This window comes from Rhinatrema bivittatum, chromosome 2 (assembly GCF_901001135.1).
Source record: "Rhinatrema bivittatum chromosome 2, aRhiBiv1.1, whole genome shotgun sequence".
Classification (NCBI taxonomy): domain Eukaryota; kingdom Metazoa; phylum Chordata; class Amphibia; order Gymnophiona; family Rhinatrematidae; genus Rhinatrema; species Rhinatrema bivittatum.
Genome location: NC_042616.1, coordinates 42,424,278 through 42,568,456, shown reverse-complemented (window position 1 = coordinate 42,568,456; position 144,179 = coordinate 42,424,278). Strand labels below are relative to the sequence as shown.

Genomic DNA, 144,179 nt, shown 5'->3' with positions numbered 1-144,179 from the left:
AAGCTCTTGGTTAGAGAGACAGATGCATAGTTCAGAGGCCCAGTGTATCTCAAAAACATCACATAAATCTTTACTCATCTTTATAATCTCGCTGTCACCATGAAGAGTGCAATATATCATGGTCCTCATTATCTCCTAAAAACAGGGGAATGATTGGAAAAAAGTTGTTTCATTTTAGTATATGCCAAATAGTTTTAGCATACTCTAAATCAGCGGTTCTCAACTGGTGTGTCACGGCACACTAGTGTGTCGCGAGGCACCAGCAGGTGTCGCGCACCCGCTGCTCTTCCCCCCCCCCCCTAACCTCAGTGAGACGAACACTGCTGCCATTCCTGCCCAGGCTATCAGCACCTTCAAGCATCTCCTTCTTGAGGAATTGTGTAATCATGCTGGATGCTCACATTATTAACAGGCAAGGCTCCCAAGTACAACATCTGAAATAAAAAAAATTAACCATCCTCAAACACAATCTGAAATGTACGCTACGCAGCGAGACAAAAGTTGCACAAGGAGCTACCATACTTTTTGTGGCCCTCTAATAAGGGAGCCAATTAAACCAAAATCCAAACAGATATACACCCATTAAATGTCAAGTACATGCTTCTTTTGAAGATGATCACCGCATGGACCGCCGCGCTCAGCAACCCGGACGCCCTACCTGCACGGTAGGCCTCTCTGCATCTCACGTTTCCTGACCCCGATGGAAAGACCGCGGAGGCAAAGCGACTGACCTACCTCCATGGTAGGCCCTCTTCCTGCCAGGACCCACCTTCCACAGCTGGCCCAACCCGCACTGATCCAACCGCCCTCCGGTAGGCCCGACTGCGCTCACCTGACCGCTCGTCGTTGGGACTCACCGCATCGTTCATTCCCTCCCCAGCCAGTGAAAAAGCCAGGAATAACAGCCTTCCCCCTGTGGCCTTAGAACCCACCCACCGACGCAATCAAGGTGGCGACGTGGGACCGACCGACCTACTTAAGATGCCTAAGCGCGTCTTTGGCGTCGTGCAACAAAGGGGCATGCCCCTTGGTGCTCCCCTTAGCGCGTCCTCATGTAATCACCTTGTCACCAACCTCCACATAACAGACCTTCCTCAACCAGTGGATCCCTCTACTGTCTGATCAGAACCTCTTAATCCACATCTTCTCCCTTCACCGGCTTCAGACGGACACCAATTAACCCACTGACCAGTTTCCATCTCCAGCCTTCATCTCTCAGCTTTGAACCACAACGACCCCTGATCTGCTTCAGCTCTACTCAACACTTCAATACCACCAGTGCGTCCCTCATTGAGGCAATTTACGACGTCCCCTACGGTCTATTTCTTTTACGACAACGGCCATGCTTTCACTTGTTACTGCTTACTGGATCTGCATACTATATGGTAGTTGCACTGTTCCTCATCTTCTGTATAACTATCACTTGTAATTTGTTCCCCCCCAATCTCCCCTCCCAACTGCTGCCGAGCAATCACCAAACCCTCTGTCATACTCCTCTCCTTTTCCACCCAATACTTCAATGGCTTCTCATACCATCCCCCGTATTCACCACCCACACAGCAGACTCCCATTCCCATACCACCACAAATCCCCCCCCCTTCGCAAGTTCCTCCTCCCTATCCTCATTACCCCCTTGACACAACTTCTAGGACTCACTACCCTTTCGATAATTCTTTTCAATTCGCAATCCCTCTCTAAAAAAAAAAACCAATCCTCAACGATCTCCTTATCGACTGTAAACCTGATATCTGTGCCTTCACAGAAACATGGTTCAAGGAAACTGACACTGTCCTCCTTAATCAACTCCCTACCCTCTCTTATGAGATTTTTTCTATCCCAAGACCCAAGAAGAGAGGAGGTGGCTCCTCCTGGCAGTAAAAAAGCACCTTAATCTAAAGCCGATGCACACTGACACCCCCCCAAACTGGAAATCAGCCTTTCAAATCCCCTGAATTGCAAATCTGCCTTATCTATGCCCCGCCAGGCTCCATAGAACTCAATCCCTCCCCCATAATCGAATTCATCTCGGACAATATCAATATTGAAATCAAAGCTATTGTTCTAGAAGACTTCAATCTCCACATAGACTCAACCACACTTACATCATCCTGTGAAACCTTCCTCACCTCCCTCCAAGCCATAGGCTTTTAAACAGATTATTACATCCCCTACCCATAAAGCTGGACACTCTTTAGACCTCATTTTCATTAACCCATGTATTCACTCTCCTTACACACCCACTTGCACCCCTGTTCCCTGGTCAGACCACTTCCTCATTGAAACTCTACTCTCTTTAAATGCATCGATCACTTTTAATCCTGCACAAAGCTCAACTATTGTATTTAGAAAACCCTGTGCTAGTGAGGATCTATCCTCTGCAATATCCAATGCCCTACCAGAACTCGACTGCTCCAACCTGGACGCTGCCTTAGCCTCCTGGAGCAACCTCACACTAGACATCGCTAATAAACTATGTCCTATCTCCAGATGCGAGCTGCGACCCTCTTCAAAAAACCTCCAACCTTGGTACTCGGCTGAACTTAAAATACTGAAAAACAAACTCAGACAGAGAGAGAGAATTTGGCATAAAGACCCTTCACCTCAACACGCCTCCAGCTTTAAATCTGCCCTTCATCACTACAGACTTTCCACACTCAACTCCAAACATGATTTCTATGCCTCCAAACTACACGAGTACATGTACAATCCTAAGGCCCTCTTTTCATAGGTTGCTGACCTCACCAAGTCCACCCTGACCACCATCCCTGATAATGAAGCTTCTGCTAGATGTGAAGAGCTAGCTCTGTACTTTCAAAAAAAATTGCTAACATCCTCCTCAGATTCCCAAACTCCTCGCCTTCAGCCATCCCTTGTTCTGACCCTAACACCGCCACCCTTGACTCACTCGAACCAACCTCTGCCAAGGAAATTGAATCTATCCTCAAAAAAATCAAACCCGCCCGTCACCCCACACATACCATCCTCACAAAAACCCTCCTCTCCAATCCGAACACCATTGCCAAACCCCTAGCTAACATCATTAACTCCTCGCTCTCCTCTGGCATAGTCCCAGACACCCCTCAAACAAGCTTAAAAAACCTTCATTAGACCCCCCAAAGACCCTTCAAATTTCCGACCCATCTCAAACCTTCCCTTTATCTAAAAATTATGGAAAAGATCGTAAGTGGGAATTAACAGATTATCTTGAAAACAACAAGATTCTCCATCCGAACCAGTTTGGTTTTCGCAAGCACCTCAACACAGAAACACGCTCCTACTCACCCTCTCCGACACCTCATCAGAGGCATAGATCAGGGTCATTGCTACCTATTGGCACTACTAGATATCTCCGCTGCATTTGACACAATCAATCAATCACAACCACCTCCTCACCCGGCTGACAGAAATAGGCATCTCAGGCTTAGCTCTCTTGTGGTTCAAATCATGTTTATCCAATAGAAAGTTCTCCATCAAAATAGGTAATGCAGAATCCACACTCTACTCCCTGTCCCAAGGTGTCCCACAAGGTTCCTCCCTCTCCTCCACTCTTTTCAATATACATCTCACACCCCCTCTGTCAGCTCCTATCGGACCTCGGCCTCAAGTTCTCTCTCTATTCTGATGAGTCCAAATCATCATTCCCATCCATGATTCTTTATCTGATGCACTGAAGCTTTGGGACACATGCCTTGCTTTCATCAATAACTTACTCACAAACCTCCACCTTGCCTTAAAACACAACTAAAACAGAACTGCTCCTCATTATCCCAACACCAAACCCTGAAAACCATCGATCTCCAATGACCTGGCCTTCAGTGCCATATCCGTCCAGCCTTTTGTAAGAGATCTTGGGGGTCTTTCTGGACCAGCAACTGAACTTAAAGAAATATATTAACTCTATTCTCAAAGATGGCTTCTATAAACTCAATGTCCTAAAAAAACTAAAACTCTTGCTCCATCGCCATGATTTCCGGACAGTCATTCAGGCCACCCTCGCCTCCAAGTTTGATTATTGTAACTCCCTTCTGCTAGGGCTCCCCTACTCCACCATAAAACCATTATAAATGACCCTCGCTACAGCATTCTGGAGCATCACAAATGCCCGGAAATCTGCCCATATCACCCCCATACTCAAAGACCTCCATTTGCTTCCCATCCCCTCGTGTATTCTCTTTAAAACACTATCCATCATCCATAAATCCATCTACTGCCATAACTCTAACTGGCTTACTGCTACGAACCTTCTGCCTCACACACTCCAACTGTCCCACCAGAGCTATTAATAAAGGAACCCTCCAGGTACCCTCTCTTAAAAGGCTCATCTCTCTCCACAAGGGATCGTGCCATCTCTATTGCTGGCCCCAAGCAATGGAACTCACTTCCCACCTTTCTTCGACTTGAGCCCTGTACCACCAAATTTAGAAAAAAAATTAAAGACATGGGCTCTTTAAGCAGGCTTACCCAGACTAGACACTGACCTCCTTCTCACCTACGCCACCCCCCTCTTGATCTGATTCTGCATATAATGTTATTACTAGCTCCTGTATATTATTTTGTTTCTAATCTCTCGTAAATTACAGTACAATAATTGTTATTTGCTTTATATCTTCTGCTCTGTCTCGGGCTTCCTTGCCTCCCTGTTCTCCACCCCCCATGTTCCTGTTTTATGTACTTTCCACCTGTCAGTTTGGATGTAAACCGGTATGATGTTGCTCACTAATGTCGGTATATAAAAGTGTTAAATAAATAAATAAATAAATAAATAAATAAAGATTCTCCGGAATATCTATGAAGCCTTCTGCCTCCATTGGTGACGTGCTGCCATTTTGGTGAACCAACCCTAGGAGTGGAAAATGGATGAGTGCAGGTCACATTCTGAGCCAGAGATACAGTTAGCCCAGCTGCACACAGGATCTAAAGGATTTGCTGCCTCTTGCTGCAGAAACTTGGAGGAAAAAAAAAGTGCTGCAGGAAACCTGAGGCTCTGTGCTGAGCTAATAATCCCTTTCTAATTGAATTCCCTTGGAACTCCATCTTCTTATTCATTTATTTCCCATTCCCTCCAAGGTTCGGGATGGGGTACATAAAAAAAAAAAAAAATGGAGAAATTACTTACCTGATAATTTTGTTTTCCTTAGTGTAGACAGAGGGACTCAGGACCAATGGGTATAGTGTGCTCCTGTCAGCACTTGGAGACGGATCAGATTTCAATCTGACGTCAGCCCCTAGTACATATACCCCTGCAGGAAGTGCAGCTCTTCAGTATTCTCCTCGAAAAGCATTATGGATATATGTGAGACTGACTGATTGATTACTTTAACAACTTGATTAACTTGTATAACTTCATAACTTGGTTAAACGTTATAACTTGATTAACTTAATTAACTTGGATTGGTTGATTGACTATAGCTGGAGACCGCCAGTGTACTCAACCGGAAAGCGTCGACACCCGGTAGGGTGGATGCCCTAGGTAAATGAAAAATGTAACTTACCCTTGGGTCATTTGGAAATCCTTGCATGACGGCAGCCGTGGATGGGATGCTGAGTCCATCTGTCTACACTAAGGAAAACAAAATTATCAGGTAAGTAATGTAGAGATTTCTTACCTGATAATCTCCTTTTCCTTAGTGTATGCAGATGGACTCAAAACAAGTGGGTATAGTGTGCTCGTGCTAGCAGTTGGAGACGGATCTGACGTCAGCACGGGTACATATACCCCCACAGGAAGTGTAGCAAATCAGTAATCTTCCTTGCAAAAGCTTTATGGATATATGTGTGACTGACCGATCGATTAAATCAACAGGATTACCCTGACCAATTGATGGTAGCTGGAGACCGCCAGTGTTCTCAACTGGAAGGCGTCGACACCCGGCAGGGTGGAAGCCCTATATAAGAAAACATGGCTTACCGTGAGTTGGCGAATCCCCATGTATACCGGCAGCCGGGCGGGATGCTGAGTCCATCTGCATACACTAAGGAAAAGGAGATTATCAGGTAAGTAATCTCTACATTTCCTAGCGTGTAGCAGATGGACTACAAAACAAGTGGGATGTACAAAAGCTACTCCTGGACTTGGGCGGGAGGCTGCCCGAGGACCGTGTAGAATTGCCCTCGCAAATGCTGTGTCCTCCCTGGCCTGGACGTCCAGACGGTAGAATCTGGAGAAGGTATGGAGGGAGGACCACGTCGCCGCTTTACATATCTCTGCAGGTGACAGCATCCTAGTTTCTGCCCAAGAGGCCGCTTGCGCTCTGGTAGAGTGAGCCTTGACCTGTAGAGGCGGTGGTTTTCCCGCCTCAACGTAGGCTGCCTTGATAACTTCTTTGATCCAGCGGGCGATGGTTGGCCGTGAGGCCGCTTCCCCTTGCTTCTTCCCGCTGTGAAGGACGAACAGTTGGTCCGTCTTTCGTACTGCTTCTGACATTTCCAAGTATCTGGCCAGTATTCTGCCAATGTCGAGATGACGCAGTATTCGACCTTCTTCTGACTTCTTCAAACCTTCCGTAGACAGCAAGGATATGGTTTGGTTGAGGTGAAAGTTGAGACCACTTGGGTAAGAAGGAAGGAACCGTGCGAAGATGGATAGCTTCTGGAGTGATTCTGAGAAACGGATCACGGCCAGGACAGTGCTTGTAGCTCTGAGATGCGGCATGCTGAACACACAGCCAGCAAGAACACCATCTTCAAGGTTAACAAACGGAGGGACAGGCCTCGAAGGGTCCTGAAGGCGGATCCCGCTAGAAATTCCAACACTAGGTTGAGGTTCCACAGGGGCACTGGCCACTTCAGTGGCGGGCAAATGTTTTGACTCCTTTCAGGACAACGTGAAAACGTCCTGGGTGTTTGGCAATGGTTGCTGCCGTCGCTCCTGGGACCGTAGCAAGACAGCCACTGCTACCTGAACCTTGATGGAGCTGAGGGACAGTCCCTTCTGAAGTCCATCTTGTAGGAAGTCCAAAATGATAGGAATCTTAGCGGCATGTGAATTGGTGCTGTGAGAGTCGCACCAGGCTTCAAAAACTCTCCAGATCCTGATATATGTCAGTGATGTGGAGAACTTGCATGCTCGGAGGAGTGTATCTATTACCGGCTCCGAGTATCCTCTTTTCTTCAATCTAGCCCTCTCAATGCAAGACCGTAAGAGAGAATTGAGCTGGATCCTCGTGGAGGATGGAACCTTGCCGCAGCAGGTCCCTCTGTGGAGGCAGGCGTAGAGGATTCCTGCCAGTAGTCTTCTCATGTCTGCGTACCAGGGTCTTCTTGGCCAATCTGGGGCCACCAGAAGAACTAGGCCCCTGTGATGCTGTATCTTGTGTATGATTGCGCCTAGTAGGGGCCACGGCGGGAAGACATATAGCAGGGTCAAGGCTTGTTTAAGGATAGACTCCAGACGTCGGTCGTGTTCGTCCTTGAGGGCTGCCCCTCCCTCCACTGGAAATAGTGGTGCGCTTAGCTACCGCGCAGGACCATGGCATCGACTCTTGGCATACAAGGAGATCCTTGGTAGCCGGGTCCAGGGGGTACATGGTTTCCAAGGCTCGTCCCCCTTTGAATTTGGCTTCCGGGGCATTCCATTCCAGGTCAATTAGTTGCTGTGCTGCTTGCAGCAGAGGGAAGTGGCGGGAAGTCTGCCGAATGCCCTTCAGCGGAGGATTCTGTTTAGGATCCTGCGAAGTACCTGGGCCCGGGATGGCGAGCTCCGACAGGCATTGGGTAACCAGGTCCGGGAGCTCGTCATTGGTGAAGAGGCGTCTCATGGCTCGGTGGGACTCTGTCCCCGGGAGAGACTCCCCCTCTTCTGGGAACTCTGTTTCCTCTTCAGAAATGTCCGAGTCCCCATAGGTGGGGCTTCTGGGTGGTGGAGGTCTGGGCCAGGGTCTTGAAGGGCCTGGGGCATCAGGCTCCTCCGGTGGGGCTTATGGGTGCTCGGTCGGGGGTTCTGCTTGCATCTTAACAAAGGCATGGACCCCTCTGAAGAACTCCACCCATGAGATGGAGTCCAAGCCGAGGGGCGCTGGTTCCCTGGGGGTGCCCGTCTGAGGGGGGTCTGCTAAATCCGGGGTATCCCCCGAGGAGCTATCCCTCGGCCCTGGGTGGGACTGGCCCTGAACTGTATCTCCCAGGGCCTCCTCACACTGTGTGCACAGAGAGTCTTCCTCCTCTCTTTGTGCGGCTCTGATGTGGCATGCAGGGCAGAGGCCTTGAGCTTTTATCTTTGTTTCTGGTGGGGGCATGGTAGTCGGCGCGTAAAACTTATGCGCTCCGGTGTGCCTGCGCCGTGTGTAGGTGTGCGCGCAACTAGCGGGGCGCGCGTATTCTGTGCGCACGGCCTTGTGCATGTAGTTTATGCGCACAAGGGGGTATGTGCGCGTAGGTTATGCGCACATGTACCTTATGCGACTAGGCAGATTATGCACTCTGTGGAACGGAACGGCAAAAGAGGCCAAGATGGCGACGACGAGCACGCGGGCAATATGGCGACCACCTCGGAGGGTCTCCACGTGGGCAGACCCTTGGAAATAGCCGGGGCCTGGCCCTGAAAGGGCGGATCAACCCGGTGGCGCTGGTCTTGATCAGTGACCTGCGCTCCTCCTCGATCCTCGGAGACCAGATGAAGAGAAGATTTTTACTTTACCTTGTCTTCAGCGCTTCCCGGTTTCGTTCCGGGCGGTCTCCGGCTGGGGGGGGGGGAGAGGGCAAATACCTTCACCGCCGCGCTCGAGGGTGCACCCGCTGCCTCTACGCCGCGCCCGAGACTTCGGGGGATAGGTCCCCACCGCGAATTGGCCGCCGGACCGAGGCTCACCTCTGAGGGACCACGGAAATCACCTCTGGAATCTCAACTGGGGGAGGGACCCGCAGGTATCACCGCAGGAGAGCGGGGCTCGTCTTCAGGTAGGTTTCTTCTTTAAACTTTGGGTTTTGTTCTTTAAATTTGGTCTAATGCTCTGAGAGTGTGCAGATAGTCCCTAACTGCTATGGAGACGGAAAAATACTGAGGAGCTGCACTTCCTGCAGGGGTATATGTACTAGGAGCTGATGTCAGATTGAAATCTGATCCGTCTCCAACTGCTGACAGGAGTACACTATACCCCATTGGTCCTGAGTCCATCTGCTACACGCTAGGAAAATACTATTTTAAAATAGAACAATAATATAATCCAAAGGATATTAAGACATAACAATTGCTGCACAAACGGCCATCATTCTTTCACTGACAGAATGCCAAGTAGAAAATCATCTGCAGATCTAATGGGACATCCAGGAACATACATCTTAAGATTTCTGGCTAAATTTTCCAGGCCACCACCAAGGAAGGCTTTACAAGTCAAGAAAAGAGTTTTAAAATGAGGCCTAAAAAAAACAGGGAGCCAATGTAAAATTTGTAAGATGAGCATAATATGCTCCTTTGTGTTACAGCTGGAAATCAGCCAAGCAGCTATATTTTGGAATCATCTAAAGACTATGAAGATGTTTCTGAGTGAGACTAGCTAAGACAGAACTACAATAGTCCACCTGGGACAGATCAGAGCCAGTAGCGCTGTTTTAAGATGAGTAATCTAACCATATAAAACTTAAACTTGGCTATATTTGTAACAAAGAACATACTGTATGTTCCATGGATTTTAGTACAGAACCCAGAACCATTTCATGAATCCTCACAAATTAAGATGATGTGCCACGCCATCCAGATTGATCTGCATGTCCAGTGTGTGCATGTTTCCCTTATCTATCCACAGGATCTTTTTTACAGAATTGTGTAAATGTAATATAACACCCTGATTCAGCCCCGCACAACATTCATTCTGCCCTCACTGTAACCCCCTGAGCCAGCCCCGTGCAACATCCATTCTACCCTCCCTGAAAACCATTAACACAGCCCCATGTAACATTTATTCTATCCTGCTATAACCCACTGACACAAGCAGAATTACTTACTTTTTACTCCCTGGTCATGTTGCTTCTTCTGCATGCATTCACCTGACAGAAAGCCAATGGATAACCTAGGCCCTTGCTCTCTGTCTCACTTTTTACCAGCTCACATAAAGAAACTCTCAGACTCAGAACTGTCTTTTTCATGATGTCCTATGATTACTAATAAAAATATTAAATTCTCCCTTACCTAGAGAGATCAGGGTCTTATAATTTTCCTTCATCACATCTACATAAAGCTCCTTCTGCTGTTCTTCTAAATCCTCCCACTCCTCTTGGGAGAAATAGATGGCGATGTCCTCAAAGATAACTGGGACCTGAAACACAAACCCTTCCACACTCAGCATCTTCTGCATCTCATAAACCAGGAGACCTCCAAGTTTGGGACTCAGCAGGGCAGGGGCAGAGTTTTCCTTGCATCTATATATCATATCAGAGGTCCCAGTTTCTAGCAGTGGCACACGGAGAAAATTCTGCATAGAGTTTATTAATTCTCTGGCAGCACACTTGCATCAATGTACATAAAATAAATAAATATATATATATTTTTTACATTGTAAATAAAGTAGTTTTTGAAACCTTTCTGGTGTGCCTATTTTGTTTTTTATGTTTTTGGACATAAAGAATGCAGGAAAGAATTATATAAAGGAGATCAATGACTGTTGGTCCATTCATTTGTAGGCACTTATGGATAATGGATTAATACAGGTTGTATTAATCCATTATTAATACAGGTTGTAATTTTTTCTATATCTCTTTATATTTTATTGTACACCACTAAGAACCTTAAATTGCATGATTTATAAATATTTTAATTAAATTTAATCTTTACAATACAGATGGAAATTCATCAAATATGGCATACAGGAAAAAAATCTCAGAAGAGTTAAAAAACTAGAAACATTTATTATTTCAATAGAACCCCCTCCTCCCAAAAAAAAAAAGACAAGTTCCCAATATTTTCTATAGAAACAAGTTGCAGGCTGTAGAATTTTGATCAGAGTTCCATTACAAAAGCCCCCAACCCCTCCATGTCCAGAACTTTAGTCAGAGAAACACAGGCAGAGAAAAATATCTGAAATAGCTGGAGAAGGTAATGCCAAAAGGCACCTCTCACACACTTCCCATACACATACCCTCCCCAAAATATTTATCCTGTCTCCAGCCAGACACACACACAAACCAATACATCACTCAGGAAGGTCCAATGTGCCTTTTCTGCGACCTAGGTCTGCTTGGAATCCAATTAAAGTCAGAGCTGACTGCAGTGTCCAGGTTAGAAAGCTGCAGCAATGTTGAAAAGAGAGGGAAAGCAGGGGGGGGGGGGGGGGGGGGGGGGGGGGGGGGGGGGGGAGGGAAATCTCCCACCTGAGCAGAAAACTCCTGCAGGCATTTTTTCCTTGCTTTCAGGATTAGAAATGAATTGGAGGCTCTATCTGTAGGCTGCAAAACCCTCCTGAATTGCTGGGGGGAGAAAGGGAGATCCAGCTGGAAGGCTCCAGGAGTGAAAGTCTCTTTTTTTCCCTTCCTTGTAGGCTGCTGAATGTTGATCAGCACTCCATTAGAAAAGCCCCCACCCCCTCCACTTCTAGCACTTTGGTCCAGAGCAACATAGGCAGAGAAAAAAAAATATCTGAAGTAACTGGGGAAGGATGACACCAAAAGGCACCTTCAAAGCCCACCTCTCCCACACTTCCAAAGTACACACACATACTCTCCCCAACACACATTCACCCTGTCCTCTGCCAGAAACGCATACAAACATATACATCACTCAGGAAGGTCCCAAAGTCCCTTTTCAACTCCCCGGGTCTTCTAGGGAAACTATTATTTGACTTTGCAGTGTCCTAGGTTAGAAAGGTGCAGCAATGTTTGTATAGAGGGCAGGCAGGTGGAGGCAATCTCTTACCTGAGCAGAAGCTCCTGCAGGCATTTTCCTTTCTGCTTTTGCAGCTTTCAGGATTAGAAGTGAATTGGGAGCTCTTTCTCTGGCTGAGAGCGTCTTATTGTGCTGCAGGAGAGAAAGGTTCCTTCCCCAGAAGCAGCTCTACCTCCAGCCCGACGCACGCTGATGATGTCATGAGCTAAACGCCGAGGGAGCTGTAAACAGCTCTGGTAGTGCGGGGAGCAGGCTGGAAGGACTCTTTACAGCATGAAGGGAATTTTCCTTCTAAAGAATAAAATCTGCAAAGAACAAAAATGAATGCTATTGATTCTTAAATTTGGGAAGGGGAAAATGCAATGCTATTTTGTTTAAATTTGGAAATTGTCTTGGATACTGGTCTGTACATGACCTTTCCCCTCCATTTCTGTTTGCGGTTTTTCTTGTCGGTTCCCCAGTTTCTCTTGTTGCTTCCCTTCTGTGGCTGGGTGCTGTACTGGGGTAAAAGTTAAAGACATGTATTTAATTTCATGTCTTAATCTCCTAGCCCCAATTCCAGATGATGAACAAGAAGCCCAGCTCCGGCGCCAGCATTTTTGCCGTCTTGTGTGAAAAATTACCGTGCTGACTCCTGCCCCGTTCTGGTTTTTTTTATTAACACAAAATAGTTTTCCCCAATAACCAATACACAATAGAAACTCAGTTTCACATTCTGTCCCAGGACCCTTTCACCACTGAAAAAAGCTCTGCTCCCTCCTGCAATCCAAACTGTCGAAATTGACACACTTCCTGAGCCTAATTGACCACATCAACAGGACTAAAATCCCTAAATTGTGTAGGAATGATCCCCATGTGCTCTGCTCCACTTACTGATATGTAAAATTGGTACGGGCTGGACCCTGTAGCCAGCACCAGTTTATTGTACAGAAAAACATGCACTGCTGTGGTACTACCCAGAAAACACTGCAAAGACCCCACTTGGAACCCCTATGGTATTAGGCCTATTGTAACGCGTGTTAGGTGTGTATCTGGCGCTTGGACAGCTTTGAGTGAATTGAATGACAACACTATAGTAAACTCCCATTCCAAAACAGTACTAACATACATACAGGCCGATACAGTACAGTGCGCTCCGGTGGAGCACACTGTTAACCGGCATTTGAACACGCGTTTTCGACGCACTAGCTTTACCCCTTATTCAGTAAGGGGTAATAGCGCGTCGAAAACGCATGTCCAAACCTCCATGAGACTAATAGCGCCTGCAACATGCAAATGCATGTTGATGGCCCTATTAGTCATTCCCGTGCGATACAGTAAGTAAAATGTGCAGCCAAGCCGCACATTTTACTTTAAGAAATTAGCGCCTACACAAAGGCAGGCGTTAATTTCTGCCGGCGCCGGGGAAGTTTTTACTGCTTTTCTGTGCACTCTCCGACTTAATATCATGGTAATATTAAATTGGAGGTCCCAAAAGATAAAAAAAAAGTTTAAAATTAAAAAAAAAAAATTTAAAATGGGCCCGCAGCTTGAAAACCGGACGCTCAATTTTGCTGGCGTCCAGTTTCCGAACCCGTGGCTGTCAGCGGGTTGAGAACCGACTCGGCAAAATTGAGCGTCGGCTATCAAACTCGCTGACAGCCGCGGGTTCAGTAAGGGGTAATAGCGCGTTGAAAATGCACGTCCAACCCCCCGAAACTAATAGCGCCCGCAACATGCAAATGCATATTGATGGCCCTATTAGTTATTCCCGCACGATTCAGTAAGTAAAATGTGCAGCCAAGCCACACATTTTACTTTCAGAAATTAGCGCTTACCCAAAGGTAGGCGTTAATGCCGGAGGCAACCGGGAAAGTGTACAGAAAAGCAGTAAAAACTGCTTTTCTGTACACCCTCCGACTTAATATTATGGCGATATTAAGTCTGAGGTCCCAAAAGTAAAAAATAATTAAAAATTAGAAAAAAAATTTTTAAATCAGCCCGCGGCTCGTGGGTTGAAAACCAGACACTCAATTTTGCCGGCGTCCAGTTTCCGAACCTGTGGCTGTCAGCGGGTTTGAGAACCAACGCCGGCAAAATTGAGCGTCGGCTGTCAAACCCGCTGACAGCCGCCGCTCCTGTCAAAAAGGAGGCGCTAGGAAATTAAGACAAGATATCAAGGACTATAAAACAGAGATGTTTGATCTAATTGGCGAATTGAGGAAGGAAATGGCTGAGCTAGGCCAGCACATGTACGATATAGAAAGCACAGTGGAGTCCCAAACAATGGAGATACAGCAACTTCGAGATATAACTTCGGCTATACAAGCAGACTACTCCTCTCTACTTGACACGGTCGAAGATATAAGAAAATAGATCAAGAAGAGCAAACTTAAGAATCCAAGGGGTCCCGGAGACCCCCAAATTATCTGACTGCCAAGAGGTGGTTCAAAAGATATGCAAACACATTCTTGCACAAGAGCAACCTTCTGAGGCAATGGAGACCCTACCATCAATCACTATCGATTCAGAGAGAGCACACTGCGCCTTGGGCCCAAAACCTTCCAACCGCCCGCGTGACATTATTACTTGTTTTCATAAATTTGCTGTGAAAGATAGAATCTTTGCCGCAGTGCATAAGTTACTCTCCATTGTATGGGAGGGCCATGCGATAGCGCTTTCTGCAGATCTTTCAGCAATCACCCTCCAATGCAGGCTAGAAATGAAGGAGATCACCGATATATTACGTCGGGAAAAAAATTCGCTACTGGTGGCTTTACCCCTTCGGTATCAGATTCAAGGGTCATCTCATTGAGTAAAAATCAAACAATAAAGCCGCCTCGATCCTGAAGGACGCAGGATTCGAGATTCCTGCCGGGACCCTGAAAGCCTCTTTGCAAATGGCACGGAAGTCAAAGGCCCCGAGATGGCAGAGGGTCAGCAAAGGAGGCCAATGCCTTCGAAGGAATGCCGATGACAGGATTTCTGGTTCCTCTGCCACATGAATGTTGCTAAATATGGGTCATTTGCTTTCTATTTTTATCACGTTATAGCTAAAATATAACGATGTGAACATTATTTCTACTGTTGGTAAGATGGGGCGGGGGGAGGGGAAGGAATTGGGAACAGGTTAATGATGATTGCTGTTCTTAGCATTGACAGTATTTTGCTATCCTATGCTTTATTTCAATTTTTAGGATTTTAATTTATAGGACTAATATTAGGGTTCACAGCAACTTGAGTTAAGGTGACCCTTTTTGGTTTTTCTGTGTCAAGTATGGGGACCTTGTGCAAAAGGGAGCTATTAGATATTATTTCTCTTCTGTTCTTTAATGGCCACTTTTAAAATTTTATCGCTTAATGTTAAGGGGTTAAACTCCCACCATAAGGATTGAATAAGTTCTTGGAAGAGAAGTCCATTACCTGCTATTAAGTTCACTTAGAGAATAGCCACTGCCATTAGCAATGGTAACATGGAATAGACTTAGTTTTTGGGTACTTGCCAGGTTCTTATGGCCTGGATTGGCCACTGTTGGAAACAGGATGCTGGGCTTGATGGACCCTTGGTCTGACCCAGTATGGCATATTCTTATGTTCTTATGTTCTTTTTAATGACCTATGCCAATTACAAGTGGGGGTGGCCTGTAGTCTGGAGTCGCACCTCAAATGTAGGCACAATCATTTGATGGTTTCTTCTGATTATCCCTCTCAATTTGGTCAGCATCAACAAAGGAATCCAAATACATTGGGGTTGGGATTCTTATACGTAAGGATCTGATATTTGAATACAAATATTGCTATAGGGATCCCAAGGGAAGGCTTTTGATTTCAGTTTTGATTATTGGGGGAAAAGCATATACTCTGGTTAATATTTATTCACCCAATACCAAACATGGTCCCTTTTTCTCTTCTCTCTCAGAGCTTATTTCTACATATGCTGAGGGGCACCTTCTTGTTGCAGGGGATTTTAACCGTACATTAAACCCAGCCCTTGACAATTCCCAAGGTCCAAAATCATCATCCTCACAGGAACATAGACTGTTCAAATGCTTTTTGGTTAGAGAAGGTCTTGTGGATGTGTGGAGAAATAGATATCCTCACTCTCGGAACTACACGTTTTTCCCGCCAGTTCACAACTGTTACTGTTGCATAGACATGTTTTTGCTAGATAAAGGTTTAGTATCAAGAGTTGAGATAGTAGATATAGAACTGATCACCTGGTCGGACCATGCACCGGTTTGGCTCACCCTTGTCTTTGGAGGTTACGATAAGGGTCAACTCTATTGGAACCTTAATGAAAGTCTTTTAAAAAATGAGACCTTTGTGGTTCAGTTGCAAGATGTTATTCGAGAATATCTATCCTTTACTGATATGAGCGATACTTCTCCAATTACACTGTGGGAGTACTTAAAAACAGTGGCTAGGGGGAAATTGATTGCGTAGGCTTCTCATAGAAAGAAACAGGAAGGGAAGCAACAGGAAGAGCTGTTCCAATAAATAACACAGCTTGAAGCCTTACATAAACAGGGGACGTCTATTCCAATTTTGCGTAAATTAGAATTATGTTGCACACAATTAGCAGACTTAGAAGCAGCTATAATAGCACATCAATTGGAGATGTTTAACCAGCGATACTATGAAGGTGGAAACAAGGCAGGTAAACTGTTAGCTGGCAGGTTGAAGGCTAAGGCTCTCCATAATAACATGGTAAGAAGTTAAGAACATAAGAAATTGCCATGCTGGGTCAGAGCAAGGGTCCATCAAGCCCAGCATCCTGTTTCCAACAGAGGCCAAACCAGCTAAAAGATGAATCCGGAAATATTCTCACAGCAAATATAGATATCAGAACGCAGTTTCTGTGCTTTTATTCAAATTTATATAGTGCAGATACCGCAATTGATACACAGACTGCAGATCAATTTTTGGCTTCCATATCTCTTCCCAATTTAGATCTTGCTCACAGAGAATATCTAGTTAAGGAGATAACCCAAATGGAAGTGGCAGTAGCCATTAAGAAGTTAAAAGGGGGGAAATCACCTGGCCTAGATGGTTTTACTGACTGTTTTTATCATAAATTCTTGTCCAAAAAGGAAATGTTATATCAAATTAATCTTATGCAATGCCACTTCCCAAAAGGTTATTCTTTAAATGTATAGCCGCATCATCAAGCCTGTCAAGCTTGTTCTCTGTGTTTTCAAAAGAGAGCCGCCCGGACCTCTAATCATCTGTGGTGGTCAGTCTTTCTTTTTTTCTATTTTTTGTTTTTTTTGCGATTTTTTATATATTAATCTTTTTCAAGAAGGTTTTCAATATTTAAAAGAAGCTCAACATACGGCCGAAGTTTCACAGCAACAGCTGTTTCATCAGGAGCTAATGTGCAGTAACAATATTCTTTCAATTCATGAATAATCTCTGTCAAATAAATCCCTGTATTGGAAAATACCTGTGGATAAGGCGACCCCATTTTTAAAGATGAATTTTAAAACTTTAAATTTCTCAACTTATACACAAGTATGTACGGTACATTTAGATGAATACCATTGGTGATGTTCAATGTGACAGACTCTTTGTCGTGGCCTTTCCTAAAGCTGGATTGAAGGAGGTGCAAGATCTTTCTCTCTTTGAGAAGTCAAGGAGTTGGAAGTAGACTACCTTTTCAACTAGTTTGGATAAGGAGAGCCTGGGTGAAAGTTATTATTTTGGGGTTGGAGCTTGGTTTCATTACTGCTTTTTTAAGCATGTCGGTTAACAAGCCTTGAGATAAGATGCCATTGATGATATGGAGAGAAATGGGGCAAGATCATGCTTTAGGTTGCAAATGAAACTTGGAGGAAAAGAGCTTAGCTAACTCTCTAGAGGATATTTTCCACCTCTTAGGGGGTGATAGTTCACAAGTCAGTGGGGTGTCTGCAGGGAGTTCAGATGTCCCTGTGGTCAGAGATGATGTTGTCTTTAAGGGAGGTGTGAATGATGAAGAGTTGTCAAAGGAAGAATATATTATTAGAATCTTATTCATGAAGAATTTAATAAAAACACAGATACATGATGGCAGAAAAAGACCATATGGCTCATATAGTCTGTCCATCCATTCAATCTATCTAGCCCTTACACTTCCCTTCACTCCCCTCAGAGATCCTCTGTAATTAATAAAAACATAGATACATGAAAGCAGAAAGTCTTTTGCTTTATGGCCTCCTCTGATGGTAGAAGGAATCTAAGAAACTAATTTAGAGAGCTTCCGTTCTAGTTTGAACAATTTACTCAGATGGTTCATAGAGAGTCTTAGCTGTTTGGAGATGTAGACCTTTTTTGCCTGAAGAATGGCTATTTTATATCTCTTCACATAAGAACATAAGAAAATGCCATACTGGGTCAGACCAAGGGTCCATCATGCCCAGCATCCTATCTCCAACAGTGGCCAATCCAGGCCATAAGAACCTGGCAAGTACCCAAAAACTAAGTCTATTCCATGTTACCATTGCTAATGGCAGTGGCTATTCTCTAAGTGAACTTAATAGCAGGTAATGGACTTCTCCTCCAAGAACTTATCCAATCCTTTTTTAAATACAGCTATACTAACTGCACAGCTATACTAACTGCACTAACATACTTCTTGCTGTTATGGAGGTTGGTGTTTATGTTTTCTCCAGGCTTATTGAAGTTGCCAGAGTTCCTGCTTCAGACCTTTGTGGACTCACGGAGAGTTTCTAGGGTATCTAATTTGCCTGGATTTTAGCAGAATTAGGCTGTTAATTACTTAAGTAAATTCATTGTTCCATTGCTGGACTAGGACCTCTGGTGGATACAAAGGTTTTGTATTGTCTGATACATAGAGCAGTTTTATTATACTTCCAACACTTGTGATGGAGGAAAGGTTCCTGGATGACAATTTTAATGGAGGGGGGGGGGGGGGCACGCAAGATGGGTTTGATTTGGGATAAGAATGGGGGCTTGGACAATGTAATGGGCCAACCATGTGAGTAGGTTCACTGTAATTGCATTGGGGTCAAGATTGAAGTTCGCAGAATGAAAAAATAGGTCAAGGAAGTAACTGTGCTTGTGAATGGGGACCTCAATTAACTGAGTGAGCCAAGATCCTCCATGTCACAGAGGAATGCTAAGGGTTTGAGAAGAGTCGGGGGCGAGTGCCTGGAGAGTGGTAAATTGTTGCCTTGAAATTTTGTGACTAGGCAGATTTGCCTATTTATTGGAAATTGATTAGATCAAGACCCAGGAAATAAATGAAGATGAGAGCAACCACTCCTCCGTAGCCCATGGGACAGGGGTGTGTAGTATATGAGAAAGCCAGGTGGGCAGAGTTGTGCAGGCGTGACATTGTCACCCTCTCCAATCCAGGTCTCCATAAGGCAGAGTATATGGAGGTCGTACTCTTCAATGAGACTGAGGATGTGATAAGATTTATCATTTGCCAAGTGGGCATTAAGGAGTCAAAGGCTCACAGAAGAGGGAGAGCACTGTGTATCCTTGGTTTAGTTGCAATATTGGAAAGTGACTAGGCAGAGATATTTAGTGTGAATTTGGGTGGCTGTGGGGTTTTCCTACACCATGTCACCTGAATAGGGAGAATGTGTTGAAGCACATTTTGGTGATGTGTAGTGGCATGAGTCCACTTCACCTCTTAATCTTTGATAATATAGTATAAGTACACAACTTCTCCTTGTCTTATTAGGTGGGCTGGGCGCTTCTGGATGAGAGGACTTATTGAGTATAGGTGGAAAATGAAAACCTCATAGTAGAAAGCCTGAACAGATTGGTCATTAAATGGTTACTCACAGCTGGATGGAGAACCAAGGCTTAGAGGATGAAGGAGGAAGAATGAAAGCATTTCCTGGTGCTCTCAAAGTTGCACATAAACAAGGCATGCCCTTTGGTGTCAGGCCCACCTAAGGTGGCCCCTTAAAGGGGCCTTAGCTCAAGAGGGAGGGAGGTGGGGGTGGTCCCAGGGAGGAGCTATCCTATCTACCCTGCATGATTGTAGTCTGCAGGAGGAGGGGAAAGGAGCCATGGGGAGTAGTGGTGGGGGTCTCACCTCCTCATCTCTGTAGGTTCAGAATCCTGCTTCCCTCCATGACTGGCTGCAATGTATCTTCTGGCCCTAAAGGGGCCTTAGCTGGAGTGGGAGGTCCTGGGGAGGAGCTAGCTGATCAGGCCTGCTCCTGCATGATCATGGTGGTGAGAGGAGGGGAAGGGAGCCATGGGGAGTAGTGGTGGGGGTCTCACCTCCTCATCTCTGTAGGTTCAGAATCCTGCTTCCCTCCATGACTGGCTGCAATGTATCTTCTGGCCCTAAAGGGGCCTTAGCTGGAGTGGGAGGTCCTGGGGAGGAGCTAGCTGATCAGGCCTGCTCCTGCATGATCATGGTGGTGAGAGGAGGGGAAGGGAGCACTGGGGAGTGATGGTGGGATCTCCCCTCCTCACCTTTTATCTGTAGGTAATTGGTATCTCTGAGACCAGTGCTAAATCCTTAGCCCAAGGAGTTAATAAGAATACTCAGTGGATTCAGTGACAGACAATACAGGACTGGAAACAGGGAATATCCTTCAAATAGCCCTCATTGACTTTTGTTGTTGGGAATGGCATTGTCCATCTTCATAATTCAGATGGAGCGTAATCTGAAACAGAGTCATAGTAAACTGTTTTTTAACTCTTTATTTATAACATTTATAAAAAAATATAGAAGCAACAAAGCTTGAAAGTAATAAGTCACTGTAGCATAAACCATTCAACATAAGACAAATATCTACATAAGATATAATCACTGAAAACCACAATCACAAACCAACCATAAAAATGGGGTAGTAGGGACCATTGGAACAACCTCTCAAAAAAGGGGAAAAAAAAGAAGAAAGAGGAATAAAGACTGTAAATACTACTATTTATTTGCTACATCTGCAAATTTAAGATACAGGAATGGAAGTCAGGTGCACAACAGACCTACGACAGCAACGTTTTTAACTGATTGGGTTCAAGAAACGAATATCGATTGCCATCTAACTTAAGTCATCTTGAAGGATAATGAAGAAATATTCTCCCCCTATGTCAAAAACATTTTCTCTCAATTGGAGAAAAGCCTTCCTCCTGTTTTGAATTTGTCTTGATACATCGGGGAATATCCACATTTTCTGACCCAAGAACAAGGCATTCCTGCTACAACAAACAATCTCATAATCAAACTTTTGTCCAGATTCGAGGAACAAGAAACCTGCAGGGTTGCCTGCTCTTGCATCTAGGGCCGGCGTAACCATTAGGCGACTGCCAGGGTACGCACGGGCGCCATTTTCAAAAAAATGCTAAAGAAGAGGCAACAAGTCATACAGCACTTGCTAGGTTTGGGGGGGGCTGGAGAGAGAGAGAGCTCTGCAAAAGGGTGATCATAACTTTATATATCTACCACTGTCAGAGGGCACATTCAACTGAGGGTGGGGTTTTTGTGGGGAGGGGCAGTGTTACAGTGGTCTGCCTAGGGCGCTACAGACCCTTGCACCGTCCCTGGTTGGATTATACCCCGAGATAATTCCGGGAAGTCAGTCAGATTTAAAGAGCCTGAGGAAACTTGTAACAACTGAGAATCATTTTCCACTGCTGGTTTTCTCCCCCCCCCCCCCCCAATTAACAAATACATAAGGCATTTTAGTAAAGGAAGACCCATGTTCATCAGAAATACAAAGAATTTCTTTCAAATATTTATTAACTAATTCCTTAGGTTTAAAAAGAGAAGATCAAAGAAAACTAAGCATAATAGAAGAATCATTTACAAGGGCAGATCTGACATCTTGAGGACTAGAACCACGCGACTCAAGATTTTCAATCTTTTATTAAATTCCTCTGAGGCTGCCTGAGACAACAATTTGGCCCTTAATCGCATCCAATGAAGAGGAGAAATTATCCTTTTTTTTTTTTTTTTTTAAAGAGGACTATGACACACTAAACATCCTCAAATCCTATATTTGCCAGTTTCTACAAAAAGGAACCCAACCAGAGAACTCAGTCCATCCACCAATAGGAATTCTGGGGGCTATATCACGCCTCACTTCACCTCCAAAAGCCCCTACGGGAGACTGGGAGTCACTGCCGGGGTTCAGAGCAGGAGGAGGAATGCGGATCTCAGGGGTTAAAGATGAATCTGTCTCATGCTGGCTAAGCACTGTTCCACTTGTGCTGCTACCAACAAGTCTCCTGAGCATAGCACCTTTTGACTGCTATCATCTGGGGAATAGTCATTTGTGAAGAATAAGAGGGTAGAGCACTAACCCGACCCCCTTCTCTTACCCATATCTGAAGCCAGGAAACAAAGCAGGGTAAACTGGAACAGTCAAACTTTCGCAAAAACCAGGACCTAGGGGTACGCAGCTTTGACGCCGCGCACTGGCGCAACACAAGGCATCTTTCTTTATACAACTGAGAGGTGCTGTCCGATGATGTCAAGCTGCAACCGGGAAGCAGTCCAACGCAGGTATTCCAGGCCAGGCAGGAAAAGCAGCAGGTACGAGGGATCTTTCAGCCACATTTTCAAAGTAAACTTGATGTACTCAATAAATCCAGGGTTCATCCTAGACCAGGGCTGGATTTAGGATTTTGGCACTCATAGGCAGACTGCCACAGTGGCACCCTTTTGAAGTTGCATCTGGCAAGCTGCCTTAAAGCCTCCTCTTTGGCCTGAATATTTGGCACCTTCAGAAGCTGTCCCCCTACGTAGTTGCCTATATTGTCTATACCTAAATCTGTGTTCACCTGGAAATTTCAAAGCGATTTATAACACTAGACTGTGTTATACTGAGGTTTAGATTTCTTATAGCTGATCATAATGATGTATTTAGGATGAAGTGATCTGTGGTTCCATGTGCTCCTCTTTTGTTTCCTTCTGTTGTGTCACAGTGTATAAAGTCTCTGGTGCCTTGTCAGAAATGAATTGTTACTGAAGTATTTTCCACACTCGGTATACGTAAATAGTTTTGCTCTTATGTAACTTCTCTGGTGGACTGTAAGGTTTGCCTTTTGAAAACTTTTACCACACTTAGTATATTTGTTTATTAGTGTGGATTCTCTGGTGCCTTATGAGATGCACCTTTTGAGTGAAGCAATGTTCTCACTCAGTACATATAAATGATTTTACTCCTGTGTGAGTTCTCTGGTGAACTTTGAGACTTGATTTCTGAATGAAGCTTTTACCACATTCAGTACATGTGAATGGTTTCTCTCCTGTGTGAATTTTCTGGTGCATTGTGAGGGTCCTCTTCAGGCCAAAACTTTTACCACACTCCGAACATGTGAATGGTTTCTCACACAAGAGAAATGTTTTTTTAATGAAGTATCTTCCACATTTAATACATGATAATGGTCTCTGACCAGTACTGATCTTGTGATGAGGTAGTATTGCTTTGCTTAGGAAGTTGTTCTCATTTTTACAACCTGAAAAGGGTATTTTTTGTGTGTGGATTTTCTGATGAGATGATGGGTTATCCTTTCTACTGAAGCTTTCATCACATTCGGTACATAAAAATAGACTTTCAAAAGTATGAATTTTCCACTGTCTTTTAAGGTTTAACTTCTGAGTGAAGTGTTTAACACAGTCAGAATTTGAAACTGGTCTCTGCTCAGTTTGTATATTTTGGTGTTTTGTGAGATCTGTCTGAAAAAAGGTTTTCTCTCTTTCCTTATAGGAACATGATCTCTTTCCTTCATGACACTTTTTGTAGTGTGCTAGACAACTTTCTCCACATCCAGAAAATGTAGAGAGTCTCTCCCTTATGTGTTTGCTTCCTTCTTCCAGTAATGTTCCCACCTGACTGATGGGTTTCTCAGAGTCTGTACAGGTAGATAATCTTTCTTCAGTGTGAGATCTCTGATGTGATTTCAGAGTTGTAGGATCCCTGAGGAATATCCCACATACATCACATAAATATTTTTGTTCTGTTGTCTGATTTCTCTCCTTGTCCCCTATGTGTGTGACATTACTGGCTCTTTCCTTACACACAGGAGAATTTTTAACTGAGTCTCCTGTTGAATTTCTTTGCTTCTTTTCTGAAATGCTTTGATTTCTTCTATTTCTTCCCCAGTCAAAAGATGAAGAAATATTCTCTCCATCTCTTTCTAATAACATCTTTTTCCCATCTGGATTCTCACTGTCTTTCCAGTGGTGTCTCTCTCTATTATTTTTTCTGGGATCATCTTTCTCTAAACAGAAAAAAAAAATATTGAGCATTATTATGTTTTCTAGAGATACAGAATAAGAGATTTCAGTGAAGTGAGGAGCTCGGATGTACCTAAAATTCAGACTCAGCAGGGAATAAAAACGTTTTAGGTAATGATGGAAATAATTCTGCACTGGGGGACCCCAAGCTCCAGCACAGAACCCCTGACCATGGGATAGGAGCTAGGAGAGTTATCAGGAGTGGTTGTTGAAGCACTTCTTGTTCCTTTATTGAGCAAACCAGTTACATACAGAGGAGATCAAACACTGTAAATCATGCATTGATAATTGTAGGTGGATCCAACCCAAGAGGGAGCAAATCATCTTACAGAAATCAGATCATGGGGCTTTGAGTGTCTGAATTTAGATGTCCTTTTCCAATATGCCTGGTGCCTGTAACAGAAACCCTGTGAATGATTACAAATATCTCCAGAGGAGCTTGTGAAGGGGGTTCTCTGCAGTTGCTCTTTCCACTCTTCAGTTTCACCCTGGTCCCTCTTGTTACTGAACTCACCTGAGCAGCTGTTTTCCCCCATGACTCTTTCCTCTGATTTCGGCTCATCTCTGATGTACGGCTCTTCTCCTTGTTCAATATGGGATATAATATCAGGGGTGATAAGTGGAGAAGCTGTTCCTAGGATAACAACACTGCATTAGGTTTCCCATCACTCTGAGTGAGAGTTGCCTAATTTTAGGAAACTAAAATCTTAACAATTCATATATATACATCAACATTAATGAACAAAAATATTCAAACTTTTGGATACAGAGGCACAGTTCAGATGCCCTGTGCATCTCAGAAAAGGCACATAAACCTTCTTTCCTCATCTTTAAACCCTGGTTGTCACCAGGAAGATTGTAACTCTGTTCACGCATTACATACAAGGGAGCGATTAAATACTGCCATTCTAATACCTCTCACATGTTTCTTTTGCAAAAGGATCTTGTTCATAATAGTGACCATCAAACTAGGAATCATCAGAATTGCTATCGCATTGCAACTCCATTTGCTTTATCTAAAATCATGGGCCAGCGTATATTTGTATATCATGTCACTCATGAATGGCTCTCTTCTTTTTATGTTTTTCTTTTGCTGATAAAAACATGCATTTCCTGTTGTTCTGCCATGTTAGAAAATACCCAGTCACTGACAAAATGTACAAGATGCATATGGTTGACCACCTCCCTGAGGAAGAATGCAGAGTTCGGAACCAGACCTGTGTCATAAAAGGCATTTCATAAAGTGCTGGATTACACTGAACATATAAGTGCACTGTGTGTGTAAGAATTTCATACAGATGATAAGTTTTAGATATATCATTTTTTTATCCGCAAAAGAAAAACATAGAAGAGAAAGCCATTTATAGTAATATGATACAAATATATGCTGACCCATGATTATAGATAAGGCAGCAGGGAGTTACAATGCGATAGCAATTCTGATTGTACCTAGTATGATGGTCACTATTATGAACAAGACCCTTTTGCATAAGATATATGTGAGGGGACTATAGAGTGACAATACATTATGGGTCTCATCTTAAAATGCACAAACATCATTAATCTCCTAAAGTCAGGGGAACAAATGCAAAAAAGCTGTTTCATTTCATCTCTTTTCACTTTGTTTAGTTTCATTCCATTTTAGTATGTGCTAAATAGTTATAGCATACTCTAAAACAATTTAATGTGCTCTTAAAGCACTTAATGCAAACTAAAAGCATTTACCACATGAGAAACAAAATGATTTGACAGAAACAGAAGCCCATCCCCACCAAAAAGCCACTCTGCACCTCCTGCTGGGTATAGGAGTACCGGATACCATCAGGAATTAAGGAAACCATGGTGGTTACACATCTGGAGACAGAACCAACCGTTGCCAGTCCTTTCTCCCGATCTGAAGCAGAAGCCAGGAGAGAGAGAGAGAGAGAGAGAGAGAGAGAGAAGTCAGCCCTTTCCTCTCCACAGACAGCCTGCGAGCGGCTCTTCATGGACTGAAGGTGCCCATGAAGCTGTTCCTACAGCTGGGAGAGGAGAGATCTGGTCAGGCTCTGTCTCTCTCAGCTCTTCCACATCCAGTCTGGGCAAAATTTTCACCTGCAGGAAGCCTGGGGTTTCCTACAATGTTTACTAATTAGGAGAATCATCTACAGAGTCACAGATGTGTACATGAAAATTAAAATCCAATTTAGCTAGTTCCAGAAAGACAAAAGACAGATCCCACCTCCTGATTTCCTCATGTTACTGAACTCTATGATCCCTTCATCTATCAACTATATCACAAGGACAAGTGCCCCTTAAATCTGGTCTCCGCCACCCTTTTGGTCATGTTCTGGATCTCAATTCCCACCTGTCATTTGCTTTCAGTCATTTCATGATGGTAGCAGGCAGTCAGTAAATAAGTACATAGAACTTATCTTTCACCATTAAAGTGTTAATCATACAGGGCAGGAATATTATTATATGAACTGGACATGAGAGAAATGACTAATGAAATTAAGAATGCTCTGATGTTTCATTCTTCCCCCTACCTAAAGCAAAGCCTATTAGATGGAGAGTTTCTGAGAAGAACTGATGAAAAAAAACGATCTTGGTCATTTATTTCAATATGATAAAGAGTACAGCTATTTATGCATAGCAAGGAAAAGCACTGGAAAGCCCCTAGTAGTAGGATTCAGGGAACTTCCGTTTAAATTGCTGAACAGGCTGATATATTCTTCTGATCGTGCTTTTAAGGCTGGCATCGCTGCTCATAACAGGTGTTTTAAATGTGGTCAAATGGCAGCAAGGCTGGGTCATGGATTTTGGGAATGTCCTCTTATTCAGAAACTTTGGGCCACTATATTTCATTCGATGGGGAACTGGTTGGGGGGGGGGGGGGAACATCTATCTGCCATTCGGCGGAGCTATGTCTCTTGGGGATGCCTTCTGAGGACGGGGGCTTGGGGACAGCAGGTAATGATTTTCTTTATAAATGCTGTTTGGTAGGGGAAGCAATGTGTTCTCCTCAGGTGGTTGGAATCAACTCCTCCCACTAGAGACCTTTGGTATTAAAAACTCGATTGCTTGGTTATGTTTGGAATCCAAGTCCGTTAAACTGAAATCTCTTTCCTTTAACTAATACAAAGTATACCGAATTTTAAGTTTTTGAGTGCAGAATTTTAAAATCTTTTGAGCAGAATTCCCCCAGGAGTAATTGTCCCCAGAGTCACCTGTAGAAATGGCTCCCAGCAAGACAAGACCTGCAGTTCGGAAACCCTATGTGAACAAATTGCCACAAAACCACCGTTTTTAAGGTCAGTAACTTCAACGAAAGGCTATTCATCGGTCGAAAAGTGGGGTCCTGCCAAAAAATCCAAAACTAGATTTAGACTCCACAAAGGCACCGGTATCCACAAGGGAGGATGAAGATGCTTCACTCCTTTTAAGAAACAGGCCACATCTGAATGACCCGACAGGAGTCCACCCTTCACCTGACCTCAGAAACAGGCAAGAGCCACCACCTGTACCTTTAATGAATTAAGTGTCAACTCTTTACTCATTCCATCCTGCAAAAATTCCAAAATTATTTATTTATTTATTTATAACTTTTATATACCGGCATTCGTAAAAAAAAACATCATCATGAGCAAGAACAAACGAGGAAGACTAAATGAGGAAGAACCCCTCAAACGAGGAAGAACTAAATGAGGAAGAACCCCTCAATCTTCACACCAAGTCTCAAATACTTGCTAAACCCACATAAAGGCTAAGGAAGAGAAGAACTTCCTCCCTCGAGCAAGGTGGCAGAATATCCATGCTTCAGCAACTGAGCTCTCTCAAAGATCATACATACTGTAAGACAAAATCGAGTCAGATCTTCTGCCATAGCAGATTCCCGTGAGCCAGAAACCGGAAGGGAGAGTCCACCAAGAGTCTTCGCAAATCTGCATACCACGGTCTGCTGGGCCAATCTGTTGACACCAGAAGACCATCCCCATGTGATTCTTGATTCTCCGAATCATTCTGCCCAACCATGAACCATTGGATAAAGGCATTCAGTAGCTTGCTCTCCAGCCACTCCTGTACGAAGACATCGATGCCCAAGGACTTTTGATTTCTCCTGTGACTGAAGAAACAAGGAAACTTTGCATTGCGAGAAGTCGCCAGCAGGTCCAGAAACGGAAGGTCCCAGCAATCCACAACAAGCTGGAATGCCTTGTTTGACAATTCCCATTCTCCTGGATCCAGACTCTGTCTGCTGAGAAGGTCAGCTCTTATATTCTCTTTTCCTGCAATGTGCGAGGCTAAGATATCCTGAAGATGCACGTCCGCCCATTCTATAAGTTGGGCTATTTCCTGCAACACTTGCCAATACTTCAAAAGCCTGCTTAAGGATAGCCTCAATTCTCCTATCCTATGCATCCTTCAAAGCTGCTCCCCCTCCTACAGGGATAGTCGTCCGCTTGGTAACGGCACACACAAGCGCATCCACCTTTGGAAAGCGCAATTGCTCTCTTGCAGCTGGATCCAGGGGGTACAGTCCTTCCAAGGCTCATCTCCCTTTAAAATTAGCTTCCGGGGCACCCCACTCAAGATTAATCAATTCTTGAATGGCCTCTATAAGCAAGAGGCTTTACACAAAGAAATCAAAATAGATCTTTCTTTGGCTCAGACATGGAGTCAGACCCTGGTACTCCCAGCATCTTCAATATCTGGGAAATCAGAGCCGGTAACTCTGACTTCCTTCTTCTCTTCTCCTTTGAAAATTTGTTTAAGTAATCCCTAGTAGGGAGATGCACATCCACCATCTGCTGGAGACGGAGAATACTGGTGGGCTGTTAGTGCAGAGGTATATATACCGTGATGTCAATTTTGCTCCATCTCCATCTGCTGGTAGAGGTGCATAACCCACTGGTTTTGGATCCACCTGTCTATATGCTAAGAAAAGGAGAATTGGAATCAGATGATTTTTATGGTCTAGGGTACTGAATTGCAGACATTATGGAAAAAGTGCAGGACTGCTTCTACGGCCAAGTCCAAAAGCAAAGCACATTCAAACAGCAGCACTGTATGAAATATCAGGAAGACTAATCACTCTGTAAAAATGTTGCTAGCAGTAATTTTGTTGTGAGTTTGACAGTTGCTTGGTTTTGATTTTTAATATTACTACCCTTACCATAAGGCTTGGGGATAACCTGCACAGAGCAGCAGTTACTACCATAAGAAGCTTGCTGGGCAGACCGGATGGACCATTTGGTCTTTTTCTGCCAGGTTAACAGTGCGCTCCAGTGAAGCGCACTGTTAACCCGCGACTGGACGCGCGTTTTTGACACACTAGCTTTACCCCTTATTCAGTAAGGATAACAGCACGTCGAAAACGTGCGTCCAACTCCCCCCGAACCTAATAGCGCCCGCAACATGCAAATGCATGTTGATGGCCCTATTAGGTATTCCCACGCGATACAGTAAGTAAAATGTGCAGCCAAGCCGCACATTTTACTTTAAGAAATTAGCGCCTACCCAAAGGTAGGCGTTAATTTCTGCCGGCGCCGGGGAAGTGCAGAGAAAAGCAGTAAAAACTGCTTTCTGTGCACCCTCCGACTTAATATCATTACGATATAAAGCCGGAGACCCCCAAAAGTTAAAAATTAAAAAAAAAAAAAATTGAAATCGGCCCGCGGCTCGAAAACCGGACATTCAATTTTGCCGGCGTCCGGTTTCCAAACCCATGGCAGTCAGCGGGCTCGAGAACAGACACCAGCAAAATTGAGCGTCGACTGTCAAACCCGCTGACAGCCACCGCTCCTGTCCAAAAAGAGGCGCTAGGGACTTGTTAGTGTCCCTAGTGCCTTTTTGCCACGGGCCTTAATTTAAATAAATTAATTTAGTGAATCGCACGCACAGGAGAGTGGCCTGTGCGCGCGCTGTATCGGCCTGAATGTTAGTAAGTAACCCCTAAACTGAGGGGTACACAGACCTCTAAGGATACTGGGATAACCCAGAGGGGAACTCAACCAGCAACAATGGGGAACAGGTTTCCATTGGGAAAATCAGTCCTAAGAGACTGTTATCCCAAGAATAAAGAAGGCTTCACCAGGCCAAGGATCGAATCTAGGCTCTGGAAGCTTGTACAACCAGCCCTTACATGCCCACAGATAAAGGAGATAGAAACTACTGGCAATTGCCTGAGGCCACACCTACTGTATAACCCAGAGTGAGGGCATAAAAGAGGTGTGTCCTCTGTCTCCATCAAACGAGGCATAAGAACTGGTCTAGCAGGAAGGAAAGAAACTTTGTTTTGGCAGAATTAAATATAAGTTTCTTATAACCCACCGACAAAGCCTCATGTGACATCCATTCTATCCTCAATATAACCCAGTGACACAGCCACATGCGACATCCGTTCTACCATCAGTATAACCCACTGACACAGCCCCGTGTGACATTCATTCTACCCTCAATATATCCCACAGAAACAGCTACATGTGACATCCATTCTATCCTCATTACAACCCGACACAGGCACATGTGACATCCATTCTATCCTGCTATAACCAATACAGTCTATTACTAACTTTTTACACACTGCTCATGTTGCTTTTGCTCCATATATTCAGATGACAGAAAGCCAATTTATCGCGTCAACCCCGTGTACATTTTCTCACTTTTTACCACCTCACGCCAGGAAACTCACACTCAGAAGCTGAGTCTTTTTCATGATGTCCTAGGGCTGCTTACCCAGAGAGATGAGGGTCTGATAATTCTCCTTCATCACCTCCTTGTAAAGCTCCTTCTGCTGTTCTTCTAAATCCTCCCACTCCTCCTGGGAGAAATAGATGGCGATGTCCTCGAAGGTTACTGGGACCTGAAACACAAAGCCTTCCACACTCAGCACCTTCTGCATCCCCTCCATCAGGAGGCCTAGCAGGATAAGGAAGAGTTTTCTTCGTATTTGCTAGCAGTAGCAGAAGAGTAAATTCTGCATCGAGTTTATTAATTCTGTGACCAAATATTTTAATTCTGCAGCACACTCGCATGGATTTGCATAAATTAAATATGTAAATCTATTTTACATTATAAAAAACTTTTTTCAACTTTTCCGCAGTATCTACATATTTTTTTTTATTATTTTGAACATATGGAATACTGGAAAGAATTATATAAATTAGACCAATGTCTGTGGGTTCTTTCTTCTCTAGGTAGTTATGGGATATGGATTCATACAGGTTTGTTGATATTCTGTAAATTGTTTAATGTACTCATATATGTTGTATTGCATACCACCAAGAACCTTGGATTGCACAGTTTATAAATATTTTAAATAAAATAGTAACTTCACAACATGGATGAAAATGTGACTATCTCAGAAGAGTTAAAAAACTAGAAACATCAGTTTATTATTTTAAGGGAAAATACTTCCCCCCAAAAATTGAGAAATTACTTACTTGATAATTTCGTTTTCCTTAGTGTAGACAGATGGAGTCAAGACCAATGGGTTATATGCTCCCCTGCTAGCAGATGGAGACAGTCAGGTTTCTAAGCTGATGTCTCCTTAGATACACCCCTACAGTAACCTCAGCCCTTCAGTATTCTCTTCAAAAGCCATTGTGGACATACTATTGAAAAAAAACCAAAACTTGATTAGAACTTAATTAAAACCAACTTGACTAAAAACGGATAGCCGTAACTGTATTCAACCAAAACAAACACTGAACCCCAAGTAAGATTATACATGCCCTGATCTAGAGATTGGGCGACGGCTTGGAATCAATATTCATTTTACAGACGATTCCTTGGCACTGTTCTTGGGCAGCTGTGGGTGGGAGGCCGAGTCATCTCTCTCACTAAGGAAAACGAAATTATCTGGTAAGTAATTTCTCCATTTCCTAGCATGGAGCCAGATGGACCTAGAACCAATGGGATGTACAAAAGCTACTCCCGATCGGGGCGGGAGGCTGCCTGAGGTCCGTTGGCACCACCCTTGCAAAGGCTGCGTCCTCTCGGGCCTGAACGTCCAGGCGATAGAACCTGGAGAAGGTGTGCAAAGTAGACCACATCGCCGCTTGGCAGATGTTGACAGAAGACAGCAGTTTAGCTTCCACCCAGGATACTGCCTGAGCCCTAGTGAAATGAGCTTTAATCTGAAAGAGTAATGGCTTTCCTGCCTCTACATAAGTTCCCGTGACCACCTCCTTGATCCAGCAAGCTATGGTAGCCCGTGAAGATGGTTCGCTCTGTCTCCTTCCACTGTGAAGGACAAACAAGTGGTCCGTCTTGTGCACCGGTTCTGAAACTTCCAGATTCCGCTCCAAAAGCCTACTGACATTTAAATGGCAGAGGAAGCAGTATTCTTCCGTGTCCTTGTGCCTATCTAAGGATGGCAACGAAATGGACTGATTCACATGAAACTCCTAGACTACCTTGCGCAAGAAGGATGGAACGGTATGAAGTTGTAACGCTGCTGGCATCATCTGGAGGAATGGTTCCTGATACAACAATTCCTATAGTTCAGAGGTGCAACGAGCCGAGCATATCGCTATCAGGAACACCATTTTCAGGGTTAACAAGTGTAAGGACAGACTGCACAACAAAAGGAGGGCCCTGCCAAAAACTCCAATACTAGATTAAGATTCCACAAGGGAACCGGCCACTGTAGGGGTGGCCGGAGGTGCTTTACCCCTTTTAGAAAACAGGCCATGTCTGGATGCGCCGACAGGCGGGTTCTGTTCACCTCACCTCTGAAACAGGAGAGCGCCGCTACCTGGACATTCAATGAGTTAAGGGACAACCCTTTATTCAAGCCGTCTTGTAAATATTCCAGAACCAGAGGTATTTTGACAGTCCGGGGGGTGGGGAGGGGGGGGCAACATCGCATTCCTTGCACCAGACCTTAAATATTCTCCAGACCCGCATATACACTAAGAACGTCAAGAACTTCCGTGCGTGGATCAAGGTGGTAATTACTGCCGCTGAATATCCATGCTTCATGAGGCGAGCCCTCTCAAGGGCCAAACCATAAGATAAAATTGAGTCGAATTCTTGTGAAGAACTGGACCTTGCTGTAGCAGGTCCCTGTGCAATGGGAGGCACAGGGGTTCTTCACCAGAAGTCTCCAGATGTCTATACACCATGGGCACCTGGCCCAATCCGGAGCCACTAGGAGGACTAATTTCTTGTGGCACTCAATACTACGAATGACCCTGCCCAGCAGGGGCAATGGAGGGAAGGTGTATAGTAAGTCCTCTTCTGGCCAGGTCTGAACAAGGGCATCGATCCCCAGGAACCGCTGATCTCTTCTGCGACTGAAGAATCGGGAAACCTTTGCATTGTGAGATGCGGCCAGCAGGTAAATGGACTGGAGGCCCCAGCGATCTACCAACAGCAGAAAGGGTCTAGCCAACAACGCCCATTCTCCTGGATCCAGACTCTCCCTGCTTAGAAAGTCTGCTCTGATGTTGTCTTTTTCTGGATGTGGGAGGCCGAGATCATCTGTAGATTCAATTCTGCCCATTCCATAAGGAAATCTATCTCCGACACTTGCTGGCTCTTGATTCTCCCCGGCGGTTAATGTAGGCTACCGCTGTTGCATTGTCCGACATCATGCGGACCGCCTGATCCTGGAGTATGTGGCTGAATTGTAGACACTCCAATCTGACTGCCCGGGCTTCCAGGTGGTTTATGTTCCAGATCACTTCTTCCTGGGTCCAATGTCCCTGGGCTCACGTCTGTCATGAGGACCAGCCAGTTTGGCGGGGACAGGATTACACCCTTGCCCAGGTGAGCTTCCTGCAGCCACCACTTGAGCCGAAAACATACTTCCATCGGTAGGTGGAGGTGAAGCCAATAGTCTTGAGACAGCGGATTCCAATATGAGAGCAGGGAGCGCTGAAGTGGCCGCATGTGTGCCCTCGCCCACGGTACTACCTCCAGGGTTGATGCCATCAAACAGAGGACCTGAAGATAGCACCACATCTTGGGGTGTATCATGCTTGTCAACCGACGCACTTGGGATATCAATTTCCTTATCTGCGAAAGTGGGAGGAAGACCTTGCCTTGCTTGGTGTCGAACCGGTCTCCCAGATATTCCAATTACTGGGAGGGCTTGAGGCTGCTTTTGTCGATATTTACAACCCAATCAAGCTCCTGAAGCAGGGACATCACCCTGCTGATCACCTGGAGACTCTCTTCCCAAGACTTCAGCCGGATCAACCAGTCGTCCAAGTACAAGGCACAACTCTTTCCTCAGTGCCGTCACTACGATCATCATAATCTTGGAAAATGTTCTGGGGGCAGTGGCCAGGCCGAAGGGCAATGCCTGGAACTGATAACGGTGGCCCAGTACCACAAAACGTAGGAAACGCTGATGTTCTTGCTGGATTAGAATATGGAGGTAAGCCTCAGAGAGGTCCAGGGAGGTTAAGAACTCTCCCGGTTGTAGGGCCATTATCACGGAGTGCGGAGTTTCCACGCGGAAATGAATTACCCGTAGGTGTTGGCTGACATTCGAATTCCAGGGTGGGGTGAAAAGAACCTTCCTTCTTGGGTACAATGAAATAGATGGAAAAACGCCCCAAATTTTCCTGGGGTGCTGATACTGGAATTATAGCCCTCAATTTGAGAAGCCTTATCAAGGTAGACTCCACTGCCTGCTTCTTGTGCTGGGACTGGCAAGGAGACATCACGAACATGTCCCGAGGAGTGCTGCGAAATTCCAGTACATATCCTTCTCGTATGACATCCAGTACCCATTTGTCTAACGTGATCTTGACCCACTTCTGACAGAAGAGGAATAGTTGACCCCCTACCTACTTGTTCCATGGATGGGTTTGGCAAAACTTCAATGGGGAGTTTGGGCTAAACCTGAATTCGAACCTGCCCCTCTCTTGGGCTGTCGGCTCTGAAAGGACTGAGACCTCCACGAGGACAGAGGTCTCTGAAATGCAGTTTCCTTAGTGCCGAAAACACTGGGTGCTACTGGATCGACTCCTCATAGGTGAGGGGCGCCGGGACTGCTTTTCTCTTATCTTCCGGTAGCCAGGGCACTGGAGATTCACCCCACTTACTGGCCAGCTTTTCCAATTCACTTCCGAAGAAGAGTGATCCCTTAAAGAACGTGTCTGCTGGCCAATTTTGCAGCCATAGCAGACTTCTGGCCACTATCACTGAGGCCACTCGTCTGGCCAAGGTACGGACTAGGTCAGTGCCCACGTCAGCTAAAAAGGTAATGGCAGGTTCCATAGCTTCTCTGGAATACTGCCCCCGAGTCATCCACCTTACTAGAGAGGAGCAGGCATGAGCAAGCCACCAGGGCACAACAGGAAGCAATCTGAACGTCATTGCTTTTGTGTCAAAACTTGCTTAAGGATGGAGTCCATCCGCCTATCATGCACATCCTTTAAGTCCACTCCTCCCTCCACTGGGATAGTTGTTCGCTTCGAAACAGCACAGGCCAGTGCATCCACTTTAGGAAAGTGCAGATGTTCCCTCACTGCCGGATCCAGTTGGGTATAGCGCTTCTAATACTCGACCACCTTTAAAACTCGCTTCAGGGACATCCCATTCCAGGTCAATCAATTCCTGGATGGCTTCCAGTACTGGAAAACAGCAAGAGGCTTTCTGTGGAAACACCAGAATGGGATTCTTCTTAGGTTCTGTCATGGAGTCCACCCCAGGAACTCTAACCATCTTCAGAGTCTGGGAAACCAGGGCCAGCAATTCGTCTCTATGGAAAAACGTAACATGGTCCGATATGGTTCTAAACCTGGAGGGATTTCTCCATTTTCCAATGAATCTGGATCCCCTTCTTCGACGGTGCTGTCCAAGTCCCTGCCAGAAACACCCTCGGTGAGGCGAGGTATGTCTCGAGGTCTGCTGATAGGGCTAGGGTTCCAACTGGACAGGGGCAAGTGAAGCCGACTGCGCCTGTATGAAGGTTTGAAGGCCTTGAAAAAATTCCACCCAAGAGAAGGCTGCCAGGTCCATACCTAGCCCAGGAAGAACTGGAGTAGGTGCCATGAATTTCATTCTCCTACGGAAGACCCAGCCCCGGGATTATTCAGATCTAGCGTGCTTCCGGTTAAGGTTGTGGCTGACCCATCCTTAGAATGGGAAGAACCGGGCTTGGTAAAGTCTGGGGAAGTCAACTCTCCCTGGGCCTCCTCACAGTGCTAACATAAGTAAGAATCCAGGTCAGACTGAGTAGCCCTAACATGACAAGCAGCGCAGAGACGGGCGGATTTTAAAAGCCCTGCTCGCGTAAATCCGCCCGGATTTACGCGAGCAGGGCCGGCGCACCTATTTTGCATAGGCCGCCGGCGCGCGCAGAGCCCCGGGACGCGCATAAGTCCCGGGGTTTTTTTTTAGGGGGCGTGTCGGGGGCAGGGCCAAACGACACAGCGTTTTGGGGGCGGGACGCGGTGTTTCGGGGGTGGGCCCGGGGGCGTGGTTTCAGCCCGGGGCATTCCGGAACCGCCCCCAGGTCGGGTCTTGGCGCGCCAGCAGCCCGCTGGCACGCGTGGATTTACATCTCCCTCCGGGAGGCGTAAATCCATGGATAAAGGTAGGGGGGGGATTAGAGAGGGCCGGGGGGGTGGGTTAGGTAGGGGAAGGGAGGGGAAGGTGAGGGGAGGGGAGGGCGAAAGAAAATTCCCTCTGAGGCTGCTCCGATTTCGGAGCGGCCTCGGAGGGAACAGAGGCAGGCTGCATGGCTCGGCGCACGCCGGCTACCCAAAATCGGCAGCCTTGCACGCGCCGATCCAGGATTTTATAAGATACGCGCGTATCTTATAAAATCCAGCGTACTTTTGTTTGCGCCTGATGCGCCAATAAAAGTACGCGATCGCGCTTTTTTAAAAAATCTACCCCAGAGAATGGCACTTATGTTTCTTTGCTGCCGGAGCCATTAGAGATGGCAGTTGCTAATCCAGCTGGCTCGTGCTTGTAAACTTTTGTGCGCGCAGATTTTGGGCACTTAAGCATGCCACGGCGAGGCGCATGCACAGCGTGTGCGCTCCAGAATTCTGCGCCTAAGTAGTGTGCGCGTACGACTGCTCGCGAAGTTGTGCGCGTATGTATGTGTGCGACATTGTGTGAGCAGAGTCGGCATGGGCCATGCGTACCAACGCTGTATGAAGGGCAATGCAAGGAGCACAAAACCACGCGCAAGATGGCGCCAATGCAGCCTACCACATGGTGTGCTGACAAAACCTGAAGTGGGGCCATTCAACCCCCTCGGATGTCCACTTCCCTTACACCAATGGATCGGGAATGACGTTGGTATGGAGTAAGTCTTACCGAAACCTCTCCAACGTTTTTGAATGGGAAATCTTTTTTTTTTTTTTAAACTTAGCCAGGCTCGGTGCTTACTGGCTGAGATGGTCTCTGGCTGCAGAGGGAGAGGGCTTTGGCCATCACCACTGCACTCGGCTTCCTGCACCTGCTGCTTTTCAGCTGCTTCAGCAGCAAAGCCCATGCCAGGAACCGGCTTCCAGACCAAGGCACACCTCTGAGGGATTTCGGAAATCGCCTCAGGTATTTTCAACTGAGGAAGGGACCTTTAGGTATCACCGCAGGAGAGCGGGGCTTGATCTTTCTCCCAATTTAAAGATGGAATTTTTTCTTCTAAAATGTATATCAATCCTGGTAGGGAAAGCACATCCACATCTGCTAAGAGACGGAGAGATACTGAAGGGCTGAGGTCACTGCAGGGGTGTATCTAAGGTGACGTCAGCTTTGAAACCGGACTCCGTCTCCATCTGCTAGCAGGGGAGCATATAACCCATTGGTCCTGAGTCCATCTGGCTACACACTACAATGCTTTCTATAGGAAAGAGTTGCAGGATGTAGGAAACTGACCAGCGCTCCATTACAAAACCCCTCACCCTCCACACCCCGAACACTCTTCCAGTACTTTGGTCCAAAACTACATAGACAGAGATAAATATCTGAAGCAGCTGGTGAATGGTGACAGCAAAAGGAATCTTCAAAGCCACTTCTCCTACCCTTCAACAGTTCTATATCCCCCAAACATCACATAGAATCTCACCCTCACATACAGCCATTTCACCTCCCCATACCTAAACCCAGACCCGTACAAAGGCATCACAAACACACCTCTTCCCAACCACACCCAGAAATACTCAAACATCCCCAAGCACCACCACACTAAGATACCCAGAAACACCCTAACATCCATCCATCTCGCCTCATGCACCCACATATACTCACTCTCACCCTCATAAACATACCTCCAGTCACACAGTATACATGCACAAGTCCTCCAGCCACAGATTTACCACATTCCTCCACATATACAACCCAACACATTTCCCAATTACACCATCCCAAAATACCCTCTCCTGACACAAACCTAAACATCACTTTGGAAGGTCCCAATGTGTGTTTTCTGCACCCCAGGTCTGCTCGGGGTCCTATTAAAGTCAGGGCTGACTCTGCACTGTTGCAAGGTAGAAAGCTGCAGCAGGGTTTGTATAGAGAGGGCAGGAGGTTTGGGGGCAATCTCCTACCTGGGCAGAAGCTCCTGCAGGCATTTTCCTCTCTGCTTTTGCTGCTTTCAGAATTTGACATGAATTGGGGGCTCTTTCTCTGGTTGGGGAAGAGAGGGAGCGCCAGCTGAAAGGTTGCGCAGAAAAGAGTCTTCCCTTCCTGGCCGGGTTCTTTCCCTAGAAGCGGAGCGGCTCCGCCTCTTTGCCCTGCGCACACTGATGATGTCATGAGATAAAAGGGGGGACGAAGTTGTAAACTGAGATCCAGCAATGCTGGCGAAAGGCTGTGGGGGCACTCACACTCTGAACATTTTCCGTATATATAAAACCTGCAAAGAATTAAAAAAGAAAATTATCGATCTTTTTTTAATGTGGAGAGAAAAAATGCAATTGTTTAAATTAAAATTCTGGAATTTTCTTGGATATAGGTTTGTACGTGTGTGTCCTTCCTTCCATTCCTGTTTCATTGTATTCATTCTATCTTACCCGTTTCTATTGGTGCTTCCCTTAAGTGGATGGGCACTTTGAAGGGATAAATTTAAAGAAATGTATTTATTTAATTTCATATCTCTTGTCCCCTGTTCCAGGCGATGAACAAGAAGCCACATTTAAAATATTACTAATTTCATCAAATATTTATGACTACAATTTTACAAATAAAACTTAGAAAATCAATAAATACAACACAAATTAAACAGAAATGTAAGGGGGGTATTTATTTTATGATTTGTTTTCATTTAAGGGGATGTGAGACTTGGGTTTGTAAACTTTTCAGGAAAGGCAGTTCAAAGTGATTTCCTAGTTCAAAGCTGAGCAGGACAGACACAGTCCTTCCAGACCTATTCAGTAATGGAGCATGGGAAGGGGAAGGTATACAACTACTTTAAACAAAAGAAAGTGGCTGGTGTGAACTCTCTTGCTCTCCTAAGTCCACACATATGCAAACTCTTCACACTTTTCCTCCTCATTCCAATGATTTTTCATCTCTAGCTTGCTGCAGTGATCAACCCCCCAATCCATTCTTCACCCACCAGTACTGAATGTCTTAAAAGCTTTAGTCAAAATGGACAACTCACAAGCCACAAGAAAATTCACACATGTGAGAAACCATTTGCATGTGCTGAATGTGGTAAAGATTCAGAGAAAAGTCAAAATGCAAAGGACATTGGTGAGAGACCATTTCCAGGTCCTGAGTGTGTAAAAGATTCAGTGCTAAAGCAAAACTCAGGAGACACCAGAAAGTCCATATCATTGAGAAACTATTTTCATGTTCTGAATGTGGTAAAAGATTTCGAGACAAGACCAATCTTACACGCTACCAGAAAATCCACACAGATGAGAATTCATTTGCATGGTGGTGCCATCTTGTGTGCATCTCATATTGCCTGCCATAGAACGTTGGTATGCACAGTACGTCGGCTCTGCGCACACTCCGCATGCATAATGTCGTGCGCATACTTATGCACACAATAAAGTAAGTGCAGCATAGAGGAAAAGCCAGGTGCACAGGCTGTGCATGCGCCTCACCGCACCCCACCTAGGCGCTCAAAATTTGTGCACATAAATTTTTAAGCTTGAGCCAATCAAATGCATAGTTACTGCTGCCAATGGCACTGGCAGTCAAGAAACATAAGCACCTTTTCTCTGAGCTGTTTGTCATATTAGGGCTTCTCAGCCTGACCTGGATTCCAACTTGTGTCAGCACTGAGGAAGCCCAAGGGAATTTTGCCTCCCTGGACTTTGCTTAGTCCGGCTACTCCTATTCAGATGTTGGATTGGTATCCTTAATTGGAAGTACTCTGGCTCTGAGTAACCCCTTGGCTGGGTCGTCCATGGGAGAGGAAAACTTGGCTGGGCCTACCCCAGTTCTCCCTGGGCTAGGCATGGACCTGGCGGCCTTTTCTTGGGTGGAATTTTTCCAGAGACCACAGGCCTTTGTACAGGCGCAGTCGTCTTCCCCGCTTGCCCCTGTCTAGATGGGACCCCATCTGACCCCCTCTCCCTCACCCATTCCTGTTGGCAGACCTCGAGGCATGCCCCGCCTGACTAAGGGTATCCCTAGTGGGGACTCTGATGGCACAGATGAAGAGCAAGATCCCTTGGAAGAAGGGAAAATTCTCCTGGGATTAGAACTGTATCGAACCATGTTACGATTCTTTCATAGAGATGAATTGCCGATCTTAGTTTCCTAGACCCAGAAGATGCTGAGAGTTCCTGGAGTGGAATCTGACAGAACCAAAGGCATGGACATTGTTAAAAAAAAATACCATCCTAGAAGCACAGTCCAGATGTATTCCATGCATTAAGAAAGTAGGAAGGAAGGCAAAACAATTACCAGCATGGTTAAAAGGTGAGGTGAAAGAGGCTATTTTAGGCAAAAGCTCTTCATTCAAAAATTGGAAGAAGGATCCTTCAGAAGAAAACAGGATAAAGCATAAGCATTGGCAAGTTAAATATAAGACATTGAGAAGACAGGCTAAGAGAGAATTTGAAAAAACGTTGGCCATGGAGGCAAAAACTCACAATAAAAACTTTTTAAAATATATCCGAAGCAGAAAGCCTGCAAGGGAGTCGGTTAGACCATTGGATGATCAAGAGGTTAAAGGGGAACTTAGAGAAGATAGGCCATCATGGAAAGATTAAATGATTTCTTTGCTTCAGTGTTTACTGAAGAGGATATTGGAGAGATACCTGTTCTGAAGAAGGTTTTCATGTGTGATAATTCTATCATTAAAATCATCTGATGAACCTGAAGATTGGAAGATGGCCAATGTATCCCCTATATTTAAAAAGGGATCCAGGGGTGATCCGGGAAACTATAGACCGGTGAGTTTGATGTCAGTGTTGGGAAAAATTGTGGAAACTGTTATAAAGAATAAAATCACAAAACATTTAGATAGACATGGTTTGATGGGACACAGCCAACATGGATTTACCCAAGGGAAGTCTTGTTTCACAAATCTACATTTTTTTTTGAAGGGGTGAATAAACATAGGGACATTGGTGGTATTGTTATGATTCTGCCCTCATGGGCAGCCTCTTACCTTCTCTCAGGCCGATTCAATAAAAGTCACGGGAGAGCAGGCAAGCACCTGCTCTCCCGGAACACGCACAGGCCACTCTCCTTTGCCCACGATTCAGTATTTAAATGAGGGCCCACAGTAAAAAGGCGCTTAGGACACTGGCGTGCCCCTAGTGCCTTTTTTGACAGGAGCGGCAGCTGTCAGCGAGTTTGACAGCCGACGCTCAGTTTTGCCGGCGTTGGTTCTCAAACCCGCTGACAGCCACGGGTTCATAAACAGGACACCAGCAAAATTGAGTGTCTGATTTTCAACCCACGAGCCGCAGGCCGATTTAAATGTTTTGTTTTGTTTTTTAATTATTTTTTACTTTGGGACCTCCAAAATAATATTGTCATGATATTAAGTTGGAGGGTGTACAGAAAAGCTGTTTTTTACTGCTTTTCTGTACACTTTCCCGGTGTCGGCAGAAATTAACACCTACCTTTTTGTAGGCACTAATTTCTGAAAGTAAAATGTGTGGCTTCGCTGCACATTTTACTTAGTGAATCGCGCGGGAATAACTAATAGGGCCATCAGCATGCATGTGCATGTTGCGGGCGCTATTAGTTTCGGGGGGGTGGACACACATTTTTGACGCGCTATTACCCCTTACTGAATAAGGGGTAAAGCTAGCGCATCGAAAACGCATGTCCAAACGCAGGTTAACAGTGCGCTCCGCTGGAGGCCACAGTCCCCGGTCTTCCTTGCGGCTGGAGCCGCTCCTCAGTCTGCCCTCTGTGGCTTGAGAGCTGCCGACAACGCTGGGCCTGTTCCTCAGCCCCACCCTGCTCTTTGGTGTTAGCAGCAGCATGGCCGCTGGCCATGGTGCTGCACAACTTCCTGCTCCCTGTTCCTAAGGTGCGGGCGCACCTCTTCACAAGATTTAAAGGGCCCGCGGCCGGATATGCCCCGGGCCCCACCTGATGATTATTTCCTGTCTCAGCCCTATAAAAGGGCTTCTCCATCACTTCTGCCTTGCCTTGCATTGGAGTTTCTTGCTCCTGGAAGTCTCGCCTTCCAGCACTCCGTCAGGTCTTTGTTCCTTGTTTTTCATTGGAGCTCCATGTCCTGTCTCGCCTGAGTCTTCGTTGTTTCCTGTGTCTTCATGGTTTCCTGATGTTCCATGTGTTCATGTTCCGAGGTTCCCAGTAGAGGCTTCCTGATGTTCCACTTCCTGATGTTCCAGACTTCCTCATGTTCCGAAGTTCCGCTCCTTCGCTTGTTCGAGTCCTCTTGACCCTCCAGCTCTGCTGGTTCTCCAGATGACACCTTGTTGGGGTAAATCCGTGTCGTCGGTTCCTGTCCTCGTCATTGGAGTCTCATCTCGGCTGGATTCCCTTCCTGTGCTTGTCCCGCTCTCTGCATGGTCCGTGACCAGCCTCTCCAGGTTGTGTAAGGTGCGCAGTGGACAGTGTGGACCATGACCAGCCCATTGGGTCCGCCCATGTCGGTGGGCTGTGTAGGGCGCCCTGAAAGACAGTGCCAATGTCTGAACCTTCCAAGCTCCTCATCTCGTCCAGAGTCTTCCAAGCTCCTTGTCCAAATCCAGAGTCTTCTTGTCAACATCTTGAGTCTTCTGTGTCACAAGGTCTCTGTCTGCCCTCATCCTCAGTCCGGTCTGCTGCTTCTTGCCGATATCCAGCGGCAGGTCTGAAAGGGCTGTGAACGGTCAGAGGACTGTTCACTAACCAACATAGTATTGTTGGCTTCCAGAAGCATGCAGGTCCGGCAGAGGGTCAGACTTTGTTTTCACCCATGCTGGGACATGCCTCGCCAACCCTCGGTGCTGTCTTGGATTCTTCTGGGGTCGTGCCGAGGTCCATGGGCACACAATCCCCTCAAATGGGATCGCTCTCCTAGCATTCCCTCACATAACAGTATGCAAGGCCATGTGACCGGTGAACCTGTTCCTGTGATGGACTTGCCTTGTTCCTGGAGTTTTGCTTCAGAGTCTTTGTCTTGAGTTATTCCTGGACTTGTATTTGGACCTAAAACTTTTTTGTTTCATGACTTCCTTCTTACGACCTGCAGGAGGCGCCTGCGTCCAGACATTTTTTCCACCTTTTTCCAGGTTGGGGTTTTTACGACCTGCAGGAGGCGCCTGCACCCCACCTGGTTTGCTGGTTCCAGTTGTTCCCACCCTGGGTCCCTCCCAGGTCTTTTCTGAAGTTTCTTGTGTTTTTTGTCTGGTTTCTTGTGCTTCTTGTGTGTTCCTATGCTCTTTGTTTTGTTTGTTTGCTTGTGTCTTGTTTGTGCTGTTTTCCCCTTGTTTGTGCTGTTTGCTGTTTTGTTTCTTTGTGATGTTCACTGTTCTGTTTCTTTGTGCTGTTCGGTTGTTTCTGCTGTTCACTGTTCTGTTTCTTTGTGCTGTTCGCTGTTCTGTTACTTTGTGCTGTTTTGCCTTCTTATTTGTGCTGTTTTGCCTTTGTTTCATGTCTGCAGATTCCTGTTTTGGTTTCGCTTCAGTCCCCGGAGTTACCAGCTTCCATTTTTGGACCCTTGATTTCCCCCTGTTCGGTATGGACTGATACCTTATACCCTCTAGCTGTTGTTATGAGGCTTGAGGAGGGGGTACTGTTGTGATTCTGGCCTCATGGGCAGCCTCTTACATTCTCTCTGCCTGCCCCGCAGTCCGGAGGCCGCAGTCCCTGGTTTTCCTTGCAGCTGGAGCCGCTCCTCAGTCTGCCCTCTGCGGCTTGAGAGCTGCCGACAACGCTGGGCCTGTTCCTCAGCCCGCCCTGCTCTTCGGCGTAAGCAGCAGCATGGCCGCTGGTCATGGTCCTGTACAACTTCCTGCTCCTAAGGCATGGGCTACGCCTCTTCACAAGATTTAAAGGGCCCGCGGCCAGATATGCCCCGGGCCCCACCTGATGATTATTTCCTGACTCAGCCCTATAAAAGAGCTTCTCCAACACTTCTGCCTTGCCTTGCATTGGAGTTTCCTGCTCCTGGAAGTCTCACCTTCCAGTGCTCCATCAGGTCTTCATTCCTTGTTCTTCGTTGGAGCTCCATGTCCTGTCTCGCCTGAGTCTTCGTTGCTTCCTGAGTCTTCGTTGCTGCCTGAGTCTTCGTTGCTTCCTGAGTCTTCGTGGTTTCCTGATGTTCCATGTCTTCATGTTCCGAGATTCCCAGTCCAGGCTTCCTTATGTTCCACTTCCTGATGTTCCACTTCCTGATGTTCCAGACTTCCTCATGTTCCGAAGTTCCACTCCTCCTTCGCTTGTTCGAGTCCTCTTGACCCTCCAGCACCACTGGTTCTCCATATGACTCCTTGTTGGGGTAAATCCTGTCATTGGTTCCTGTCCTTGGAGTCTCATCTCGGCTGGATTCCCTTCCTGCACTTGTCCCGCTCTCCGCGTGGTCCGTGACCAGCCTCTCCAGGTTGTGTAAGGTGCGCAGTGGGACAGGGTGGTCCGTGACCAGCCCATTGGGTCTGCCCATGTCGGTGGGCTGTGTAGGGCGTCTTGAGTCTTCTGTGTCACAAGGCCTCCATCTGCCCTCATCCTCAGTCCAGCCTGCTGCTTCTGGTATGGATCGAAAGGACAGCTGAGAGCTGGGAATATACCACTCAAGATGGTGTCTCAATACACATGGAGGTATTGTTCTCAAAAGTTTAAAAACTATGGTGATCAGCCTAAACCTACCGCTCCATTTAACAGGGAGCCAGTGTAAATCTTTCAAGACAGGGGTTATATGTTCTCTCCTTGACGTCCCAGAAATAACTCGAGCAGAAGCGTTCTGTTCTAACTGTAAGGTGTGCATCAGCCTATCAGGAAGACCAATATATAAAGAAGCACAATAGTCTAGGTGTCTAAGGACTAGGCTCTGAGCAATCATCCGGGAGTACATTGGAGGTAACAGCATTTCTAATGGTTGGACTAACTTAAGCTTATAAAAAAGCAGTTTCAATAACATGACAGATTTGTGTTTCATGGATAATTCGGAGTCTAAATAAACTCCCAAACTATTAATCTCTAATTGAATTGGCACCAATAAAGTTTTGGATAACCAAACTTCCTTCAACTTCATTAAGTTAGGCCCCTTTCATACCCCAAGAATCTGTGTCTTCTACATATTGTTAGGTTTTCTAGGTTTCGTGGACCCTTGGCCTGAGGTGGGGGTTGACGCTACCTGAGGGGTTGGGCCCCTACTGTGGGGAGGCGAGGCTGATTGGAAACAAAGTCTACAGGACCATGGCTGTGGCCCAGGAGAGAGGAGATGAAGAAGGACTGCCTGTGTCACAGCCACGTGATCGCAGGCGCCTGCATTGTAGCAATACTGTGGGGTGCCCCGAGGAGCGGGGACAGAGAAAGTCAGTTCAATGATATCGCAGTGCTGGGCAGGTCAGGAGAGAGGATATACCAGAGGAAGGATCTCCAATGCAGAAGCACGCAGGGCAGGCCCCGAGGAATGGGGAGCGCGGAGACAGGGTCTCTGGAATAGTAATGCTGAGGCTACCCCGAGGAGCGGGAAAGCATGGAGACAGGGTCTCTGGAGTAGTATTGCTGAGGCTACCATGAGGAGCGGGGAAGCATGGAGACAGGGTCTCTGGAATAATGACGCTGAGGCTACCCCGAGGAGCGGAGAAGCGTAGAGACAGGGTCTCTGGAATAGTAATGCTGAGGCTACCCCGAGGAGCGGGAAAGCATGGAGACAGGGTCTCTGGAGTAGTAATGCTGAGGCTACCATGAGGAGCGGGGAAGCATGGAGACAGGGTCTCTGGAATAATGACGCTGAGGCTACCCCGAGGAGCGGAGAAGTGTAGAGACAGGATCTCTGGAGTAGTAATGCTGAGGCTACCCCGAGGAGCAGGAAAGCATGGAGACAGGGTCTCTGGAGTAGTAATGCTGAGGCTACCCCGAGGAGCGGGGAAGCATGGAGACAGGGTCTCTGGAGTAGTAATGCTGAGGCTACCCCGAAGAGTGGGGAAGCGTAGAGACAGGATCTCTGGAGTAGTAATGCTGAGGCTACCCCGAGGAGCGGGAAAGCATGGAGACAAGATCTCTGGAGTAGTAATGCTGAGGCTACCCCGAAGAGTGGGGAAGCATGGAGATAGGGTCTCTGGAGTAGTAATGCTGAGGCTACCATGAGGAGCGAGGAAGCATGGAGACGGGATCTCTGGAATAGTAATGCTGAGGCTACCCCGAGGAGTGGGGAAGCATAGAGACAGGATCTCTGGAATAATGACGCTGAGGCTACCCCGAGGAGAGGGGAAGCATGGAGACAGGGTCTCTGGAGTAGTAATGCTGAGGCTATCCCGAGGAGTGGGGAAGCATGGAGACAGGATCTCTGGAATAATGACGCTGAGGCTACCCCGAGGAGCAGAGAAGCGTAGAGACAGGATCTCTGGTGTGGTTACGCTGGGGCTACCCCGAGGACCGGGGAAGCGTGGAGGCAGGATCTCTGGTGTGGTAACGCTGGGGCTACCCTGAGGAGCGGGGAAGCGTGGAGACAGGATCTCTGGTGTGGTAACGCTGGGGCTACCTCGAGGAGTGGGGAAGCGTGGAGGCAGGATCTCTGGTGTAGTAGTACAGAGGCTACCCCAAGGCTACCCCAGAGGATTTATGCGCGTAGGTGGGGTTACGTGTGCCGGGCATCTAAGTCCTGGGGCTTCGAAAAAGGGGCAGGGCCAGAGGCCTCCGGCACAGCGGCCATTTGCCGCTGTGTCCGAGGAGCGCGTGCTGGCAGGCTGCCAGTGCGCGCAACTTGAACCTGCCCGGAGGCAGGCGCAAGAGGTAAAATAATAGTTGGGGGGGATGGGGTTTAGGATAGGGCTAGGAGGTGAAGGTGAAATCGGAGTGGCCTGGGAGGGAACAGGTGAAGGCCGTGGGCGTCGGCATGCGCAGGATACACCTACCCCTATGTGTGTATATATACACACACGTATACATATACATACACAAAAAGAATTCCAAAAGAAAAGGAAGAACTAAAGTTCAATGTTCATAAATGTAGAAATTCATTATGAATATTAGGGATGTGAATCGTGTGATCGATCGTCTTAACGATCGATTTTGGCTGGGGGGGGAGGGATATCTGATCGTCATGTTTTTTATTTGTTAAAAATCGTTAAAAATCGTAAATCGGGGGAGGGCGGGAAAACCGGCACACCAAAACAACCCTAAAACCCACCCTGACCCTTTAAAACAAATCCCCCACCCTCCCGAACCCCCCCAAAATGTTTTAAATTACCTGGGGTCCAGTGGGGGGGTCCCGGCGTGATCTCCCGCGATCTCCCGCTCTCGGGCCATGGCTACGTTAATAGAAATGGCGCCGGTGGACCTTTGCCCTTACCATATGACAGGGCTACCTTTGCCCGCACTATGTCATACTATGACATAGTGAGGGCAAAGGTAGTGCCGGTGCCATTTTGGATATTGGCAATACGGCGCGAGTGCAGAAGGTCGCTCCCGGATCCCCGCTGGACTTTTGGCAAGTCTTGTGGGGGTCAGGAGGCCCCCCCAAGCTGGCCAAAAGTCCCTGGGGGTCCAGTGGGGGTCCGGGAGCGATCTCCTGCACTCATGACGTCGGGTGTCAGGAACCAAAATGGCGCCGGCGCTACCTTTGCCCTGTCATATGGTAAGGGCAAAGGTCCACCGGCGCCATTTCTATTAACGCAGCCGTGGCCCGAGAGCGGGAGGTCGCGCCGGGACCCCCCCCACTGGACCCCAGGTAATTTAAAACATTTTGGGGCTGAAACTTATTTCTTCCTGGCCTCGGGATCCCATCCCTGTTGGCCCTGTTCCTCTAGTACTCCCTTCTCCCAAGATTAAGATATTTCCCGATTTAGCTCTCTCAACACAATTACGGAGGAAAGCCTTTTTGGCTTTACGCCAAGAGGTAATTGATATGGGTTATACTTTTACCTTGAGATTTCCGTGTAAGTGTGTCTTGAAAAACCAGAATGATATATTCATTTTTTTTCTCGCCCGAACAACTTAAGGATTTTTTAGAACAGAGGAAAATCCCAGCCTCATCCCCAATTTTGAGTTAAGTTAATAAAGTAAATAAGTAAAGTAAGCAAGTTAATATGAGCCCTTTCTTAACAAGTTTCTTGTTGTAATATACTCCCCATGAGTTTCATCACTGTGCAATGACCCCTCATTTATGCTTAATACTAATGAGACTGGAAGTGGTTTAATGTTTTCTTTATTTGTAAGTCCACTTCATAGAAGTGAAAGTATAGAATGTCCTTTTTTTTTGTAACCACATCCAGATCATGTATTTCATATGCAAACTTTATTGAATTGTTTGTATTTTTATTTAAAATGAGAAATAAAAAAAAAATGCTTGTAAATCATAAGCCTATCAACTAGTAGCAGGAAAACCACAAGGTGTAACCAGGAACAAGAGGGGTATAAAAAGACCTCCTGTTCCCCAGTTAGCTCGTGCATACATTACTGACACCTGCTGGTGTTGGCTTTTTGTGCATCCATTTGCAAATGTTACAATAAAGACTCCGTTTCGCTGAATTTGTTCACTGTTTTCTCTTTCCCGCAAGGAAAAAGTGTGTTATATTTCCCACAGTACTAAATTTTTCTTTTTTAGTTTTGATGATATCCAGTAGAATTATGAGTGATAAAGTGCTTTTAAGCATAAAGGAGTGAATTCATGTTTGATTGTAAGCGTTTTTCCCAGCATTGCAACAGTGGTAACTATGTTATTTATTGACTATCCTATTTATACTGTATGCACCTCATTATCAGGCCGATACAGTGAGGAGCAGTAGGAAGAGCTGCGTTAGTGCCGGGCGCATGCGCGGTTGCTGCACGCACAGCCCAGCTCACCTACCGCTTGATACTGTATGTAAATAGCTTGCAAATGCAAGCTGCGTCCAAGAAGCATCCGTGAAGCGTTAGGCCCGCGCAACCCATTTTACTGTATAGAGCACTATACAGTATCCTGGGTGCGCTGGCCTAACGCTTCACGGACATGCTGGTATCTGTCATTTCAAATGACATTTGAAATGACAGGTACCAGGAAGTGGACGGTTCTCCTACGCTCGGGATTGCCAGTCCTCTCTCCCCTCCTCCCGAAGGCGCGTAAAGCAGCCTTGCTCCGGGAGGAGGGGAGGGGGGACTGGCAGTGTAAAGCAATGAAGCGACTTACTTTTCTTGCAGCCCCCCTCCGGAGACGGACATCGGCGAAGACGGACATCGCGAAGATGGACCGTGGCTCCCCTGCCTCCAGCTGCCCGCGAAGATGGATGCCTGCACGGGCGAAAGCGGCTCCTGTGCGTGCAATTGGGCCGCTCAAGACGTGACGTCACATGCCGTGATGCCAAACGATTTAATGATTTAATGCTGTCTCTGACCAAAGTCAAAGACACAATTCCAATATTATTTTTATCCTGTTTGCAAACCCAGCATCACTGGATTGAGCCCATCTCCCCCACTACCCATGCTCCTTTGCTGAACTGGTCTGGTAGGGCTGCATCTGTCCAGCTCAGCTTTGGACAAGGAAATCACTTAGAACTACTTCAAAAAGGGCATCCCTGAACCCTTGCCACTGTCAGCATTCACGCAATTTAATTTATCTGTTTAATTTGGGTTATATTTATTAATATTCTAAACTGAGTTTTATTTGTAAATTTGTATTTATATGATCTTATTGTTTCTTGATGGAATTTGTAATATTTTATATGTGACTTGTTATTAATGACCTGGAGAGGGGGACAGGTGCTTAAGAAATGAAATGAAATACATTTCTTTAACTTTTATCTCACAAGGTACGAAGAGAAACTTGGGGAAGTTGGATTAAATCAAATGAAACAGGAAAGAAGGGAAATGGCATGTACAAACTAATATCCAAGAAAATTCCAGAAATAAAAGTAAGCATTGCATACGTCCCCTCACCATATTTAAAACCCAACAGCCTTCATTTTTTATTCTTTGCAGATTTTATACACAAGGAAAATTCCCTTCAGACTGTAACAGTCCCCTGCAGCTTACTGCCGGGTCAGAGTTTGCAGGACCCTCTCTCCTGTTATCTTCTGACGTCATCAGTGTGCGCCGGACAGGAGAAGGAGCTGCGCTGTTTCTAGGGGAAGAACCAGGCAAGGAAGGAAAGAGACTCTCTCTCTCTCCTGCACCCTTCCAGCTGGAGCTCCCGCGGCACTGCGAGAGGCAGACAGCAACTCCCTAGCCACAGAAAGAGCTCTCGATTCATTTCTAATCCTGAAAGCAGCAACAGCAGAGGGGAAAATGCCTGCAGGAGCTTCTGCTCAGGTAGGAGATTGTCCCCAACTTCCTGCCCTCTCTGTACAAACACTGCTACAGCTTTCTAACCTGGGACACTGCAGAGTCAGCCCTGACTTTAATAGGACTCCGAGCAGATCTGGGGTACAGTGAGGGTCCTTTGTGACCTTTATAAGTAATGTGTAGGTTTGCGCGTGTGTGTAAATGGGAAATGTTTGTGTGTACATATATGGAGGTATGTGGGGAATTTGTGATGGGAGTGTTTGTGCATGTTTGGAGGAGTGTTCGTGTGGGTAGCCATGCGGATGTGCTTGAGAGTGCGAGTTGGGGATTGGGGTATTGATGTGATTAGGGAGAGTGAGGATGTGCAGGGGGGGGGGGGGTATATCTGGGTGTATTTGTCTTGGAGGTATGAGTGGGGGATACGGGGGGATTATGTTTTGATGTGAAGGATGTACGTAGCGGGATTGCAAAGGTGTGTGGAAGGGTTTTATTTGTAATGTATATGTAGTTGCAGAGAAGGTCGAACAACATGATAAAGGGGATGGAGTGGCTCCTCTAAGAGGAAAGGCTAAAGAGGTTAGGGCTTCTATTTAGAGAAAAGACAGCTGAGGGGAGGGGGGATATGATTAGTGGTATATAAAATCGTGCAAATGTGAATCAGTTATTTACTCTTTCAAAATATACAGAGTTCAATATTCAAAAGCTATTTAGATGGATAACTCACAAAATCCATTCTAGCCTGGATGCTAAGCTGAAATCTGTGGATGCTAAGCTGAAATCTGTGGTGGATAGAGTCTCATAGCTAGTCTCCATTGTTGGGGAGACAATGACCAGACTGAATGATTTTACTGATCATAAGAAGGCCTTGGAGAGACAAGATGATCTGGAAAACTGGAATCGGTGTAATAATATCAGACTCTTGGGGCTTCCCAAGAAGACTGATGGAGCTGATCCTGTGGCCTTTTTTTGCTCCCTGGCTTCTGACGCTGCTTAACCTTACCTTCAAGAATGGGAGGGTCAAAACAGACCGGACCCATAGATCCTTCTCTGGGGTGGTTCCACAATTGTGGAATAGTCTTCCATCAAGTTTGAGAGAAAAGGGGGATTTGTTAAGGTTTGGAAAGGCCTTAAAACCTTCCCTGATGACTGGTGACTCATAGGAGCCGATGTAATAATACCCATAGCAAAACAGGCGCTAGTTATGAGTGTGGGTTTTGATCACCACGTGCAGCTGAAGATGCTGCTTCTGTGGGATATAAAAAAAACATAAACTATGCAAATGATTTGCACGCAGAAATCCACTTACAATTGGAGAAATACACATACATGAACGCGATAAGGGCCTATGTAATAAGCAGCCGCATCCGCGCTCAAAACTCGCACTGATAATCCGTGCATAAAAGCGAGCGAGCGAATGGGTCTCCCTATTAAGAGAAAGTATGACCCTGGGAAGTATTTTTACTATTTCAAATAACTGTGCTGCAGAAAGCATGGCAAATATTTTCATGGATGCTAATTCACACTGGCATAGCAGCGAGATAAGTGCTCAGTTGGGCAAATCACAAATCTGGTCACTCAGACATTGAGAAAAGCGCCTAGGGAAGCACCTACCTGAGCTGGCCGTTCCAACGCCGAGAGAAAAGTCCCTAACGACGCTGGTCGTTTGGTCGCCTAGAAAAGCACCTAGCTAAGCTGGCCACTCGGACACTGCTTTAGGCGCTCAGCTAGATGGTTTTCAGGATGCTCGGACGCCAAAAAAGGTCCCCCCCCCCCCCCCCCCGAGTCAGTGCTGACACTTAACTGTGCCCTGACCATGGCGGTAAAAAAAAACCCCGCACTAGCATTAGCGTGGCTCCCTCTTATGCAATGCTCTACCCTGCAAGGTTGAGGGCTGCCATTCAGACAGGAACCTGATCTTTGAGTCATGGAAATGAAGTGCAGGCGTTCTTGCAGCAGGACAGGAAGCCCCCCCCATTGAATTTCCAGCTGTTTCTTGTCATTTTATTTATTTGTTTGTTTATTTTAATTTTTACTGTCAGGGTGGGTATTTGAGATAGCATTGCCCGTATGTTACCATTCTTACTAGCAAAGCAGGGCGGCTTAATGTGAGGGGTGAGGGGTGGAGTGGGGCAGGGTTCAGAATGGGGGAGGGGAGGGGGCTGGGGGGAGGTCTTCCTTTTGTTGTTTTCTTGTTAGCATTGGCACAGGCAAGGATAAGCTTGGGAAGGCTTCCTAGTGGCGATTCTGCAGGAGATGGGGGGGGGAGAGGGGGGTTTGCGCCAAAAATGAGAGAGCTCCCGGTGTATCCCGGTGTTGCTTGTTGCTGCACCGTCTGCCCTGCAGCGCTGGAGTGAGATCAGCATGCGATGTGGCAAGAAGTTCGGGTTCGTTGTGTCTCGAGGCTGTGACTTGGACAATTATTAGTTGCTAAAGATCTTGAGCTACCTGGGACTGGTGCCGGACATTTGCAGCTGTTCTGTCTGTAGGTGGTTGGGGTAGGGGATCTGGTCCGGGGAATTGGGTTATGTTAGCGGCAATTGGGTGGGGGTGGGGGGTAGGATTTTTTTGGGTTGGGTTGACTAGAGCAGGGGCTCCCAAGCTTATTTGTTTCATGGCACAGGGGTCACTTTGTTGTGGCACCCCAAACCACTTCCCCATCATCACTTTCTCTTTTCTTCCCTCTTCCCTCTCCCTTGGCATCATCATCACCCCCTTTCCCATCATCTCTTCCCCCTCCCTCATAACATCACCTTCCCTCTCCCTCATTCCCTGGCATCAACATCACCTTCTCTCTCCACCTCCTCACCCCTGGCATCATCATCATCATCACCACCTTCACTTATACCCCTCTCTCCCACTCCCTGGCATCATTTTACTTTCCCTCTCCTACCACCTCTTCCCCCACCCTTGCATAATCATCGTCCCCTTTCCCCCTGACATCATCTCCTTCACCCCTTGGTAACATCACCTTCCCTCTCCCTTCACCCTCCATCATCATCACCTTCCCTCTCCCTCTTCCCCTCTGTCATTATGATCACCTTTCCTTTCCTTCCATCCCTCTCCCTTATCCCCAGGTAATCATCATCATCTTCCACCACCCCCTCACATCGTCATCACCTTCCCTCTTCCTCCACCTCTCTCCCTCACCCCCCCCCCCCCCCCCGCATTATCAATTTCCCTCTCTCTCTCCATCCCCTGGTATCATAGCTTTCTCTTCCCTCTCCCTCCACTCCCCATGCCAATCACCTTCTGTTTCCTTTCCCTTCAACCCTGGCATCACTTGCACTCTCTCTCTCTCTCTCATTTCCTGGCATCATCACTTTCCCCCTTTACTAGTCTCCTCCACTGACATCATCAATCTTCTGTTTCCCCCACACCCTGGCATTACCTTCCCTCAGTTTCACTCCCTGGCATCACCATCACCTTCCCTGTACTTCCACCTTTCCTCTCCACCCCCATGAATCATCATCATCTTCCCTCCACCCTCCTCTCCCTGGCATCATCACCTTCCCTTCTCTCTCTCCTCCCACACCCTGTGGCACATTCGCCTCTCCCTTTCCCCACGCCACCCCCGATCCCTGAACAGCAAACCTCTGGGAGGAGGCTTCCTAAGAGCTGCTGCTGCTTCCTCCTGTGCCAGCCTCCCCACCCCTGCAATCTGAACTGCAGGCAGGGGCCAGCAGGTCTCACAGTCCTACAGAGGCCCCAGCAGTTTCTGATGCACCGGAGAGAGCCGGCAGAGGGGGAAGCGGGAGCAGCTGTTCGGGACCCAAAACTGTAGTTGCAGTGCCCGTCTGTATTTTAAAAAATCTCTAGTAAAAGAGAGCTTGCATGGAGATCAGCCTTGCAATGATTTGTGTGCCCTCGATGACTCAGACTTAATGCCTATAAATATTTTACAGACGGTAACAAACAGTGTGTATCCTACAGAAGGAAAGCACTGCCGCTTGAGCTGGCTACTGTCTAATCCTTTTATGACCTTTTCTTCAGCTCTAAATTCTGCCCTCTGCCCTACCCAGCTGCCAAAGCCAAATTGGTGCTTGACTTGGACGTTGCCTTCATCTTATGATCTGTATCATGAATGTCGGTATAGAAAAGAGTTAAATAAATAAAATCTTGAGTTTGGAATAAAGTAAAGTCACTGTCGATCCGTGCAGTGCCCACTAGCTAAGACTGATTAAAAGAAAAAATGCTTCCACACGATTGGACCTGCTTTGTGCATGATCCTTTGTACTCCCTTGTTAGGAAGTGACGTCACTGGCTGATAAGCAGCAGCCCTGTGCAGTGTGCTAGGAGGCAGAGCAAATGCCATCAGCAGCAAAGCTCCTGCAGTTTTGTGTGTCCCATTGATTTTAAAGGCAAATCAATACAAACGCAAAGAAAAGTATTTTTTTCAGTGCTTTCTGGGGCACTGGCCATTCGTATTCATTTCCCAAAATCCAAACCAAAAAAACACTGATTCAGTTTGGCTTTCTTATTTGTTTTAAGTGAATGTGAGTGTGACTTGTGGGAATTTGTGGAGTGTGTGCTTTGTGTATGACTTTGAAGGTGTGGGAGGATTCGGAGGTGGCACTGAAGGATTTCTTTTCTAGAGGCTCAGTTCTCTGAAGATAATGACTTTTTTTTCTGGCTTTCAGTTTTATCTAAGATATTCACCTTTTATTCCTTTAGTGAATTTCCGTCCCTGATGTAGACATTGGTCCCATTTATATAATTCTTTCTAATATTCCATATGTTTGAAAGCATTAAAATAAAATATCTAGATATACCTGCAAGGTTGGAAAACTACTTAATTTTTATAATGTAAAATATATTTACATATTAAAAGTAAATTGTATGCAAATTCATGCAAGCGTGCTCCAGAATTAAATAATCTTTATCACAGAATTAATGAACTCAAAGCAGAGCTCACCCCATGCCACTGCAGGAAACAGGGGGTCTCTGTTCACTCCCTGTGACTTACAAACACAAGGAAAACTCTCTCCTTGCCCTGCTGAGCCCCAGTGCTGGGAGTTCTCCTGATGGACGAGATGTAGAAGGTGCTGAGCGTGGAAGGGTTTGTGTTTCAGGTCCCAGTAACCTTCGAGGACATCGCTGTCTATTTCTCCCAGGAGGAGTGGGAGGTTTTAGAAGAACAGCAGAAGCAGCTTTACAAGGAAGTAATGATGGAGAATTATCAGACCCTGATCTCACTGGGTAAGGAAACATTTTACATTCTGAGTCTGAAGGTATCCTGGTGTGAGCTGGTAAAAAGTGAGAAATTGAGCAAATGCTGCATTGATCCCTTTCCGTGGCATGCAGTCAGGGCCTTCAAGGGATTCAGTGAATCCCCAACCTGGAAGCAAGGTTCCACCTTCCACCCCATGTGAAAAGCAGGCCAGTGTGGGATCAGGACGAGACCTCATTGAACTCAGAGCTAGGTCCTGCGTCCATGGGAATCCAAGAGCAGGTAGTAGAAGGATAACAGGGTGATGCAATAACTTGCACGTATAAAGCATGCGTCCAAAGTGGACGCAAGGTTTTTGAACGCACGCACATCCACCTCTCCTGGGTGCTAGATGCAATACGCAAATGAGCCGCCATGCTAAAAGGGACACGCAGTGGACAATTTGTGTGTCCCTAGTGCTTTGCATTGGGCACACAGAATAAGTAGCTGTGCATCCACAACACCTTGCTAGAGCTCCCCCCCCCCCCAGCAGGGCTGTTCCTGATTGGTCCTTTCACTGACATGTGACGATGAGTGGACCCATCAGCAATTAATATTAAGTGCCCCTTAGTGCAGGTTACTAAAATGGACGCTCAATTTATGAGCGTCCGTTCTATCCCGCAGCAGCTAATTTACTAGCACAATACGCACGCACAATGTACACGGCCCTGAGCGTGTATATTGTGGGCCCTGAAACTTTTTTTTATCTCAAGACTTTTTTTTTTGCATGGTACTGCTTTCTGTGGTTCTTAGTATTGCGTCGATACTAAATAGGAATCACAGAAAAGCAATTTTTTTGTTTTTAAGTTGAGCCCTTGGCACACGGGAAGCCTTTATACTTGTTCCGGGCAGATGTAAAATTTGACAGGTTAAAAGGTGCGCCTTGGGCGTATGGGGATTTTTTTTTGCATCGCGGGGTAATAGCCAATAGCCTCATCCACATGGAATTTACATGCGATGAGTGCTAGCGCGAGTTTGGACGTGCTGAACCCCTGATTGCATTGGGGTTTAGGGAGACGTCCAAAATTGAGTCCAAGCACTCATTAACCTGTGCACCAGGCTCAGCGCACGGTATTGCATCGGCCTATAAGTGTGCTATGCTGCTGTTTCTTTTAAGATCACAGTGCTGGCATTTGAGTTGAGCTGAGAAAGTTCAGTGAGCAGTGAGTGACAGAGTATGAGAGGGGGCTGTAGAACAAAACTGCTGGGGTTTGGGGGGGCTGGGAGAGGAAAGGGGGTTGGAGAGCAAGAAAACTGAGGACTCAGCGGTCTGGGTGAGAAAGGGGGCTAAGAAGCATGACTGCTGCATCTGGATGGGGAGAAGTGGTTTGGGAGCAAGACTGCTGTATGTGTATGAGAGCCAGAGAGCCTGTGTGTGTGTGTGTGAGAGAGAGTGCCAGGGTACCTGTGTCCGAGACAAGGGGGGCTGGATGTGTGTGAGCACTTATGTGTGTGAGAGAGAAAGTGAGGATGTGTGTATGTATGTGAGAGCATGTGCATGAGAGAGAGAGTATATGTGTGTGAGAGCATGTGCATGAGAGAGAAAGAGAGGATGTGTGTGTGTGTGAGCATGTGCATGAGAGAGAAAGAGAGGATGTGTGTATGTATGTGAGAGCATGTGCATGAGAGAGAAAGAGAGGATGTGTGTGTATATGTGTGCGTGAGCATGTGCATGAGAGAGAGAGAGGATGTGTGTGTATATGTGTGTGTGTGAGCATGTGCATGAGAGAGAAAGAGAGGATGTGTGTATGTATGTGAGAGCATGTGCATGAGAGAGAAAGAGAGGATGTATGTGTGTTTGTGTGAGCATGAGAGAGAGTATAAAGTTTTTGTGGCCCCCTTCCCCTAATCCTCGACAATCTCAGGATGACTGGGAATCAAAAAATCCCAGCTATAGAGAGTGGGGGATTTTCCGAATCCTTATGAGTTCATTATTGGATGATATTTGATGTATTTGCTGTTTTGAAATATTATATTGGAGTTTTGTTTAAATGTAAAAACATTTTTAGGCTTAATTATTGGACTGTATTGAAATATGTATTCTTTTTATTAGTATGGCTTTACTGTTTTATTTTTCTTGATTTTGTTTGTTGGTCTTTCTGTGTTCTTTGTGTGACAAAGGGGGGTGGGGGGATTCTGCTATAGTATAGTTTCTGAGTAGGGGGTCTGTAGCATTTCAGCTTGCTCTATCTTCAGTAGGAGGTGTATTGGTCTTCTAGGGCAAATTACAGTACTTGCGGTGTTGCTCATTCCTGGATAGGGATGTTGCTGTTTGAGTCCTGGAGTTAGTGTTTTATTTTAATACAGCAAATTTGTTCCTTGGGGTAAAATGTGTTCTTGGCAGGCTGTGATATCTTTTATTGGACCATATGAGTATTATTCAAAGATACTGTATGTGAGCTATTCACTGTAGGATCCTTCTTTAGATGTGAATGTCTCTGATCTGATATCTGAAGAAGGGACCTAGGTAGTTTTAAAAGCTTTTGTTCAATATTTTTAGTTACAGTACATGTGTGTATATATATATACACATATATATATATATATACACACACACACACATGTACTGTAACTAAAAATATTGAACAAAAGCTTTTAAAACTACCTAGGTCCCTTCTTCAGATATCAGATCAGAGACATTCACATCTAAAGAAGGATCCTACAGTGAATAGCTCACATACAGTATCTTTGAATAATACTCATATGGTCCAATAAAAGATATATATATATATATATTTGTTTGTTTGGAAAATGTATTCCAGCTACTAAGCAGGAGGATTCGATAAATGCAAAAAAGGGGTGATATAAAGAGGGGGTGGATGCTGGGGGGGGAAGGGGGAGATGAAAACATGTTGAGGCAAGTGAATGTGTGCGTGTGGAGGGGGAAACACAAGAAGAGGAAGTGAATGCAATATACTCCCCCCCCCCATGAAATTAGCAATGGAAACCTGGGCTGTCTGAGGTGATGAGAGAATCAGAATATGGGGGTGCACAAGAATCGTGTGGAGATGCGCGTGTGGGGGAGGGGTGCAGTGTCACAGTACACGGAGGAGGAGGAGTGCGAAAGAGCTGGTGGTATTGAAGTGGAAGAAAGAGCCGAGAAGGGGAGGGTCTGTGTGAAAGAAAGCCAGAAGTGGTGATGCAGGTGAAGAGGGTCAGAGAAGGGATAGGGTGAGGTGGGCAGATGTGATGGGGGGTGTGTGAGTGAGTGAGAGAGAGCCACAGGTGGTGAAGGGGGAGGAGACAGAGGTGTGATGGATCATGGGGGTGGGAAAGCTTGGTGTGTGAGAGCAATAAGGGGTGATGGAGAAGCAAATAGAATAGAAAGCTGGAAAGGATATGGGGGGGGGGGAGCGAGTAAGCAAGGGGGTGAGAGTGAATCAGAGAGAAAGGTAATGGTGAGAGATGGTGGGAGGAAAACGTAGCATGAGTTTAGAGATTTTGTTGTCGAAGAATTGGACAAGGTTGTCACATTTAGTGGCAACCTCAGGACTGGTGGGGGTGGGAGATTTTGTGATGTTAGAGACATATGAGAACGGGGCTTTGGCGTTGAATTGTGGATTCTAAGGGCATGGAAGTCTCGTTTTGTTTTGAGGATGGTTCGATAGAAGTGTAGGGATGATTTGTATGTTGCAAGGTGAGTGGGACAGGGGTCTTTGCGCCATTTCTTTTTAATGCCTCTCAGGTCGTGTTTGAGTTTTTTGAGTTCAGGCGACTACCATGGTTTTTTTTTGTGTTGTTAGCGGGGTTAAGGACGTTGGTGGTTAGGGGGCAGATGGTGTCTGCAATGTTGCTGGTGAGCTCGTTCCAGGAACTGAGAGCAGATTCAGTGTCAGTGAGATCAATTTTCTCTAGGGTGTTAGTGAGGAAGGCGATTAGATCGTCTCCATTGCATGATTTTCTGAATTGGATGGTATTTTTATTTGTGTGGTAGGGCGTGGGTTCTTTCTTTATAGATAAGATAGTTTTGATGAGTGAGTGGTCGGACCAAGGGACAGGGGTGCAGAGGGTGTGTCGGTGGGTAGGATGTGAGAGTTTAAGAATATTAAATCTAAGGTGTGACCTGCTCTGTGCATAGGGGCGGTAATGATTTGCTTGAAACCCATAGCGTTAAGGGAAGATAGGACGGCATTGCAGGTGGGGGAGAGGGGGATGGAGTCAATGTGGAGGTTAAAGGCGCCGAGGATGATAGCTGGACTATCATTTTCTATGTTTTCGGTGATAAATTCGATGAGGGGGAAGGGGTTATTTTCAAGGAGGGGCGTAGATAAGGCATACTTGAGGTGGTGGTGATTTGAAGAGTCCAATTTCAAGTTTGGGAGCAGAGATGATAGGCTGAGAAGTAAGTTTCAGATGTTTCTTAGTTGCGCGTAGGAGGCTTCCTTCTCTCTTTTTTTTTTTTAGGCCTGGGAATAGAGAAGATATCATAAATGTGCGTGGGGAGCTGGTTTAAAAGGACTGTGTCTGTTTCTTTGAGCCAGGTTCCCGTTACTGCGCAGATGTGGGGATTGGGGTCGCATAGAATGTCATTGAGTATAGGTGTCTTTTTGACTATGGATCGCGAGTTGAAGAGCAGGAGGGAGAAGGCTGTGAGTCTGAGAAATTGCGTCAGGGGGGATAACCTGATGGGCAGTAGGGTTCTTGTGAGGGGGGGGAAGGGGAAGTTATGAAGGGTTTCGTGAGTTTGGGGGTATGCTGTTTGAGGATGGGAATGGGGCGCGCTAGCATATTGACTGCAAGGATGGGGGGAGGAGCACCCAAAGGAGAAGGGTAAGTAGTAGAAAGGAGATAATAAGGGAAGGGATGAGATTGCGGAGCGCTAAGGTCGGTGAAGAGGGGCACGCAAAGGGGCAGGCTCCTAAATCTCGCTCCTATGGCGTGGGACGCTAAGCGCGGAGAGCCTGTGGCCTTTTCTAGTGGCTGGCAGTGGGGCTTGATCGCAGGGTAGGGAGTCGTGTCAATCGCGGGTCAGATGGCGCGAAAAGACCGGAGGCCCTTGACCCCGACGGGTGCGCGCCGAATGCGCAGGGCTCGAGGCACAGCCGAGGCGAGAGCTGAGGGGTGGTGACCTGGAGAGGGGGCCGATCCGGAGTGGCTTTTGAGAGAGCGCTGTCCCTCGAAGCTATTCAGATGAGCTGGAAACTGGTGAGGACTTGGAGGCTGAGGGGTGGCAGCACAAAGGGGCACACTAAGGGGCAGGCTCCTTAGTCGCGCGGCGCCTGCGGCTCACCCGGGGCTGAAGAAAAGGTCCCTCCTCGCTTCTCTGACGTCGGTGGGGGGGAGGGGGGAGGCGGAGACGGTCACGGCGGGCAGTGTTCGGTCGCGTCCGTGGGGCGGGCCTAGGAGGCGGCAAGGTAAGGCAGGGGCCTGGTGCGGGGCTCCGGCGAGGAGGGCGCGAGGGAAATGGCGCCTGCGGCTCACCCGGGGCTGAAGTGAAGCAGAGAAATGAAAGAAAGATAGATGGGGGGGAGTGGAGGGGGGTGAAGAGATGAAGGCGGGAGATGGATAAAGAGAGAGAAAAGTGACATGGGAAGAGGAGTAAGGAGCTAGATGAGGACATCAGGAAGAGACAGAGAGCAATGCCACAGAAACCCCACTCAGAGAGCAATGGTAGAAAAAAAAGTATTTTTATTTCAGTCCAGTGACTGAAACGCATAATGCAGAGATCAAGCAGTCGTAGGGCTCCTGGAGCAAACCAGATTCTCTGCAGATATCCAAAAATGCTATACATGAGCTATGAATAATGTCTCTGATGTGACACCTGAAGAAGGGACCTCTGTGGTTTTCCAAAGCTCATGTACAATGGTTTTACGCTAACCCAGTAAAATGTTTCGGAATCTGCCTAAACTCTTATAATTGAAATGTCATTTTCAGTGTTTAGATAGAGACAGGGACTTTCATTTTCAGCTGAACCCTGTAAATTCCCCAGATATTTCCACGAGGAGAAAATCTGGTTTAAACTTGTTTTTCGCTCTGATTTTAAGTGACTGTGCAGTCCTGCTCTGGCGGATGCCTCCGGCCCAGCCATTTTCCCCCCGAGTGTAGGGGCTGGAGCTTGGGGCCTTACAGTCCCCCACCCGAGCCCAGACGCGCAGCAGCGCCTCTCGCCAGAAGACGTTTCTGACAGGGGGAGGAGCCTGGAGTCACCGCAGCCGGCGAGAATGAATAACGTTCATGGGGAAGGGAGATAATGGGGGTGGGGAGAGTTTTTGGGGAGGATTCTTGGGGGCAGAGGAAGGAGATTTTTGAAAAGAAGGGAGACAGTGAAAGAGCGGAAGGAGAGTGGGAGAAAAAGGGGACATGCAGGGGGCGGGAGGGTGAAGGGATCAGGGTCACCTGAAGAATCAGTCGAGGAGAGGATTATATAGGCAGGTTGGGAGGGAATGGGACAGTGGGAGGTTTCTGTCCACTAAAAAAAGTTCCAATATTCTTCTGGGAAAAAAAAAAAAAAGACGTTTTTCCACCGATTTTTGTCAAAATAAACACTGATAAATTAGTGGGGAAAATTTTTGAAAAATAAAAACCCATACCCCCACCCTCCCTCCCCTCACCCTTTCCCTATACCCCCGCCCACCTCTCACCCCTCCGCCACCTTCCTACCGTGCTCCACTGTAACCCCAGTTAAAACTTACAACCTATATGTCGAAATCAAGACACCGTTATTACCTGCTGTAACTGCTGTAAATAAGCTAATATTTTATATATATGTGTTTAATTGTTTAATAAGTTATCAATATAATCCACCATAACTGCTGTAATTAAGCTTTAATATATATCATTATATAATCTATTTATTCCTCATTAACTGCTGTAAAAATCAACCATGTTCTAACCTCATTAAGCAACCTATCCTGTAAATACTGATACGTTCTTTGTACCTTTCTCAGCTGCTGTCTTTCCTCCTTTACCTCACTCCCCCACTCCCTGTTTTTTGTAATTTCCTCCTTTCTCAAGTTTATTGTAAACCGGCGTGATGTGCTTGCACAAACACCGGTATATTAAAAGCTGTTAAATAAATAAATAAAATGAAGGTCCCTAGATACACAAGCATAAACTACCCTCAGTTTACACTTCTAGCGCTTCTAAGTGTTAAATAAAGTGTAAATCATTTGAATGTAGGGAAACGTTTGCAGTTTACTTTTCTTTTACCCTAGTTAGTGACTAAGAAATGCAGCAGAGAGGGAATATTCTGATATTAGTTTTGTGGAAGAATTTTGGAACAGAGCAGGTAGTTTTGTGTTTTGTTTATTTTAATTTGTTTGTATGTTAGGCAGACAGGTTTCTCGCCGAATGGAGAGAGCCAACGGGAATTATCTTCAATGTAAGGTGCTCTACAAGGAGAAGAAATTGTGAGCTCACTGTCATCCTATCAGAGCTACACACAGTGTCAATCTGATTATACATTTTGATCAAGTGCAATATTTCCTCGGAGTTTTCATAAACTGAAGTAGTAAATATCAGTTACTTGCTTGTATTTCGCTGCATAAGATGCCTACATAGGTTTTGTTCAGTAACAGGGAAGAACCTGAAAGATATAAAAATGTACCCGAGCAATTTGAGAAAAAGAATTATGATCCAGGGTTGTCTCTTAAGGCGTCTGTATCGCTGCAAAATGTGAAGGCCATGGATCTGACATTACAATACTAAACAGTGTTTAACGTTAATGGAGGATAAAGTTTATTAATTCCAGGATAAGGATGAGGATTTTATTAAGGATTTTGGGTTTATGCAGAACAAATTGGAGTCCTTGGGGGAAAATAACCTTAACAGGAAGGAATTAACTTTTTTTTTAAACTTTCCTGTCCATTTCAGTTTTGGACATGTTTTAAAAAAAAAAATGCTACCTCTCTTTTAAAGGTTCCATGTAAATTCTTCCTCTCCACCCCCAGGACACAATACAAAAGAAAGACTGGAGGTCAGCCTCCCTCTTCCCAGACCCCCCTGTCCTGGAGGCCCACCAGCCAGTCGGGTTTTCAGGATAGCCACAACGAATATGCATGAGAGAATTTGCATGCACTGCCTCCATGACATGCACATTTTCTCTCATGCATATTCATTGTGGCTATCCTGAAAACCCGACTGGGTGGTGAGCCCCCAGGACAGGGTTGGAGACCACTGTGCTACAGGACTCAACGGCAGAATCTAGTGCGGATCAGTGGAGTGGAGGAGTAAGCCTGGTGGTTAGAGCAGCGGGCTACAGACCAGGTTTCAAATCCCACTGCCGCTCCTTGTGATCTCGGGCAAGTCACTTTACCCCTCTGTTGCCTCAGGGCCACGCGCGTAAATAACAGGGGGATACGCCTGTGGCCGGGCCTTGTGCGCTCTGCGTGCATTTTCGGAAATGCCAGGGAGCAGGCCCGGGACGGCGTCGAATGGCCAGCGCACGTAACTTACTTCTGCTCATCAGAGCAGGTAAGCGACAGAACAAAAACAAGATAGGGTGGGTAGGTAGGGGTCGGGGAGGAAGGTGTTAGGTAGGGGGTTAGGGAAGTTCCCTTAAGTGGAACGGACTGGGAGGGAACTGGAAAAAAGGCCGATTGTGTCGGCGCGCGTAATTTGAACATTCCACCCCACCCCCACCCCGCACGGACATCAGATTTTATAACGTGCGCGCGCCGGTCTTAAAATCGACCCCTTAGATTGTAAACCCTCTGGGATTAGGGAAATGCCTACAGTAGTTGAATGTAATCTGCTTTGAAGTGCCGAAACGAAGAATATATTAAATAAATAAATAAAAACCTGAAAACTGCTACTATGAATTTTGCATGTGCTTTGGATCCCAATAGGACTGGGAGGGTAGAAAGAGGTATTGGATTTGGACGCCAACCAACATGGGCCCTCACTTGTGCTCTGAGGTCCTGATACATAGACATAAGGGGAGAAAGCAGAGCACGTTGAGCAGCCCCGTCTGAATTTTCAAGAAAGCTCATTGCCCAGTAAAAGAGAAACATGGGGCTAATCTGCGCAGCATGGCAGATACTACCATACGAGCTTGGCAGGCTGGATGGAGCGTCATGGCTATGTTAGGATACTGAAATTGTTCTTCAAAATTAAAAAAAAAAGTGCTGTTAATGAGTTAGGATCTTTCCTGATGTTTCTAGAGAAAAGAAGGAAGCAGTTTCTTATGCTAAAACCCAAAGGTTCTGATTTTAAAAAGCAGTTACAGGCGAAAAACTAGGTTTTGCTCGAGTAAGTGGGCTTTTGAAAATTGCTACACTATGTGCCATTGTGTACCAAGTGCCAGTGCACTTTACCTGTGTAAATGGCTTTTGAAAATTGCTACTATAGTAGTTACATTTACATGTGTAAATCCTTTTGAAAATTCATGGGAAAGTATTTTCTTTGCCTAGCCAAGTGTCAGGATATTAGACATACATATATATTTTGTGCCCTCTTACTAAACAGCCTTTCTTGACAGCAGACACCAAAGTAGATAGCTCAACCTGGAACTTGCGGAATATAGAAGATGCTAAATAAGCACTTGATGTTTAGATCTCACCACCGATTATATTTGCTTTTTTGCCATGCTGGTAATTGCTTCTGATTTCTGTCAATGTTTTCTTTCATTTTGATCTCATCTCCCCTCTACATTGTGGACGTTTAGAATTTCGAGATGTAAGTCATGGTTTATATTTTCTGGGTACTTCATGGACTTTCTTGTGTCTCTCTTTCTGTAATTTAAGAATAATAAATGAATAAATATAAAATAAAAAAAAAAGGTTTGTGTATTAGAAGAAGAAATCACTAAGCCATTACTCATCTGAAGTTGCAGAATTGCTAAAATTCCTTTGTAAACCTACAAAATAAATGAGAGAAACAAAAATCAGGGTGAGCACTTCCCCTTCCCTGTCTTCTTCATTGGGGTCCTGCATAAGCGACCCGGTGCCCTTAGGTTCAGCGGATGAAAATTTTAAAAGAACTTGTAGGAAAGAAAACCACATAATTGCAATGCTGTCTGTTAAAAATATTGAAAAATGAACTGTTAAAGCATTTAAGGTTATACTTTACCTGCAAAATGTGATAAATCGAAAGCTGCAGGTTGTTAATGTAAAAGCTGCAAGAGGCATAACATGTCTAATTATATTAAGTGGCCTGCTTATTTAAGCAGAGTTTTGTAAAATCCTAGCTCCGTCGACCTGAGTGGGGGGGGGGGGGGGGTAATGCCATCATTCGTCTCACCCTCTCTACCTGGGTAGGTTCTAGTTTTCAAACATTAATTAGTACAGAGTGGAAAGGGGAGATTGTGGGGTGTGGTGGGACACCCCACCCCTTTTTGTGTGAGCCACTGTTGGGGGTGTGCGGTTAATATCAGCAGTGCCATCACAGAAACCCCGAATCACCGTGCAGCCGGTAACCCTTCTCGCCCCATAGTTCTCTTACATTATGATTTTGAATTAAAAGTAAGTCAATGCTATTTGTCAAACTGAATTTTATCCCGACTGCCTTAGGATTTTGTGTGAGGGGATTGATTGATAATTGTAATTAATTAATTAAATAAATTTGGAAATAGGTTTGGAGGGTTTTTTTTGGCCTTTATCCTGCACAAGGAAAAGGGAGCTTGGCATACCGGTAACAGTCTAAAAAAACCCAAACCCTGAGAATTATGAAATTTCAGGTTATATGCAACAGCATGTTAGTCAGTGTTACCTCAGACTCCCCATCACTCCTGTTTCCAACACAAAACATTAAACCTACACTTATCAACTACACTTAAAAACCCCACATTCTCTAGTATTAATATGAAAGATTGCATTAAACATAAATGTACTTACCAGCGTGGGTTGGAATACCTGCCTGGCTGCTTCTTAGAATTCCCAGTAGTGGGACCAGAGATGCAACCGTGAAAGAGCAGGTAGAGCTGAGTTATCTATTCCCAGGTATAAATATTGAACAACACACACATCTCTCTTAGTGGAAAGGAAATTCTGACACCAGATACCCTAATATGAGTCTCAGGAGTAACATTAGATGATATTTATTCATACAAATGATGTTGAAAGCAGAGAACAGCCTCCCAGTAACAGATCAGCATTGAGGAGCCTTTGTTGTAAAGAAGTGAAGGGAAACCCAGAGATCAATTGAGGGTGTGTGGCACAGCATACAAATCAAATTTGTAAGACTAGATGGGCCTTGCAGTCCTTATCTGCCATCCGTTTCTGTGAATTTCAGCTACCATCATGTAATGAATGAAACCAAATGACAGAAACAGATCTAGTACACGAGCAGAAGGGTGAGGGAGAGAGGAAATAGATTTAAGTGGGGGCCTTGTCCCTGTTACCCAGTTGATAAATAAAGGGATTATGGAGTTCAGTGAGTGGCAGCCAGTATCAGAAGATCAGGAGACAGGAGCTGTCTTCTGTATTGTGGGGCAAGCTCATGGCTGTCATTGGGGTGGGTGAACAGTGGTGAGCACCCCAGGCCCCCACACGTAGGGGGACCCCACTCTGCCATACTAGCCCCATCCACAGCAGTATAATTTGATTTCCGCATGTTCCTTTGCTGCTGAGTCACCCTTGATAAGCTGAGATGTATTTTATCTTTGATGTATACTTCTGTCGCTCTGTAAGGGACTCTTCTATTTATGAGCATTGTAGGAAAACCCAAGCCTTCTGTGGGTGAATCTTCCTGCCCAAACTGGATCTGGAAGAGCTAAGATAGGAACAGTCTAGCTAGGTCTCATCTGCCAGCTGTGTGAGCAGTTTCATGGATGCTTACAATCCAAACAGACCCTCTGCCAGGGTGTCTGTGGAGAGGAAAGTGGCAACTTCTCACTGCCTCCTGTCTGCTGTCTTCTGTTACAGATCAACAAGAGAGAGAACTAGCAACAGTCAGTTTTCTTGTTTCCAGATGTCACCTCCATGTTTTCTAAATTTTCTGTCGATAAGCAGGCAGAATTAGCTTCACATGTGGGGTGATGTCACCTGGTAGCACTAAATGGATTCTTGTCTCTTAGCTAGTAGAGCTTTAAGCTCTACTGAGCATGTGCAGGAGTTCCCACATGCGTGTTGCATCATGATTCTTCTTAGTCATTTTTTTTTGTTTAAACACAAGCGTACATATGTACTCTCTCTTCTCTTTTTTTTTTTATATAAAAATCTCTTTTGGGCATTTGTTTGCCTCACTACTTTTTTCTTCAAGTTGCCTCACTGTTTTGGCAGATTCAAGAACCCTTTTCAGTGCCAACTGAAAAGAAAAAGTTACCTTACCAACTGAGTGGTGCATTGCCCTATTGATCCTGCATGTCAAGCCAGAAGAAGTTGACTATGGTGAGCAGATTTAAGAATTATATCTGTGGGGAAAATGATGTCCCTCACTAATGGCCATGAGCTAGGTTACCAATGCCTTAGGTTGAACACAACCAGAAGAACTGCTATGCCTGTGGACAGATGTTCCCTCATTCGCAGCAGTCTAAGATACTGTATCGAGGAACTGCGTCAATCTCCTCATCCTGTAGTACAGCATTCTCTGCTGCTGGGTAGAGAGTAAGTGGGATCTCCTCCAAAACTCCCCCATCCACTCAGACAGGAGTCACAGCATCCAGTTCTGCCAACCACCCTGCATTAAAGGCAAAGTGGCATCAGTCACTAGATCGCTTGCACCTTATGTCAAAGAAACACAAAACTCAAAGTATGGCACATTGGCGCTCTCAGTGCAAGCAGCACCAACATTCCCAATTAATGATCCATCAAGCTGCCCAACTTATCCTGCTCCCATGCATCTGATGTGTAGTGCATCAGCATGCAAGACGCACTGATGCACAATGCATTGATGCACTTGGCATATGACCCATTGATACTCTCACCACATTTTGCACTGGTACACTTGGCGCTCTGATGCCTAGGTAGTGAGTATCCCATGCTTCCTAGATGTACACCGTGGCCTACATTCTCTAGTCACATGGTGCATTGCATGAACCCATGATACACAGGGCGAACCATGATCAACTTCAATGCTTTTGGTGCAATATTGACATCATCCGATTCCTTGACACACATATCCAAAGACCCATCAAAACATGCAGAGTCATCCAAGGCATCTGAGTAGTCTACTCCATCCAAATTATTGTCACAGGCACATCAGCCTTCCTTTTATCTGGCTGCTCTACCAACTCAGCTGTATATGGCTCATCCTAGATCTACAGGAGAGGGAATCCAGTTGTCCCACCACCTTCCATAACCAGGGCACTCATTCTACCTTTGTTAGTGTGGAAGGACTTTGCATAGAAACTTTGAAGCCAGTATGTTCTGTAGCGCCACTTGCCCCTAGCAGGCCACACATTCTTATGCAGGAACCTATCCTGGTCTCAGAAGAATATGTTCCACCACCTATATCAGTGGTTCTCAACGCTGTCCTGGGGACCCCCCCAGCCAGTCGGGTTTTCAGGATATCCACAATGAATATGCATGAGAGAAAATTTGCATGTTATGGAGGCAGTGTATGCAAATTTTCTCTCATGCATATTCATTGTGGATAACCTGAAAACCCGACTGGCTGGGGGGGTCTCCAGGACAGGGTTGAGAACCACTGACCTATATTATGCCAGAAACATATCAGTTGCATGACCAAAGCACGGATTTGGTGAAGAATATTTTTACTTTTCTGACTAAGGAGAGAGAAGGAACATTTCAGCCTCTTTCTATTATTGCTGTGGTGATACCACAGACTGGAGTCCTGAACTCATCATCAAAACTCTTGATTAGGGGTTCTTCATCATCCCATTCGGTTGCAGTAGAATACAGTAGGTCAGAGGTGTTAGACCTGGCTGCTCCTGCTCAGAGCAAACTGAAATCACTTCCCCTTCCCTGTCTTCTTCATTGGGGTCCTGCGTAAGCGACCTGGTGCCCTTAGGTTCAGATGATGACTCTACCAGCATACCCTCCAACCCACTTCCCAATCTTCTGGACCAAACATAGCCCCCCAGATGTTCTTACTTCTTAGTTTGTGGAAAAGATGGAACAATGCTTTTCTGTCGGGACTTACCTGAGAGAGAGTTCTCATGTGCGTCACACATTGAACACATGACAGTCACAAGGTTAAATGTACATTTTGCATCCACAGGATCCCCTTGACCCTCAGCAATGGGTATAAAACAGAAATAGAACATTCCCCGTATAACTCACCATACAAAAAAGATATTCTGATGTTATCTCAATAACAGCAAATTCCCGCTTCTAACCAGGCACAGTAGCCCTACTTATAAAAAGACAGCAGTTCACCACCATTGCATGTCCTATTGAGAAAACAGAACACAACACATAAGATGAGGTATTTTACTAGCCTACACCAAGTACAGAAAGACCACAGGAAGCCACAAGAAGGGCCCTCCCGCACGAAAGACGGACCGACGCCGCCCCAGTCGCGCTGGTGACCTCAGCACCACGCGACCCGCGCCAAATTTAAAGAGCCGGCTCGACTTCTGCCGCCCTCTTTGCGACGGACTGCAACAGCGATCACAGGTCCCCGGAGCAGATAGGCGCTGGGAGAGAGGCCCGCGCAGCCGGCGCTTGAGCCCATCGGGGTAAGGCCTTAAATCTCGCCCTACCTCCGTGGGCCCCTGCTCCGGCCACGGGGAAGCGTACCACCTACCTCCTCCTCCGGATTCTTCTTAGGGTCGCAGCGATCCGGCTGCCTCGCCGCTCTCTGCCCACCGCCGCAGGAAGCCACAAGAAGGGCCCTCCCGCACGAAAGACGGACCGACGCCGCCCCAGTCGCGCTGGTGACCTCAGCACCACGCGACCGCGCCAAATTTAAAGAGCCGGCTCGACTTCTGCCGCCCTCTTTGCAACGGTTCTTCCTCAACCAATCCCGGAGAAGCACACGAGATTTAATCCCGGACATCCGAGGTGCCGTGCGCCGAGCGTCGCGCGCCGAAGGTGCGCAACAAAGGGGCCCGCCCCTTTGTGCGCCCCTTCGTGCAGCCCCTGAGAGCCCCGGAATCCTCGTCCACTAACTGGAAGCCGGCTGAACACCTGCTAAAATCCACCAAGATTTCCAAGCGTATCAGAACCAGGTCCGTCTACACATTCAAGGTCAGCCATCTAACGCTCAAACGCTCTCCCTCTCAAACAACAATTCAGGACGACATATACAGAGGCAAACAGCTGTACCGGTGAAACACACTGACAACTCTGCAGGACTCCAGCAGCCTCTCAACAACGCTAAACAAAGACAATCAAACTTCACAAACGACTACACACGCCAACAACCACCCAGGAACCCCAGCACTCACCCAGCATCCACGCCAGGACTCTAGCATCCACCACCAGGACTCCAGCATCCACCCAGCAGCCACTCCAGGACTCCAGCATCCACTCAACAACGCCACTCCACTCAACAACTCCACTCAAACAAACACAGCATCCTCTATAACAACACCCACAATTAAAATGGACCTAGCCTCTAAAATGCATCCAACATTTGCAATCCCAATCACACCTCATTATTTCTCACAGAAAAGAAATCCAACCAGACAAGCAAACCTTCGCAACCTTAAAACACTCACACCAATCCTAATAGCTCCGATAACCCAACTACTAGGCCTCTCCCTATTCACCCTATCGCTATTCAATGCGCAATCTATAACCAAAAAATCACTAATCCTCAACGACTACCTCACTGACGATAAACCAGATATTTGCGCAATAACTGAAACATGGTTGAAACCCTCAGATACTGCAATATTAAACCAACTACCGACGCTAACCTACGACATCTTCTCCCTGCCTAGACTGAAAAAGAGGGGAGGAGGAATCCTACTTGCAACTAAAAAAGACCTCAAATTCTCACAACATCCGATCCACTCCGATACCAAACTTGAAATTGGATTCTTCACATCACACCAACTTCAAATACTTCTCATCTATGCCCCCCCAGGACTCTTAGAAGCCGACGTCTCACCCATCATCGAAATAACCACAACCTTCCTAAACCTGGACGCCCCAGCAATAATACTAGGAGATTTCAATCTCCACATGGATAACCCAGCTCTCTCAACTAGCTGCCAAACTCTCCTTCTAGCATTCTCAGCGATGGGCTTTACCCAAATAGTCAATAACCCGACACATAAAGCAGGACATACGTTGGACCTGATCTTTATCAACAAAGGCATAAAATCGTCCTCCCCACCAAAAAATACGAAGATACCCTGGTCGGATCACTCCCTGATTTCTACCTCATTCGCATTGGAAAAATCTACTGCTCCTCATCCACCTACTCCCTCCTTTAATTACAGGAAACCTTGTCACCCCGACGTCCTCACCAATCAGCTGACCAAACACCTTCCCGCTATTGTTCTCACCGATCCCAATACGGCCTTACGATCATGGAACTCCATCACAGAATCCATAGCCAATAAGCTCTGCCCTCTAACAACAAAAAAATCCCACCCAGACACCTCCAAAAAACAACCATGGTTCACCGACGATCTTAGAAGGCTAAAACAAAAATTAAGACAAATGGAATCCAACTGGCGGAAAAGTCCTACTGCTAGCACACTCTCAGCCTACAAACGCTCGCTACAACAATACAAGGCCAGCACCTCCAAATCAAAAAGAGACTTTTTTGCCTCCAAAATCCACAACTTAGTCTTTGATGCGAAAGCTCTATTCTCCTATGTTTCCTCCCTAACCCAAGTACCCTCACCAGAATGCCCTAGTAACCAAGCTCAAGCTAAAGCAGATGAACTCGCCATCTTCTTTCAAAACAAAATCACAAATCTTCTTACTCAACTTCCCTCCAATATCATCCCTCTAACTCCAGCCCTAAAGCCTCACATCAAAAACATTCATCTTGAAATGTTTGAACCCACTTCGTCTTCCGAAATCCAAACCATCCTTAAAAGAATGAAACCATCTTCGTACCCAGCGGACCATATTCCCTCAAAACTTCTCCTCTCAATACCAGACACCATATCCAAAACATTAGCAGACATCATCAACTGCTCGCTATCCCAAGGTTCCTTCCCAGAAGACCTCAAACAAGCCTCACTCAAACCTCTTTTAAAAAAACCCAACCTGGACCTAAAAGACCCCAACAACTACCGTCCAATAGCTAATCTCCCTATCATAGCTAAGATTATGGAAAGGCTTGTGAACACCCAACTATCGGACTTCATCGAAGACAACAAAATTCTATCCGCCTCACAGCATGGATTCCGCAAAAATAGGGGCACAGAATCCCTACTTACCTCCCTAACAGACCTACTCATCTTAGGTACAGACAAAGGTCAATCCTTTCTATTGATCCTTTTGGACCTCTCAGCAGCTTTCGATACCGTAAATCACGCTATCCTCATCAAACTGCTAGCTGCGATAGGAATCTCTGGTTTAGCACTCTCCTGGTTCAAATCGTTCCTAACCAACAGAGGCTACAAGGTAAAAATCCAGAATAAAGAATCATCACGCCACGACTCGACCATCGGAGTCCCACAAGGTTCCTCTTTATCCCCTACACTCTTTAATATTTACCTCCTACCACTATGTCAACTCCTCATCAACCTCAAGTTAATACACTTTCTCTATGCAGATGACATCCAGATCCTGATCCCCATCAAAGAATCATACTCAAAAACCCTTGAATACTGGGAATCCTGTCACCTAGAAATCAAAAACCTCCTCAACAGCCTCAATCTGGTACTAAACTCCGCCAAAACTGAAGTATTACTCATAACTCCTGATAACAATCTCACAACCTCTCTGCCAAACAACCTACAAACCACTCATGTAAGAGATCTAGGTGTGCTAATCGACAATAAACTAAACTTCAAAGCCCACATCAATAAAACCACCAAAGACTGTTTCTATAAACTGCAAGTTTTAAAAAGGATAAGACCACTCTTCCATGCCAAAGACTTCAGAACCATCCTCCAAGCCCTCATTTTCTCAAAATTGGACTACTACTGCTCCACTTTACTTGGCCTCCCCTCCTCATACACAAAACCGGTCCAAAACGCAGCAGCCCGTCTACTGACAAACACTAAGAAAAGAGACCATATCTCCCCAGTGCTACAAGACCTCCACTGGTTACCAATTCATTTCAGAGTCATTTATAAATCCATCACCTTGATATACAAAATCATTCACCAACATACCACAATCGATCTACAAATTCCTCCCCGCTTCCACAAATCCACAAGACCGACCAGGGAAGCCTACAGAGGATGCCTCATTGTTCCATCCACGAAAACCACTAATCACAGCACCTTAAGAGACCGAGCCCTTTCCACCGCAGGCCCACAGTTATGGAACTCCATCCCTCCAGAACTCAGAAACGAACCATGTCTCCTAACCTTTAGGAAAAGACTCAAGACATGGCTTTTCAGGCAAGCCTTCTCAAACTCTACCTAAGATGCACCATAAACAAACTCTCTACTCAGAGACTGTACATATGAGACACCATATTTATATTGAACTTTTGTATATAATTATTCTCCTCTATCTCTTTCTATTTCTTACATTCCCAGTTCATTAGCCCTTGTTAATTGTAACTGCTTCTCTTCATCACGTTATTTATGTTTTTTGGTTGTATTATCCGCACCCCTGTTTTCTGTAAACCGACATGATGTGAACGAGTTCATGAATGCCGGTATAAAAAAACCTTAAATAAATAAATAAAATAAATATGGAGACAAACTGGAATGGAAACCCAGAAAAGCCACTCTGCATGCAGAACAAAACAGGAGAAATGGAAACAGAAATATAGCTCCTACCAGTACACAAAGTCACACCTGCATTATGGCAAGCACTCAAATAGAACAACCCTACCTATAAAAAGGCAACACTACAAATATTAAACCAGGTCCTAAACACCAATACACCTATTAGGAAAACAAAAAGCCAAGCTGCTATAGATCCCTAAACAGAAATAATTCTAAAACTGTACCAACAAATGTTTCAAAACAGCTGATGAACAGAACAACAATTAACAACTCTTAAAAATTATTAAAAATTCTCCAGACACCAAAATATTTCAAAATAGCAGACACATCACATAATACCCACTAATTAAAATTGCAGTCAATCAAGAAAAATTAACTTAAAAGCCACCTTTACTTACCCTCTCCAGCAGTTCCCTTGCAGTCCACACCAGAAGCAGCAGTAGCTGCTGAAGCTGTTCTCTCTCTCTCTCTCTCTCGTGAGTCGACCATATGGCGACTGCACAAGAAATCTTGCACATGCTCAGTGCAGTTTAAACCTCTATTAGTTAAGACATGAGTCCTTTTAGTGCTGCTGAATGATGTCACCCCACATGTAACGGCTAATTCATCCTATCTACAGATAACACTGTTTACGGCAATCAAACTTGCTTTCCTAACAATAAATAGTTCCTGTGTACCTAACGAAAGGCAGGAGATACAAAGTGGCTTTTAGATGTTGCGCCGGGAGGTGCCCCTTGGCCTAGTGCAGGATTGGTAGGCTCCCTGGTCGCACCCAGAGAGCTCCTGCCATGAGGAGGCGGAGCATAAGAGGAGACAGAGGCCGGCTGGAGCTTCGCCACTAGCAACCCGGGGTTCCCTCAGGTTGAGCCCTTGGTTACCCGGGCCGCCTGGTCTTAGGTGGGCCTCGCAGGATCTCCTTGAGAGAAAGTTCAAGGGAGTGCCCACCACGATCAAGGATGCTTGGTCGATGTTCAGGCTAGAAGTCCGGGGTATCAGAGAAGGCCAGAAGAGAGTCTCTGACTGTATGGCAAGGATCAAGGCCAGAGTCAAGGTAACGTAGTCAGCCAAAGCAGGGGTCAGTACCAGTGGTCAGTCCGTGGGTGGTCAGCCAAAGCAGAGGTCAGGTTCCAGGCAGCAGTCAGATGTGGTCAGGCAGAGGTCAGTTCCAGGCAGCGTGCAGACATAGTCGAGGAAACAGGCAAAGGTCAAATGCAGGTGGCGATCAATGTAGTCAGGAACAGGCAGAGGTCAGTACTGGGAAGACAGTCAGAGAGGTACTATCTGGGGAAGTCGAAGGAACAGGAGGACGCTGGAACAAGGCTGGAAACGCAGAGGCAAACTAGAAATCACAGAGTGATCGACCCGATTACCAAGGCAAGGAAGTGCAGGCAGGCACTTCCTTTTAAGCAGCGCTCAATCAGGGCGCGCCGCGGAGCTGGAATCGGTCCCTGGCCCTTTAAGGAGCCGGGCAGTCCACGCATGGATGCGCCTAGGGGCGGGGCCAATGCCCCGGAGGACGCCGAGCCCTGCCGTGAGGCCTGGCTGGAAGTGGAAGGCTCGGCGGACTTGGTGAGGTGAGCAGGCCCGGGTGCGGGCCAAGCACAGATGGGACACGCAACATTAGGTAGGGATGTGCAGTTTCTGTCAATTTGTTTAGTGTTTAATAAATGCTTTTACTGTGTTCTAAATGGTTTAAGCATAGTTTAAATTATTTTAGAATGTGTCAAAAGTATTTAGAATGAATCACCTGACAAGTACAAGACAAAAACAAGAATGCAAAATCAAAACTAACAACGATGAAGCACTCAAAATATCATGAAATTTCTTCTATCCAATTGATTTATTTATTTACTTACAGTAATTTATATTCTGCCACAATCCAGATATCTGTTCTGAGTGGATACCAATATAACACACCTAATAAAACCACAACATTATCTAAAAACAGCAAGCTAAAACAATAGGAGCAACAACATCTTAACTAACTTTCAAACTTGTACTGCTTTATGGATGTATTTTATGCAAACCACCTAGAAATTTTGATAGGCGGTATAGAAATTTGGTAAATAAAAACATTTTATGGTGTAGATAAGAAACATCATACTGCTAGCTTCAGGCTAATTACATTTTAGCATCAAGCTGTAAACTTATTAGCACCAATATAATCATAGATCCACACTTCTGCCATGAAAATATCAAGCATCAACACATTAGCATTTTTTAAATTTTCCAGTGACACATAAAAATAGACATTACTTTCCTTTTCTGGTGGTTCAGGAATGATCCACTCTCAGTCTGTAGACCAAGAAAAAGTTAACTCTAGCTGTTCATCAGCTGTTTTGAAACATTTGTTGGTACAGTTTTAGAATTATTTCTGTGTAGGGATCTATAGCAGCTTGGCTTTTTGTTTTCCTAATAGGAGGTGTATTGGTGTTTAGGACCTGGTTTAATATTTGTAGTTTTGCCTTTTTATAGGTAGGGTTGTTCTATTTGAGTGCTTGCCATAATGCAGGTGTGACTTTGTGTACTGGTAGGAGCTATATTTCTGTTTCCATTTCTCCTGTTTTGTACTGCATGCAGAGTGGCTTTTCTGGGTTTCCATTCCAGTTTGTCTCCATATTTGTAATTTGTGGTCTTTCTGTACTTGGTGTAGGCTAGTAAAATACCTCATCTTATGTGTTGTGTTCTGTTTTCTCAATAGGACATGCATTGGTAGTGAACTGCTGTCTTTTTATAAGTAGGACTACTGCTATATTGTGCTATATTATGGTAATAATTTGTTTACTGCTAAAGCTGACCACTATATCATGTGAGCAATGTGTGCCTTATGCATAGGTATTAAGGTACATGAATGTTAATATTAGAGAGCATGGATCTAGTGATCTGATTTGTTAAACTGCTTTATATTACTTTCTGTGGATGGATGTGTAAAGTAATCATTGGTATACAAGGCTGAATTGTAACTGCGTATATCAGAGAGACCAACTTCCTCATGTCAGGCTGACAGTTTGGTCTCATCAGATATGCATGCTAGCTGATTAAAAAAGAGAAGTAGCACTGTGCCTGCCTGTTTTTGTGTTTTCTAAAGTTTTTATTGTATATTAATTCTGGCAGTGATACACTGAACTGGTTGTTTGGGACCTTAGGTGCTTTCCAATAAGGGAACATTTTTTGTCTTCTGCCCGCGGCGATCTCCCCCTCAGCGGCTGCCGACCCGTGCGAAGGCCTGCGCAATCGGCGCCCAGACCCACCGGGGTAAGGCCTCTAAAAAAGCGCACTTACCTCCGTTGGACCCGGGCCCGAGCACGCGGCTCCCTCCGACGTCCTCCGACCGCCGTGAAGGCCCGCCCCCGGCCGACCAGCCAGCCAATCAACAGGGGCCCTGAGGCTCCTTAAAGTGCCTGCAGCCCCGGAGTTCCTCCTCTTCTGCCCGCGGCGATCTCCCCCTCAGCGGCTGCCGACCTGTGCGAAGGCCTGCGCAATCGGTGCCCAGACCCACCGGGGTAAGGCCTCTAAAAAAGCGCACTTACCTCCGTTGGACCCGAGCACGCGGCTCCCTCCGACGTCCTCCGGCCGCCCCGACCGCCGTGAAGGCCCGCCCCCGGCCGACCAGCCAGCCAATCAACAGGGGCCCTGAGGCTCCTTAAAGTGCCTGCAGCCCTGGAGTTCCTCCTCTTCTGCCCGCGGCGATCTCCCCCTCAGCGGCTGCCGACCCGTGCGAAGGCCTGCGCAATCGGCGCCCAGACCCACTGGGGTAAGGCCTCTAAAAAAGCGCACTTACCTCCGTTGGACCCGGGCCCGAGCACGCGGCTCCCTCCGACGTCCTCCGGCAGCCCCGACCGCCATGAAGGCCTGCCCCCGGCCGACCAGCCAGCCAATCAACAGGGGCCCTGAGGCTCCTTAAAGTGCCTGCAGCTCCGGCGCCGCGCGCCGTCCGTCGCACACCGAAGGAGCGCGACAAAGGGGCCCGCCCCTTTGTGCGCCCCTTCGGGCAGCCCCTTCGGACTGCCCTCGAAGGACCCCGGAGCCACTACCCTGGTCCCTCCGTTCATCACTCTACAATCCCTTGGCCTTGAAGCAGCGCTGCCTGCTAGTCTGCTGCCAAGACCTACCTTGTTCCTAGAACCCTGGTCAAGAAAAGACAAGGAAAGACGCTGATGCAGTGAAAGTGCCTCACAGCCACTACCAGCTTATAACCGGACTATCACCCTCACAGCTGTCGCCACCTGGTGAGCATTGCAATCTTCACCATTCTTTGCTCTACATACCTGTTACCAGATGTACATTATCTCACTGTATGTAACCTGCTGCACTGTATATCAAATAACTCCCCTACTGCACCCGTCTCCACCACCCTCCTCCTTTTCTCCTCCCTAACCCCTACTACACCACCCCACCTGACTGCTAGCGGTGCCAATATGGCTGCCTATGCAATCCCTCGCATCCTCCACCCACTCTCCAGAATACCTCCCCCCCTCTCCTCCCCCGCCACACCCCCCCTCTCCGCAAATCCCTCATCCCCATCCTTACCTCACCGCTTACACAATTCCTCGGCCTCACCACCCTCTCTATCATTCTTATCAACGCGCAATCCCTATCAAAAAAGACGCCAATCCTCAATGACCTGCTCACTGACTGCACACCAGACATCTGTGCAGTCACTGAAACATGGTTCAAAGACTCAGACACCGTCCATATAAACCAACTCCCAACCACCCTTTATGACATCTTCCCCATCCACCGACCCAAAAAAAGAGGAGGTGGAATCCTCTTAGCAGCTAAAAAATTCCTCAACCTCAAACCCATCAGCATAGCCACCCCACCCAAACTTGAAATAGGTCTATTTAGGGCAGATGCCCTGCAAATCTGTCTTGTCTACGCCCCCCCCCACCATCCTTGAGTCCGACCCGTCTCCCTTAATTGAATTTTTTGTAGAATGGATAAAAACTGACACCCCCTCCATCATCCTCGGAGATTTTAATCTCCACGTTGACTCTCTCCCCCCCCCACTGCATCCTGCGACACCTTCATTCAATCCCTCCTTGCCATAGGCTTCCGACAAATCATAGTAACCCCAACCCACAAAGCTGGCCATACGCTAGACCTGATGTTTATCAACTCTAGCTTCCAAACCACCACCACACCCACCTGCACCCCAGTGCCCTGGTCCGACCACTGCCTCATTGAAAGCCGACTCTCTGCCATGAGACCTCTCCCTAGTAACCATACACATCACACTACCATAATATCCAGAAAAACTTGCCCCAGCGACAAACTTACAGATGCATTAGCCTCGTCCTTACCAAACCTAATCTGCTCAGACCCCGACACAGCCTTAGCGTCCTGGAATAGCCTTACAGAAGACATAGCCAATAAACTATGCCCCCTCTCTAAACGAGTCATAAACACCTCTGCGAAACCCTCCAAGCCCTGGTACACCCAAGAGCTAAAAATCCTAAAAAGTAATCTCAGACAGAAAGAGAGAATATGGCGCAAGGACCCTACCCCGCAACACTCCTCTAGCTACAAAACAGCATTACACGAATACAGACTATCTACACTCAAACACAAACGTGACTTCTACTCAAAAAAAATCCATGACTATAAATTCAACCCCAAAGTGCTTTTCTCCTATGTCGCCAGCCTCACCACCCCCATCCCTCCTACCATACCAGACTCTGAGGCAGCCGCCAAATGTGAGGAACTGGCCATCTACTTCCAGAGTAAAATCGCCAACCTCCTCTCCAGATTTCCGCTCTCCAATCTCTGTGCCCCCACCACCCTTACTCCTATCCCCGCCTCATCCCAACCCACAATGGCCACTCTTGACTTCACTTCCTCTAAGGAAATCATTAGCCTCCTTCGTAAACTTAAGCCAGCTTCTCACCCTAGCGACACCATCCCCACCAAAGCGCTAATAGCCATCCCAAACAGCATAGCTAGAGCCATAGCAGACATTATCAACTGCTCCCTCACCCATGGGATGGTCCCAGACTCACTTAAGCACGCTGTCGTCAAACCCCTTCTTAAAAAACCCTCCCTAGACCCTAAAGACCCCTCCAATTTCCGCCCCATCTCCAACCTCCCTCTTATTTCCAAGCTAATGGAAAAAGTTGTTAATTCGCAACTGATGGATTACCTTGAAGATCACGCTATCCTCCATGTTTCCCAATTTGGCTTCAGAAAACATTTTAATACCGAATCCCTACTCCTCTCCCTAGCCGACTACCTCCTCAGAGGTCTGGGCCAAGGCCACAGCTACCTCCTTGCCCTCCTTGACATTTCGGCGGCTTTTGATACCATCAGCCACCACCGCCTCCTGACACTGCTAGAAAGCATCGGCATCTCAGGAATAGCTCTCGCCTGGTTCAAATCCTATCTTTCAAACAGAAAGTTCTCTGTCAAAATTGGCAACAACCTCTCTGCTTCACACCCTTTACAACAAGGAGTCCCGCAAGGCTCATCTCTTTCCTCAACCCTCTTCAATATTTATATCACCCCCCTCTGCCAGCTCCTCACTGACCTTAAACTCAAATTCTATCTCTATGCTGATGATGTTCAGATCATCATTCCCATTCATAGCTCTATATCTGACGCCCTGGAGCACTGGGAAAATTGCCTTGCAGCCATCAACTCCCTCCTCACCAACCTTCAGCTTGCCCTCAACGCAAACAAAACGGAACTCCTCCACATCTCCTCGCAACCGCCTGACCTCATACCTAATGACCCTAAACTTAACCTCCTCTCAGGTCAACCAGCTGTTAGGGACCTCGGAGTTCTCCTTGATCCCAACCTTAGCATGAAACCACAAATCAAATCTATCCTCAAAGCAGGCTTCTTCAAACTCAACGTTCTTAAGAAACTCCGACCCCTGCTGTACACCCAAGATCTCCGCACAGTGATCCAAGCCACCCTTACCTCCAAACTGGACTATTGTAATGCCCTCCTCCTAGGGCTCCCCTTATCTTCAATAAAACCCCTTCAACTTTTGCAAAATGCCACTGCAAGGCTCATTACCAACACACGCATACACGAACATATTACCCCTGTCCTCAAGGATCTACATTGGCTTCCCATCCTTTTCCGTATACACTACAAGACCCTGACCATAGTACACAAATCTATCCACACACCCAACTCCAACTGGCTTGACCTCCCTTTCACTGCGCCCCTGTCCTCCCGAGCTACCAGATCTGCCAACAAAGGTAATCTACATGTACCGTCCTTGAAGGCAGCTCATCTCTCCTCCACCCGTGACCGCTCCATATCCATTGCCGGCCCCGCCCTCTGGAACTCCCTACCCGTCCACTTGCGCCTTGAACCCTGCGCCATCAAATTCAAAAAGAAACTAAAAACATTCCTGTTCAACCAAGCCTACACAGAATAGATCCTCCCTTCCCTCTATTGCTCATACCCCCTAGGTGACCGCCCTTTTCCTTATATTAAGGAATTTAATCACAATGTACATTGTTGTCTTCTTGTTATGACCTCTTGTTGATTTCTTGTTGTTTAATCTATTTTTCCCTACTGCTCTAGGTTAACCCCCTGCCCAGTTCGCCTCCCCTGTTGAAATGTACTTCTAAATCTTTTGTTAATATGTGAACCGGTATGATGTCCCCACTAATACCGGTATATAAAAGTTTCTAAATAAATAAATAAATTTTTATTTTTTTTACTTTTCCAGTGTCTCAAAAATGATCCCCTCCCAGTTGGCAGGCAAAGAAAAAGTTAACTCTGGTTGATAGTCTGACGTGGTTATGTTTCGTGCGCCGCATTCACACTGCTTCAGAGGCACCTGCTAAAATTAAATGAAACAAAAACATGCTTTTGCCTGCACACCCGTGCATTTGGGAGAAATTGAGGCTTTTCACGAGTGCACTCCTCTTCATGGTGACAGGAAGCTTGCAATGATGAGTGAAGAGGGTTTATTCGACTTTGTTGAGATAGACCGGGTGTCTGAACTGTGCCTCCTTAACCAAGAGTTTGAATATTATTGTTCATGGACGTTGAACTTTTTCACCCAGAGTGATTATGGGAAACCTACAGGCCGATGCCGAAGTAGGTGCCGGCCACAGGGCTCGGCTCAACATGCGTTTTGGACGCTCGTCCATAACCCCCCATGCAAAACGGGGGGGATAGCATGTCCAAAACACGCGTAGGTAACAGTTCTCATCACATGTAAATTCATATTGATGAAGCTATTACCTATTTCCCCCCTGATTCCATTAAAAAAAATGTGCACCCAAAGCGCAAAAATGAATGCCTGCCCGGAGAAGGCGTTAATTCTTGAGGAGCCCAAAACATTTACAGAAAAGCAGAAATTACTGCTTTCCTGTTCCTTTTTTCAGTTCCTCTGTCTTAATATCATTGCAATATTAAGTCAGAGGAATCGAAATAGGAGAATTTAAAAAAAAAAAAAAGAAAAAGTGTGCTGTGGTCAGGTTGGGAAAAGGGACCCTCAATTAATGAGCGTCCTAACCTGGTTGTGCACAGGTTAGGAAAATGGTCCCTTGTTAAAGTGAGCGCCCGTTTTCCTAACCCGCTGACAGCCCCCTCTCCTGGTTGCCCGCTGCCGAGGAGGCGCTAGGGGTGCACATTTGTCCCTAGCGCCTTCTTTTTAGTGCAACCCCTCACGGGCCTAGGAGAAGTGGCTGGGCGCATGTTAGAAAATCGGGCGCTCAACACTGAGCGCCTGTTTTCTGTGCAGATTTATTGGATCAGCCTGCTAATGCGGTGTTCTTCCCCCAGGATCAGGCTCTCCGACTGCCACCCCTGTTATTATTATCTCCCACATTGAATGAGGGGAAGAGCCGTAGATCCAGGATCAAATGAAAGAGAAACTGGGAAAAGCAGCTGCTCAGGTGAATCCAGTAAGAAGAGGAACCAGGGTAAAACTGCTGAGAGGAAGAGGGGAAGGAGCAGCTGGGAACTGCAGAGACCCCTTCACAAGCTCCTCTAGAGATCTCTTTAAAAACTCACAGGGTTTCTGTTACAGGTGTCAGTCACACAAAATGTCCTTTTCCAAATCCAGACACCCAAAGCCCTGTGATCTGATTTAGTCCCTTTAGAGTTAGATCCACCTAGACTAACCAGTGCATGATTTACAGTGTTTGGTCTGCTCATTATAGATCTCAGTATTTTATTATTTACTTGGGACAGGAACAGGAAGAGCTTTATCAGCCTCTCCTGTTCCTGGACCCTGGTTCTGTCCCACGGTCTGAGTTTCTGCATTGGAGTCTGGAGTCCCTCCCCCAATTGGGAATTCTCTCCATTATTAACTGAAAATTATTCCCACCGAGTCTCACTTCTTTGAACTCTTATTCTGTCTCTCCAGAAAGCATAATAATGCCCAATGTTTTCTCTTTTTCTGACTAGAAAAAGATGATCCCAGAAACGATAATACAGAGGCATATTGCTGGGAAGTCAGTAAGAATCCAGCATGGAACAAGATGTTATCAGAAAGAGATGGAGAGAATACAACTTTATGTGCTGCCTGGGAAAGAAGTGGCCGAAATCAAAGCATTTCTGAAAAGATGCAAATAAATTCAACAGAAAACTTGGTTGAGAATTCTGTTGTATATGAGGAAAGTACCAGTAATGTTACACAGACAGGGGTAGAGCAGAGAAACCAGACAACAGAACAAAGATGTTTATGTGATGTATGTGGAATATTCCTCAGGCATCATATCACTCTGACATCACAGCATAGGTCTCACACTAAAAAGAGACCATCTTCAAATACAGACTGTGAGAAAACCTTCAACCAGATGAGAAAACTACTGCAAGAAGTAAAAAAACACAAAGTAAAGAGACCATTTACATTATCTGAATTTGCTGAAAGTTCTATTAGGAAGAAAACTTCAATACAATACAAGAAATCAAAGGAAGGAAATAAAATATTTCCTTGTATGGGATGGGATAAAACATTTTTACAGAAAGCAGATCTTAAAAAACATCAAAAAAAGCACACTGAACAGAGACCTATTTCAAATTGTAACAGTGTTAAAAACTTCAGTCAGAAGATAAAACTTAAAAGACAGCCAAAAATCCATACTAGTGAAAGACAATTTTTATGTACTAAGAGTGATGAAAGCTTCAACAGGAAGGAAACATTACCATCTCACCAGAAAATCCACACCAATAAAATACCTGTTTCAAGTTCTAAATGTGAGAACAGCTTCAGCAAGGAAAGTCTAATATCTCATCACAAGTTCAGTACTGGTCAGAGACCATTATCAAGAAGTAAATGTAGAAAACACTTGATTATAAAGACACTACCCTTGGATGAGAAGCCATATATATGTACTGAGTCGGGTAAAACATCCAGCAAAAAGACAAACCTTGGAAATCACCAGGGAGTCCATACTTGTGAGAAGAAATTTACATGTACTGAGTGCCATAAAAGTTTTAATTGGAGGGGAAACCTCAAAAGCCACGAGAGAATACACACGGGAGAGAAACCATTTATATGTGGTGAGTGTGGTAAAAGATTCAATCAACATTCCACCCTCATAGCACACCAGAGAATCCATTCTGGTGAGAAACAATTCAGTTGCACTAAGTGCGGTAAAACATTCAGTCGGAAATCAAACCTCACAAGCCACCAGAAAATTCACACAGGAGAGAAGCCATATATATGTACAGAGTGCGCTAAAAGATTCGGTCACAATTCAGCTCTCACAAGACACCTGAAAATCCACACTAGTGAGAAACCATTCACATGTACTGAGTGTGGTAAAAGTTTCAATCAGAAGCATACCCTTGCAAACCATGAGATAATACACACAAAAGTAAAACCATTTACATGTATTGAGTGTGGTAAAAGCTTTAGTGACAAATCTAATCTCAGAAGGCACAACAAATTACACAGTGGTGAGAAACCATTTACATGTACTGAGTGCGATAAAAGTTTCAATCGGAAGGAAAACCTAATATGTCACCAGAGAATTCATACAGGATAGAGACCATTTATATGTACAGACTGTGGTAAAAGCTTCAATCAGATGAAACACTTTACAAGCCACAAGAAAATCCACACAGTATTGAAACAGCTAACATGTACTGAATGTGGTACGCTTCAGTGAAAAATTAAATCTCAGAAGGTACCACAGATTACACAGTGGTGAGAAACCATTTAAATGTATAGAGTGTTGTAAATGCTTCAGTATCAATTCAAATCTCACACTGCACCAGAGAATTCACACTAGTGACAAATTATTCATATGTACTGAGTGTGGTAAAAGCATCAGATGGAAGGGAAACCTCAGAACCTATCTGAAAATAGGCCTTTTGATCCCTTCCCCCCGGCGAGTCTGAACCGCCATCGCTCAGACAACACAGACGCGTGGACTGAAGACCCTCCCACCAGACTTACCAACCAATCGGGGAGAGGAGAGGGACTTTAAATTTTTCCCTCTCTCCGGCGCCGCGCGCCGAAGGAGCGCAACAAAGGGGCCTGTCCCTTTGTGCGCCCCTTCGTGCAGCCTCTGAGGACAGAACAGAACTGATCCAATTTCTACTTAAAGTTAATCATTGTTCTCTAGGTAGTAACCTGTGTCGCCATTCAAGACCTTAGGTAACCAGCTCTAAACCAGGTGATTTGTGCAGGGGAGACAGGAAGCGATTCTGGGCATTCATCATCATTAGGAAAACAAATTTAAACCTAAAAGCGCCACATGCCCAGGATCCAGATTCGGGCCCTTCAAATTTAAACTTAATCCCAGGTCTATACATACAGCTTCGCCTTACCATAGTTTCTTCTGACAATCACCATCTTCCTCTTGATCCAGTCCAGCCTCTCCTAATGCTCATCTTGCACCATCTTACCAGCCTATAACCTCGATCAGCACACATCCTACAATCATCAGAATTCATCCTACCCTTCCAACCTCATCAGCCATCTCACAGCTTTAACCAAAAATCAGCTACCATACTCTAGCTGACTTTCAATTGCCTCCAGTAAACAGCCAACATTTCGTCCTGCTCATTCTAATTCGTCTTACAAACTTTTCAGCTTCTTTTAGCAATCTATCAATACTCTACTCCACTCTCCTCTACAATCAGATCAATATGCTACCTGGATTCCCAATCCCCATACATCACCACTTTTTCAATAGTTCACACTTCATACCAATCATCAGCAAACAACGCAAACCTCAAACTAAACCTCTCCCACAACATTACAACCGTCATCAAAGGCTAATTCCAATAATGATCTCACCAATCACACAATTCCTAGGCCTTTCTCTTCTATCTTTAACTCTATTCAATGCACAATCGCTTTCGAAAAAAACACACATCTTAAATGACTACCTCACTGAAGTAAACCCAGATATCTGTGCAATCACAGAAACTTGGTTGAAACACTCAGATTTAGTGCTATTAAACCAATTACCTACCCAGCTTTACGATTTTTTCTCCATCCCTAGATCCAAAAGAAGAGGAGGAGGTCTGCTCCTGGCAGCCAAGAAAGGACTAGGAATAACATTACAACATTCAAATACTACATCAAACATAGAGCTCGCTGTCTTTAAATCTGATCATTTACAAATTGGCCTAATCTATGCTCCACCAGGAACTTTAGACTCGGACCCTTCACCTGTCATTGAACTCACTGCCAAATATTTCAACCCAGACATACCTGCCATTTTATTAGGAGACTTCAACATGCATGTCGATGCTTCACCACAATCCCCAAACTGTGTTACCCTACTATCGGCTCTCAGCTATATGGGATTCACACAAATTATAAAAAGCCCAACCCACAAAGCAGGCCACACTCTGGACCTTATTTTCACCAATCAGTGCATCTCGCTCCCAACCACAATCTCATGTTCACCTGTCCCTTGGATGGACCATCAAATCATCAACACGACCCTCAAGCTTTCAGAACACCTTCCTCTTTCGTTCCCAAAAACCACTATTCAATACAGGAAACCCTGTTCTACAGACCTTCTCATCAACCAGCTCTCTAATGAATTATCTCAACTCGATCTTTCCAACGCAACTACAGCCACCACCTCATGGTGCAACATCACCAAAAAGATTGCAGACCTAACCTGCCCTTCCATTACAAAAGTAGTACAACCCTCGCCAGACAACAGGAAACCCTGGTTCACCCCAGAACTGAAGCTGCTTAAACAAGAGCTAAGAAATAAAGAACACACATGGAGGAAAAACCCATCTCCCACAACATTAGCTATTTATAAAACCTCCCTCAATGCCTACAGGATCACCATACTTAGAACAAAGAGAGATTTCTTCTCGAAAAAAATACATCATTTCATTTTTGATTCGAAAGCACTATTCTCCTACATCTCAGCCCTCACTAAACCATCCCCTCCTACTATCCCTGATGATCAAGTGTCCAACAAAGCCTCTGAACTAGCTGAATATTTCAAGGAAAAAATTGATAAATTGATTGGCTCTCTCTCATCATCTAGTTCATCTCCCCCACTCCCGCTCTCTACCCCACCTCAACTAAATACGACTCTGGAAACTTTCGAGACCACATCAGCTCTTGAGATAGAAAACATACTCAAGAAAATGAAACCATTCTCTCATCCCTTAGACACAATTCCAACTAACCTCCTCATCGCAATAAGGAACACCATATCAAAGCCAATTGCAGACATCATTAATTGTTCTCTTTCCCAAGGTCTAGTTCCTGACCAACTTAAACTAGCTATTCTCAAACCTTTACTAAAAAACCCGAACCTACAGACCACAGATCCAGCTAACTTCCGCCCAATAGCCAATTTGCCAATGATCGCCAAACTTATGGAAAAGATAGTCAATAAACAACTATCCGAGTACCTGGAAGAAAACTATATTCTTGCTCCATCCCAATACGGCTTTCGTAAATCATTAAGTACGGAATCCCTACTTATCTCTCTTACCGACACTATTCTAGCTAACATGGACAAAAAACAACCACATCTCTTGATACTATTGGATCTCTCTGCGGCCTTTGACACTGTCAACCACTCATCTCTATTAAAAGGTCTGGCAGACATAGACATTAAGGGAACAGTTCTCAGCTGGTTCAAGTCCTTCCTGGCAAATAGACAATTTAAGGTAAAGATAAACAACAAAGAATCTCATCCGGTCCCATCCAACCAGGGGGTCCCTCAAGGATCCTCCCTCTCCCCAACCCTCTTCAACATTTACCTCTTACCTCTCTGTCGACTACTTACTAAACTAGATCTAACCCACTACCTCTACGCGGATGACATCCAAATACTCATCCCAATCACAGAATCTCTACACCAAACCCTGATTCATTGGAGCAATTTCTTGCAACAGATCACTCATCTTCTCTCCAGCCTTAACCTCATTCTTAACAACAACAAAACCAAGATCCTAATCATCAATCAAGACAACAACAAGTTGCTAAACCCAGCTAACCCACTCACTTCAACCATTCCTATATTAAATCACTCACCACATGTACGAGACCTAGGCGTCATTCTAGACAATCAGCTTAACCTTAAAAAATTTATAAGCACCACCACTAAAGACTGTTTCTATAAGCTACAAGTCCTGAGAAAGCTGAAACCTCTTCTTCATTTCAATGATTTCCGTATGGTTCTTCAAGCCATTATACTATCAAAAATCGACTATTGCAATTCGCTCCTCTTTGGCCTCCCAATCTCATCCATCAAACCCCTCCAAATGTTACAAAACTCTGCAGCTAGAATCCTTACTAATACGAATAAAAGAGATCACATCACCCCCATACTCAAACTCCTCCACTGGCTGCCAATTAAGCAAAGGATTCTTTATAAAGTGCACACAGCAATTCATAAATCCATTCACAATATCTCCCCACTCCACCTAAGCACCCAACTACGTCCTCACTCTTCATCTAGACCCATCAGGGGAGCATATAAAGGCACACTCTATGTACCCTCAACAAAATCCTCGCTTCAGAAACGTGCCATATCTACAGCAGGCCCCGTTCAATGGAACGCGCTCCCGCCAGATATCCGTCTAGAGCTCTGCCACTCTACATTCAAAAAGAAACTTAAAACCTGGCTCTTTAAACAAGCTTTTCCAGGACCATAAGCATTTTTTTCCCCTACAGCCAGCAAGAGTTCCTCACCATCGCATACCCCAGGTTCTATACTACTACTCGACTCTGTTTCTAATCTCTTGCTACAGGACTCATGTGACATTTACTGTTTTGCTTTTATGTTTTTGTTTTTGATGCTCAATGAAACTTGTTAGCCAATATGTTTAAATTTACAATGTTAATTTTGAACTAGTTTAACCTGTTCCAAGTTCCGTAACCTTGTTCTATGTAATGCCTCTAGGCGAAATTTATGTTCTGTTTCAATGTAAACCGATATGATCTGTATTTCATACAGGAACACCGGTATAAAAAAATCTAAAAATAAATAAAATCCACACTTGTGAAAAACCATTTACATGTAGTGAGTGTGGTAAAAGCTTCAATCGCAAAATAATCCTCAGAAACCACGAGAGAATACACACAGGATTGAAACCATTTACCTGTTCTGAATATGGTAAAAGCTTTACTCAGAAGGCAAACCTCATAAGGCACCAGAGAATCCACACATTGTGACAGAAAAGGAGAGCAACAATAAGGAACATTTGGAACTAAATAACTGACTGCTGTAAAAGCATTTGATAACATTTCACATTCTTGGATAATTTAATTGCTTTGAAATCTACAGACTGAGAACTGGTAGTTTACAATGAGTGTTTGAGACTATACTCCATCTAAATAATAAAAATGGAGAATGTGTCATTCCCAACAACAAGAGCCAATAAGTAATATATCATTGAGGTTCTCTGACATCACTCCTGTATTGTCTGTCGCTGAATCCACTGAGTACTCTTATTAACGCTATGGATTTAGCTTTAATCTCAGAGACACTAATGACCCACCGATAACATCACACCTACTAGTTGTAAAGAATTTGAAGCTTTGCAGCTTCCTTATTTAAAAATCTAAGTAAAACTGAGAATATCTGTCTTGACAGAAGATTGTAACATAAAAAAACTCGAGCAGATCACATGATGCCGTGAGCAAGGTAGAATGTTATCCTCCTCAGCTCTGGACCCTGCTCTTCTCTATCTCATCCCCTTCTCATTTCTTTTGGAGCCTCTGAAACTTGTAGTTAACTTTTTAAAGCATCATAACATATCTGTTGGAATTTTAATGGGAATGTCACCTCAGCCCTGCCAAGAAAGAAAAGGAAAAAGGGAAGGTGGGAGACCCCAAGATAGTGGCGAGCCCTGCAGACATGTCTGAAATTGAGCTCAGTGGGCTTAGTTGAGTTGATAGCTGCTGTGACTGCAGTGCTTGATTCTAAATCTGAGTGTTTGTATATCAAAATGGGAGAAGGAATCTCTTTGGTTGTGGAATTCGGGCAACAAATATCAGAGATAGCGCAGAGTATTGGATTTGCAGGCCAATGTGCAGGGAAATGCTGGGGAACTCTCAACTCTAAAGGCTGCCATGGCAAAGGTAGAGGAGAAGCATGAGGACCTAGGAAACAGGTACAGAAAAAATAACCTTTGTTTCATTGGGCTACCAGAGAGCTTAATAGAGATTGTATTGCAAGGATTCACAGAACAATGGCTCCCAACAGAGTTAGGGTAAAATGACCAACTGCAGATCAAGTGTGCGCACAGATTGTGGCTGAAAAGAAATCTCTAGAGCAGGCCGCAGGTAGCAATCACCCGCCTTATGAACTTTGTACATAAGATTGTTATCCTGCAGGATCTCTGCAAAGGACAGCAACTGATGCATGGCAGCAAGAAAATTGTATTATTTAGTGAGAGAGAGTGAGACATATGACCAGCACAGTACACCTCAGTGAAGATATGACATCATTTGGAATGAGGAAAGTCTCTCAAAGATGCCATTTCTATTATGTTCTCTCACCCTAGCTTGATGGACTCTATAACAGGGTACCATCAAGCTAGGGCGAGATAACATAGTACAAGCTAGGGCGAGATAACATAGTACAAAATTTCATCTTGTGAGTTTATCCGGCTAACTTTCCTATCTGGACTGTGTATGAATAAAGACCTCAGTGTTTCTCTTTACCCAGCGAAGCTGCAAGTAGTCCAATATGGGGAGGTTCGTTGGTTCAGAACCCGGCAGAGATTTAGACTTTTGTTTCTTAGCTAACCCGCCTGCAGGAACTGCTGTGCCAGAGAGCCGGGAGAAAGTTTGATGAGGGGGCTATACTGAGCACTTCAACTTTGGAGGGCTGTGATGGGAATATATTTAGATTTTTTTTTTTAAGCTGTCAAGGTTGGGTTTTGGTTTTTTTGTTTTGTTTTTTTTTTACTGTTGAGTATTTTTTTCTGTTTATTCCTCCTTTGTTTTACCAATTCAGCTTCAGGATGGGAGATGCTTTTCTGGCTGGGGCCTTGGAAATTCTTTGGCTCTCTCTAGATTAGACTACAGCCAAAAACGTTCAGGTTCGTGGATCCATTAGTCTTCAGTTTCCGAGGATCTCCTCTCTTTTCATGACACTGTGAAAGGGTAGCATTACTTGGAGGTCATGCGCTTGTTAACTGAGGTTTGTTTGTTTTTTTAATGCTTTTGTCCTGCATTTCTAAGACGATTGAAGGTTATTGAGTGTTTTAGACTTATCAGCAAGCAGGTCCTGGAGGGAATTGGACCGAGTTATTATTAAGGGGAGGGTTCAACATTAAAGTGTGGAATCTTAAGTTTAGGGTATAGGAAAGGCAGGAGCAGTGGAATACCTTTTTGGTTGGGGGGGGGGGGGGGGGCAACTGAGCTCTGCCCCAACTCCTTCCAAGCTCTGCTCACATTCCCACTGTCAGTTTGTTACTTTGCATTTAGGTTTTTATTTGATTAATATTCTGCTTTTTAATAATTTTCTATCATACATGAACTCTTTGCATACATCAGAATATAATTATTCATTCCCAGACCAATTAAATGTTTGATGCTAGATAACTAGACCCAGTGGAAAAGGAGAAAATGACAAAAACAGCATTACTAATAGAAATGTCAGTACTTAAATGATTATTCTGTACTGTATGGAGAGAAGATCATCAAGTGCCAAAAGTGAGGGCCGTTATGTAACATAACAGCTGCCCCCACCACCACACACACAAGAAAAAGGACAAAGACTGAGCAGTGCCCAAATAATAAGCTGTTTTGTTGAGGCTGCTGAGCTTTTGCCATTTTTCTTGTGGGAGGTGGGTAGAGGTAGGGGCAGGAGGGGGAGAGAGCAACAGCAGGAGGAGAGGGGGCAGGAAGAAGAGAACAAGAGAAGGGGGATATCAGCAGGGAGAAGAGAGGAAGTTGGACAAAGGGAGAGGAGGAGGGATGGGACAAGGGGCGAGAGCAAGAGGGAGTGGGGCTAGGGAGAGAGATGGGATGGAGAAGGGGATGGGGATATAGGTGGAGGGACTGAAGGGGAGGCAGGAGCAAGGAAGAGAGGTCTGGGAGGGGGAGGGGCCAGGATGAGAAGTCTGCTCCCAAGAAAAACAACAAAGGCTCTGTGGCCAAAACATAATATGGTACTATGTTGGGCCTGCCGAGCCTTTGTTGTTTTTGTTGTGTGGGGTAGGTAGGGGTAGGGATAGGGTTCAGGGCAGGAGGAAGAAGAAAGAGCAAGAGGAGTGGGTGGGAACAGGGGAAAAGAGAAGGGGAGGGGCTGAGGGCCTATCGCATCACCGTGCGAACCTACAAAAAATTCCCCCCTTGCGTGATCGAGATGGGATTTGCATGCACATCAATGTAGAATCGTGCACACAGGTAGCCACTTTTATAACATGCGCACATGAACGCGCGCATGTTATAAAATCAGCGCGTCGATGTGCGCACACCGGCAAACGCATGTACGTGCGCCGGGGTGGTGGTGTGAAAGTTGCCTTCCCTCTGAAAAGCCCGCTCACACAAATAAGTCTTGAGTGCTTTCTTAAATAATTTTGTTGACTATGCTGTGCATACAGATTCTAGTAGAAGATTCCACAGTCTAGGGCCTGCCACGGAGAATGCACTAACACATTTTTATGAGAAGATGCAAGATGGGTCAGTTCTTTGGGAATGGGATCACAACCGATCCACAATTCTGCTGTTTTCACAAGACTCAAATGAAGAGGATTTTGTCTTTGCCAGATATGAACTTTTCAAGGCAACTTAATATTGATGCTACTGAAGAGGAGATGGTGGAGCTCTCTGAAAAAAAGGGCAGGTGTACGACATCAAGAAAATCTATCGACTGGAAAAGAGCAATCTTTTCTATAACTTTTAAGTTAAGGTGGACGAGTTGGAGATTTGTCTATTGCTAGACATGCTGTCTCTAGGGAGGTTTCCTTTCTTTAACATAGGGGGTGACTGAAGCTTCTTTAAAGGAGATTGGCAAGCAACACGCCTCTAAAGAAAGGTTTATACAAATTTGGTAACAATATCTAGACTCTGAGATTGTAAGGCACAAATGACCCAAAAAGGATAAGGGTCCAGTAAACAAAAGGGAGATTTAAGCTGCAATATAATTCCAGCTATATTATTGGGCTGATGGAACATATTCAGAGATTTCCCAGCCCTGGGGTATAGACCTGCTGGAAAAAATCTGAGAGAGCTGAAGCCCCCATCGGTTAATGAATTTTGGATCTTTTTGAACCTTCTCATCACGATAGGCAGCAAAGTCTTCGCAGTCAAAACTTAGGGTCTGGTCTTTTTTTTTTTTCTTCACAAGGTGCCTTTATAAAAGATGGCCAACTAAAGCTAAAAGGCTCAAGAGAACGAGTAAGGGCGTTCTGACTTATCCTTATTGTCTTGTAAGGCCTGTCGAGATGAGTGGATTTCACTGCCTCACCAGCAGGTGGCGGCAGACAACCCAAGCCTTTTCTGACATTATAGAAATGAAATGAAACATAGAAATGATGGCAGAAGAAGACCAAATGGCCCATCCAGTCTGCCCAGCAAGCCATGCACTCTTTTTTTTTTTTTTTTTCTCATACTTGTTACGCCTGGCTTTTAGTACCCCTTAGTTCCATTTCCCCTCCACCCCACCACCAATGTAGAGAGCAGTGCCGGAACCACATCCAAGTGAATATCTAGCTTAATTAGGGGTAGTAACCGCAGCAATAAGCAGGCTACACCCATGCCTTTGTCCACCCAGACTATGTAATTCAGACCTTGTTGGTTGTTGTCCATATACAGATCCTCTTTTCCACATTCCCCCTGCCATTGAAGCAGAGAGCTATGCGTTGAAAGTGAAGTATTAGACTTTCTCCCCTGCCGTTGAAGCAGAGAGCTATGCTGGATATGTATTGAAAGTAAAGTATCGGCTTATCTGGTTTTGGGGAAGTAACCGCCGTAACAAGCAAGCTACACCTCGCTTTTTTGTGAATGCAAATCCTTTTTTTTTTTCTTCCACATTTCCTCTTGCTGTTGAAGCCTAGAGCAATGATGGAGTCTCATTAACCGTGTGTATGTACATTGAACAAGGGTATTATCTCCAGGCAGTAGCGCTCATTCTCGCGAGCCACATTAACAAACAACAAATATTGAACAAGCCTAATAATTGGCAATACCTATAGCCTATGTCCTCACCGGTAATTTTACATACTCTTACCCACCCCTCTGCTTTTTTTTTTTTTTTTTTGGAGACTGCAGCCCTCCATCCTTCCGCTCCGTGAAGGTGGTATACCATTGGCATCCCGCTCCGTGAATGCCACTCCAGCCTTCCGCTCCGTGAAGGTGGAACACCGACCACTGGCATCCCGCTCCATGAATGCCTCTGTGGCTACTGCCACTCCGTGCAGTGTTCTGCCGCCTCCTCCCACCCCTGGCCTGCGGGCCCCGGTTATTGATCCCTGCATCTGCTACTTTTTGTGGCTGTGACAACTTCCCCCCCCCCCTCCCACAACAAGACCTTTAATTTGGGCTTCAAGGGCTGCTGCCTCTCCCTTTTACTGCAACAGGTCTAAGGCGATCTCTAGCTCAGCCTTTCTGTGCACTTCGGCGGCGGCTGTGGCGGCAGCTGTGGCTTCCTGTTGTTCTTTTATTCTGAGCCCTTCTATCTTGAGGGCTGCTGCTTGTTCGGCATTCTGTGTGCGAGCCACCCCCTCTTCATTCACGTCCTCTAGACTTGATGGATCCACAGTGTTTATCCCATGCCCCTTTGAAGTCCTTCACAGTTCGGGTCTTCACCACTTCCTCCGGTTCTTATATCGCCTGGGACAGCAGAAGAGGCGGCCAGGATTCCTTTGCCTTCAGCAGTTGATGAGGATGGACAGGAATAGCGGGAGGAATAAGAGCCCTAGGATGATGGCCCATAAGGACCTCTCTCTTTAGGGCTGCCAGAACTGAGCCAAAAATATAATATAGTGACATAGTAATGACGGCAGAAAAAGACCAAGTGGTCCATCCAGACCGCCCAGCAAGTTTCTCATGGCAGTAACTGCCGCTCTGTGCAGGTTACCCCTAAACCTTATGTTAAGGGTAGTAATATTTACAATCAAAACCAAGCGACTGTCAAACTCGTAACAAAATTACTGCTAGCAACATTTTTACAGGATGAGCAGCCTCCTTGCTAATTCAGACAGTGCTGCTTGAGCGTGCTTTGCTTTCTATTTGGCCCGCAGAAGCATTCCTGTGCTTTAACCCTAATGTCTGCGTATCAGTACCCAGGACTGTAAAAATTGGGGCCCGGCGATAGCTGTCGTCTAAATTTAATTCTCCTTCCCCCTCATTGTCAAAACAGAGAGTGATGTTGCAGTCGAATCACATACATCAAGGTTAATTGGTTAACAAATAATAGAGGGACTGTAGGACATTGGCCAGCAGTGGCTGTTCTTTCATCACAGAAGAAAAATCCAGTTCCTATTTGGGCCTGGTCGCTAGTATTTGGTCCAACAAGAGCATAAAAAGCGTTAAAAAAAAAAAAAAAGAGGAAGCAGAAGCAGGATATGGACTTGAGCTGCTTTTCACTACGATTAAAATAGCTAACAACTGTCTAGATCCTTATCCCTTTTTTGTTGATTAAGTAATCATTGGCTGTATCTGCAGACAGCCTTTTTCTGATTCTTAATATGTCTATCAGAAGGAGTAGTACCAGAGGAGTCGAAAAGAGCAATTATTAGACTGATTATAAAAGATCCCATGGGTTCTAGAGCTGATAAAACACATTTTCAGCCTCTATCAAATTTGTTTCCCTGGCTAAATAGTTGGAAAATGGGTGTTAGAACAGCTAAATGATTATTTAGAAGATTAACACTTATTGGATAAAGAACAGTTTGTCTTTAGGCAGGGTAGGGGCGCAGAAACTCTGTTACTATCATTCTTGGATGATATTTATCAGCGTTTAGCAAAGGCCTTTGATACCACTTGTCATGCTAGGTTAACAGAGGGACTAAGTACCCGATTCACTAAGGGTTTTTTTTCCATAGACACAAAATGAATCTGGCCCTAAGATTGATAGGAATTGAAGGCACTATTTTACTTTGGTTTCAATTTTTTTTAAACATCATAAGCAGCAAGTTTGTGTACAAGGAGATGGTTCTACATGATATCACAACCCATCAGGTGTTGAACAGGGTTCGTTTTGGTCTACTGTATTGTTCAATATCTTTGTGAACCTTTAAATGAACTCCTGCATGCCTTTGGTTTATCTTACAAAACTCATGCTCATGATGTACAATTTTATATCCTGAGTGAGTGTGAGGTGTTTTCTGTGGTTTTTACCGCTGTTAAAGATTGGTTAAGATGCTGCTCTAGTGCATGCCACATAGATGGGTCCACATCCAGCATGGAGAATGTCCTGTTTCTAGTTCTAAAAAGTCTAAAACTAGGAACAGGCAATACATTTCGATAACTAAACACAGAGATTATGCACTAGAATATTTTTAACCAACTCTGCCAATGGATACTGCTCTACATTTATTGCCTTAAAAAGCAAAGTGAGAGGAAATTTGAAAGGATGATCATTAAATTCTCAATCTGGGTTAATTTCCAAACTATATAGGGATTTACTGGATTATTGGACGATTGATCCCCTTCCCTCTGTCACAGTACGATGGGCTAGGGATTTGGGACTAGCCTTGGAAGAGGATGATAATCAGATTTTCTCTGGCTGGGTTAGGACAGCTAGTAGAGAATGCCAATGTTCGTGAAATGCAATTTATGGTGGTTCACAGGCTCTACTTTTCTCCCTCCTGGGCATTTAAGGTGGGTATCACTCAGAGCCTTGCCTGTTTGAAATATGGAGCAGCAGAGGGCAGGTTTTTTCATTACTTTTGGTCTTGTGTGAACATTAAGGGTCTGATTTTAAAAAGCATTTACATGCGTAAAACTGGGTTTTACGCATGTAAATGCACTTTACTCGAGTAAGTGGGCTTTTGAAAATTGCTACAATATATGCCATTGAATCGTCCATAGGATTTATTCACATAAGTGCACTTTACGTGAGTAAATGGCTTTTGAAAATTGCTACAATAGTAGTTACATTTATGCACGTAACTCCTTTGAAAATTACCCCCTAAAAGTTTTGGGGTTTCTGTGTTTCAACATGTCTATGTAGGAGGATATGATAGAGGTGTTTAAAATCATGAGAGGTCTAGAACAGGTAAATATGAATCGGTTATTTACTCTTTCAGATAACAGAAGGATTAGGGAGCATTCCATGAAGTTAGCAAGTAGCACATTTAAAACAAATCTGAGAAAATTCTTTTTCACTCAACACACAATTAAGCTCTGGAATTTTTTGCCAGAGGATGTGGTTAGGGCACTTAGTATAGCTGGGTTTAAAAAAGATTTGGATAAGTTCTTGGAGGAAAGTCCATTGACTGCTATTAATCTAATTGACTTAAGGGTAGATTTTAAAATGTGCACTTCGGCACACGTATGTTATAAAATAGGATTCCCATGCGCACATGCGTGCCAGATTTTGATATACGTGTGCGCAGATGTGGGCAGGTGGCTTCTTCCGCGTGCGGAGGGGGATTTTTCAAATTATGCATGGTGATGCGATTTGCATTTTTCCCAGTTACCTCCCAGTCCACTCCTTTAATCGTACACCCTAATCGTATCCTGACTATCCCCAAATTTTTTATTTTCGTACTTGCTGCTCCTCCAGAGCAGAAGTAAACTCTGTGCACCATCGGCTGCCGGTGCACGCTTCCCCGGGACAGCGGCTAATAGCGCTGACCCAGCCCGCTTCCCTGCCCGCCCCTTTTATCTAGCCCAGCTCTTTTGTGCATACGGGGGTTACACACGTTGCCAGGCCCTTGGAAATGCGTGCGGTGTGCACAGAACCCAGCCATGCTCGTAACCCCTGAAATTTATGCGCGCAAGGCTTTTAAAATCTGGGCAAGACTTCTCTTGGGTAAATCCATGTTGACTGTGTTCCATAAAACTGTGTCTTTCTATATGCTCTACAATTTTAATCTTGAGAATAGTTTCCACTATTTTTCCCGGCACTGAAGTCAAGCTTGCTGGTCTATAGTTAATCGGATTGCCACTGGAGCTCTTTTTAAATATTGGAGTTACATTGGCTACCCTCCAGTCTTCAGGTACAATGGATGATTTTAAGATAGGTTACAAATTTTAACTAATAGATCAGAAATTTCATTTTTGCGTTCCTTCAGTACCCTAGGATGCATACCATCCGGTCCAGGTGATTTGCTACTCTTTAGTTTGTCAATCTGGTCTACTACATCTTCCAGGTTCACAGTGTTTTGGTTCAGTTCATCTGACTCATCACCCCTGAAAACCATCTCTGGAACTGGTATCTCCCCAACATCTCCCCAACATCCTCATTAGTAAACACGAAAGCAAAGAATTCATTTAGTCTTTCTGCAATGGCTTTATCTTCCCTAAGGGCCCCTTTAACCCCTTGGTCATCTAACGGTCCAACCGACTCCCTCACAGGTTTCTTGCTTCGGATATATTTTTAAAAGTTTTTATTATGAGTTTTTGTCTCTATGGTCAACTTCATTTCAAATTCTCTCTTGATAAGACAGGCGAAGAGATACCCAGATACCAGATCCGAAGATGGTTTTCAGGGGTGATGAGTCAGACGAACTGAACCAAATCACTGTGAACCTGGAAGATGTAATAGACCAGTTTGACAAACTAAAGAGTACAGTTCATAGGGTGTAATCTTGATAGACAGTATATCAAGGTGCCTTTGGAAATTCTTCTTAATCAGGCCCACTATAATCGGAACTGTTTCTGACTCTTTCTGACATTATTTTCTTGCTTTATGATTTCATTGCTTGGTACTTAAAGATCTTTGCTTTCTCCCTATAATCCACAGAATAGGCACTGGGTAGTGACACCTCTGTCAGCAATGCTGTGCTTGTGTTCTTCTCCTTCACCACAATATCTGGTTTCTAGCATCGATCTCCCTGTTGGTAGAAAGATGAATGTTCCATGCGATCACAACTTGTTTGCTGTCTTCTATTACGGTTGTGTTCTCAGTGTTTGTTTGGTATGTTGATGTTATAATGTTTACACACTTTCCAGAGACTAAGCCATGCCACCTTATCGTGCCTTTCTGCATACATTACGTTAGCACATCACATTCAGCAACAAGATGTGTAATCGTTTCCAATTCTCTTCCACAGAATCTGCATTTTATCCATTTTAATCAGTCTTTTCTGTGCTGGCTTTGAAGCATCGTGGCTGTGGTCCACTGTTATGTACTTACAACTATCAGTCTCTCATCTATAGGTTTCAGTTCACCCCTCTTTCACCACTACTGTGACAAATCTTTTATCTGCATGAGGTTTCTGGAGTAAATCTCTGTACCTCCCACTATATTTGTGCTTCTGCCAATTATTTTTCCTTGGATGCTATTCTAATTCTTCAAAAGTATTTGTTCTCTTGTTTTGCTAATTCTGTAGCTTCCTTCCTTTTGTGTCCTGCTGGTTTTTCAGGCATTTCCTACATGCCCCAGCACAATTGTCCAAGCTTAAGAACCGACACAGATGATGCTGACTTGCTTTCAAACGTCAGCAGTATTGGAGCATTTGGGTCCATTGCTGCCATCAAGGCTCCTCTGTTTTTAGTTTAAAACCAATATTCACCCTAATTTTAGCTGCGGGTTTTCAAGGCCTGCAGGCACTGGAAGCCAGTATGGGCCAAAGGGCATGCCATGTTGCAAGTGCCGCCTCCTCCCTACCATAAGCAGCCAAAGTGCCCGCTGTCTGGTGCCACGAATGCATTTGAAGCAGGCCCTGTTCACCAGAAACACTTCCCGGAAGGCTCCCTGGCCCTGCACAAAAGCAGACGTGCAGGGCTGCGGACCACGGGAGCCTCAGTACGCTTGCTGCTGAAGGAGAGAGGAGAAGCCTGGAGCTGCCCCCAGTAAGGATAAATGCTGTTGCAGTGCGGGGCGGGGGAGGGGGGGGGGGAGAGAGCGAGAGAGAGGGACCCGTTAGGGATTGGGGTAGAGATGGGGATGCTGAGTTGAGCAAGTGGGAGAGGCTGCTTAATAATGTTTTATTGTCCTGGCTTCTGTCCGCAAAAATAAAATGCTGATCTTGACCCTGAAAAATAATGAGTCAGTTTTTTTCAATTGATTTAGCCCTGTCTTTGTTCTTGTCATCAGAAACCTAATAAATTCCCAGGAAAAATAAAGAATAATAAAAAACAAAAACAAAAAGGTCTGCCTGAAGACTTTTGATGGTAACTATGTCCGTAATCCGTTTGAATAAGACCCATACCGCCTTCAACTCTAAAAATGTATAATCTCTGCCTAGACTGGTTCTTACTTGATAGGCGCAGAGGAACTTCCTTGTTTTTCCATCCAATTCTTCAAGATATTTATGGACCCGGTCTAATATTCCATAGCGCCAGAGTAATAACAGCAGAAATAAAGACCAAATGGTCCATCCACGCTGCTCAGCAAGCTTCTTATGGTAGTAATTGCCACTCCATGCAGGTTACCCCCACGCCGTATATTAATGGTAGTAATATTAAAAAAATGAAGACAAAGCATTGTCAAAGCCATTACATAATTACTGCTAACTATTTTTTTTACAGGGTGAGCAGCCTTCTTGATAATTCAGACACTGTTGCTCGAACGTGCTTTGCTTTTTGGATTTGGCTGTAGCAGCAGGGCTGTGCTTTTTCCCCCCTTAATGTCTGCGTATCCGTACCCCAGACCATAAAAGTCAGGGCCCAGCGTTGGCCGTCATCTGAGGTGTTGTAGTTGCATCAAAATCATGAAAGCTAATTGACGAAAAGGTAGTAACCCCCATACCTTCTATTAGGGGACATAGCTGCCCCTCCATACAGGGGACCCTCCTGCACCCTTTCCATCGTTTCCACCATTAGCCTTTAAGGATTCCCCTGTTTGTTTTTAATTTGTTTACTGTTTTCATCTTTACCACTTCTTCTGGAAGGGCATTCTAGGCATCCACCATCCTCTCTCTGTGAAAAATGACTTCCTTAGGTTGGTTCTGAGTCATCCCCTCCCTGCACTTTCAGTGTCTGACCCCCTAGTTCTACTCTTTGCTTTCAAATGGAAAAGATTCAAGGAACCTGCATCATTAAACCTTTCAGGTACCTGAACGTCTGTATCTTAATCGCCTCTGCTCCTCCTCTCTTCCATGTCTACATATTTAGAGCCTTCAGCCTCTTCTCATAAATCTTCTGGTACACACCCTCACCGTTTTGGCCACCCTTCTCTGGACCGCCTCAGTCCTGTGTCTGTCCTTTTTCAGATTCAGTCTCCACAACTGAGCACAGTACTCCAGGTGAAGCCTCATCAAGGACCTGTAACAAGGGCATCACCGCCTCCTTTTGCTTACTGGTTACTCCTCTCCCTCTGCAGCCCAGCATTTCTTTGGCTTTAGGTATCTCCTTATCACATTGCCTCGCCACCTTCAGAGTGCCAGACACTAGCACGCCAAGGTCCCTCTCGCAGTCTGTGCACATCAGTCTTTCACCTCTCATCACAAATGGCGCTTTCAGATTACCTCACCCCCCCCCCCCCCCCCCCGCTGCATGACTGCACTTCTTGGCTTTGAATCCCAACTGCCAAACCTTCAACCTTGCTTAAATCACTTTTCATTCTCTCTACTCCTCCACTCAGCTGCAGATCACCTTCTATCCTTTTGCAATGTCACCCACCCAGATATTGAACAGAACTGCTCCCAAAACCAGTCCAAAGCTGTAGGTTAGTGCAGGTATAGAAAGCTGATTAAGAGCTTGTATCTTATTCCGTGCTGTCAAGACACTTTTCAATATCCGCTTCAGTTTCTTATAGTAATCTTTACTGATTACACTGGTGTACACATTTTTAGAGGTCTACTTCAGCGATAAACTGTACCCTTTATTATTGATGTTGAGGTGCTGAATTCAAATATCCCAATTAAACCAGCTGATTGAATACTGTTTCCAGATTTAAGTTTTTACATTTTACGTCTATGTCTACGGCACAGATAGTACACTTTTAACCATAAGGTGTCCAGAATGATGGGAAAGCTAATGCAGCGTTCTTACTCCAGGCACAGGCTCTCCGACTGCCACTCCTGTTATTATATCGTACATTGAACGAGGGGAGGAGCCGTACATCAGGGACGAGCCGGGATCAGAGGAAAGAGGAACTGGGAGAAGCAGCTGCTCAGGTGAGTGCAGGAATAAGAGGGACCGGGGTAAAACTACTGAGAGGAAGAGTGGAAGGAGCAGCTGGGAACTGCAGAGACCCCTTCTCCAGCTCCTCTAGAGACTTCTTGGTCCTTATTGGGTTTGGTCTCCTTGATATAGAGTTCTTTATGTTACTGCTTTGCTCAGCTAGAGATGAATTTTAAGAGTTGCTCATGCACAACTCGTATTTTAAAAGAATATATGCGTGTGCGCGAGCAACAGAATACGTGTAATAAAGGGGCTTTCTGGGGCAGGGCCAATATTTACAGGCAGAAATTGCTATTTTATAATCTGCCATAAGTCTTTTACCTGCATACCTTTACTTCCGCTCAATGTGAGGTGCAAGTGATGGTAAACATCTTAAAAGTGAAAAAATGACAGGGTAGAGGCTCTGGGTGCAAATGGGGGACTTCAGGCTGTTCAGCTGCCCTTCTGAGTTGTGTACCAACCGCAGAGGCAGCCTGGTTTTTAGCTGATCCTTCAAGGCGCTTCCCCCTTAGAATCACACCTTGGATAATCACAAGCCAAAAAGGAAGAGAAAAACACAAGATCCAAACTGTCTTAAAATGATTCTGTTTATTTTGTGCAGTAATAGAATATAGTATGAAAAGCAATAACAGGCAATCAATTGATTAGCAGTTCTCTTCCTGGGGAAAGCTTTTTTGATAGACTGGTCTGGCTACGTGGAGCAGAGTACTTTCCCACAGTCTAAGTTCCTAATCTCGGCCTTCATACACTTTTTTTTTACTGCCGCTATGTGCAAATTATTAATCTATGCAGTTCTAACACTATATCATTGTTCTTTGTTCTCTCTAACTTCTCAGAACGTGCCCTCTATCTCATTCACATCCCCCTGATAGAGTTGCCAATGCTGTTACTGGGCGTTTCACCAACCAAGTTCATGTCTGTCCTCCAGATTAATCAAAATTCCCAACAAGCTGTGGGGTAGATTTTAAAAGGGTGCGCGCGCACATGTTATGTCTGATTTTATAACTCGCACAGGCGTGCGCAAGTTATAAAATCAGGGGTCGGCACGCACAAGGGGGTGAACAATTGTGCACCTTGCGCACGCCGAGCCGCTCTGCCTTCCCCCGTTCCCTCCCAGGCCACTCCGAAATTGGAGCGGCCTGTGAGGGAACCTCCCTTCTCCCTACCCTGACCTTCCCCCCCCCCCCCCCCTGACTTTTATCTTACCTTTTGCGCCTGCTGGCATCCTGCAGCCACACAATCCTCCATCATAGCGGCAATGGCTGCTGTGTCGGAGGCCTCTGGCCCCAACCCCGGACCGCCCTGCCCCCACCCGCCCTTTTAATAAAGGCCTGGGACTTACACGCGTCCCGGGGCTTTATGCGCGTCGCCGGGCCTTTTTAAAATAGGCGCGGCGCATGTAAGGCTGGTTATGCGCGTAAATTCTCTGGATTTACGCACGTAACCTTTTGAAAATCCGGCCCTGTGTGTGCAAGGTCAGCTGTCAGCAGTTCTTCATCTTGGTGTAAATTCCGGTAGTGGGGTAACTGGAGCGGGTGGCATAGCGGGGCATCCAATAGCATAATTACCTAATCCCAGTTTGCCTACAAATATTTAATATCAAATACCCTAGAATGCATAGATCAGAAGCAAAGCCCAAAAATGGATTAAAGTATTGAACAAGATGTGCCCTGAGCATACATTTACAGGGCAATAGATTGTTGTAAATCGTCCAGCCATTGCTGAATGGTTTTTTTTCAGCTGCTGGTGGCACAGTATCACACTTCACATTGGAGCACACCTGCTTGCGCAAGGTAGGTGACCCAGCAGAAGAACACAAGTGAGGAATACATTTGGCAAAAATAAAAAGCAGTAATGCTAGGAACAAAAAACCAAAAAGAAAAGAAATTAAACCTTTCGAAATGTCCCCTAGCGAGGAAAACCAAGAAATTACATCCGAAAAATCACGAGCTCATTATTTGGGGACCTTTAACAGCAGTGCAGAAGAATTTAGTAAGAACTGGGCTTGCTCATGGTCAGTTTGTGTTAGACTCCGACATTTGTGGGAAACAGAAAGGGCTGGGAACAGAAACGCGAATGGGAAAGTTCCGAAATATTTCTGTGCAGTTTTACGGGAGGGGCGCGTATGAAAGCAACGTAACACGAACCAGACCAGATAGTGGGCAGGGTTCGATAAGCAGTGTTCCCATAGAATGTTCAGCAGCACCAGTCTCCTTATTTACAAGGGCATCAGTACACTGGGGCCTGTAGGAAAAGAAAGTGGAGGCACCATAGTAACTCATCATCCCCCCCAAAAAAATCCCTGTTTTTAAAAATCTATTCTAGTTCCTTCTACAAAAAGAAATTACTATCTGGGTGTACAAATAGCATATTCTGCTGAACCAGTCAGACGGTATCACTAATGCGAGAATCACAATAGTAACATCTGCAAGTAACAATGGGACTAGGTATTAGCTAAGTGTATCATAAAAAAATATTTCATCATGATAATCAGTTATTACATTTCAAAGAGATATGGATTCTACATATTGCTTAAAAACAGTGTTTAAGTAAGCCCACCCCTAGGAAATTAAAAAAAAACCCATGAAGACAGAAATTCTGAGCATTTCAGTTCATAAAATGGATGTTTTCTGTGGCAAAGGGTCAATGACAAACGATGTGTACAAGTCTTGCAGCACAGCAGTCTGGAAGGTGTCCTCTGCACTTTCATCACTAATTCAGATGTTTGTGTTTATGGATTAATACCTGATATGAGATGAATAAAAACTGAAATTAAGTAAACAAGAAACTCTAGAATAAACATCAGTAACTCCTTATATGTAATAATCACTGTAAACACTATGAATATGGATATCCAACAATGTTTTGTGATAGTTCAAAGAAGCAGCTACATAATGTCCAATCCCTTCTTTATTTCCCCACTTTTCTATAAGACAACACACACTATTCAGACAAAAGCAACCTAGGTGCTCATTCATCCAGTCACACTACATAGAGACCATGACATATAACATGTATTTCACTGAACTGATGGCACAAGTGCATTCATTGCACTGTCCTAATGACATACAAAATGGGTACTGACAAACAAATAGCAAACATTTGAGCTTAAAAAAGGTAGGCCTAAAAAGTATTTGGATCCAAAGAAAAAGTCAGAATTAAAACAGATCTTGTGGAAAGAGCATTTTTCCAGCTTGGCATATAGCTGGTTATCCCTTCCAAATCATCGGCCTCATGGATTCAACCCTGGAGGTTGTTCCGTGGGCAAGGGCCCATATGCAACCACTCCAGCGCTCCCTGCTGTCACAATGGAACCCACTGTCCCAGGACTACTCAATTCACCTCCATCTACCATTGGAGGTTCGGACCCAGCTCCAATGGTGGCTACAGGAAGACCACCTAAGCAGAGGAGTAAGTCTAGCCCCACCGAACTGGATCTTGCTCACCACGGATGCGAGCCTGCGAGGATGGGGGAGCACACTATCAGGAGCTGACGGCCCAGGGGAAATGGAACAAGGAAGAGGTGGAATGGAACATAAACTGCCTGGAAGCTCGAGCAGTCAACAGTTGCCTATGTCAACCGCCAGGGAGGAACCAAAAGCCAGCAGCAGGTGTCTCTGGAAATAGACCCCCTCATGGCATGGGCGGAGATAAATCTACAAGGGATCTTGGCCTCCTACATAGTGGGAAAAGACAACGTCTCAGCAGACTACCTCAGCAGAGAGAGCCTAGATGCCGTGGAATGGATGCTGTTGACCACAGCCTTCCAACTGATAGTAAATCGCTGGGGCCTTCCAGCCATGGATCTACAGGCCACATGTCTCAGTGCCCAGGCCCCCATGTTCTTCAGCCGCAGACTAGAGCCACAATCCCTAGGAATCGATGCCCTAATCCAGACCAGGCTAGAGGAAGACCTTCTGTACGCCTTTCCTCCATGGCCACTATTGGGCAGGATCATCCGCAAGATAGAGCATCACAGGGGGCTAGTTCCACTTGTGGCCCCGGACTGGCCAAGGTGACCATGGTACCAGACATGCGAAGACTCCTTGCGGGGAATCCCCTGTGCCTACCTTCACACAGGGACCTTCTCCAGCAGGGACTGATCCTCCACGAAGATCCGTCTCGGTTCTCTCTTACGGTCTGGCCCTTGAGAGGACTCGCCTGAAGAAGCGCGGTTACTCAAAGGCTGTGATTGACACCCTGCTCCAAGCGCGCAAGTTCTCCACATCCCTGTCTTACATACAAATCTGGAGAGTGTTCAAAGCCTGGTGTGAAGACCACGGCATTCTCCTGTGGACAGCCAAAATCCCATGATCTTGGAGTTCCTACAGGACGGGATGAAGAAGGGGTTGTCACGCAACTCCCTCAAGGTCCAAGTTGTCGCGCTGACCTGCTTCAGAGCTGAAGTGGACTGTATCAGACTATCAAACCATCCAGATGTGTTTCATTTCCTGAAAGGGGTTAAAGAACTCCGACCACCCCTAAAGTGGCCGGTACCTCTATGGAATCTCAATCTGGCATTAGACTTCCTAGCTGGGGCTTCCTTCAGACCAACTCGCAGTCTGTCACTACGCCTCTTAACATTGAAGACTGCATTCTTGGTGGCAGTATGTTCAACTCGTCACATCTCCAAACTACAGGCACTATCCTGTCGGGAACCGTTCCTGAGGTTCACTCCTGGAACCATACAATTGCACACTGTCCCCTCCTTCTTACCGAAAGTGGTTACCCAGTTTCATGTGAACCAAACCATTTCGCTACCATCTCCAGATTAACATAAGGACTCAGAAGACTCACACCTTCTTTGCCATCTAAATGGCGGCAGACTCCTAGTCCAATATGTGTAAAGATCGGAATCTGTGCGCAAAACGGACCACCTGTTTGTCCTTCACAGCGGGAAGAAATAAGGGGAAGCAGACTCGCGGGCGACCATAGCCCGCTGGATCAAAGAAGTAATCAAGTCGGCCTGCATAGAGGCAGGATTGCTATATAGAGGCACTCTACGAAGGCCCAGGCAGTCTCCTAGGCGGAAACCAGGCTGTTGTCCCCTGCCGAGATCTGTCGGGCGGCAACATGGTCCTCCATACACACATTTTCCAGATTCTACCGCCTGGATGTTCAGGCCCGGGAGGACACAGCCTTCGCAAGAGCAGTACTAAGTGGGCCACAGGCAGCCTCCCTCCCAGTCCGGGAGTAGCTTTTGTACATCGCATTGGTCCTGAGTCCTTCTGGCTACACGCTAGGAAATGGAGAAATTACTTACCTGATAATTTCGTTTTCCTTAGTGTAGACAGATGGACTCAGCATCCCGCCCATGGCTGCCCCAGAAAAGGGAGAACCTCGGATAGCAATCCTCGAGACTAAGCAAATACGGGTAAGCCATGGCCTACCCCTAGTTTCAAGACACCCACAGTTATCCGATGTCGGTGTTAATCGGTTGAGTGCACTGGTGGTTTCCAGTTGGAAATCAGTTGAACCAGTCAAATTTTAATCAAGTTTAAGCAAGTTATTTAAGCAAAGATATATCCACATTGCTTTTCAAAGAGAATACTGAGGAAGTGAGGTCAGTTCAGGGGTATATGTACCCAGGATGACGTCAGCTTTGAAATCTGACTCCGTCTCCCATGTGCTAGCAGAAGAGCACAATACCCATTGGTCCGGAGTTCATCTGTCTACACTAAGGAAAAATGAAATTATCAGGTAAGTAATTTCTCCACTAGAATGCATTAAACTATAAATATTATAAATCATTTGTAATTTTGAATCTTTAAATTTAAAACCGTCCAGGAAACATTTCTGTATGATTAACTCTAACTACAAACACGTAGAAAAACAGGGTTGTGATACAACTGGGATCATTAGGATATGTCATAACAATTTTAATTAACAAATTATTTAGCATTTATAACTGTTTAATTAAATAACTCTTATCTTTAGTCTATTTTTCTTCCTTATGCATTACCATGCCATAACGCTCCTTCATCTGTTTCTGTTACGATCCTGGGTGGAGTGTGGACCCTTGGCCTGTGTCGGGATTGACGCTACATGGGAAGTAGGCCTGCTGCAGGTTCCCAGCAACAGGAGGCGGAGGAGACGAAGACAGGGGCCAGCTGGAGCTTCACCAATACCAATCCCGTTCCCCACGGGTTGAGCCTTTGGTTGCCGGGACCGGATGGGCTTAGGTGGGCCCCTGAGGAGATGGAAGGCAGTAGGAGATGATGATCGTTGGATGCTGGTTAGAAGGCCAGAAGGAGGTCTGAATTGGAGGTCCACGGTCAAGAGCCAAAGGAAGGTCTGATGCCTGTCCGAGGTCAGAAGCCAGAGGGAGATCCGAAGCCAGTCCGTGGTCAAGAGCCAGAAGATCCTTCTGAAGGGAGAAGGCTAGGAAGAGGGATGAGCAGGATTCGGAGCTGGAGCAGGAGCGGAGCACAGGAACACGCTGGAACAGAAGCCAAGGAAGAACACCAAGAAACAGATCTGTAGCCAAGTCGCTTGCTACAGGGGCTGGATGGGTTAAAATACCAGAAGAAATGATGTCATCAGGAGGAGCTGAGTGCAGTTTCCCGCTGCAGACCCTTTAAGAAGCTCTAGGTAGCACGCGTGCGCGCGCCTAGGAAAAGTCGGGGAGGACTCGAGTCGGTGGCATTCTGAGGCAGGCATTCTGAGGGAGAGGCCAACATAGCCCTGGCGGAGCGCGTCTGAGGGCAGTAAGCCTAACAGTTACACTTTCACCATCAAATAACTTACAATAGATATACCCCCTGTTCAAGTAAACAAAACTCTTCCCAAAAAGGAGAGCTAATTCAATTCTTCTTTGAAAAGAAAAAAATAAAGTCATCATAATAGTGTCTTTCAAAATACATCAAACAGTTCATTTTAAAGTCCTTAAAGCTTGTATGAATCTATTAAGATGACTGAGAAATAGTTTATATTAGTGCTTTGTAATATGAAGTTAATCAAAACAAATTGTTACTGGATAGGGTAGTAAATAATAATTTCAAATGGATGCATTTTAACTGTAAGATGAAATACTTCTCGCCGGAATAAAGCAATTTTCCTATTCAGCTTTTTTTTTCCTGCAACGATGAGTGAATTCCTGAGGGTGGGGCTACTTTAGATTTGGTTCAGTCTTATATAAACTAAAAGAGTATTTTTAAATGATCAAAAAGAAAGAACACTTTTTTCTTTCAGAAGTAATAGGATTATTCATAAAGACAGTGTTTCCAAGTGCATGAATACATTAACAGGGAAATGAAAAGTCAAACAGACCCTCAGAATGATTTTTAAACATTCACAAAGCACAAACATTACAATGATAATACCTCACAGACAGCATTGTACCATAGATAATTCCTTTAAATTCAGAAATGAAGAATATAAGAGCAATATATCATTTTCTGATAACAAATACTCATAGCCTTTGTAAAGCTAATTGTCATTTTGCAAAAACATTGCTCACAATTCTATAGTGCATAGCAGAAAGCAGGAATGCCAATAGATAGTATCCAAAATAAAAGCAGGCAGTAAAAACAAACTTTCTTACCACAAAAGCAACTTTAGAGTTTCAAATAGATAAAAAATATTTCGCTTTACACATCAAGCATTAGTTTGTTTATTGGCACAACACTTTCCTAATTGATATGTAAATGGATGGCACTGAGCTAGGGCTAACAGCAGCTACTGGAGAGTCCGACTTCTTGGAGCTGGGAGTATAGTCACTGTGGGCAGAAGGGAGATCTGGGATATAAATTAGCTTGGTATGCAGAGTCATCTAAGATATCCTACACCATAATAGACACTTTTTCCCTTTATGCAGGAGCTATAACCAATGCAGAGATTGTACAGGGACCTTCTAAACAGTAAAATCTCTTTAACTGTCACAGCCTTTTGAAAATACCTTCAGCTGGAAATATTTCCTTAGTGGCATGATGTTATCCAAACATATACAATACTGTTTCTAGCCTATAATTCTTCCACATATAGTGGGATCTCTTTTCCGGGTAGGTCCCCATACTTAGCAAGTCACAACACACACACACACTCTCCCTCCTAGGCAGGAATCCCTATTTTCTGCCTCACATAAGCAGGGGTGCACGTCCCGTCCTCCTCTTAGTCTATTTACCTAGACTGTCCCAGCCTATTCACCTAGGCTGTATCCCCAGAGATTTCACCTCCCTGTAATTTACCGGGAGTCCAACTCCCTGATATCACCACCTATTTACGAGGCTGTATCAGAGGTCAGCTGGTGTGGTCCCTCCTTTGATTCCCAAGAGCACAGAAAGCACTAGAGGCTGTCAAGTTCTTATCAATTGAAAGCTTTATGTTATGTACTTGTGCGCATAAGGAAACCAGATGCCATTCAGCGAGTCTGAATTGCCTTCACATAGAATATGCCATGTTCACACAATGTCCAAGGGCATCCCTGTAGGCATTTTTTACTTTAAAATCTTTGTAAACCTATTCTATAACACAACTCACTAATAATATTCTAAATAAGAGTGTATAGAAATGCTTACAAATGACGTATTTAATCCCTCTTGGGATTCTTCAGCTGGTCACCTCTGCCATATCTGAGCGGGTATCTCTCCAGATGGCAAAACGTCATCTGGGCAAACCTAAAACCAAACCAGTCACTAGCAGTCCGACAAAATTAAATTCCGGACACAGTGATCACGTCGGGGTCACCAATTGTTCAGCTGCCCTTCTGAGATGTAAATAACAGAGGCTGCCTGTTTTTAGTTGAACCTTCAAGATGCTTCCCCCTTGGAATCAAAAGCCAAAAAGGAAAAGAAAAACACAAGATCCAAACTATCTTAAAATTATTCTGTTATTTATTTTGAGCAGTAATAGAATATAGTATGAAAAGCAATAAATGGCAATCAATTGATTAGTAATTCTCTTTCTGGGCTTTTCTGATAGACTACTCCTCGTAGCCAGACCAGCGTACTTTCCCACAGACTAAGTTCCTAATCTCGGCCTTTTATACACTTTTTTCCTACTGCAGCTATGTGCAAATTATTAATCTATGCAGTTCTAACACTATATCATTGTCATTGTTCTTTGTTCTCTCTAACTCCTTGGAAAGTCTCCTCTATCTCACCCACATCCCCCTGTTATAGTTGCCATTGCTGTTATTGGGCATTTTGCCAACCAAGTTCATGTCTGTCCTCCAAATTTATTTATTTATAGCTTTTTTATACCGACGTTCGTTTGCACATCACATCGGTTTACAAATAACAGGTGTAAACACATGGAAAATTAGCATGCAAAAAAGAAATTACATCTCAACATTAAAATGCAAAATTACAATATTTCAGGTCAGTTGAATTACAGAAAGTTGGGTGAATTAGGGCCCAAGTTAAAGCAATAATAGCTCCTTTTAAACTGACCAGGCCCAAAAGATTATTAGCCATTGTACTGTTGTTAACCCTTATACTGCTGATTCTCTACAAGGCTGAAGAGCCAGGAGGGTGTTCCTGGGCTGCAGATAGATCAGGCAAACTGGTGGACTAATGTAATTCCCTTCTCAAGTGCATATTACAAAATGTGAGGAATTAAATGTGTAAAAGCCAACAATTGATAAGAAAATTATGTGAGTTAAATCCTTTCATGTAAATGATTAAAATTAGGTGCACAACTTTGCACGTAGAGCAGATTTGTGCCAATTACCTGGATACATTTTGAATTCTCCACTAAGAGCAGATTTGCTGCCACTTAGCCATATACTTCTGAAACCACTACTTATCTGGTTAAGTTCAACATTACATGCTATACAATCTTTCAGAGATGCGAATATGTTGGGTAAAATTATGCATATTTTATATTGTGTGAGTGCAATTGTGCGCATGATATAAAATACATGCACACGTGCGCATGCGTCCATATATCTGCACGTTTGTTTTAAAGATACCCTCTAGGCCCTTCCTCTCCATTTGGGCTGCCTATATCCAATCTCTGCCTGACAGAGTGCGCAGTTTAATACCCAACGACCTTTCCCTACCCTTTGCACATTAAATCTCTTTTCTTCTGCCTTGTTCCCTTAGTAAGGCCTAGGGGAGGTTGTATTTTTTATTAAGGGAGGCTGTGAAGGTTCCACCAGCCTGCTCTTAGTGTTTTATGCTAATGTTTTCTGTGCCCCGTTATGTGAGGGGGGTGGGGGGAGGTTTGTGGGATTATGGGGATGCACTGCGTCTGTTTACATATGCTGCTACTATCCTAGTGGTAGTTTATTTGTTTAATTATGTGGCAATGTTGCTTTTTTGTGAAAATCAATAAAGATACTTAAACATAAAGATATCCCCTAAGGGAAGAGGAAGTACTTTAGCAGTCTCTCCTGACTATTGTCCCAGCTCCTGTTCCCTGGTTAGAGGTTCTGTGCTGGAGCCCTTTAGTATCATTTCCCCTTCAATCTGCAGAGGGAATTTCTCTTCATCAATACCTAGAAATCCTTTCTTTCCTATGGAGTCTGAATTCTAGTTGCATCAGATCCCCTAACTTCTCTGGAACCTCTTATTCTGTCTTTCCATAAAACATAATAATGCTTTATATTTTCTTTCCTTCTGTCTAGAAAAAGTTGATCCTGGAAACAATAATACAGAGCCATACCACTGGATAGTCAGTGAGAATCCAGAGAGGAACAGGATGGTATCAGAAAGAGATGGAGAGAATGAATCTGATTGGGGAAGAAATTGCAAGAATCAAAGCAACTCAGAAAAGCAGCAAATAAATTCAACAGGAGCCTCAGCTGAGACTTCTTCTGTGTGTGAGGAAAGTGCCAGTAATATTACACACATACGGAAAGAGCAGAGAAATCAGACAAGAAATGTTATGAAGAAAAGAGATTGTGGTCCTGTATGGAGTGAGAGAAAATCTTTTTTTCAGACAACAGATCTTACAAAACACAAAAAAATACACACTGCACAGAGCCCCGTTTCAAATTCTGATAAAAACTTCACTCAGAAGATAAACCTTAAAAGACAATTGAAAATTTATACTAGTACTGAGTGCGATGAAAGCTTACGTGGCAGAAAAGAATTACAATCTCATCAGAAAATCTACAAACAAAAAAGACCCTTTTCATGTTGTAAATGTGAGAAAAGCTTCAGAAAGAAAAGAATGCTAATATCTCTCCATAACATAAATAGTGGAAAGAAAAAATTAATATGTATTAAATGCAGAAATGACTTCATTACAAATATACCAATCTTGCCTGAGGCATCATTTACATATCCCAAATATAGTAAAACCTTGAAATCTAAGATACACTTCCCAGACCACAAGAAAAACCACACAAGAAAGAAACAATATATATGTAATGAGTGTGATAAGAGCTTCAATCAGAATTCTGCCCTCATAAAACACCAGAGAATTCACACTGGTGTGAAACCATTTTCATGTACTGAGTGTGATAAAACATTTAGTCATAAGGCATACCTCACAATCCACCAGAGAAGTCACACAGGTCTGAAACCCTTTATATGTACTGAGTGTGGTAAAAGCTTTAGTCAGAATTCAACCCTGAAAATACACCAGAGAATTCACACAAGTGAGAAACCATTTAGATGTATGGAGTGTGGTAAAAGCTTTAATCAGAAATCAAATCTAATAAGGCACCAGAGAATCCACACTTGTGAGAAACCATTTACATGTACTGAGTGTGATAAAAGCTTTAGTCGCACGACATATCTCATAATCCACCAGAGAACCCACACAGGACTGAAACCATTTACATGTACTGAGTGTGGTAAAAGTTTCAGAAATAATTCAACTCTCACGATACACCAGAGAATCCATAGTAGTGAGAAGCCTTTTACTTGTACTGAGTGTGAAAAAAGGTTTAACCAGAAGATACACCTTATAAATCACCAGAAAATCCACACAGGATTGAAACCATATACTTGTACTGAGTATGATAAAAGCTATAGTGAGAAGATACATCTCATAGAACACCAGAATATCCACGTTGGAGAGAAACTGTTCACAGTTACTGAGTGCAGTAAAAATTTCACTTGGAATTCAAAACATACTGTCGACCAGAAATCTCACACAGGAAGGAAAGCTTTTACATGCATTAAGAGTGGAAAATACTTCACTAACAATTCAGATCACAAGGGACATCAAGGAATCCTCACTTGTGAGAAACGATTTAAATGTACTGAGTGCATCAAAAGTTTCAAGAACAAGTCAGAGTTCTCAGAGCACCAGAGAATTCATGGAATAAAACAATTTTCATGTACTGAGTGTGGTAAAAGCTTTAGTCATAAAGCAAATCTCAGAAGGCACCAGAGAACCCACACTAATGAGAAACCATTTTCATGTACTGAATGTGATAAAAGATTTAGTCAGACAACATGTCTTATAAACCACCAGAGAATCCACACTGGTCTTAAACCATTTACGTGTACTGAGTGTGATAAAAGCTTTAGTCAGAAGACATGCCTCATAAGCCACAAGAGAATCCACACTGGGCTTAAACCATTTACATGTACTGAGTGTGATAAAAGCTTTCGTCAGAAGACATGCCTCATAAACCACCAGAGAAGCCACACTGGTCTGAAACCATTTACATGTACTGAATGTGATAAAAGCTTTAGTCAGAATTCAACCCTGACAATACACAAAAGAATCCACACATGTGAGAAACCATTTACATGTATGGAGTGTGATAAAAGCTTCAGTCAGAAGTCGAATTTAATAAGGCACCAGAGAGTGCACACTAGTGAGAAACCATTTGCATGTACTGAGTGTGATAAAAGCTTTAGTCGGACCACATATCTCATAAATCATCAGAGAATCCACACAGGACTTAATCCATTTACATGTGCTGAGTGTGGAAAAAGTTTCAGAAACAATTCAACTCTCATGGTACACCAGAGAATCCACACTAGAGAGAAGCCATTTACCTGTACTGAGTGTGATAAAAGCTTTAGTCAAAAGATACATCTCATAAATCATCAGAACATCCACACAGGACTGAAACCATATATATGCACGGAGTGTGATAAAAGTTTTTATCAGAAGATAGAGCTCATAAATCACCAGAGAATCCACACAGGACTGAAACCATTTACATGTAGTGAATGTGATAAAAGCTTTAGACAGAAGAAATGCCTCATAAAGCACCAGAGAGGCCACACTGGTCTGAAACCATTTACATGTACTGAGTGTGATAAAAGTTTTAGTCAGAAAACATACCTCATATATCACCAGAGAATCCACACTGGACTGAAACCATTTACATGTTGTGAGTGTGATAAATGCTTCAGTTGGAAGACAAGCCTCCTAAGTCATCAGAGAATTCACAGAACAGAAAAAGAGGAGCACATGGAACCATAGATCAGTTTATCCTGAATAAAGCCATTATGAACAGCTGTAAAAAAATCTTACCCTCATTAAAACATAGATTGACATGGGACCCAAATTTATCATTTTATTCATGAGCCTACTGTTGCAATATCGCTCGTGGGAGGGCACCGCAAGTTATCTCATTCACCTTCCAGCACTACCTGTGTGCCGTCACTCTCTGCAGCTGGAGTCACTGCCTCCACCTGGAACAAGCAGCAGTGGGATGCTGCCAACAGAACCTCTGCCTTCCTGTGTGACCCAAAGCACAACTGTCCCTGATGCTGCCTGGGCCTGGCCGCCGTTTCCTGCTGCTGTGAGATACACTAACGTGGCCCATGATCTTTGTGGCCTGGAACACCACCACCTTCCTCCCTTGTCACAGACATCACTGAGGCTGGTGTCCCCTAGGCACGCTCATGCACCTCAGTTCCTGATTTAAAGAGCCCACAGTAGGAAAAGCCCGCAGCACCCCCAGATGACATCCTTCCTGCCAGCCCTATAAAAGGGCTTGTCTGCTCAGCCTTTGCCTTCACAAGGTCTTTCTTGTTCTCGCATCATGTTTCTGGTCTCCAGTCTCGTATGATCATCGATGGCCATCCTGTTCTTGGTCCTGGTCCTTCGCTGGTTCCTGTGTCCTGGTCTTCTGTTCCTGCTCCAGCGTTTCTTGTCTGCAGCCTGTTCCAGGTACTATTTGAGTCTTCAGAGTCCTGTCCAAGTCTTCGCCACTGGTTCAAGTCTTCAAAGTCTCTTCCTTATTTCCTGAGCCTCAGTTCCTGAGTCCGAATTCCAAGTTCTGATTCCTGAGTCTGAGTTCCTGAGTCCAGTCCTTGGTCTCTGGAGTTCTTGTTCAGCCTTCAGCCTGTTTCAAGTCTTCAGAGCCTTCAGCCTTGTCTTCTTATCAGTGTCCTGAGTCCTCAGCCTTTGTTGGTCCTATGCTCAAGCCGTTCCTAAGTGGTTAGTTCAAAAGGGCTTATGGAGTGGCCGGAGGGCTACCCCAGAGACCAGCATGGGTTGATGGTTCATCTATTCCTGTTCCAAGTCTCAAATGTTCTTGTTCCGAGTCTCAAGTGTACCTATTCCAAGTCATCGAGTGTTCCTGTTCCAAGTGTTCACCTCTACTTGAGCCTTCAGTTTATCCCATGGCTCCAGTCTTCAGTTTCAGCCTAGCCTGTGCCTGGATGCATTCACCCGCCAGCGGCATGAACCATGTCAGCCCCGGGGTTATGTCAGTTGCATCATGGCACAGGGGCTCACACTCTCGAGCGCCCGCTCACAACACCTCCTATGCAAGACCATATCAAAAGCTTTGCTGAAATCAAGGTTACCCACATCAAGCGCTCTTCCTTGATCTAAATATCTAGTTGCCCAGTCAAAAAAATAAATCAAGTTCATTTGACAGGACCTTCCTCTGGTAAATCTATATTGTCTCAGATCCTGCAACTCACTGAATTGTAGATAATTCACTATCCTTTCCTTTAGCAGAAACTCCATTAATTTTCCAAGCACCATAGTAAAGCTAATTGACCTGTAGTTTCCAGCCTCCTCCATGCTATTACTTTTATGAAGCTGGTCCACAATCCATTTTTCCAGTCTTGCATCACCACTCCATTCTCCTAGGATCTATTGAACCGGTCCTTTAGTGAACCCATCAGCATATTTCTGAGCTCCTTTTATTTCTTGGAATCTGTCTCCTCTAGCCTCATGGCCTTGGTCACTTTCAGTTTTGCTAGTTCCACCCACTCTCTTCTGTAAATGCAGTTCTAATACCCTCCCCCCACCAGTATTCTTGTCAACCGGCAACAGCCCTTCTCTAAGGTCTTCTTTAGTGACCTGTACACCAAATGAAGTATTGTTTAATATTTCTGCTATTTTGTATTCTTTCTCCATACCTTGCTTCATGACTCTTTTCAATCCTACAGTCAGGTTTGTGCTTCGGGGAGGGGGTAGTGAACAGGAGAGACCATTCTGGAGCCCTTTACTTTAGAGCAGTGGTTCTCAACCTTTTTCCCATTGTGACACACCTGACAGGCCACGCTCACATGTGTGACACAGAAGAAATAAAAAATAAAGGTCCAGTATTATTTTTATTGTTAAGAATGACACAAGGAAAAAATATGTATTCTGTCTGAACAGAAATTGCATAAATAGTAAACGTCCCACACCAAAACAGCACCAATTTATTGATGGAATAGTAAGGAGTGCTTTGTTAGCTGATCTTAGATTTCTGTTTGGTACGTGAACGCGGAGGGCTGTGTTAAGCCAATCTGCTTTTTCGTTGTGTATTAATTTATGTATGGTGCAAAGTGCTTTGTATTGAATTCTTTGTTCAATTGGTAGCCAGTGTAACTCGGCTAGGGTTTCTGTGATGTGGTCTTTTTTACTTTTTCCAGTCAAAATTCTTGCAGCGGTGTTTTGTAGAATTTGTAGTGGTCTGAGTGATGTGTATGGTAGACCTAGTAGTAAGGCATTACAGTAGTCGGTGCTTGCAAAGATCAATGCTTGTAGCACTGAACGAAAGTTTGTAGTTGTTAGCAGTGGTTAGTGTAGCTGGATTCAAAAAATGTTTGGATAAGTTCTTGGAAGAGGAGTCCATTAACTGCTACTAATCAAGTTTACTTACGGGCCGATACAGTAAAACCGCGGGAGTTCCAGCGCGCACACAGGCCACTCTCCTGTGCGTGCGATTCAGTATTATAATTTATTTTAATTAGGGCCGGCGGTAAAAAGAGGCGCTAGGGACACTAGCGCGTCCTTAGCGCCTCTTTTTTGACAGGAGCGGCGGCTGTCAGCGGGTTTGACAGCCGACGCTTAATTTTGCCAGCGTCGGTTCTTGAGCCCGCTGACAGCCACGGGTTCGGAAACCTGACACTGGCAAAACTAAGCGTCCGGTTTTCGGCCCGCAAGCTGCGGGCCCATTTAAAATTTTTTTTTTGTAACTTTTGGGGCCTCGATTTAATATCGCCATGATATTAAGTCGGAGGATGCACAGAAAAGCAGTTTTTACTGCTTTTCTGTGCACTTCCCCAGCGCCGGCAGAAATTAACGCCTACCTTTTGGGTAGGCACTAATTTCTTAAAGTAAAATGTGCGGCTTGGCTACACATTTTACTTACTGCGCGGGAATACCCAATAGGGCCATCAACATGCATTTGCATGTTGCGGGTGCTATTAGGTTCGAGGGGGTTGGACGTGCGTTTTGGACGCACTATTACCCCTTACTGAATAAGGGATATAGCTAGCGCATCCAAAACGCTCGTCCAAATGCTGACTAACAGTGCGCTCCATCCCTCCTCCTGCTAATTCAAAACATTCAAAAGAACATAAGAAATTGCCATGCTGGGTCAGATCAAGGATCCATCAAGCCCAGCATCCTGTTTCCAACAGAGGCCAAACCAGGCCACAAGAACCTGGCAATTACCCAACCACTAAGAAGATCCTGTTATAAATAGTGAGGTTTGGGTGGACCCTTGGACACTGTGGCAGCTGACCACGCCCACGGGGGGAAGTCCCGTGAGGGGCCACAGGTCAGGCTCAACTTAGGACACACAAACACAGAGATTGATCTTTTATTAGACAATGTGATGAAGCCACCAGAGGTGACAGTCCATTGGAGCGCACTGTACTGTATCGGCCCATTAGGGAATAGCCACTGCTATTAATTGCATCAGTAGCAAGGGATCTGTTGCAACTGCCCCTTCCCAACAGCTTCACTCTGCCTACCTTTCTTTCTTTGCATCTCCTCTCGCTATGGATGGACACCTGGCTGCCGCAGCGTCTGCTTGCCATCCTCTCCAGCGTCCCTGGACCGACTTGGGTGCTGCCTCCCGTCATGCTCTGCTGGTACCTTAGGGCGCGCGCGCCGCACGACCCTCACGCTAATTTCCTACTTGGCGCGAACCTCAGGGGCGTCCCCTTGTGATAACGTCACGCTGCCCGGATATTTAAAGCCTACGATGTTTGCTAGCCTTTGAGTTAGCAAGGGGAATCTTACGGATGGGATTCACTCTCCGTACCCAGCTACTCTGCCTCCAATCTACTATTGGACTCTTAACACAACGGGGTACCCGCTCCTTGGGGGCCTCACTTGCTTTTCAGGTCGCTATCAGGAAACCGGTACTCGCTCCTCGAGGGTCCATATTCCGACTCGCTGCCTGCTCCTACCTTCTCTTCTGCCTGGAAGGATTTGCAATCTTCAACACCAGTAAGTACTACCATCTTCACCTCAGAGCTGTTCCCTGAAACCAGGTACTCGCTCCTCGAGGGCCTGCCTCCATGCCAGCCCTAGTGCCATCTCCTACATGGAACCGCTGTGTGAGTACATCACCTTCAAGCCTCTCAGCTCTCAGGGATCAGGTACTCGCTGCTCCTCGAGGGCCTGCTCTCCCTATCCTGGGATTCTCCATTCTGGGGCTTTGTGCATATTCCACTTTACTCATTATTCTCAGTTCTTTCACTACAGCACTGCTACCGGAGGAGTCGCTGTTCCAGCGCCTGAGGGATACTGGCCCATCCGGGCTACTTCTGCTGCTCACCACTGCCACCTCTGGTGGCTTCATCACATTGTCTAATAAAGATCAATCTCTGTGTTTGTGTGTCCTAAGCTGAGCCTGACCTATGGCCCCTCATGGGACTTCCCCCCCATGGGTGTGGTCGGCTGCCACAGTGTCCAAGGGTCCACCCAAATCTCACTATTTATAACAGTATCTTCTTAGTGTTTGGGTAATTGCCAGGTTCTTGTGGCCTGGTTTGGCCTCTGTTGGAAACAGGATGCTGGGCTTGATGGATCCTTGATCTGATTATACAATTGTTTACACTCCTGGTTTACTGCATTCTTAAGCCTTTCTTTCCGGCTGTCTATGCCTCCAGGTTTACCCACCTTGTTAAATGTAACTTTGCTCTTCCTGTTCAATTTACTATTTTTTACTGTTTTTTGTTACAGTCCCCTGTTCGATGTAAACCGATCTGATATGGTCATCTAACCATGAAGGTCGGTATAGAAAAGTGTTAAATAAATAAATCTGACCCAGCATGACAATTTCTTATGTTCTTTTGATTGTTTTGAATTAGCAGGAGGAGGGATGGTTTGCTTGCAACTTTCTCCTCTCTCTCACACTGGCTCTCAATTGTTCACATATACCCATGCTTTTTCTCTCTCACTTATATAGGCTCTTAATTACACATTTACACACATGCTGTCTATCTTTTCACGCTTACACACACAGGCTTTCAATCACACACATACATGCTGTCTTTTTCTCTCACATACAGACTCTCAATCACATACTCACATGCTCCCTCACCTAAACCAGCTCTCAATCACACACAGACACACATGCTCTTATACACACAGGTTCTTAATCATACATACACATGATCTCTCTCGCACACAAAGGATCTCAATCACACACACATACTCTTGCACACAAACAGGTTTTCAATCACAAACTTACACATACAGGTTCTCAATCATACACTTACTTTCATGCTCTCTCTCTCACAGGCAGACTCTCAATCACACACATACTCGCTTTAACATATACAGGCTCTCATTCATTCATTCACATACATGCTATCTCACTCACACACACACACACACACAGGATTTCAAACACACATGCTTGCTCATTCACTCACTCTAACCCCCTCCCCCGAACTAGCAGCAGCAGCAGCAGCATCCTCCTAACCCTAAAGGCAGCAGCAACCTCCTTCACTTTCAGCCCTTGCAGAGAAAGGAGTCCCATCAGCCGTGAGGGTTGACGTTGTTCCTCATTTTACTCTGAGCTGCGCTGCTCATCCTTCAGGCCGTGCCTCTCTTCTCTTCTTCGGGCCGATGCTGCCCACACTATCATGGCCTCTTCTTCCCACGCGCGCACCTGCTGCTCACTACTTTGTCTTCCGGGATGCGGGAAGAAGAGAACGTGCTGGTGCCGCTGACACCAGTTCTCCTGCCGTGTTCCACCCGGGCTATCAGAATTTTAAGACCGGGTGGAGGACCTATTTCGCTTGGGTAGGGGAAGCAGCTGGGTCAGCGGGGGACCAGGAAGTGTGGCGACACACCTGCATGTTCTTGGCGACACACCGGTTGAGAACCGCTGCTTTAGAGGGCCCACTCTGCCATGGTAGCCTCATCCCCAGCAGTATAATTTCAGTGTTCCAGGACCCCTCTGCTGTTGATTTACCTTGGGCCCTGCACTCTCCTAAGGTCAGCTCTGCTTACAATGACAGCTTTGGCCTTCCTCCTTTTTCCAATATATCTGAAAATAGTTTTGTCCTCATGCTTTACCTCTCTGGTGATCCTTTCTTCCATTTGAGCTTTCACCAACCTGATTTCTTTTCTTGTCTCCTTCAGCTTCACCAGATAATCTTTCCTGTGTTTCTGTTTTTGCATTTCTTTGTACTTTTTGAATGCTGATTGTGGTGGGTAGGAAAATTTGTGATTATTTTGTCATTGTTATTATCGTCGGCCGCAGACCGCTGCAACCGCGTCTACTCATGTCCTGCACCGTCCTGCTTCCCTCTCCAGGCCTGCTTGCGGCGCGGGCTAGTCTCTGTCACCATGTTTCCCCATGGCACCTCGTGGCGGTCGAGACGCCGCTGCTTTCCATGCCGACTCCTGGCCTTCCTAGGTGTACGCGCCACCTGACCCTCTTTTAAAGCCTCTTCGGTGGGAACCTCGGGGGCGTCCCTGATTGATGGCATCATTGCATCAGAGTACTTAAGCTCCATCTTCGCCCCCAGCTAGCTGACTTGGCAGCGAGTTCCAATACTACTCTACGAGCTCCTGTCTCCGTTGTTCCTGTGGTGTCGCTACTGGATCTTCTTGGACTCTGGACTCTGCCTGGTATCCACTCCTCGGGGGCCAGCGTGTGCACTCTATGAGGACTTGGTCTCCTGGCCTCCCCCGCTCCTTGGGCTTGCCCTGCTCCTTCCAGAAGTCCTGTCCCACTGGCTCCCTGCTCCTTGGAGCTGCCTCTGAGAACGCCTTCACCACTTGGGAGTTCTATCTCCGTGCTTCCCCACTCCTTGGGGCAGTGCCTACATTCTATACCAAGACTGTAGGTGCTTCCCCGCTCCTCGGGGAAGTGTCTACATCCCATACTTAGACTCTCAGTACTTCTCCACTCCTCAGGGTAGCGCCTACATTCTACGCTTGGACTGCCGGTACTGCCCACTCCTCAGGCTGTTCTACGTCATCATCTGGAGACCTGACTCGGGCTTCCCCACTCCGCAGGTTGGCCTTCATCATCGCATCAGTACCTCCTTCATTGCGCAACTCCTCCCCTTGGGGTTGCCTCTCCAGAATACCTCCTGCATGCACTCCCCGCTCCGCAGGCCTGCCTAGCACCATCCCCTTCGGAGGTCTCTGCCCAGGTACTGATCTCCAGCCAGCCTATGAACTGTGGGAATCCCTCCTAGCTGTGTCTCTTACCTCGCTCCCCGGGACTTCTCCACAGTTTCTCCCAGAGCTCTCCGCTATGCCTGACCTCGCCTCCCGATGGTGTAGACCTGTGGGGCCCCTCCCCACAGGTAGTAACAATTCTCACCTCGGGCCAAGGGTCCACAAACCCACAAACCATTACAGTCATAGAATACACAAAACATTTATAAGTACAGAGTTTTACTTATAAATCTGGGAATAATCAATAAAAGCATACAGGAATAGAGTTTGCATTAAAGAATATATACAACGATACTTCCCCTCACAATTTGCAATGTGAGTCTGATATATCTTTGGAAATCAGAAACACAATATTGGAAAACCAACAACAGTTCATCAGGCACTTCATTAATCACTCTAATGTTCAAAAGCTTTTTCTCTGATCTGATCTTTCTCTGATTTCAAACAGTTAGCTTGAAGTTGATGTTTTTATGTTGATTCTGCTGACCTTTGTCCTAGTTTCAGTTTTTTCCTCTGGGCTACTCCCATTTGTTCTTGAGGCCCCAACTGTCTGTCCTTATCACATCAACAAACACTTAGGTTTTGCCAAGTGGCTACTGTCCTGTTTTCCCTGATATCTGTACAGTTAGGCTACCGGTAACTGCTCTTTAATATATCTGATCTCATGATTTGTTTCTCGTTATAAGCAGGCTAAGAAAATGGCATATTTATTCTCAGAACTTTTAGGTCTTATATCAAATATTTATACTAGTAATATTAGTGATTCTCTGCTCCGCTACTTTCTATTGTGGTACAAAGTTCTTCACGTAAACTAAATAACTTCTTAAAATAATTTCCCACACTGATCTTTTTAGTGTATCTGTGACCTCTTTGAAGAACCATATTGGTTTCTTTTCCCTCTTGACTTTTCTTACATAACAGATTGTTACTGTTGTTATAGCTCCTTTTCATTTACCCTACTGATGTTCTGCTTCTGTCTCCTCCTATCCTTCCAGCTCTTCCTCAAAGTACATTGTCATTTTACCAAAAACATTTTTGTTGTTTTTTTTAAATCCAGGACTTTGATTTTCATGTGACTTCTCTCCCTCCTGGCTGCTATATCAAACTATACCATCTGATGATGACTAGTTCTTGGCTGGACACTTACCTGGACATTAGAGTTATTGTTTCCATTCATGACTACCAAGTTGAATATCATTCCTCTCCTCATGGGTTCCATCACAATTTGTCTGAGCAGACCCCCTTGAAGGGCATCCACAATCTATCTGCTTCTTGCAGATTCTGCAGCAGGGATGATCCAATTCACTCCTGATGGATTGAAATTTCCAACAAGAGACAGCTCCCCCTTCCTTCCTCCTACCTTTTTGTTATCTTAGCCAGATCCGGGTCCAGTTCTTCTGCTTGAATTGGGGGCCTATAAACCACACCAGTATTAATGGAAGTGCCATCTCCTCTCAAGATAACTCAAAGAACTTGTTCCTTTCCCATGGCCCCCTGCATTTCAGTTGCTTGCATATTGTTTTTGTCATAAAGAGCTTGTCCTCCCCTATTTCCATTAATTACAAAAAAAAATTAGAATTTACTAATTCTCATGTATAGTACCTAAAAACATATTTTAATTCCATTGTTACTACTCAAAATATTGGGCTCCACCTCCTCTGATTTCTTTTATAATATTTTACACATGAGCGGCATGGTAGTGTTTATGTTTACCTGCTGTCCTGCATCTGTTTCCTAATTTGTTCTTTGTTCTTCAAGATTATGTCTTCTTATTTTTTTTTATCAAAATAATTTTTATTGAGTCAAGAGCAGTGGTCAGTCCAGAAAACGCAAACATCCCCAAACAGGCCCCAAAGGTACATAAACAGAATACAGGGCAGAAGCAAATAACATTCTAACCATATCAACGAACAATATCGGAGCGACCCCTGACTCGTGACCCACATTTTCCAATTTCCGTGTTTAATTTCCCCTACGCAGACCCCTAACCCATAACCTTCACCCTCCTCCCCCACCATAGCCCTAGGTCACTATGCAGAGCGTGGTTCTGCACCCTGCACAGCCTCCCCCCCCCTCCTCCTCTCCCTACCCCTCCAACCCCAGCCACGCACACTCATTCTCATACCCCCTCCCCTCCCTCACCCCCCCAGTCCCCTCCCCAAGTCCGTGGAATTGAGTTAAGTCCAATCATTAGAATAACCAAAGCTAAGCAAGTTAGCTTGTGTCCCTCCGGGAAGTCCCTGAAAGAAATTCTGCCAACATTCTTCATAAGCCTGGTCCCTTGTGCGGTGTCCCGAAAGACAATCCATATGCTCCAGCTGCAGCTCCAGTGTCATCCTGGTATACCAAGCCGCCACAGAAGGCACACCCCGTGGTTCCACCCATACGGCAAGAATAGTCCTGCATGCCAGTAGCATCGCCAGCCTTGCAAATTTGGCCTTGGCAGGTGGGCAAGGGCACGAAGCGTACAGGGGATGAGTAGTCAGTGCCCGCCCTTCGCAACGCGCAGGAAGACCAGTGCACTTAGTAATAGTCTGCATCACCTGGGTCCAAAAGGGAGTAACCATCACGCAAAGGAGGAGTCAGTGAACCAAAGTTCCCTCCTCCCCACCACATTTTATACACAGCGGAGTATCCGTGAGCCTCATCTGAAACCTCTTGACATCATCATAGTAGGACAAATGCAGAATACGATATTGTAATTCCCGTAGTCCCAGATCCGGATTTTGGGTGTGTAGAGACTGAAACCAATGCTTCATCTGCTCAGGAGTCACCGTTACTTGCAGTACAGAGGACCATCGAGCGGCTAAAATTGTTAAGTGATCCGTCCGTTTATAGGCCCTGCACAAACACTTCCAGCTCCTAATCGAATTAGTCACACTGATGATGTCGGAGATGTTAGTGGCAAAGCTGGATTCTGCAGCCACCACCTCCGTAGTCCACCAAAAAGTCTGTATGTAGTGACGCACCTGTAGATATCCAAAGAAAGGTTTAGGCGACAACTGATGATTTCTAGACAAAGTTTGGAAGTCCAAAATCTCATGGGTGGCTGCGTCAAACAGGTGATATAAGTAGGTCGCTCCCCCAGAGGCCCAGCACTGAAAAATGCCACGGCAATCCAGCCCGGGGCGAAAGTCCAGGTTACCTAGAAGCGGCATCAGCAGCGAGGAAAAACCCTGCAACCCGGTCAGCTGCCGCAGCCAGCGCCAGGCCTTAATACACGGGGATAGCAGCCATCTCGGGTAGGTTAAAGCTTGCATTTTCTTCATATCCACCTGGAAGAGAGAAAGAGGCAACCAGGGAGCAGACATACTAGAAAGTAAACCCTCTTCACAATAACTATATTTCCCCGTAAGCCATTCCCCCCACAAACCGCAATTGACAGGCAGCATTGTAGAGGCGAAAGTCAGGCACGCCATACCCGCCCATCTCCCGAGCATGTTGTAAGACAGTATATTTTATCCGTGCACGCTTCCCTTTCCATAAAAAGCGAGATAAACCCCCATGTAACCTCCTCACATCCCGGACCTGTAACCAACAAGGGAGCATGTGGAGCAGGTATAAGAGCTTAGGTACCAGAATCATTTTGATCAGCGCACCTCTCCCAAAAAAACTTAGCGGGAGAAGAGTCCACGCCGTCATCTGTAATAAAATGGCATCTATTTTTTCCTTGATATTTAAGTCATACAGAAGACGCAGGTCCCGAGGAACCCAGATCCCCAAATACCGCAGTTTGCCCGGCGCCCATGTAAAGGGAAATGAGGGCTGCCAACCACTTCGGAGCCCCGGTGTCAGCGCCAATGCTTCAGATTTGGAATAATTAATTTTTAGTCCCGCTATGTCCCTAAATTGGTCAAAGATCTTAATAATTACCGGCACAGTGCTTCGCGGTCACCCAACAAACAGCAGGATATCATCCGCGAATAGAGCCGTCTTAACCGGGTGGCCGCTCAAACTAAGCCCCACAAACCCCCTCTCCCCCCGCAACCGGAGAGCTAAGGGTTCAATTGCCAGTACGAAAAGAAGAGGTGACAGGGGGCAGCCCTGCCGCACCCCACATTTGAACCCAATAGGCGCAGTAAGAGCCCCGTTTAATAGGAGGCGAGCACTAGGGGAGTCATATAAAGCCCGGAGCCAGGCAACAAAAGCCCCGTTGAAGCCATATTGGCCCAGCATCCAGAACAGATATTCCCAGGACACTGAGTCAAACGCCTTTTCAGCATCAAGGCTCAAAATCATAGCCTCGTCCTCTGGGTGATAGCTCAGAGCAGCAATAAGACGCCGCACATTACGGACACCCTGGCGCCCCCTAACAAACCCAGTCTGGTCCCCTCCTATGAGCCTGGGCAGGATGGGATTCAGCCGAGCCACTAGTACTGCTGCTAAAATCTTTAAATCGACATTGAGCAGAGATATGGGTCTGTACGAGCCCACCTCAGCAGGGTCTTTGCCCTTTTTGGGCAAAACCACAGTGACCGACTGATTCATTGCCTCTGGCAAAGTCATGGTATTAACCACGTAGTTATAAAATTTGGACAGCGGGGTCAAAAAATGGAATGTAAGCAGTTTATAGTACTCCGCCCCCAGCCCATCTGGTCCCGCAGCCTTTCCCAGCTTCAAACCCTGTATCACCGCATATACTTCCATGTCGGTAATGGGTTGGTTTAACAACCGCTGTTGTGCAGAAGTCAAGCGAGGCCACTGTATATTTTGAAAAAAATGAGCTGTAGTTTCAGAATTTTGTCCTTTCTGCCCATATAGTTCCGTGTAGTATTCCATAAACCTACTCTCAATCTCCGCCTGAGAATTCACATAGCGCCCTCCCCAATCCTTTAACCGAACAATGAGCGTCTTCTGATTTCTAGGCCGTATCAAGTGTGCCATCATTTTACTAGGCCTATTCCCCTGCTTATATAATTGATATTTATAGTAGCGAAGAGATTTGGAGGCCCTTTGGTGGAGCTTGGCATTAAGCGCTTCTCTAAACTGCTCAACCAGTGCTTTACTGGATAGGGACAAATCAATCATATGTTGCCTCTGAGCATTCTTAAGCTCCACCGTGAGGCGTAAAATCTCAGCATTCCGTTGCCGATTTATCTTAGCAGTATACGCGATGATATGGCCCCTCATGACCGCTTTCCCCGCCTCCCAGAACGTCACGGGGGAAATTTCAGGCCTGTCATTGAATCGTACATACTCTTTCCAACAGGACTGGAGATGAGTACGAAATGCAGTATCATAGTATAAGTCAGGCCGCATACGCCAGGAGAAAGCCCCTCTCTGCTACCAAAAGACACCTGCATGTGTATGGGCGCATGATCAGACACATCAATGGCCCCTATGGTGGCTCCCTCCACTACCGGGAAAAGTTGATCAGTTACTAAGAAGTAATCTAAGCGCGAATATGAGTGCTGGGGGTTGGAGAAAAAAGTATAATCCCGCTCTGTGGGATGTAATACCCGCCACACATCTAGTAGTTGGAGCTCTTGACATAAAAATGGAACCCCCTGAGTCCCGTCGAGCGCTGTAGCCCTTCTAGGGGGATTGCAGTCCAGCTGTTTATCGGCCACGACATTAAAGTCCCCACCCACAATGAGAGTGTACCCAGATAATGCGCTCAGCAGCTTCACTAACTGAATGAAAAACGCATGGGAGTATATGTTAGGTGCATATATGTTACAGAACGCAATGCGCTGCCGGTTGAGAGTTCCAGCTACTATCACATATCTCCCCTCCTTATCATGGTAAGTACGTGTCATTTGGAAAGGTAGTTGCTTGTGCATGAGAATGGCAACACCTCGCTTGCGTGTGGAATAGGAGGAGGACCAACACTGCCCCACCCACTCCCGCCGCAGCTTCCCATGCTCCACCTCATTTAAATGCGTTTCTTGGAGAAATACAACCTGGGACTTAGTTCTTTGAAACATCGTTAGCAGTTTTTTCCTCTTAATAGGTGAGTGAATCCCGTCTACATTTAGGGAAGTTACCTTAACCTGCGCCATCGCGTTCAGGATAGAGACAATACCGCCAGGCCCTCGCCCAGGCCGCACGTTCCGCACCTCGCACCCGTCTGGGGCCTCCCAGCCAAAACCCCAGACCTCTCCCAGCAAAAAGACAGCAATCCTGTTTCATGAACTCAATCCCAAAAATCTCACATTTTTCCTCCATCCCCTTGCCCCAACCCCTTCCTACTCCCCAACTCTCCCCCCTCCCTCCCCCCAGCCATACCCACATCCACACCGTCACATTCATTCCAACCAGCCCCAAGAAGCACGAAACCCCCGCCCCCCCTCTGCTGGGCGGACCAGGTCCCCTTCTCTCCAGCCCCCCCCCCTCACTCCCTCTCCAACAAGCCAAACCTGTGAACCCAAACATGTTAGAAACAGTAACCCAATATCCCACACCGCCCCGCTGAAGATATCCCCTCCTAACAGCCCAGCAGAGCAAAGTATAACCCTGCCGCTCAGGTGATGTGGGGACAGTTCATCTGCCGCTGGGCTCCATGCGGCCCATAAACCGTAAGGGCAAAAGTGTCCATGAGGTCCATGAAGCCGTCGCCATTAAGATCCCAAACAACTGCATTTGATGAAAAAAATTGCAAAAGAAAGTCTTCACAGTCCAAAACTAAATCACTGTGCATTTGCTTGCGGCAACGTAGCGATAAACGCCGTCGCCTCCGCCCTTGTGTGTAGGAAAAGCACTTTATTATCGTGTTGCACCCGCAGTTTTGCCGGGTAAAGGAGGGCGAAACGAATGCCCCGTTTGTGTAATTCGGTGCAAGATGGCGTCATCTCTTTCCGTAGCGTCGTTGTGGCCGCCGAAAAATCATTGAAGATTAGCACACGGTGCGCCTGATATTCCACTGAGGGCACCTTCCGAAACGCCCGGAGCAGCTGTACCTTGTGCGCCCAGTTGAGAATGCGAGCCATCACTGGCCGAGGCCTCTCTTGGGGCGCCCTGGGCGGGCCAATACGGTGTATCCGCTCACAGCGCAGACGATCTCCTGCGTACTGCAGGCCCAGGTGTTCAGGGAGCCAATTCTCCACAAATTGCACTAAATCTTCCTCCTTGAGCGTTTCAGGCAAACCAATAATTTTGATATTATTTCTCCGGCTTCTATCTTCCTGATCTTCTAATTTAGCCATCAGAGTAGCCTGGGTAGCCTGCAACTCTGTCACCCGTCGCTCCGCCTCTGTAAGCCTGTCCCCTTGGTCAGAAAGGGCCTGTTCAGCTCCTTCCAGCCACCGGGTCTGCCCCTCCAGGGTCTCCCTTATGCCATCCATAGAAGTTTGGATCTTTAGCAGGCTCACCTCCAACGCCGCCGTCACACTGCCTGTTATTTGTCTGATGATGTCGTCTGATATTGTGGCTTGGATCTTGGGGCTCTCCGGTGCGGCGGCCATTTTGGATGGTCGGGGGTATGGGGTAGAAACCGTCCGGTGGCTGCGTTGTCTCATCCCCCGCACCAAACCACCTTAAGGAATAGATAGCCCCAGGCTCAGGGATCAGGCAGGAGCTTCTGGCTGAAAAAAACGCCGCCACCCAGGGAGATTCACTGCGTGTGAAATGCTGGGATGTCCGGGGACCTCGTGGTCGGGGCTGCAGGCCGACTCCGTCGCCCCTCCAAATCAGCGTGCGCCCACAAAAATATTCACCACGCCACAAACGCGATCCTCCAGCCTCCCTCGGATCCCAGGAGCCCTCCGATACAGCGGGGACGGGTTTTCGCCGCAAATTTGTCACATTTTTGGCTGTCTGAGGGGGAGAGGACTGCGGAGCTGAAACTCAGCGCTGCAGCACGGCTGACGTCATCGCCGGAAGTCCAAGATTATGTCTTCTAAGCGAAAGGTTAAGATGAAAGTCTTTCCTCCAGAAATTCTCTTCCCTTCAGGCCAGCAGTTGATGACATCTTATGCATCCCCTTTTGCAATAATGCTGGGAACTGAGGATCCTGGTGCACGTTACAGCGAGAGAGCACTGCATTTGCCTGTGGAGGAAGTATCCCTGAGCTCCCGATCATCAGATTCCTCCGGCACAAAGAAGAGCTCCTTCCTGCAGTCCGGTGGCGCACAGTGATGATGCGGCTGGTGTGACTACAGTAGAGGAGACTGTTGTGAGGCCCGTGCTCGAGCTGCAGATCTTGCCTTTGCTCCTGGAAGACCACGGTGAAGAGAATATGATTACTTTCTCTTTTTTCTCCCTCAGTTTCCTTATAACCTGGAGGATTGGAAGCAACAGAGAGAACACCTTTGTTGGGCTTGTTTTGGGACGGTTGGTGTGTCTCCTCTGGTGAGTTCTTTTGATTCCAATATGCCCAGAGGTAGTGACACTGGATTCCTTGTGGGATCTCATAGCTGGCTTCAGGAAATCCCTTAACATTTGCAACACCAAGATAGATAATCTTTCTCTAAAAGTTGAGCAAATGACTACTAATTTTGATGGTCAGATTACCAGTTAACTCTAAGGATTCTGCTATTGAGAATACTATTAAGGACATAAAAACCTTCAACTCAGCAACTGTGAAAAATCAAAATACATTTTCAAGATGGATTGAATATTTTGAAAATCTTCATTTTTTTGAATTTCCCTAAGGTTTTGGGGAAAATTCCTTTTGTGACCTTGAAGAGGTAAATTTTCAAGAAGTTCTAAATTATCATGTGACCAGTTGTCTTGCTAATAAGTTGTATTTTTATCCTACGAGTTCTTCCGTACTGTCTCCCAGCAAAATACTAATGCTCATCCTCCTCTAAACTTAACTAATTTCCTTGAAAATACCACTGTTGAAATTGTTGAAATGTTGAACTTTGCTGGCTTCATTTATTTCTTGCAAAGGTTTGAGAGGATATGTGAAAGTATTTTAGGAATTTTTCTGCTTTGTTCCATGGTCAGATGGTGAGGAGTTTTCCTGATTTTGCTCATTACCCAAGCGAGAAGGAAGGTTTTCTTGCCCTCCAGCAAGAAACCATAGCCTTAGATTATTCTTTTTTTTATTTATTTATTTATATTTTTGCATTTTCAAATTTAACAAACATCCAATAGTTATTATAATTGTATACAGATATATAATTCTCTACAAATTAGTAATCACTTAACTAAGACAGACATTTATCTGTATTTGTCAAAAGAAATTTCCAAAAGAGCTAATATAACTGAGCGATTTACAGGAATGAAACCCAAAATAAGAGCTAAGGGGAAAATTAAAAATAACCCCCTATAGCTAACAAATCAGAGACACCAGCTGAAATCTTCATATAGCTCTTAACCTACCTCTGTATTTACTGGGGGATGGGATTCCAAAAATACCTGGAGCTGGGAAACCTCATGAAAAATATATTTATGTTCCATATAATTCACTTCGCATCTACATGGGTATTTTAGCAAAAATCTAGCTCCTTTAGCTATAACTTCAGATCTTAATCTTAAAAACTCCTTCCTTCTGATTTGAGTGTTTCTTGCTAAATCAGGATATATCCATATCTGTTGACCATGGAATTTTTGCAACCTGTTTCTTAAAAATAATCTTAAGACAGTATCTCTCTCCGTTGGAAAAAGAAAGGAAGCTACAAGAGTTGCCCTGGTTGATATTTCAGTATCAAAAGAAGTTTCTAACACCTCTGTCAATTAACCTTACTCTCAAGTTGTGAGTTTACCTGCTGATTAGCCTCCCTTGATTTTATAGGCACATAATATGCTTTTGCTAAGGCTGGTAGTGACTCATTTGGAATTTTTAGAACATAATGCAAGTACTCTTTAAACATATCAATCGCAGAGATCAAATTTTGTATGGGAAAATTAATTACCCTCAGATTTACATATTTCAACGAATTCTCTATGAATTCAAATTTCTTTTCATTTCCTATCTCTGATTTAACCAAATTCTTCTGTACAGCTTCCACTTTTTCCAAACGTTTCTCACATTTTTCTAGATTACTTTTCCCCAATGATACAGAATTTTCTAAATTTAATGTTTTCTGTTGAAAACCTATAATATTTTGAGACATTTTAATAATTGCTACTTCTAAGGATTTAATTGCCGACCACAATAAATCCATATTGATTTCTGCAGGTTTTTGAGGCAATATTATCTCCAGTTCCGGTTTTTGTATCTCTTCTCCCCCCAGGGGTAGTTCTCCACTCAGATTATTTTTTAAAGAAATGTTAATTACATCAGCATATCCCCTTTCCACTTCAGGGGAACCTGCTAAATTCAACTGATTTTTACTTGGTGGAGAAGGAGTCTTAGGAGCTCCGGGGCTCAACGAGATTTCTTCAGCCAGTAGGGATGCTCCTCGCTCAGAAGCAACTCTCACAGCGGCTATGTCCTCCAGTAGTATATCAGCTGCAGCTGCAAAGAAGGAGGATATCGGAGGCTGTGAAGACATCGGTGAGGGAGATGATACAAGCCCCTCCTTCAGTCGTGCCTTCCTCTTAGTGTGAGGCATCAATGTTTTAGGCAAATGGTAATTAAATTCCAACAAAACTCCTTCTTACTGTTTGTCTCTGAACATTTCTTTATTAGCTCTCTTGGGTTGGAGGCTAGTGAGGAGACAATTTAAATCAATTAGAATATAAAAGTAATATCTCACGTGCAATCAAATGTCCATCAAGAAATTTTCTTGTGCTTCTATATTTCCAAACAATTCAATCAAAGCCGCGCGCCCCTTAGGCGCGCGCGGCTTGGGCAGTGCGCCGGCGGCAGCTGTGCGCCGCTGGAGGGTCCGGTTTTAACTCTACCGGTCCCTCCCAGATGACGTCACTGACAGGAAGTAGCCAATCTGCACTGTCGGGGCCAAGCTCCTTCAAACCCCCAGGACAGCAGAACAGCAGAACGACAAGGCGATATAGGCAGGTATCGAGTTCTTAGCCGAAATGGAAAAGGTATTTGTCTCCTCCTCACCTCCATTAGATTATTCTTTTTTACTTCGTTATCCTTCTAAATGTGTTAAACTTAATAATGAGTGTTTCATTTTCTTTTCTCCTGAACAACTGAGAATATTTTTGGATTCCAGAAGACCTATAACATCTTCTCCAGTGCCTATTTAATTAATGGGGGGGGGGGGGGGGGGGGTTTGTTATTTGCCTGCCAGCTACTTGTTGAGCCAATTTCTCTTACGTTTTCCTATGTCTCCTTGAGCTTTCTGCTTTCTCTCTTTGTTTATTGAACTGCTTGGGAATGGATGCCAGTATTTCATTTATAATTCCTTAACTGATTTTGATTTATTGCTTGTTTCCCCCACCCCCTCTACTAAAAGCCAAACGTTTCTGTAGCAAAGGTAATTCTTTGTTCTATATTTTAAAATTTGTAAATAAAATAATGTTTTACACATATTGTTAAATATATTACTACCCATTTAATAAATTAAATGAAACAGAATACATCAATACAGTATGGACTCTTAATCAGTGCACATGCGCTGACTTCACAGACAAATGTCCTCCCACTGAAGGGTGGAGTTGCTGAACATACCGAGGGCTTGCTCCGGGTACCTGCGAGCACAAAGTCCAGAGCAGAATACTTGGCCTTAAAATGCCAAAAGTTGCAAGCAGCTTTTAAGACAAAGCATAATAAAACCTGACAACAAATATCTTGTAGGCAAATAAAATTGAGAGCTTTGAGAGAGAGGTTTCTTTATAAATGTTTATATTCCACTGATCCACAAATCCCAGCAGATAACAAGTAACATACACAAAGATATTTAACGACGGGAGACCACATGACCTGATGAGCGGGTGAGGCGTGCAAATCGCTCACTCCCGGTGCTGCACCCCAGAAAAATCTCCACAAACCTCTGTTTCGACTTGGAAACGGCACCAAAACGGACCGGTGGTTTCCGAAACCTCCATCAAGGGCTATTTGCTCCGCGGGACAGGCAACATGACAGCAAAACCGCCGAAAGAAAAAAAGCACCAGGCAAGTCTGGGGACAACAAAATGGCCGACGGCCCTCCCAGCCCACGCGCTGCCATGACAAGCACAACTCACGAGGGGGCTGGTGAAGAAGGTCACTGCGGCGGTAATTCAAGCCCTGGATGGGAGATTTATGGAACTTTCTCACCAAACTGCAGCGAGCAATGAAACTTTGCATACCATAAAGCAGCAGGTGAAGGCGGTACAAAAGAGGGTATCCGATACAGAGGACACAGCACAGGTCCAGCAAGGTAAACAGTCAGTGCCGGAACGGCAAATCCATACCCTGGAACAAAAAGTAGATGATCTAGAAAATAGATCACGGTGAAATAACCTCCGCTTTGTGGGATTTGCAGAATCTTACACCGATAAGGACATACAAACTGCAGTGGAAGGATGGCTACTGCAGGATTTGGGTCTTACTCAGCTACAAGGCAGTTGCCAGGTGGAACGAGCTCATTGTCCGAGCCTGAGAAATCCGGATGCAGCAAAACCATGGGTCATCATAGCACGCTTTCTGAACTTCGCCCATAAAGCCATGATCTTACAAGCATATCAGAAGAAATCCACTTTACTACATGAAGGAAAAAGGATCCTGATTTTTCCAGATTATTCCACGCTGGTGTCGCAAAGGCGGAGGGAGTTCTCTCAAATCTTCGGGGACCTTCATAACTGGCAAATTAAATTCAACCTGCAAAACCCAGCTCGACTACGGGTGGAGCACAATGGAGTTTGGAAAACCTTTGAGACTGTTCTAAGTGGTAAGGAGTTTGTAGCCTCCCTTACGAAGACATGAGACAGCCGAAAGGACAGAAGACGCCCCTGCAGGTAGAAGGGCCTGAAGGCACAGTATGGAAAGTCTCTGGAGGTTTCTGATTTGAAAGGACTCAAATGGAGGATTTGGTATTCTGAAAATGTTAGTTCACAGGTTTCATGTTTAACCAGTTGACAGGTTTGATAAAAGGAAAGTTGATGAAACTGGGGTGCAGCACTGGTACGGGATTTAGTGGTTCTCACGTCTCCAGTCTGGAGACCCAAGGGAGTCGAAGGGAACAAATCAGTCAGGGAAGAAGGGGGGGAGGGGGGGGTTAGTAGTCCTAAGGGTTAGTCAAGTAGGGGGCATAGAGGTGAATACTAATCAATCTGGAATAAATAAGGGCAGGGAGATGGTGAGTCGCTCGGGTCCCCTAGGCTGGGGGGGGGGGGGGAACCGGGGAAAAGGGAAAGAGGGAGTGGAGATATCAGTTCACTATAAATGTAACATTTAGACCCTATGGCTGATACCCTACGACTTTTATCATGGAACATAGCAGGACTGGGCTCCCCGGTAAAAAGGGCAAAATTGTTGTCCTCACTTAAAAGACATAAAGCCCAGGTCGTGTGCCTACAAGAGACACATCTGGATACTACAGAGCATTTAAAATTGGTCAAGGGCTGGGTAGATAAAATTATTCTTTTCCCCAGCGGATAACTGGAAAAGGGGCGTTGCCATACTAATGAGCAAGGATATAGTCTTTGAACACATAGATACCATGACTGATGATAAAGGTTGGTATGTATGACTATTGGAAATGTATACTCACCTAACAACTATTCGCATCAATTCTTTATGGACCTAACTCAGCTACTATCTTCCTATGTTATGGGATCCGTATTCTTGTTGGGGGACTTTAATTGTGTAGTGGACCCCGGCCTGGATCGCTAAACCAAAGCCCCCATAGTGAATCTGGGAAAGAGGAAGGGTATACCATATCTTTATAAACAATTACAATTATCAGATGTATGGAGAGTTTTACACCCCGAAGAAAAAGACTTCACCCATATAGCGCGAGCCCATGAGTCAATGTCCAGGATCGATTACATCCTGGCTAGTACAGCACTTTCATTTAAACCTTAAGGCTGAGATAGGTCCTACAGAATTCTCAGACCATGCTATGCTGTGGGTAGATGTACATTGGGGGACGAAAGGAACTATGAGAAGACGCTGGAGATTTCTCATGCATCTCACGCAGGATATAGAGTTTCAAACATATCTTAAAACTAAATGGAAAGACTATGAGGAGACTAATGGGGATCATAAATCTAATCCCCTGTTATTTTGGGAAGCAGGGAAAGCGGTACTGCGGGGCGATATTACAGCATAGGTAATTAGAAGAAATCGCCTCCTCAATAAACAGATCATAGACCAAGAGAGAGAATTTCAGAAAGCCAAAGCCCGCCTAAAAGCTGACCCATCAAGGACCACTAAAAGACAATATCGAGACTCCCTTTATCAGCTAAATTGTCTCTTCCATCAAAAAACAAAGAATGCTTTGTTGTATACTTCACACAGACTATATAGATTTGGAAATAAGACTGGCAAGTTACTGACCAATTTAGTCAGGGTGAAAAGGGGTCATAACTCTATAGAGACACTTCAAGACCCAGAGGGGGTCAGACATACCTCTACAGAGGATATCTGTCAAATTCTTCGGAGCTTTTATGTTCAGCTATATACTGAAGAATCCCCCCAAAATGCAAAGGACCTGGAAGAAAAATTTTTTCAGGGGCTGGATCTTCCCCGAGTGACTACGGCCCAACTTGAGGCATTGAATAAGCCCATTACAGTATCGGTAGTTTTGGAGGGAATCAAAACTAGCCAATTACATAAGGGCCCCCGGACCCGATGGCCTCAATGCACATTTTTATAAAACATTAAAAGGGGAACTCAGTCCTATCCTAAAAGATTTCTTTGCAGCAGTGTTGCAGGAAGGGGGATTCCCCCAGGGATGGAAAACGAGCCTATATTACAGTGTTACCCAAGGGTGGCAAGGATACCATGCAGCCTTCCTCTTACAGGCCCATATCGCTATTGAATTTTGATTTAAAGTTATTTGCAAAAGTCTTGGCCCTCGGTTGAAGGGGGTTTTGCCCTCGCTGATTTCATCTAACCAGGCAGGTTTTGTACAGGGTAGAGCAGCAGACAAACATAAAATGCCATTGTGGCTGGCTGTGTGGCATTGCAAGTCCCACGCCACCCCTGCTCTAGCCCTGGGATTCGATGCAGAGAAGGCGTTTGACCGGGTGGCCTGGAGGTATCTATTTTCAGTATTGAATAGATATGGCATGTCCGGGGCCAAAGTGGACAACATATCCCTATTATATCAGGAACCCTGTTCGGTGATCTTGGCCAATGGGGACATGTCTCAAGAATTTCAACTGCAGAGGGGTACGAGGCAAGGTTGCCCTCTTTCTCCGCTGCTTTATATACTTACTTTAGACCCGCTGCTGCGGAAAATTGAAACTTCACCTCAGGTCATGGGCTTTGGGGGGGGGGCCTAACCCATGTTGTATTGTTCAGATTTTTACGTATGTTGAGTTTTACCCTGCCCCAAGCTTTGGAGGGAGCGGGCTATAAATCTTTGAAACAAAGACAGCAGAGATGTGTCAGCTCTTCGCATTGTAATTGATACACTCATTCACTAGCAAATGATTTTCTTGTACACATCTATGCCTGTGCATAGGCGTCTTGGCTGCTGACTTCTAAGTCTGAATACAGTAGCCTTTTAACTATTCCTCAGACTCTGTTATCCTGCAAGTGAAATGAGCTGACAGGCCTTCCTGCTACTACATGTATACTTACAGATTCCTTTTTCCCTGTTATTTTTCTTTATATTATTATTATCATGTTATTTTTCTCCTATGTTTTTCATACTCCCTCTCATGACTGTAGGCTAATGTCTTCTATTGATATCATTAATGTTCCTTATCAATTGGCGTTCTTTGTTATATACAAGATGATATATGGATAATGTTTCGTGGATTGTTATGTTTTCATTAAATTGTGTTCAAAATTTGTCATTTCAGTTCATAAGAACTTTTCAAGACTAAGTATAATAGAAAAAAATTGCACAATTCCTACAAGTACAAAACATTAACTCCCTTTGAGGAATGAATGAAAAGATATGAACTAAATCCAAATAAATAAACAAAGCCGTCAGACATAATGGGGCTGATTTTAAAAGCCCTACGCGCTCCGGGCCTTTTTTTTATAAAGGCCCGGTGATGCACGTAAAGCCCCAGGACGCGTCTAAGTCCCGGGGCTTTACAAAAGGGGCTGTCCGGGGGCGGGGTGGTTTGGGAGTGGGACTAGAGGCCTCCGGCACAGCAGCCATTTGCCACTGTGTTGGAGGATCGCGTACTGGCGCGCGATCCTTGTGCCTGCCCAGAAGCAGGCACAAAAGGTAAGATAAAGGCCCGGGGGGGGGGGGGGGGGGGGGGAGGGTTAGAGTGGGGCCGAGGAGGGAAAGGTTAGGGGAAGGGGTGGGAAGGTTAGAATAGGGGGAAGGGAACCGGGGCTGTATGGGGTATGAAAATGGAGATTAACTCCCACCTTTCCCAGTTCTTGAATCACTATTCCTGTAAAATGGGTACCCCTATCCTTTTCAGTTGTCTCAGGGATCCCAAAGTGAAGTATGACCTCAGTTAACAGTTTCGTATCAATAGTAATGGAATTGTCTTTGACTGCAGGAAATGCTTCAATCCACCCACCCAACATAGAAATAATATGTAAGATGTATCTCCATTTTAACACAGGTGGCGTCACTATGAGATCCATTTTCAACTTATCAAAAGGTCCCTAGAATGCATGGAAGCAACCCTAGGTGCATGGAAGCAACCCAAAGTCCTTTCCCTATGTTGTGAACTGCGCAGGTACTACACCTCTGTACAAGTTTTAACACTATAGGCTCAAGTCTGGAGCCCACCAATGGGATAAGATTTCTGACATCACACCTGCTTTTCTCGAGTGTGAACCCTGATGCACCAGATGAGCAAGGTATGGCAGCAGGGTGGCAAGGGCCACTGATTTCCCATCGGGTTCACACCACAGGCTCTGAGGGGAGACATAACAGTGCTGATGATTCCAGAGAGAAATTTCATCTACTGCTTCTTTCTGCAAGATAAGAAGGTCATTAAGGGAAATCTGGGCCAGTAAAAGAACCCGAGTGTTAGTCATCAGAACAGGGGAGTCTGGTTCTTGAAGGGCCACGTGACAGGCCACGGCAAAGGCATTTCCATGAGACTCAAAGGAATACCTGGAGATGTGGGCTGCATATTTAAGCACTGCAATATATAAGGGAGAAAATAAAGAGTCTAACAGTCCCTGAATGAATTCAAAAATTTTGATAGGAGAGCCAAAGGAAATGAGGAAACCTCAACTTTTCCAAATGGCTCCAAAATATTGTGAATCTGTGTAAACAGTGATAGATCAGGATGTGGCGAGCAGGCCAAACCTTAGTTAGGGCAACCAACTTGGAAACATGTACTGAGGTACATCACAATGGAAGCCAAGCTGATTCAATGGCCTCAGAAAGGGAACACACCATAAACCCAGCCCGCAAAACTCCCTCAGAGCCCCAGACACATGAGCCATCAATAAAAAAGATTAAATCAGGGTTGGCCAGGGTAATGTCCCACAACTCAGGATGGTATTGGGCACCAAGGTGAACAGCTGCTTCACAGTCATAAGGCTCTCCCTCCTCCAGCAAAGATAGAAGGGAGACTGGATTCAAGGGGGGCATACAGTGGACAGTCAAATTGTCTTGGCCAATTAGGAGCAATTTGTAATGGGTGAGGTGAGCTTGGGACAGTATTTGGGTTTTCATATCAGTCAGGAGAGGGAAAACCACATAAGGAGCAAAATATCTGAGGGGATGACCAAAGACAAAGGGTTGTGAGTGCTCAACAAGGTCAGCCACAGCCAAGACAAGTCAGAAAAGCCCATGCCACAAAGTCAAGATGATGAGAAAAGTAGGCCACTGGCTGTTGTTGGCTCCCATGGCTCTGAGTAAGGACTCCAGATGTTATATCATCTCATTTATGACAGTACAAAGAAAACAGAAGAGAATAATTTGGGAGGTCCAAGACTGGGGCAGAAGACAGGGCCATCTTAAGGGTTACTAATGAGTCTTCAGCTTCAGGGCTCCAACGAAAAGATCTTATCTTGGTAGTCTTCTTTAAGAGATCATAAAGGGGAGCTGTAAAAACTGAAAAATCCATAATCCATAATCGACAAAAGTTAACAGAACCTAAAATGGACCATAACTGCTTTGGGATCATGGGGCAGGGGATTTGAAGGATGGCCTGGATCTGATCAGTAGTGAGTGCTTGGGAACATTGGGTAATCTGGAAACAAAGATAGACAACAAAAGGGGAACACAGCTAAATTTTTTATTTAGATATTTTAAGGCCCAAATAAGCCAGGAGTTGTAGTGTGTCCTCAACAGAGGCTGTGAGAGAACTGGAGCAAAGTAAAAGGTTGTCAACATACTGGAGTAATAAAGAGACACAAGGGAGAGCGAAGGTGGCCAAAACTGCATGTAGGGCTTGTGAGAATATAGATGGGGAATGAATGAATACCTGGGAAGGCATGTCCATGTGTATCTGTGGCCTTCAGAGGAGAATGTGAAAAGGAACTGAGATTGGTCATCAATCAGAACAGAAAATAAAGCGGAGCATAAATCAAAGACTGAAAATATACAGGCCTCTGGGGTTATTTGGGATAAAAAGGTGTAAGGAGGGTATCTTGTGCTTTCCAACATGGGATTGTTGCTCAGACTTGCAAGGGGAAACAGGGTGGGGGGGGGGGAAGTAATAAAAAACTCAGACACCTGTTATCAAGGCTACACTTTTAATGGTTTATTTGTTCATCTTTCACTTTCTGTATGTATCATTATGTTTGTCTTGTTGATATGCTGATTTTGTATTGGCCATGGATGTAACCAACTTGGTTATTTTTGCCTTGTATTTCTGATTCAAAATTATAAATAAAAAAAAAAAAAAAAAAAAAGGTGTAAGGATCTGGGAAAACCGGGGCACTTGGGAGCACAATTGAGTTAATGGCATGAAGTTCTTAAACAATTGATAGTGATCAATTCTGGGCTTGGGCACTAGAAGGATGGAAGAGTTGCATTGGACAAAGGCGAGGTATTCTGTTACCCTGTTTCTGTGTGAGTATCTAGAACAGTCCAGTTTGTTCTGTTTTCCGATCTGCATCTCTTAATAGGAGGGTCTTGATGTAGTAGAGTGTAAGGAGTAGGGCAGTTGTTCTCAAATATTCATGACTATTGTACTCCTTTTAAAAGTTTTAGTTGTCTTGTGACTCCTAGGGTCACAAAAATACAGAATTCGCAGCAAATATAGCCCCTATTCTTTGTTCCCCCCACCCAAAATATACATACATTCACACCAGCCTTTCATCTGGCTCCCTCTACTTGACAGGCTTTCATTCTCTCTCTTTTACCTCCTTCCCCATGGGGGTGGAGGGAAGAGGGGAAGGGAAGGTGATTAAACCAGAAGGTGAGGGAAAATGATTATGCCAAAAGGGTGAGGTGGGAGATAGTGAAAGGAAGGTGATAGGGAACTGGGCATAAGGAGAGGGAAGGGAGGGTGATTTTGCCATGGTGCGAGCGGGAGAGGGAAGGGAAGGTGAATATGCTGGCGGGGAGGAGAGAAGGGGTAAGAAGTAAGGCGATTATGCCAGGGGCTGGTTGAGAAAGGAAGATGATTGTACCATGGGATGCATTTACTGAATGTCACTGCACGCCACTGGCTGGTGGTGACTTTGAAGTCACAGAGGTGCATGCCCCCTGAGTCTTACATTACCCTGAAGGGCTCTGGAAAACCTGTAGACCTTCTAATTGACACTTGAGCCACCAGATCAACCCTCCAGATGGAGTCTGTGCCACCACTTCCTCTTCCCCCACAGAGTCTTCATGTTTTGAGCATGACAAATACCAAAGAGTTCCTCCCACTGACCACCCCAGTTCCTGTACAGTTTGGTCCCTTGAGACCTCTCATTCTTTCCTACTCTGCTCCTCCTCCCTCCTGAATCTCTTGGGCCGAGACTTTGTAAGCTCAGCTGTACCATTTTCTGTACCCTGGATATGGTTTTTCTGCAGCTCCCTGAAAGAAGTACATAAGAACATAAGAAATTGCCATGCTGGGTCAGACCAAGGGTCCATCAAGCCCAGCATCCTGTTTCTAACAGAGGCCAAACCAGGCCATAAGAACCTGGCAATTATCCAAACAGCTACAGATGCAATTAATAGCAGTTGCTATTCCCTAAGTAAACTTGATTAATAGCAGTTAATAGACTTCTCCTCCAAGAACATATCCAAACCTTTTTTGAATCCAGCTACACTAACTGCACTAACCACTTCCTCTGGCAACAAATTCTAGAGTTTAATTGTGCATTGAGTGAAAAAGAATTTTCTCCGATTAGTCTTAAATGTGCTATTTACTAACATCATGGAATGCCCCCTAGTCCTTCTATTA

The 144,179-nt window shown here is 45.3% G+C and overlaps 3 protein-coding genes across 6 annotated transcripts in view; 1 reads left to right on the top strand and 2 right to left on the bottom strand.

The window, feature by feature from the left end:
• LOC115085960 (zinc finger protein OZF-like) overlaps nt 1-11,984 on the bottom strand; it is a 17,109-nt gene extending 5,125 nt beyond the window's left edge. Inside the window, exons 1-3 of one of the 2 annotated variants that reach the window (XM_029592536.1) lie at nt 10,124-10,254; nt 305-434; nt 1-135 (exon numbers count right to left, since the gene is read on the bottom strand). The exon at nt 1-135 is cut by the window's left edge and continues 38 nt beyond it. Coding sequence is in view for 1 of the 2 variants with exons in the window: in XM_029592535.1 (XP_029448395.1) it covers nt 10,124-10,250; nt 11,843-11,866 (151 nt within the window). In the remaining variant the exon portion in view is untranslated. Of the gene's footprint in view, nt 136-304; nt 435-10,123; nt 10,255-11,842 lie in introns of those variants that run through there. The other variant, XM_029592535.1, reaches the window with a different exon arrangement.
• A 9,680-nt stretch (nt 11,985-21,664) lies between these two features.
• LOC115085970 (gastrula zinc finger protein XlCGF57.1-like) lies at nt 21,665-44,293 on the bottom strand. 2 transcript variants are annotated; one of them, XM_029592551.1, is made up of 5 exons: nt 44,157-44,293; nt 38,507-38,814; nt 30,720-30,846; nt 24,517-24,636; nt 21,665-23,986 (listed from the first exon to the last, which is right to left on the bottom strand). In XM_029592551.1, the coding sequence occupies exons 2-5, from the start codon at nt 38,528-38,530 to the stop codon at nt 22,899-22,901; spliced, it is 1,359 nt and encodes a 452-aa protein (XP_029448411.1). In that variant the 5' UTR covers nt 38,531-38,814; nt 44,157-44,293; the 3' UTR covers nt 21,665-22,898. The 2 variants fall into 2 exon arrangements, with proteins under 2 accessions (XP_029448411.1, XP_029448412.1); XM_029592552.1 differs by having other exon boundaries at nt 24,517-24,630.
• A 6,175-nt stretch (nt 44,294-50,468) lies between these two features.
• Nucleotides 50,469-118,620, top strand: LOC115083894 (zinc finger protein 271-like). Of its 2 annotated transcripts, XM_029587948.1 has the most exons (4): nt 50,469-50,774; nt 55,817-55,943; nt 103,088-103,207; nt 113,782-118,620. In XM_029587948.1, exons 1-4 carry the CDS (start codon nt 50,751-50,753, stop codon nt 116,547-116,549), a joined length of 3,039 nt encoding a protein of 1,012 aa, XP_029443808.1. In that variant the 5' UTR covers nt 50,469-50,750; the 3' UTR covers nt 116,550-118,620. The 2 variants fall into 2 exon arrangements, with proteins under 2 accessions (XP_029443808.1, XP_029443809.1); XM_029587949.1 differs by lacking the exon at nt 55,817-55,943.
• Nucleotides 118,621-144,179: the final 25,559 nt, after the last annotated feature.

Excerpts from the sequence above, each read along its gene's own strand:
- LOC115085970 (XM_029592551.1), bottom strand. The coding sequence starts at position 38,530 with ATGCCTGCAGGAGCTTCTGCCCAG. Across the intron at positions 24,637-30,719 it reads TCAGACCCTCATCTCTCTGG|GAACAGCTTCTCCACTTATC; the intron begins GTAAGCAGCCCT and ends TTGTTATCCTAG. Across the intron at positions 23,987-24,516 it reads GGGGGAAAACAGCTGCTCAG|AGAAAGATGATCCCAGAAAA; the intron begins GTGAGTTCAGTA and ends TTTTCTGTTTAG.
- LOC115083894 (XM_029587948.1), top strand. The coding sequence starts at position 50,751 with ATGCCTGCAGGAGCTTCTGCTCAG. Across the intron at positions 50,775-55,816 it reads CTGCAGGAGCTTCTGCTCAG|GTCCCAGTAACCTTCGAGGA; the intron begins GTAGGAGATTGT and ends TTTGTGTTTCAG. Across the intron at positions 55,944-103,087 it reads TCAGACCCTGATCTCACTGG|GCACAGGCTCTCCGACTGCC; the intron begins GTAAGGAAACAT and ends TTCTTACTCCAG.